Below are 140,049 nucleotides of genomic sequence, written 5' to 3'. Positions count from 1 at the left end.
TGGCGAACGCACGTGAACTCCCACCCGGCTCCGCTATTCGTGCTGGCGAGCTTGGCGATCTCGGCCTCGTGGCGGTACGACTGCCGGACGACCTTGCTGCGCCTGATATTGACGAGCGCCTCGCGCAGTTCGGCGTTGGGCGACTTGATCAGTTTGAGAACTTGGACGACGCCGATCTGGACCGAATGATCCACGCAGCGAATGTGGTGGCAATCCCGCAACTGCTCATATCCGGCGCCCGCGTTGACCAGGGCGAACAACGTCTTGACAGCACCGATCGCATCGGAGCCATTGTCGCTGGTGACAGCGAGCAGCTTGGTCGAGACATTGTGCCCGAGGCTTTGGAGGTGCTCAAACAGAGCGGTGCCAATGCGCTTGCCGACACCCCTTCCGGACTGCGCATCGAGGATCGTCAGCAGCATGGATTTCGACCCACCAGATTTGGTGTCGATCCAGTGCACCGTGACCATCCGAAATCCCTTCAGGTTGCAGTTCGACCGCCTGACGATGGGCAACATGATGGCGTGATGCTCGACAATCCTGCGAATGATGGTGCGGGTCGACAGGTCCTCGTATCCCTGCGTCAATGTGTGGACCAAGGTCTTGAACTTGTCGCTGCCGGCGGCTCGCAAAGAGATTGCACCTCGGACAACAAAATCAACCACCGCGTTCTCAAACTTTACCAGGAGGCGATCCGGGATTGCTGGCCATCTGAGCGTTTGCCGCATTAGGCGGCTTGCCGATGCCGATGTCCTGACCTCGCTGCCTGGGGCGAGCACGTTGTGCTTCTTGAGGTGGGCTTTCCACCCCGACGCGTTCGTGTGGGAGGAAAACCACTTGTGGCAGTGCGTGCTGCACACGGGGATCACCCTCCATCCAATCGTGCGTGTGCTCCCACGGGAACGCATGCCGCTGCCTCTTTCGATTGCTGTTCGCAGCGATCCCGGAAATGCCGTTGCTGGCATCCTCGACCTCGTCCTCTACCTCAAGAACGTGGTCCTTCTCCATCTGGTCCGACATCAATGATTCCAATTTAAAATGGAGGCCACGGACTGCGCAACGGAGCTATTAGCGAGCGGTAAACAGGGTATTTATCAGGTAATACTTCGCGCTACCTTTACCCTGCCTTTTGGCATGGTCGACACCTTTACCTTTACCTTTTTACCCCGTTAAAATGGTAAGTTACCTTACCTTGCCGAGGCCTACTTTGACCATACTTCACGACGTTGGTGAGCGCAGATTGATAAAGGGTTGGGGGTGGGGTGGAGGGGACCCAGGGCCGTTTCACGATTGGGGAAGACGTGGGGGGTGCATCGAGCTTGTTTGGGAGTAGAGGAGACGAGTACTATACAACGACGATTGTTATTCTTGCACTGCCCTCTGCTGCCCACAATGGGGCCCTGCGCCATTCACGTCCGCAACTCTACGAGGGAGCGGCAGGGGCATCAATGGGGTCTCTCACACTGCAGGTATCTCTGGCGGTTGGTGGTGGGGGCGGCGGCGGCGGCAGCGGCGGCGGGCGGCTCGCAGTCGCCGGTCGAATGAGCTCTCCCCACCGCCACCCTGCTCGGACGCGCCCCATGGCCGGGCCTCGTCGTCCGTGCCGGTTTACACGAGGACGCTTGAGCTGTCAAGAAACAATGGACGGTTGTAAGGTGTCACCTTCCCGCCGCTGCGTCCGCTCAATGCCTGTGCGTATGAAAAGGCTTCTTAATGTCCACTGTGCGCTTCGTGACGGTGCAGGAGATGCAGGGGTAGTAGCGCTTACCGAACTGGGGCACCTGCTGCGCCGAACTTGCTTGCGGCTCTACACGACACAATGCAGAGCATTCACGTCACGCAATTCCTGGTTGGCCACACAAACATTGCTGGAGATAATATTCAACTTGGGGTGTGGGTTAGGTGTCCAAGCTAACTCAGCCATGTTCAGTCTGGTTCGAATCGCAGCTGGTTTAAATCACACTAAGTATACTCTGATCGCACACATACTCCGGCTTTGCTCTGTTAATTTCTGTCGCAGTAAAAATACTTTGTAAAGTATTTTCAAAACCAGCCTCTTTAAGTAATGCCACTCAGGCAATTCTGCGAGTGAAAAATTTCCTGGTTTCCTGGGAACACCAACCATGTGTGCGTGAACTACAAATGTGCCTCTTATCCGTCATCTGCAAATCCTGTTGTCCATGGGGCTATGATTTAGCAATCCTTGCCATCAGCCACCTGAACACTGGCTCCAGATAAGCTGCGCACTGGGCGTTTATGTTAAATAATAATTATTTATGGTATTATAATTTAATTTATCTCAGCAGAGTTACAGCGGTCAGAACAAACTTCTGGATTGGCCCTCATTACCAAAGGGACCAATAATCCCCGTGAATTTCATCCCGTTTAAGGATTTTACATTTATTTGAAAATAAAGGCTAAACTCTCACATCTGCGTTTCCTGATCACAATGGCAAGGTAAATAATTCAATGGAATCGTTTAACATATTTAATTTTAAAAAACTAGCGATTTCAGCATCTGCACTGCCACAGACCTCTGCTGGGTGGGTGTCTCTGTCCGTGGCTGGGGTGGCTGACGTGGTGCCCACAAAACGCCTCCAAGTGATCCACCGCCTCCAGAATCTTCTGCAGCTTCACACTCTCCAGGGAGAAACGCTGCACCTCCAGATCCTCGGCTTCCGGGGGCATCGCGTCGCCAAAGTCCTGCACGGTGACACGAATCGTTTCACATTCGGTTCTATTTTCCTCATCATTGTCCATGTTAATAATACAAATAACAAAAACCACGAACATTATGAACCCAGTGAACAGAGGTCAATTTCTGGCCATGGTTCCGCTCAGTGGCATGTGATTTCTGTACGGGCCCTGAAACGTCCCCTTCATGAATCCGCACTGACTGGCATGGTCAAGTATGGTTGGTCAATCACCCCGTAAACGACATGGCAAAGGAATGACTTCATCCAGCAGTGGATTGTCACATGGCTGAACATTATTTTTTATTCAAGTCGATACTACATTCAGCTCAAGCAGACATGGGAAACAAAGGGGTAATTGAGCTTCCATATTGAGGTTGTTAATTTTATAGATTTTTTAAAATTTATACTTGGTGAATTTGAATAATTCGTTTTGTCTTTATTTACAAGGTTAGTTCATGTTTGTTTTACTAAAGTGTTGGACATTCATGACCACACAGGTAAAAGTTGCTGTGAAGTTCAAGTTGTTAACTTTGACGCACCTCGATGCTGGCCAGATTCCAAATGTTGATGTTGGCCAGCGCATCCAACATCTTCTTCCTTAGTTCGGATATCTCTGCATTTTGTGCCGTCAGTTTCTTGAGCTCCTTGTCAACTCTTAGTTGGGTTATTTGCTTCTCCATGTCAACAGCCTTCGTGGTGCATCTCTCATAGTCCTCCAGTACCTTCTGCAGGCCTTGAAACTGCACTGACAGCTTACCGTGGAAGCCTTCACACGACACCTACAGATAAAGACACACACACACACACAACCACGATTATAGTTTCAGGGCAGCAGAGTGGTGCCGTGCTGATACTCGCGGCTCACAGCAAGAAGCTCCTGGGTTGGATCTCCGACTCGGGCGCCTCTCTGTGTGGTGGCTGAGTTCTCTGCCTGCTCTGAGGGCCAAGCTCAGGGCGTGCTTCTAATCCCCTGACGCTCCGCTTCTCAACCCTGCTCATTCCACGGCGGGGGAGTAGAGAGGGCCGGGGGTAGGGGCTGATGGCTGTCTGCTGCTGCTGCTGCCGGACAGCACACGCGCCACCAACAGAGAGGGGAGGGTGGGAGGTGCCGGAGTGGGGGCCGGATCGACCACTGAACGGCACGGAGGAGACTTCGTCTGGACTACGGCACACCAGTGACTTTGCCGCAGCACACCCGCCTCCTGCGGCACGCCGGTCTACCGCTGCGCACCAGTTGGGAAGCGCTGCTCTCACTCTCCGCTGTGCGAGACCTCCAAGTGGACGCCTTGTCTCACGACGCGACGGCGATGACACAACGAGAATTTACTCGGGAGGACAACGTAGTTGTATATATAAAGAAAAATCAGCTGAGCATGTTACCGCATTTGTTTTAAACGTGATAGAATTCAGCAATATATATATTGTTGGTTATATTTGCAATATACTAACCCTACGGAAGTACAGTATATAGCTAGCGCATGTGGAAACACATAGCTCTACGGAATGCACTCTAATTTCCAGAATTAAGCCAAAGCATAATCACAACAATGGGAGACTTATGGTTTCTCTTAAACAAGAGGAAACGAGGTTGCGTAATTTGCTGTTACCATCTAAAGGTCACAAGCAACTCGATTTAAATTGGGGGAAAGACTTCATAACATGGCCACAGGCCTATATGCACACGTGATTTATGTTTTATCTTGCACATACGACAGCAGAAATCGACACTCCTGTAACAGGGGGTGCACTCTTACGTTAATTCCAGTTGTGATCTCCTTCAATTGAGCAATGCTCTCCTCTTTCCTGTTGGAAGTCTCATCCAGAAACGTCAATTTGGCTTGCAGCGATTGCTAGAATGGAGACACAAACGCAGCAACGGTCACGTGTTGAATGCAGCAACTTGTTAATTAACTACGGCGCCCTCATAGCTGGCCCGGCGGCTCAAACGTTACAGCACTGATTTGGCACCGCCGAGGTCCTGGCTAGTATCAGAGCGGCAGCCTCCTGTGAATAAAACCACATTCTCGAGTGTAGTGACGAGGAGATGGCCTCCGCCCGGTCTTCAATGATTGCACGGTTGTTGTTTTTTGTAACACATTTAATTTGGTTCTGCACTTTATTTCGTTAAAGTCAAGTTCTAAGAAGTTGAAAGTATCGGTTTGACCGCCATGCAATGAACACGACTCTCTGAGATATTTCTCTTCTTGGTTCTTTCGGTAAAGGCACGTAGATGGGAAATAATAAAATAATAAAAATAAAACATCATAAAATACAATTCTCACGACGTTTCGGCCACAACACAAGCAGCCGTCCTCAGGTGTATTTCCGACAGCCCTGTTCTTCACCTGAGGACGGCTGCTTGCGTTGTGGCCGAAACGTCGTGAGAATTGTATTTTATTATCTTTAATTTTTATTATTTTATTATTTCCCTTCTACGTGACTTTACCGAAAGAACCAAGAAGATGAATCCCTGCAGTCACGATAGAAGCTTTACATCGAAATCTCTGAGGTATTGCCGTCCCCTACTGTTTGGACCAGAGGCCGCTTGATGGGATCTCTGAGACGTGACGACGGGAGCTCCACGGGGACATGATTTGGGGTGAAGGACAAAACAAACCTTGGAGCCACGGCACAGGACGGGGAAGATGTGAGCCAGGTGTGGTGGCGCACACCTGCGATCGAGCGCTCTGGAGGCAAGGGTTGATGGGTCACAGAGAAATGTGTGTAATACACTGGGCAGAGATGAAAGTCGAGCAAGTGGATTTGCGAGCTCCGTGTTGACCTCCCTTGCAAGTGATGATGACATTCGATGAAAAAGAGAGTGAGGAATTCCTGGATAAATCAATTTAGATTTCTTCCTTTTGTCAAACTGCTGCTGAATCAAGCTATCGCTAATCTGTGTGCTTGTTTGGCCACACTTAAGCACACTGCTAAATGCAGGTTGGTACAGGTTGGTGCAGAACTGAAGCCCAGAATACATTTAAATATCACTTGCCACCAATGTATGTATGTTGAACTTCTTTCGCACCATACGTAGACAACCGTGCTAATCGGAGGTGCCATGGCCGGGAATCAGACTCAGAAGGCCATGTTCATAGCTAACACACACAACCTCTGAGGGCCCCATACAGACTCGAGAGCTGTCATCAACTCCCCAGGGTCCCCAATGGTTTAAAGCCATAGAAGAGGACCTTGAGCAGGGTGGGTGTAGCCATCAGTGCACTCAGTGGCGTGGCGAGGTTGTCGTGGGCCCTGTTATAAGAAATTATTTGGGGAAAACCCTCTGTCCATTATCCCCCTCTTCGTAGCCCCGCACCTGGGCTAGATTTTCCACCTCTGATGTGTAAACATATCTGGGGCACATCATGGTGAGAATACTGTAATATCTCTAAATAGCAGAAGAGGGGAGTTCTACATTAATATTGTATTATGAAACATCTCACTCGATATTTGGGCCTCTGCTCAGCAACTGTTTTTTTAAATTAAATAAAAACCTTTGGACTTTTAAGGTCCAGGAAGGATGAAACAGATGTCCCAGAAGAGCCACCTCAAAACGAGGACGATCCTGGGCCAACTCAGGACAGGCATGTCCGTGTGTACGTTGAACCTCTTTCACAGCGAGCGTAGCCAACCGTGCTAATTGGAGGTGTGGGGAAGGACAAGAAAACCCAAGCCCAGACCTTGTAGCGCACCGGCCAGGTGCAACGGCACCTCCCAAACTCGTCGGCCGCTCTGCTGAAGGCGCTGGAAGTGAAGGCTTATGCCGACCGCGTCCTGGAACCTCTCACCTTCTTGTCGAGCAGCTCCTGCTCGACCGTGACGACGCGGTGCTGCTTGTGCCGCCCCAGGAGAGGGCACAGGCCGCACACCGAGACGCCGTCGTCTCGGCAGAAGAGCTCCAGCGCCTTGCCGTGCTCGGGGCAGCGGATGGCGCTGATGTCGCGCACGGGCTCCGTCAGGTTGTGTCCCCGGAACGGCGGGCTGCGCAAGTGGGGACGCACGTGCATCTCGCAGTACGAGGCCAGGCACGTGAGGCACGTCTTGGCGGCCGGCAGCTTACTCACGAGGCAGAAGTCGCAGGACGGGAGGGAGCCGGCGTCCGGCGCAGGGCACCCCGTGGCGTCGTGGCCCGAGCCGCCCGGGCGATCGTCCGCGCCGGCGGTGGCGACAGCGGCGACCCCCTCCTCGGGGACGACCCCCTCCTCTGGGGCGACGCGCCGGGGGGCCCTCGCTTCGCCCTGGCACAGAGGGCACGAGCTGCTGCTGCTGCTGCTGCCCGCGCCGGCCGCGTCGGTAGTGCAAATGCCTTTGGTGCATTGGGAGCAGAAGTTGTGGTTGCAGTCCAATCGGATCGCGTTCGTGGAGACGTTTTCGCAGATGGAACAAGGCGAGCCACGTTCTGGAGAGTGCTCCATTCTCGTCACGCCTGTCAACAGAGACACTCCCGAGTGAAACTCGGCCAATGTGCGATGCTCGATTAAGCATCGGGCATCAGATTCAGAAGCGAGACAAAAGCAGTGGGTTGATGGAGGTCTCATCCACCAAACACTGTTGGTCATGGGGGTTGTGTAACCATACTTCACCACGCTGGTCAGCGTGAGTTGGCTGAAGTTGAGTGGGTGGTGGAAGCGGTAATCACAACCGGTTCACACATCGCTCGTCTATGCACCTCGAGCACCGTACAGTGACGGTGTCTGGAGACACGGAGGAACGAAGCCGAGGGCGAGTGGCCGCGTGTGTAGCTCGGGCACGACGGCGGCCCGCGAGACGTCGTGGACAAAGACAAAGATCCCCCGTATAGCTTTAACAGACTGTTGGGGCAAGTGCTGTTAGCGAGCACCTATGAAGGCCGGCACGGCCCACGAAGGGGTGGGTGGCCAGCGCAACGCACCAGGTAGTCGTTTGAGGCTGTGTCGATCTAGGGAAGGCCCAGGACCAGCTCAGATAATCGTGGACGGGAATCGAACTCGGGTGGCCGGGTCCCTGTCGCGGTACGCCGACTGCTACGCCACCGCTCCCCATGAACAAAGACACGCACCGCGGGCTGAGAGCGGAGACGTCTTCTGTTCCTTTTAACATTTTTATTTCGTGAAAAATGGTCCAGTTAAACCACAGCTATCGTGGTTATTTATCACTTCGCTTGTTTACCCAGGCAAGTCTCGCCGAGTCTCAAGACCCCTCCCCAGGAGGGTCCTGTCAAGTTTTTCGCAGCACGGGCGGAGATGATGTTGCCATGTTTAATGGCAATCGAGTGATTTCTAGGTAATCTTTCAGCAGTGTTTGTTTAGCCAATGCTGTTTACAGTGTGGGGTTTTCTTGTACTGTAGGAGGAAACCGGATGACACGGCCCGGAGCGAACCCAAGCAGAACAGGCAGAGAACATTACTCACTCCGCACGAAAAATAAAGGCACCCGAGTTGTAAATGAAACCCAGACGCTTCTTGCTGCGAGCATCACGAGTGCTGACCACTGCGCCACCACTCACGAAGCCCAACACTGTCAGCCCTTCCTGGGAGTCGAGCTGCGGGAGCTGCTCGTGCAACGGCACGGCAGCACGATGGTGGTCAGTCAACCCCGACAGCCACAACTCCACCACTTCCATGCCACTGCCAGGGCCCAGATCGCTTGATACGGCGGCTGCTGCTGCTGCTGCGCAGAGCCAGAGCGAGCAGCAGCAGCAGCAGCACAGACAGCACGGACAGCACAGACAGCACGGACAGCACGGACGACTCCACGTCTCCGTCTCTCGGCAAAGAAAACGCCCCGCGGGGCAAAACGTCCACGCGTACTTCGTCACCGTCCGGCGACGTCAATCAGGTGACAAGTTTCACCGAAGGAGCCTCTCCCATCATCCCACTCGCCCGGCTCACAAGCGGCCACGCTCACCGCGACCGGAGCTCGCCTCTCACCTGCTGCTTCGTGCGGACAAACCTCGCCCCGCTCGCCCCGCTCAGCCTCCGACGCTCTCACGCGCGCGACACGGAACTCCCCTCCCGCTCTCACGCGCGCGACACCCGCGGGACCCCCCCCCCTCTTCCTCCTCCCTCTCCCGCTCAGCTCCGACGCTCTCACGTCGCTCGGGGCGATTCGCTCGCTCGGTTGGGGAAACCAGAGGGGCCTCCTCGGGGAGGATGTCCCGTGCCATCACGCGCGTCTCGAGCATGGGCTACGCGATATCGCCGCCGCTGGATACATGCCAATGATTTACATTCGTAAGGCGCATTTCCATCCGTAGATCCCGCGCTGTCAGTCATGACGGCTGCTTGCCCACACCTGGCCACCCTGCTGAGTGCAGGCAAGTGAAGGGGGCGATCGGGGGGTGGGGGGAGCCAGGCCAGCGAGATACCATTTATCACTCACGTTGTAGCCGTGCCGGCATTGAACTTGGGCCTTAGACTAAAGTCCAGCGTGCCGCCCGCGTCTTTAAACAATCCCCGGATTGCACTGCACATCGCGGTGGCCATTGCCTCTGTGTACAGCGTGATCCCTGAACCACAGCGATGGAAACAACGCATTTGCCTTGCTCTCGAACTCCAACTGGTGATGATAACCCCCACTGGCGATCTCCAAGAAACACGCGGAGCACAGGATCGGGGAACACATGCAAACTTGAAACATCGCTTTTTGAAGTTTAAGATAAATAAGTTGTCCTGGGCAGGACACATCCTAGCTAGAGGGGATGACCCCGTCTGAGAGGATGAGCGACGAGATCGGATCAGCTGTAGACGTTGGACGACTTCTGTGGCGTTGTACGACTCTGAAGGATGGAGACGTGCACGGTCTAATGATGGAACTGATCTCGAGGAAATGTATAATTGAGTCAGTGCCTTCGTTATCTGTGAATGTGGGGGGGGGGGGGGTGTGATCGTGCCCGAGTGCTCCCAGTGGTTGGACGACATCGCCCTGTGGAGCGACATCGCCCTGTGGAGCGGCAGTGACCTCTCCGTTCGAGACGCCCACAGTTCAGGACTCTGCGCTTGTGTCCAGGATACTGGCAGGAGGCAGTTCCAACGTATCTACAGTTATTGGCTATTGGCCAAAGTAGATCAATGTGTAATAATCTAGTTTTCTGCAAATGTATTATTAAAACGGTTTTTTTAAGTACTGTATTGACATACCGAAAGAACCAAAGAGTATGGATCCTTGCAGTCACGAAAACTTCAAATCTACTGTATTGACTTCAAGATCCGGCATGGGTGTGCTGCTCCATGCTGCTGCCTCACGCTTCTTCACCTCTGCTTCCCTTGTGCTTCAGCAAGCAACGTCGCATCTCAAATCCTCCCGATGATCCCACCCCACCTGCTGCTCCCGTGAGCCGGCACTCCCCGCCCATCACAGCGATCATGACCCGATCCTCTCGTTTAGGCACATACTAAAGACCCGCTTAATTCGCCCGATGACTCTATTTGACTCTTGCACACGTGAGGCTCATGTAAAGTTGTTTATTGACCAAGTAGTTGATGACCGCGTGAGTGCATGCCTGAGCATGTGCTCGCCGAGAAGGGAGCTCAAGGCTCAGCCGCAGCACTTGGGCAGAAGTCCCCGCGCCTCGGATGTGAACGAGGCCCCGTTTCCTCGGCCCCTTCTGCGAGATTCCCCAACCCCCTCCCTCCCCGCACGACCAAATCTTCTCTCTGCCCTACGCGTGCCCCTTGGCACCCAATGCAGGTGTACGGCGTGTAGGTGTGTGCGTGCCTTCGTTGGACAGAAATCTAGGATTGGGGGATATAGTTCCGGAGCAATCTTATACAAAACCCTCGTTCCAAACAAACACTTGAGTAGAACACGTCACTTTGATGTAAGGGGTTGCTGTAGAACATGGCCAGGCGAGTGATGTCGTGGGGCACGTGTCTCGTCGCTCGCGTGACCCCATGTCGCCGTGTGGCTGACTCGTCCGGGGGTCATCTCAGGTGAAAGGGGGCAGCACTTTAGTACGATTGCGAACAGCGATGATTTGTCAAAATGGGTCTCCCTGGAGACAGACCCTGCCAGGGGCTGTCAAGACTCACGCGGTGTGCGAGACTCACGCGGTCCACCGCACTCGCACGGACGCGCACACGCAACCCTCCACATATCAACAACAAACGTCATGCGCCACGAACTTTCACACACATCCATGCCATCGTCACACTCACACACGCACTCATCGCCACCGCCACCCCTTCACCGCAACGTAGATGGAAGATTGTACCAGCCAGTGCTGCTGGAGGCAAGAGATAGCCTCGCGAATTTCCATTCTTGAAACCTAAAGGCCCCAAACTCCACGTGCTCCAGCCCAGTCTGGCTGCAGCAGCCTCACAGTGACCACGCAAACAAGGCGTCTCTGCTCTTGTCTGTGTGTACGTACCACGCTGCACATTATCTACAACACACTCCCACATTGCCCTGAGCCTTGTCACCCCCCAGCCTCTCCTCCTGTGATCTCTCCCCTGTAGTTGCAGCCACATTATCAATGACATTCACGCGGAACCAATTGAATGAGTATTGTAGGCTATAACCAGGAGTGTCCCTGCTGGAAATGATTGGTACATTTCCGTGGAGTATTTCTGAACATGAATATAAATCAAAGTTTGTTCTGGGAGAAAGCCTACGAGAAAATCAAATAAAATAAACTTAAACATCTACGTAGATGTAATTATTCATAAAGCCGCCTTGCTGCTGCTGATGCTCCTGTGGGTGTGCATCTCATGCACATGGTCTCAGTGCAATCCACTTCCCTGTCTCCACTCCACTGACTTACAGGTGTGCACCACCACACCCAGGCAGCTACAAACACACGTAGTATTGCACCAAACACTTCGCTATTCTTATTTTCAAAAGTGTCCCGTCGACGGACGCAGGCTGTTTACAGCCCTGAGTCAGTGCTCAGCTCTCATGAGCACGGTTGGCTACGTACGGTGCGAAAGACGTTCAACGTACACACACACTGCCCTGAGCCAGGGTGGACATTCCTAACTCCTATGGCAGGAACGGATTCACCCATAGGACAACCGCTGTTGGCTACCTGGGGGGATGACGGGTTGTATCGACAACTCCGATTATGGTTTTACTCGCTTCTGCCATATGAATGTGGACACTCTACCACTCGGCCAGGGCCGACAAAGCAGTTGAGCACCAATTTTGACCTTTACTCGTGATCATTTTGGGACGATGCGTGTGCAAGACTTGGAACACGACAATAATGCCATTCGCACGCATCAACAACTGGCACGTGCTGAAAATGCGTGGAAAGCCCCCAAAACCACAGTGTTCAGAAAGCGAGTTTTCGTTGAGAATTGGCAGATTACGTGGATGGGAAAGTTGATTGTTACGTGTTTTATTTGCCTATCTGTGTGATGAGAATATGCAATGAAAGCCATACGAATGTGGATTGTGAAGTATCACAATGAAGCGAGCACCATGGGTTATCCTGATGCTGTGTACATGGGTTTACGTGTTTTACAAGACATCCCTTTGCATTCACATCTTCATAATCGAATGGGGCGAACATATTCTGTTCTTATCAATTTTTTGTGGGTTTTTTTGTGTTAAAAATAAATGCTTTAGTTCAACACAACCATCGCATACCTCTCATATCTGTGGACAAGGCTTGCAGAGCGAGTTCAGAGGGGCACATTCCAGTCCACGCTCGCTCAGGTGAGCCTCGCAGTGCACACTCACAACCGACTTCTGCAGTGCAACTTGGCAAACAAACATCTGGATTGCCAGTGCTGGGTTCTGTAGCGCAGGCTTGTCATTGAAGTTGTGGTATCGTGTAGTGCCCGGGCAGCTATGACTTGTGTACCCACGTGTGGTGCCTGGGCAGCTATGACTTGTGTACCCGCGGCTTACGGCTTCCGCTGTTCATTGGGGGCTGCCACAACTCGCCACGCTTGTGCTCACACTGTACCACCGCCCACGCAGCTGTACGCCAACTTGGCCACACAAATGATGAATGATACAATTGGCAATGACATTTATATCTCTCTCAATATCCACATGCGTCTTGTGTGTACCCAGCGCATTGGCTATGATGACGGTGATGGATGAAGGTAACAGTCGCTGTCTTCCCTGACGCCATCGATGAATCATGATTGTATGTGTGTATGTTGAACTTCTTCCGCACCGTACGTAGCCAACCGCTCTAATCGAAGGTGCCGGGGAAGGACACCTACGATTGATGAGAGTGAAATGGTGGTGGTGTTTACCATCACAGATTCAACTATTGAATAGCAGAGACCCACATCGAAAACTATTTTTGCAGTACGTGTTATATTTTATATTGCTCGAGCCGCATTAGGGCTCTGTTATCACCGCTAAGAAATAAACACAGTCTCTACGCTCGGCCGCGAGTAGGGTCGTACTCACCTGCACTGACGAATTCACATTCCCATGGCGGGGCCAAGTCTGTCCGCGCAAACCACTGTCGCCTTTTGTAAAATGAGCGCAGAGGGCAAACACAGCGTGCTTGTAAGCGCCCACAAACTCTGCGATTTGCCCTTCTCAGACCTTAGAGGTGACCAGGACTCCAGAGTCACGGATCAATACCCGCCCTTCGTGCTGGGCGCCAGAGGGCAGCGCAGCAGCAGCGAGTCTCGACTTTCTATGCCTCACGAAATGTGCTTTTATTTTACTTGCAGACAGAATGTTATCACCCACATTCTCTCACAGGCAGCAGTTTACAGAGATCAATCCGAATATCCGTGTCCCGCATATCCGCCAGCCGAACGGAGAGACGAGCGACACGGACAGAGACGTCAGCGGTGCACCGAGCAGCGGATAGAGCACGGCTAATTGTAACACAAAACAAACAATAACATCGACCCATATCTAACAGATACTGTACGTGCCGGCAAACATCTGGCAGTTCGCCAGCGTTTGTTTGAAGCGAGTCTACCTGGCGACAGGTCACGTCAAAGTCCGTGTTGGATGTTTGCTTCTCCTGGCCCCACGGTGACGACGGACGTCCCAGCAGGGCCGGCACTGGGTGCCGTGGCACGGACACAGACGCACTTCCAGGTAGGCCTCGGCAAGGTAAGGTCATTTACACTTTTTACCGGGTAAAAGGGTCAAGGGGTAAGGAAAAGGGTAGGGTAAAGGTAGCGCGAACTATTACCCGGTAAATACGGTACCTTGATTACCCCCACAGTCTGTGGCCTCCATTTAATAAGTAATATTTTTTTTTTAAACTTTTTTTTAAACACGATTTTATTAAATGTACTAGTAATGGCAGAACTCCACGAATCCAGGAAGTGTCCCCGAAACTTGCCATAACGTAAGGGGCCGTGGCCAATTACAGCCAACGTCAGTTGGCCGTGGACAATTAGACCCAAGCCGAAACATTACATATTAAAAATCATGTTAAAAACAGATGTTTTTTTTATGATAGAGTATAGTGTTGTCATTAGTATGACATAAGTATACCAAGTTTGCAGTCGATACCACATTGGGAAGTGGGTTAAAATGTAGTTATAAGATTTGAGGATACAACAACGACAACAACAACAGAGTGAGTTCAAAGAAAGCGTGTAAAATTGGAATCGAGAGTATTCTATATGAATAAAGCGCTCTACCTATAGCATTTACCGTTATAAACCTTTTTCATGTGTAGTAGTACCCTAGTAATTACCCTGTAATCGGGTAATTTGTATGGGGTAAGGGTAAAAGGTAGGGTAAATGTAGGCTCGTTGCTTTTTACCTTTTACCTTACCTGCTAAAGGGTAAAAGGTAGGGTAGAGTGATTGTATTGTGGTAAGGTAAAAGGTAGGCTTGTTTTTTTAAACATTTTAACTTTTACCTTACCTTGCCGAGGCCCACTTCCAGTCACAGGTTTTCGAATGCGAAAGTCCTTTTTTCAGTAACTTCCCGTGACAGTGACTTCCCACTTCTCAAAAAAAGATATAAAACGCACGGTTCAAGGGAGCCAACAAGACACTTGTTATCTCTAACACACGAGCATAGCTTGTGTCTGAGAGGCGGGCTTCATTCCGAGATATTCTGGTCCAGTCTGCAATCGGGCGAGAAGCTGTAAAGTACAGAATGAGTCCGTGATGGATGTGTAGTGTCATAGCGCCGGCTGGTGGACAGCAGCGGCAGCTGTGGTGGACAGACAGCACACACGCAGGTGAGGGCGTGCACGGCGTGTGGGCAGAGCGGAGGAACTGGGACAAGGGTCACGGAGGACCCCGTCTGGAGGCCCCTGGAACCTGCTGGCGGGTTCGAGAAGGGGGCGTGGTCAGGGCGGAGCCAGGCCGCGCTGGGAGCATAAAAGGAGCCGGGAGTGGGGGGCTCGAGGCTGCCGGTGCTGGGAGTGGACTCGTCTCGTCGTCGCTGTCGTCTCGTCGCCATCGTCGCTGAACGTCTCCGCTAGACATCGCGCTACGTAGGAGAGTAGTTGGCTATCTCAGTCAGTGCCGTCCGTGTTAGACGGCCGGTGTTGTGTGCAGGCTGGGCTGAGCTACTGTGGAGAGTGTGCAGACGAGACCGTGGAAGTTGTTAATAAAGAAAGTGCCTCCTAGAAACTCTGTCTCCGAATCGTTGACACTACAGATGTAAGGATACGTTATAAAGTAGGTTCTCTATGCCCAAATAAGGTTATCCTGGGCGTATGCTTGGCCATTGGCGTTTGGAACAGCAGTCTATAAATAGAAACAGTACTCAGATTGTAAATGTTGTGGCTTGGCTCTCCAACACACCGGCGTGCTGTACTAGACTAGTAACGAATTGGCACGTTCTGTTTGTGACAACCCTTACTAGTTGGCTGTGTCGGGTGGTGGCGGGTTTAACGACACATTTATATATTTCCGCGATCTAACCCTAAATAACCTGTATTATGGATGATGTTGATCAGGAAAGCCTGCTGCGTGTTACACCAGAAATAGCGACCCCATGCTCGACCCCATGCTCGACCCCATGCTCGACCCCATGCTCGACCCCATGCTCGACCCCAGGTCATTGCGTGGCATCGCTTCCCAGTGGCTCGATGTTGCTCGTGCTTATGCACACGGACTCTATTGCGCCACGGCGCCTTTAACTAAATACAGCTTCCGTTGCATTCATCCTCATCAAAATCAGCATGAGCCAAATAAACAACGAGACATCATCTCCTCCACCCCCATATCTGTCCCTCCACATACACAAATTAACGCATTTTATTTGTCCACATCCCATCAGCCCACACGTTCCTTCTCGGAGTGCGTCACCTCAGCAGGCAATTGGTTCAATGCGGGCGTGTGTGTGGTGACCCCACACCAGTGACCATTGTCTGAACCGGTCCTGGGCATCCCCTAGGTCGACTCAGCCTCAAATGAGTACCTAGTGCGGTGTGTAAACAAAATCGCGACTGGGGAGACAAAGGCGGCCAGATGTGGTGCTGGCCACCCTACCCCCTCGTGTGCCGTGCCGGCCTTTCATCGGTGCTGGCTAACAGCACTTGCCCCAACAGTCTGGTTAAGTCTTGACATAAAGCTTTCGTGACTGCAGGAATTCATATTCTTTGGGTATTTCGGTAAAGTCACGAGAAAAAATAATAATAAAAAATGAAAAGAAAGTGAATTAAAATTAATAAAAACATCAGGAGATGATGACGATTGCTTGTGTTGCGATCGAAACGTCGTGATATTTTTATTAGTTTTTATTCACTTCATTTTATTATTATTTTAATGTTATTATTTTTTCTGCTATCTACGTGACTTTACCGAAAGACCCAAATAATAGTCTGGTTAAGGCTACACGGGGGATCTTTGTCCAAGTGTAACACACAGTCTCAATCTTTCATCCGTTAGCCCACACGAACAACGCCGCTCAACTCCCCCCACTCAATCCCACCCCTCCTGGACAACCCACGAAAGAGCTTCACAGCTCCTCGGATTCTTCCTGCGGGCTTCAGTGAAGATTTTCTGTCTACACTCGTTTTTTGTCGGTCTTAGGTTCTGCTCTGTCTGTGTGTCTCCGTTCCTCTTGTTTTTATCTTTTGTCTTTCTTTGGAATTTTCACACTTAAATTCTAACTTAGCAATCTTTGAAATACGTAATCGACCAGGCTATGCGTTAATTGTGTGTTGACTGACTCTCTGTGTCGTTTTACATAACATTTCGATACTTTGCTAGGTTGTTTAATTTTAGTGTGTTTCTTTCTCCCTCTAAGCCTGCGTACTTCTCTACGCGTCTCCTCGTACTCATTGACATGTAAATTGTGTCTCTAACCCCTCCCTCTCGCTGCCTCAGCCCCCCTCTGTCTATTTAAGGCCACCCCACAGAGACGATCACCCCTCTCTGTACCTGTGTTGTTCGCTCTATGTATCTTGGTGATATCTGTCTGCTTATATGTCTGTCTATAGTTTTCTGGTTAGATTTTATGTCGCTATTTCATTATACCTGATGATGATTGCTTGTGTTGCGATCGAAACGTCGTATGCTATTATTTAATTTATTATTTTATCTTTATACGTGACTTTACCGAAAGAATTGAAGATTCTCTCCCAACGATTCCGAATCATCATTCGCAAGGAATCGATTCCGCGGCCCACCTTGATTCTCCCGGGAGTCGCGGAATCGATCCGCGGCGGTCACGTGCACGCGCCGTCACGTGACCGGGGGACGCCATCTCTCCGCGTCTCCCGCTCCGCTCTGCGACCTCCCGCCGGGGGCTACGGCTGGGGGACAGAACCACGCCCGGCCGCCTTTGTCTCCCCACTGCTGATGTTTATAACGCCACGACCAGGTACTCAATCAATGCTGAGTCGACGGAGGGAGGGAGAGGGCCCAGGCTTGGATTCATTTATCGCTTCGCCTGCTCGCCACTGATGTTGGCCGTGAGCGGGAGTGTCGCTCGCCTCGCCCTCCCTCGTGTGCCGTGCCGCCCTTCATAGCTGCTCGTCGCTAACAACGCTTGCCTCAAAAGTATGTCGAGGCTATACGGGGTATCTTTGTACAGATACGTGTGTCAGTGTGGGTGGTGCTGCAGTTAAGGCCTTAACGTGCACGTAGCCTGGCACATGCGCCGTGGGGACGTCACCGACACTTAGTGGCGAATGGCGGTGGTTGTTGGTGCTGCAGTTCATCCTCAAATGTGCACGTAGCCTGGTACAAGTGCCGTGGTGACGTCACCTGCATTGGCGGGTATTGTCAGTACAGCAAGGGCCCTTCTGTGCTTCCCCGTGCGCCGTGTTTGTGTCTCTCTGCTCGTCGCTCTTCCCGCTGCCACTCTGTGCCCCCCCGTGTTTCTCCCATTGTGGTTTGCGCAGCCCGCGCTGCCCATTGCTGCCCTCATCAACACGCTGCCCTCAACACTCTGCCGCACTCTCTCTCCCTGTGCTGCCCGCCACTCTCTCTCCCTGTGCTGCCCGCCACTCTGCCGCACTCTCTCTCCCTGTGCTGCCCGAGTGCCCCATGCTGACCGTGCTGACTGCACGCACCAACAGCTGACCGGGGTCCTCTGCAGACACGGGGAGAGACGGAAACCTGGAGAGAGACGTGTATATCTAGAGGACCGCAGAACTTGGGGAAATAATTGGCGCCGGCTCATTGCGCAGCTGCTGCCTTTCAGCTTGTCTGTGGTTCCTCCTCGCACCTGAGTTTCTCAAACTAGACACAGATGTGCATTAATAAAGATTGACACATGCAGATATTGACATCTACGGAGGGACTCGGGGACAGACGTGGAGAAAGAGGAATACGTATGGAGGAATACAAACAAAAATGAATAGAGATCCTGCAAGAGACACATTCATATAGAGGCATTGAGGAAAGAACACATTGAGAGATACAAATAAGTAGAGGGACAACGCTGGAAAGGAGAGACACAAACATGGATATATTAAACTTAAAGAAGGAAAACTCGAAGACATGCAGAGAGACGTGGAGAGAATGCTACAGTGCTAAGACAAACACAAGTGATAGTAAGACAGCCACAGGAGGGAGACGAGTGTGTGGCCCCTGACAAAGTGGGGGACCTGTGCACGTGAATAGTTTATGCAGCACACGGCACCCCCACACACGTCTCCCAGTGCCTCGCGAATCCTCCAACAGCAGACCGCAAACTTCCACATTCCGCCCTCGCACCTCGGTCACCCGCTCTGCGCTGCCTGTCGCTGAACGTGCCACGCCTCCACTCCCACCCCCGTGCTGCTCCTGCTGCTGTCCCATGCTTCCTGAATTGCAGGGACAGCCCTGTGCCTTTCCAGAAAGGCTTCCAACTTAAGTATTACATTTGGCATTTGTTTAATGGTAGCTTTTAAAAATAGTTCGAGTAATAATGAATGTGCGTTCTACGTGCCGCGTGTGTGTTTCCTGACAGTGCTCCGGCGCTGCGCGAGGCGCTGTCATGGCTTCGCTGTTTGACCAATACGAGGATGCGCAGTCACGGCCTGGGTACCAGCAGCAGCAGCAGCGGGCGAGCGAGCCCTTCTTGCAGTCTGGTAAGTGCAAAATGCAAGGAACATAAAGCACTTTCATTATTGGCTGATGATCCATTTGGAGTTCATAATCGCCAATTTTACATGAAACAGGTGGATATGAAATGTAGCTTTTCTGGGCCGGTCAGATATTAAATCCTTGAAACTCACCAGAGTGTGCATAATTGGTGGCAGTGAACTTGTTGCTCCAAGGGGCTATTTTGAATACTCAGTGCGTAGTCAGTATTGCCCTGGCCTGGTTTAAATTTGGGATGACCATTCGAAGGAAGGAAACTGAATCAGTTGTGTTTGGCCGTGTTAACAAGATGATTCGATCAGGCTGCAAATCACTACACAAAAGTAACTCTTAAAATAAATATGTATTTGCTCATAATTTTGTTGAACTTTTGCAAATTATGTTTGAAACACAAAATAAACAACTTGTGAAAAACTGAAGAGTTGAGTTTGAAAATTATAATCTCATAAACCCTTGAATGTTGGTGGAGCGATAATATCAGCTTGCATGCAGGGCATAGATAGAAAGTGTGCAGTCATACATATATCTAAGAGCAACCCATATAAGCTTAGCAAGTCACAATTGGTTTATTAATGGTCACACAAATATTTTGTCATTGTATTGCTATCCAAATACGCGTGCTGCGCTGCTACGTGTGGCTTACACCTGGCACTCAATTTTTTTCTTCAACTTGTAAAATTATTCAACACTGAATATTAATAAATATGATAGTCACAGTGTTGTATTATAATTTCTACATTTAACTTTTGTTTTGTCTGTAATTGTGTTACAACACTACATTTTTTTGCACGATTTAGTTTATTTCTTACATAGTTTGAACAAGACATGAATCTTGGAGTGTTCATTGTTAAATTGTGATGTTTTGTTTGTGCTTGTTTAGGTATTGTCAGTGCACGGCTTGAGGATGAAACGCCCATTTTCAGCAAAAAGAAGATCAATTTCACACCCACCCAGCCCATCACCTACCTGGTCATTTCCAACAACCAACTGTGTCTGGCGATGGGGAAGAATATGCTGTTGAGGTGAATAATATATATTTTTATCATTGTATAGCTTTTTAGTCTCAATAGGACAACTTTATCTACTTGTATTTTATCATCTCAGATGGAAGATGAGCTGGGTGGAAATGTTTTCTCGGGGCAACAGTGTAATATGTATTAAATTGTAAATTTTGTTACCTGTTAATAAGCCTTTTATAAAATATTAACTTTGTGTCTGGAGGTTGCCAGGCAGCCCCCCTCAGGGAGCTGTCCTGAGCTGACACTGCTGGGAACCTGGGTTTGACTTCAGGTCTCATCCACCCGTGGTTCTCAGGTAGAGCGAGTTTATAGTCTCTGCCTGTCACTAATGATGGGACTAAATATTCAGTTTATTTCAGCTCGTGATGGATATTCTGGCTGCCAGAATAAATATTTTGTCGTGATTGCCATGTGACGGAACACTTTCGCAGGGAATATATCACGTGGTATCCCTTGTGCTGATGGACAGATCTGCCAAGGGGACTTAAAACGTAGCTCTGTGGTGTAATCTTCAGGACTGATCATTCACATAAAGTGGTGTAGTGCTAGCTATTAGCGTGCTGAATTTCTGTTTGTTCTTCTCATGATGTGGCTTCGATAACAAGTGGAATATAATTTGGAGAAAAGAGGAAAAAACTATTATCGCTTCTGACCGATCACCATGCATTTTTATCCTAGATCTGCCTTGAAAAAACTCAGCTACAATGACTGCCGTGATTTTAAATGAAGGTTTAAATGTAGATGCTTATTCCAAAAATGTGAAACTTGCACTTAAGGCAATGAACATTAACGGTGATTTTGTTGTTGTTTCAGAATTGATTTGGATAACCCTGACAAGATTGATGAATTGGAGGTCCTCAGGGCCCAGGATGATAAGATACATAAACTCTTCTTGGATCCCACAGGTATTGTCTGATGCTGAGATTTGACCAATTTAATTAAAATAAAATTGGTGAAGATTTTAGAGGTACTGCCAAATCCATTTCCCCCAGTAGTGCAGCAAACCTCATGTCTCCCCAATGCAGCATTAACAAGAGGCCCATCAACTAATTTGCTGCACTGTATGCCACACATGTACATTTGTAGGTGTTTTTAATGAGAAGAAAATCTTACAATATTTTATGTGGTTATCAATTACCTTTTATTAGTCATGATTGTTAAAAAAATATAATATGCTTGCTGTTCATATATTTTCACTGTGATACAGCCATCGAAACTGATGTTTATTGTTGCAGGTTCTCATCTCCTAATTGCGTTAGAATCACAGGAGTGCCTGTACCTCAGTCGGAACTCCCGCAAAGCCAAGAACCTCTCCAAATGGAGAAGCCACCTGATTGAGTGTGTCGGCTGGAACAAGCTGGCAGGAAACGAAGTCTCTACGGGTCCCATTCTGGTGGGCACGCGCACCGGCACCATCTGGGAGTCTGAGATCAGCTCCGCCGATCAGGGCCTCTTTGGAAGCAACCCAGATCAGTACTTCAAGCATCTGTATACCCTGGGGGAGGTTGACAGTCCCAGCCCAGTGTGCTGCATTGAAGTGGAGAGGGTCGTTGAGGGAAAGTGCTTCATCATCGCTACCACAAATAAACGCCTCTACCAATTCTTTGCGGTTATGCCCGAAGGAGGCGAGAACCCAGTGTATCAGTCGGTCTTCAACAACTACATGGAGGAGCCACCTGGATTCCTTGAGTTTCCCGCTGAGGCCGGGTACTCGGATCTGGCGCTGTACACCCAGAAGCTGCGCTCATCCCCTCGCGCCTTTGCTTGGATGACCGGCTCCGGTGTCTACTTTGGATCTCTCGATTACAACCGGCAGGGCTCGATGCTGGCCGATGCACAGCAGTGGCCCTACCCTACCTCTAACGATGGCGATACGAAGCAGCCAAATTCCATCGTCCTCACTCAGTTTCACTTCCTGCTCATGTTCCCTGACCGCATGTCTGCAATATGCACACTGAATGGGCAGCTAACCTACGAGGATATTGCCCCCGTTAAATTTGGCCGCCTGCTGAGAATGATCAAAGACCCAACAAAGGGCACAGTTTGGAGTTATACGGAGAATGCCGTTTTCCGGTATTACATTGCTCGCGAGTCGAGAGATGTTTGGCAGATGTATCTCGGCATGGGAAAGTTTGACCTCGCGAAGGAATACTGCAAGGACAGACCAGAATGCCTGGACAAGGTTCAGACAAAACAGGCCGAACATTACTTCAAAACTGGAAAGTACATCGAGAGTGCCATGTACTATGCACTGACCCACAGCTACTTTGAAGAAATCGCTCTTAAATTCATCGAAGCCAAGCAAGAGGAGGCACTGAAAGTGTTTCTCACGAAGAAGCTCACGAACCTGAAGACGGAAGACAAGACACAGATGACCATGCTGGTGACCTGGATCATAGAGCTCTATCTAAACAAGCTTGGACAGCTGAAAGACGACAGAGACTCGAGTTTCCCTGCTACGCAGGAAGAATTTCACAAGTTCCTGATGCAAAGCAAGCTAAAGGAATGCCTTCAAAACAACCGTACAGCAATCTATGAATTGATTGCCAGTCATGGGAATGTGGAGGACCTGGTCTTTTTTGCAGTCCTGATACAAGATTACGAGCGTGTCCTCTCGCACCATATCCAGCATGAGGATTACACGTTGGCTTTGGAGGTACTGGCCAGGCATGGGGACAGGGATCTTGTGTACCGTTTCTCCCCCGTGCTGATGCAGCACGTGCCTCGAGAGCTCGTGAAGACTTGGATAGAGATGGGCCGACGTCTGGAGCCCAGGCGGCTCATTCCAGCACTGGTTAGCCATCATCAGGCTCAGGGGAATGAACAAGTGAACCAGGCCATTTGCTATCTAGAGTTTTGCGTGAACCAGCTGCACGTGGAAGACCAGGCCATCCACAACTACCTCCTGTCTCTCTACGCTCGGCACGCACCACACCAGTTGATTACGTACCTGGAAAGCCAGGGGCAGAATGCTCAGAACGTCGGGTATGACCTCAAGTACGCCCTGCGGTTGTGTGCCGAGCACAACCTGCATCGTGCTTGTGTGCACATTTACACAACTATGGAGTTGTACGAGGAGGCTGTCGACTTGGCACTGAAGGTTCGTGAGCTGTGTATTATGTTGCTGATGCATCACTTAACGTTTGATTTGACTGTTAATTCATGCTTACCGAATTGTATTCTGGTGTGAAATAATGAAAATCGACCTTGGGGAGTTGACAGAGTAGAAGGCCAAGGAGTAACGGAATGGAGTGTCAGATGCAGGTTTTGTGAGGGCTAAGAGATTAGCTGGGACGTCAGAACTGTTGGCAGTTTTCACTTGATGCTGAACTCTGGGCATGAAGGTGCATTTTCCAAACGCTAGGCTTATGGCATTGGTGAGAGACGAGGCTCTTCCACTTTATTCGCAGGTATGGGTGTAGGAAGTGAGAATACTGCAGTACATCATTGATATACTTTTAAATGTAATGTTTCGAAAAACTAATTTAATCCATGTAAAATGTTTATCAAATAACGTTCCCCATGCCAAGAATTATGCGCATGGTTGAATTGGGGTTGACAGCTGCTCTGCTGATAAGAGGATAATGAATCGGAAGTCGCTTTGGATTTGGCTTTATGAATAAACCCACTTCATCGCAAATACGTACAAGTGGAGCAGACGTCTGATTACAGTGATGCTGTGTCCAGCTTCAGGCAGCGGCAATGGACACGTGTTTTTGTTTTGTAGGAGGATGTCGAACTGGCCAAGCTGAACGCGGATCGCCCGGAGGATGACGAGGACCTGCGCAAGAAGCTGTGGCTGAAGATTGCACGCCACGTGGTGGAGGAGGAGAAGGATGTCAGGAAGGCAATGGCATGTCTGCCTAACTGTGATCTGCTTAAGATCGAAGATATTCTCCCCTTCTTTCCAGACTTCGTCACCATTGACCACTTCAAAGAAGCAATCTGCAGCTCGCTGGAAGAATACAACAAGCACATTGAGGAACTAAAGGAGGAGATGGAGGAGGCGACGGAGAGCGCTCGACGCATCCGTCAGGACATCCACGAGATGAGGAACAAGTACGGTGTGGTGAATGCTCAAGAGAAGTGCGCTTCTTGCCTCTTCCCACTGCTCAATCGGGGCTTTTACCTCTTCCCCTGCGGACACATGTTCCACGGAGACTGCCTGGTGCGGGAGGTGTACCCACATCTCTCGAGCAGCAAGAAAGCCACGCTGGACGACATTCAGCGCAAGCTGGGGGAGACGTCGCGAGACGCCCCGGGACGCTCCCACAAGCAGAAGGAGGCGGCGGCGGCGGCGAGCGCCAGCAATGCCCAGCAGTCGCGAGAGACGCTGACGCAAGATCTGGATGACATCGTCGCAGTCGAGTGCGTCTACTGTGGGGAGATAATGCTCAAGTCCATTGACAAACCTCTCACGGATGAGTCCGATGCAAAGGAGTGGCTGTAAATCGTTATGAAGCTGTTCCTGAACGCTAAAATAAAAATAAGTGCAGGAAAAAGAGTAATTGTAATCTTTGTGGCAGCAGCAGCAGCAAATACATGCTGCTTATGTATGACTGAGATGGTGTATTCACAGCTTGCACGCTTTGAAAATTTAAAATGATTTGAGCGGATGATTCTCAAAAAAAATCCTTTAACAGGCAATTGGTGAACTCGCTTTTGTTCGTGTAGTTGTAATTGTTTAAATATTTTGGGTGGAATTTGTTATTTTATTTGCAGAGCTTGTACATGTTTTAGAAACCACGTACGTCAGGGTTTGAAAAATTCAATGGATTGTCCGTCCATCGGGTAGCACCGGGGTTTATCTGCTGTCTTGCTGCTCCAGTCATCTATTAGACAAATAGAATAGAAACCTTGCAAATAAGTAGCTTACTCAATACCAGGATGTATATATTACACTTGTTTTGTCAAATAAATGCAGTTAGTATGCATTATTTGGGAAGTATGTTAACTGAATGTATTCACACATTTGGAAACCCATTGTGTTGTGGAAGTTATGATGCCTGTTATATTTTTGGTGGGTTGCCAAAGTATGACGTCTCTGGGAAAGCGGACATTAAACACTGATATTTTTTCAAGAATCTCCCTGTGTAAATTCCCAATACACAAACTATAAAATGACATGCACAATGAGTGACCTGTCAATGAAGGGCAGCTGAATGACCACAGAAACAAGGATCTGCTGCAAAAGAGGTGATCCCCAATCGGACCCCAAATTGTTGCATTATAGAGAATACTTTCACCTCATGTCTTTCAAGTGGGAACGATGTTTAGCGTGAAATCTAAAATTCAACGTGATCACACATTTTCTTCAAACTTGTGTCATCAGCAGAGCCACATGTTGGTGCACACTTTGGATTAAATGGCGTATCATGTTTGTGAAGTGTCTCAATCAACTGGGCCAGCAAGGTGACCAGAAATTGGCTTGCAGCAACGGGTTCATGAATCCGTCTGTGGCACCTTTGAATGTTAACCCGTTGTATGCGTTGGTTTCTCTGGACCACCCCGGTTTTCTTTTGCACTTCTGGGGGCATTGACGCCTAAACAAAAATCGTGTGATTCCAACCCCTCCGCTTCTCCAAAAAAGTGTTCTTGGAGAGGGAGTCTGTCCCCTAATGGCTTTGCTGCTACCTGTTTCTGGTTTTGCTCAAGTCGTGAGGGCACGATGTGGAGCAGCTTGTCTCGGGGAGAGGAAGTGGTGGGGGCCCCGTGCTGTGCACCCCACCCCAGAAACTGCACATTCGCGGATGTTCAGATGCCGAGTGGGTGGCGACACCGACCATCAAAAAAACAGTTTTAACAAAGGTGCAAAATGTAATGATACAAAACTAATACAAAAACAAGGAGCAAACTAAAAACAAAATATCCACAAATCCTTAAATTATACACAATACTAGTTAAGCATTTTACCGTGCAAGATATTAACATAAATCTGTAATATAAAGACGAAATGAAAGCCAATCAAACTTTACGTAAAAAATATACTCGCATCAAATCCCGTTTATTGTAGAACACCAACTGAGAAGACATTGCTAAATGTAGAAGAGCTTATTCCAGGTTTGTGAAGTATCATGGATGAAAGAGCATCTCGTGTTGATTCTTGGCATATAATTTGAGATTTGTGTAGGATGTATTTGGTTATGAAGATTTAAATCTGGTACAAACAATGAGATGAGCATGACATTTTCTGAGTAAATACATTAAATATTAACTTAGACAAAGGTCCCTCCATACTGTGGAATGCATCCGGTTTTCAGATAGAGGTCACAACGGAACCAACAAGACTACAAAATTAGACAATAGATTCTTGATTAAGATCACAACCACAAATAACAGTTAATTAAAACTCATAGGATCAGGACATTGGGTTACTTCATGCCTACGAACGACGATGTGTACAACCATTTCCATGGGCGGATGAAGAACCACCAAGTGACGCCCCCCTCACTGCGGAGCGCCGACACCGCCGGCTCCGTGCTGGCTTGGGAGGTGATGCAGCGACAGGTGCACGGCAGTGTACAGCTTGTCGAGAAGTTCTGCGGTTTCTGCCCACTTGTTCTTGCTGGGGCTGGTGTAGATCACCAGGTTCTCCATGCATTGAAGAACTCCTTTTAATAACCTAGAATGTAAAGGAGCAATATCACATGTTAGCAAATTCCGTAATTGAGAGGGTGTCCTGGAAACACTTGATATCCCACATGTAATTTACGATAACCCAGGCCTGCTTTATTGGACCACTTCTAAATCCGTTATTGTCATCTTTCTCAGACTGGCTGCACAATGAGCTTCACAAGTTTTTGAATCCATGTGATCGGCCTTTCAAAAAAAGTGTCCTTGCTGGACGATGAGATGTCCTGGGCCCTCAAGTATTTCCCAGAGCAACCCGTCATTGTGTTCACTCACTGGGCCTCGGTTGCTCCCAGCAGCACCCGGGCCCATAGCAGGTGGGCTCGGGTGCTGCTGGACGCCAGTATTTACATCTCTTCATGGCCTTGCCCCACCTCATCTTGCCTCCCTCATCTGCTTCTAGATCCCCCCTCTCGTCCTTTTATTTCCCAACCTCTGTCTCTCCTCACCGTGCCCAATCCCGTTTTTGGTCATTCTCCCTCCTTGCACCCCTCCACTGGAATAAACTTCCCTTGGGCATAAAGCATCCCCCTCCTTAATCTCCTTCCGTTTCTCTATTAAAGCCTCACCTCTTCCCTCCCCTCGACACTCCACTCCTTCCCGTCCCTACCCTTTTGTGATCCCCAAGTAGCCCGCCACCGCTACCACATTCTTCAGCCCTTGCATATGCCACCGGTCAACTGCATCATTCCATTCTGCGTCACCATTTGGTAAGCTATGTCAAGCGCGTTGAGTGAAGGCGCTCTGTAAATATAAATAAGACTATAGATTCCATGGTCCGTATCTTGCGAGCATTCACGGTACCTGATGTGCTTCTGTGAGGTTCGTGGGTGGCAGGTGGACAGGCGAGGCAGGCGGTGAAGCTGCCACGCCACAGTGGCGGTTACCGCCCACAGGGCACGCGACAGGCTGGGGACACTGGGGGAGTCATCGCGAAGCGTGCGTTAATTCACGCTCACAAGCCAAGTGAACACTTTGAGGGTAGGCCGTCGTAACAAGATATGCCTGGAACTTTGCGAGGTAAGTACGTGGCGACATCCAAGCATTCCAATTGGTGTCAGATGACGTAACAAAGCATGAAGAATCGTCACTGTAGTTCAACAACATACATTTTTGCCAATGCTGTACGATATGGGCAATGTTATGGTTGCTAAATGGATTATTTGTCAGCACGAAATGCGACAACTGCAGAGCTAGATTTAGCCACAGTACAAATGTACAAGTCCATAGCATGGCAGTGCTGGTTTCAGGCAATATTTCTGCAAATATTTTCCACAAATGCAGATATTTTTCCAAACAGGTTTTTGTTTCTAGTAGGTGAGAAAATGACGATTTGCTCCACCTCATGAATTGCCCCCCAGATCAGCAATTTAGGAAGTACTGCACTGTCTTTGCTTGCGGTATGAATCACAGTTACATTGGCACGCATCAAGCCTGGCTGATGCCGACAATTTTATCACAAACCGCAAGGTAACCTCAATCACCCCAAATAATGTATCGGTTTAGAGGGAACGTGAAGGGCTGGGGCCCACAATGAGGTCCCAAGCCAACCATTCACAGTCACAAATTACAACGTTTTGTAACGTCACCCGAGAATGGAGGCACACCCCATGTTGATGTCAGAGCACGTGTCATCCGTCACCTCTTCAGCATGCGCAGGTAGTTGGTTCTCTGCCGGGAGCGCAGCTCTTTCCTGAGCCACTGGTCGTGCCGCGAGGCGGCTCCGTCCACCGTGTGTGCAGAGACCGCGAGGCAGTGGCGCGCCACGCTCCGCAGCAACGCCACCGCTTCCAGCGCCACTCGCGGCTGCTGCCGAGTCGGCGGGACAGGGAAGCTGCACGTCAAAGGCAAAGGGTCCAACCACGGAGCGCAACTGTTCCAGGTTTACACAACCACATATACGAGATAGTCATATGGTGAGTTCTCGTTTAAGGCGGTAGATGCATGCCTGAAAAGTGCCTCGTTAAGCAAAAACTATTTCCCCATAAATAAAGTTTCAATAAAGTTTGGGGAGGTACGCTGTACGCACACACAATAAGATGGCGGGACAAATAACTGAGAGTACGCCGCAGCTCAAGAAAGTTAATCGTCAACCGCTCAGAAACTGTTATAACGGTGTGCGTCCCGTGTTATATAACGGTGTGCGTCCCGTGTTGTGCCAAGTGTTCCCGATTGGAAGAACAGCGTTATAGCTAAATCGCGTCGTGTGAGCACGCGTGAAGCGAGGACTTACGTATGTAACTTTTGGCCCAATAAGTATGGATTGGGATGATGATGATGACATTATAAAACATTGGGGAGCGGTGACGCACCGCTAAGTGCACTGCGCTATGAACGGTTGACCCAAATTCAATTTCCAGCCATGGCTCTCACATGAGCGGTATCCGCAGGCAATCCCCGATTTAAGTACTAACCCAACTTATCTTTCACATCATTATAAAAAAAAAATCGGCGATTTAAATGCATTGCTAATTACACTCATCAGTAATTTACCATTTTTATAATACGTTTTAGTCCTTTGTCAATCAACTGCTGATGAATTCAAAGCATATTCTGATAATATATTACTTTTCATACCAGTACAAAGTGTACAAATAATGTTGGTTTTGAAATAAAAATGCCGAGTATCCGAAATGCCAAACAATCAGCAACTCTTTTATTAAATCTGTGCCAATCCTGTTACCTTCCTCAGTAATGCTTCCTGCCCAAAACAAACACGTTATCGTGTATATATGAAGTATTGGAAAATGACGGCAGGAAACTCCTTGACGGGAACACACTTCTTTTATTAAATCTTGACTTGTAACAATACAACGCGTGGCCTCTCTTCTTCACACCGCACTTCTCTTGACTCAGGATTCTGTGCTGCCGGCTCTCTGTGCCTCGTGTAGACTCCGCGCCTCGGCTACACTCCTCTCTCGCCTCGTGTAGACTCTGCGCCTCTGCTACACTCTCCTCTCTCGCCTCGTGTAGACTTTGCCTCTCTCTCGCTGGCTACACCGTATGCATACTCGGCTCGTGCAGACCGTTCTCTCTCGCTGGCTACACCGTATGCATACTCGGCTCGTGCAGACCGTTCTATCTCGCTGGCTACACACTATACATTACTCAGCTCGTGTAGACCTTTCTATCTCGCTGGCTACACACTATACATTGCTCAGCTCGTGTAGACCGTTCTATCTCGCTGGCTACACACTATACATTACTCAGCTCGTGTAGACCTTTCTCTCTCGCTGGCTACACACTATACCTTACTCTCTCGTGTAGACCTTTCTCTCTCGTGTAGACCTTTCTCTCTCGCTGGCTACACACTATACCTTACTCTCTTCTACTCTCCATTACTCTCCTCTCCGAGCTCTATCTCTACACCTTCGTCTTCATTCTTAGATGGTTCCACTTCTGCCCCTTGCTCCTCTGTGCATCACCTTATATACCCCTTCTTCCCGGGAGACGGAGCGGATGCGGACCTCAACGTCGGCACCGCTCCTCCGTTACCCAATCCCCACGCGCTATCCCCACGATCCGGTTCCGCTCAGCGCGTGTTTCCACTCTCCGACCAATCACACCGCGCTGCTACCCGATCACTCCCTCTGGGCGCGTCACCGGCACACAGCCAATCAGCAGCACTACCCCCACCCGCGCACTGACGCCTGCTCCTCCCCGTCAGCGCGCGTCACCACACACACACCCGTACATACGCGCTGGCACACGACATATACACCCAGCGCGTATCACCACTACATCACCCCCTCCCACATAGCTCGCAGCCGGCCCGGCTGCTAACAACAACCAACCACGACGATAAAACGACAACCAACAAAAAAAAACCCCATAACCCCCCGAGTGTGCCCCGTAACATAACACAACAACAACAACAACAAGAATAACTATGTACAGATTGACAATGAACGCGAAAAGTCAACAATAACACGATACGAGCAAATACGAAACGAACGCGCCCCACGTCCCTGCGACTACACGCAGTGACGAGGCGCTCCAGCTGCCCCGACTCCTCACGAGGCAGGTCATGCAAAGTAGCACGACCTGGCGCGAGTCCGTCTGGCTGGTCCATCGTATGGGGCGGGACACTGACGACCGTCCGGCGGTTCCGGCCGCTCCAGACGGCGCGGAACGGGCCTGAAAGGGCCGGCCCCGCCGCGGAGATCCGGCCGCCGGTGATCGGCAGCTGTCAGTTCCGAGACACCGGGGATTGTAGAGATGACTTGGGCTCTCGGTCGTCGTCCAGCCGAGCTCCCATGGCGCGCTGCCGCGGAGCGCGGCACCCGGACGCCACGTGGCCCCGGAGGCCGCAGTTATAGCACGTGACGAGGGTCGGAGTAGATCTTGGTTGCTCCGACTTTCGGCCCGATCGCAGAGGCGACCGGGCCCCCGGCCTCCAGTCCCCTGGTCGTCCCGTGGCGAACGCCTCCTCTCGTGGGCTGACGACTTGGGGTTCGGCGACCACCAACCCCGGGGCTGCGACGACAGCAGCGTTGCAACCAACGCCTTGCTTCCGTTGTAGGGCCTCGTGCGCTTGAATACTCGTGGCGACTCTCAAAGAAGAAATATCAATGTCGTCAGCTGTGTTGATAGGGACCCCCAGGTCCTGCGCCAACTTGAGCAGCTGCTCCAAAACCATCGCGTCTTGGCCCTCCTCGTCCATCCGAGGGAACGCAGCATCAGCAAGAGCCAGCAACGCCGTGCGATAGGCCAGCGCGGTCTCCGTGGCCGCTTTCCGTCTTGCGTAGAACTGATGGCGGCATGTAGAGGGAGGCCCGTAGACCCTGGCCAACAAACCCAGCGCATCCTTCAGCGTGGAGCGGTCCGACTTCCGTGCAGCCCTGAAGGCCGCGAGCGCATCGTCGTCCAGCATGGCGGGCAATGCCCGCAGCGCCGTAGCATCGGACCACGCTGACATCTCTTGATGCGCCAAAAACCTTCGCTGAAATTGGCCCCAGTCTCCGCCTTCCGCCTTGAAGGCTGACAACGTGGGCAGGCGCTGCTGAAAAATGAAGTCATCCGCCTCGTGGTTCCTCTCCGCCTGTCCGTCGGTGTCTAAGATGGCGGCTCCAGCAGCAGACGTAAGATGGCGGACCCCCTCGCGCGCTGATGAAGTCGATGCGCGCGCTTGGGAACCCACCACCACGTGGCGCTCGCCGTTCCCGCCAAAAGCAGGCCCAGGCGCAATGGCGGGAATCCCCCATTCGTTTTGGCGGGAATCTGCGGGGCGACCTTGTAAAATGTCCCCCACCGTCCCCGCTCCTCCCGACGAGCTGATCTCCGCCAAGATGGACGCGGCGGCGAGCAGCAGCTCCGCCAGTCGGGAGTGCGCCTCACGAAGCCCGGCGTCTGTCCCCGGTCGCTCGGCCGGCGCCGTCGACGGACCCTGCAGCGTGGGCAAGTCCTCTTCCTCACCCCCCGCCACCAGCGGCTCCGAGTCGTCCAGGTCTTCCTCGCGGTCAATCCCGTGGGTCCTACGGGTCTTCCTCGTCTCCATACTTGGAAGCCCGTTTCACTTCTGACGCCAGATGAAGTATTGGAAAATGACGGCAGGAAACTCCTTGACGGGAACACACTTCTTTTATTAAATCTTGACTTGTAACAATACAACGCGTGGCCTCTCTTCTTCACACCGCACTTCTCTTGACTCAGGATTCTGTGCTGCCGGCTCTCTGTGCCTCGTGTAGACTCCGCGCCTCGGCTACACTCCTCTCTCGCCTCGTGTAGACTCTGCGCCTCTGCTACACTCTCCTCTCTCGCCTCGTGTAGACTTTGCCTCTCTCTCGCTGGCTACACCGTATGCATACTCGGCTCGTGCAGACCGTTCTCTCTCGCTGGCTACACCGTATGCATACTCGGCTCGTGCAGACCGTTCTATCTCGCTGGCTACACACTATACATTACTCAGCTCGTGTAGACCTTTCTATCTCGCTGGCTACACACTATACATTGCTCAGCTCGTGTAGACCGTTCTATCTCGCTGGCTACACACTATACATTACTCAGCTCGTGTAGACCTTTCTCTCTCGCTGGCTACACACTATACCTTACTCTCTCGTGTAGACCTTTCTCTCTCGTGTAGACCTTTCTCTCTCGCTGGCTACACACTATACCTTACTCTCTTCTACTCTCCATTACTCTCCTCTCCGGGCTCTATCTCTACACCTTCGTCTTCATTCTTAGATGGTTCCACTTCTGCCCCTTGCTCCTCTGTGCATCACCTTATATACCCCTTCTTCCCGGGAGACGGAGCGGATGCGGACCTCAACGTCGGCACCGCTCCTCCGTTACCCAATCCCCACGCGCTATCCCCACGATCCGGTTCCGCTCAGCGCGTGTTTCCACTCTCCGACCAATCACACCGCGCTGCTACCCGATCACTCCCTCTGGGCGCGTCACCGGCACACAGCCAATCAGCAGCACTACCCCCACCCGCGCACTGACGCCTGCTCCTCCCCGTCAGCGCGCGTCACCACACACACACCCGTACATACGCGCTGGCACACGACATATACACCCAGCGCGTATCACCACTACATATATATAGATGTATATTCCATGTTCTAATACAACTCATAACCACGGCACAAGACCTGAGGAGCTGAGCGTGCTGCTGCTGCACGCTGGCGAGGAGACGGTGGCCTTCCTCTGGCTGGATAAGCCACTGCGCTTGGCCGACGAAGAAGCGTCTTTGAGCGGGGGGACGCTGCTGCTGCTGCTGCTCTGGAGCAGCGGGGCAGTCCTCCGCTCCGTGCTCCTTTGAGCCGCCCTGTCCCTGATGGGTGGCAGCGCCACGTCGCTCATCTTCTGAACTCGTCCGCTCGCCATCGCCGCCGTCACGTAGCCAGGAGCCGCTCGCCTCCCTCGTTACCAAGCAGGGCACAGGCTCCTGAGCTGATGTTAACATATTCATCACACAACCCCGCGTGGAATCTGCTCCCTCAGGGCAATTGCTAAGGGAAAAACAAACCCAAATGACATTGCAAAGCATTATTTAGGCAAGAGAGACAATGAAAAATCTTAAATCATAATTTCGAAAATCAACAAGTTTGTCAATAACACTGCATGTTCTGAAAAAGGGCGTTTGCCCAAAACGTCACCCCCCATGTGTAACTAGCGGGTCACGTATAACGTGCTTCCTACCTCCACTCTGAATCCAAATCTTCCTCACTCGGTCCATGAATGTCTTTCCACATTCTCAACGAAGACACACACTCGGATATCTATAAATAAAGTGCACAAGGTTACCAAGCAAATTAATAAACATGTAAACATATTATTGCACGCGTGAAACTCCGAAGGTTTCTCTCCAACGCGGTGAAGCGTCTCCCACGGAGTCGCGGCGCTGGGAGAAGCAACCGGCGCTGCACCCCGCACCGCGCTGCGTCATCAGCGCCACAGCTACGCTCCTCACCTGCACAGGCAGCTCACCTGTAGTGTGAGTCTCCCAACAGGATGGAACACAGAACGGTATGTGTCCGTAACGCTCAGGAGCGCTTTGACATATCCATTGTCCTGAAACAAGACGAAAGCAACCATTACACACAATATATACACAATTCATACACAATATATACTATACAAACAAAATACACAACATACACAATATACACAAACAATACACACACAGAATACACAAACACAAGAGACAAAGACAATACACACAACACATACACAATATATACATACACAATACACACACATGTTTATTAAATAATGAGACAACACCACCCCCTTCTCTCCTGTCGGTGGATTTCTCCTCGCGTTCACAACAAACGCGTCGAGTGCCAACGGACAATCGCCTTGACGAACCTGCTTCTGTTGCTCCCTGAATGCAACTCCCATCTCTACTCCCTCGGCCGTGCTACTGCGACTCTCTACCCTCACGCCCCCAGCCTTGACCAGGCCTTCCCCAACCCCTCCTTCACGTCTCCTGCCTGTTCTCCCGTCACCATAACTACACCACCAGTTTTAATAACCCCACCCTTTATCTCCACCACGACCATCTCATGTACAACTGTATAATTGTAAAGTGCCTCGGAATATGGCGCTATTTAAAAACTAAATATGTATATAAGATAAGACAATGTTTGCAGGTGCCAGGGGGACGCACCTGCGGCGTGCCGTGGCCTCGTGTACAGCCCAGCAGCAGCAGCAGAGCGACCGACAGGACGTGAGCAGCCACAGGCCCGGGGACCGCGGGCACGGGAACCTCCCCATGGCTGAGGTGGTCACGGAGCCGGGGGCCTTCCTGGTAACTCAGCAGATCCAAGAGAATGTCCTGCACACACACAGTTTGGAATTTAAACAAATGATTGGGTGTTACTGTGTTGGCAGTGGTGCACATTTGGATATTAGCTCCGTTTAAAATCCCGCAGAGGAGCATTGTGTTTTCGCTATAGCGTGCATACAGGAGTATTCCATCTGCAACATGACCCTCACGGCATCTCACATGCAGCAGTTGTGAGCCGGCCTGCCTCAGGTAGCTTCAAGGATGAGTACTTTATGTGCATCGTGCGTGAATTGTGGGACTCGTTCTAGCTTTTAAAGAAACACAAATCAAGTATAATAATACAGAAAATGAACAGCACATTATTTGAGAGCACACATTCATACAAGTTTACCATGAGTGGATTGCCTAGCTCTTCTGGTAAAAGGTTGTTGCCCCCGTTAAACGTATCCTCCAGTATCTAAACACACAATCATACAACAAGCATTATTACAAGCATCACGACTCACGTAATATCAAATTCATTCTCCACACATGGAACGGGGATTAAAGTGCATCGTAATGACGCATTGCAAATCGTTTCCTTAAAATATCCGACCCAAAAAGAAAGTGATTTGTTCAGATTTATCAAAAACCGTGTTGCACTCACCTCGTCAAACGTTGTGTACAAGACCGTGCTCTGGAAGAGAGAGAGTACATCTCTTCCACTGTAGTCATCTTATACATCACAATGACCCCAAGTGTCTCCCCCTTAACGCATCTCCCACACAGGCCTTCAACCTTGCATCGCGCGTGACGTGACGTTGCTGCGGCAGCGCTCACCCCTCGCCGTCTCAAAGTTGTGGCATCAAACCCGAATCGGGAGTGGACCCGTCCCATTATCTCTCCAGGGCCTATAACATGGGTACCACTTTGTGAGTCGTCAACAATAGTCATTTAATACTTAGCTGACACCATTGGAGTGTGTAGATTTCTAGCAAGTAATTAGTAATACAGTGGAAATGCTCTGTACTTCATGCAAAGATGGCCAAAGGAGTAATTTCTATACGGTCATTGAAGTGTCTCAAACCACCACAGGTGAGCTCGCCTGTGAGCACGCGTACCACACGCTGGGCAAGCTCTGAGCATCAGGCCAATTGATGCACCGAACCCTTTAAACACACAACCTTCCTTCACCCGGCACGTGTTAAGCCTTCTGTCAACCCACTGCTGATGACGGCCTCCCTACACTGTGCAGGTCATGGGGGTTATGTGACAATACCTTACCACGCTGGTCAGTGCTGGGTTGGTGAATGCAGGGAGACTACAAGTGCAGTACAACAATGGTCTTTTCTACACAACCCCCTGGTGCCCACCAATTAGCCGGACAACGTATAACAGCCTGCTGTGTAGGGTGGTCGCCCATCCAAGCACCATACAGGCTCAAGCCCCGGTTAAATTCTGACATCTGACGAGATCGGGCGCATCCCCGGTGACTTGGACATAGGCTCCTCCACCCTCCCGGTTGAAGTGAAATGTTGAGCGCCATGTGATTGGAGGCCATGTTGAGTTCATCGACAGCAGCGCGTGGGTTTAAACAAGCCTCACCTCTGCTGTGAGAAGCCTCTCGGGGCAGGAATTCACACGCGCGAATGTTGCCCTCAGCCCCATCTCTAGCTGAGGCAGCAGCAGCACCACGCAGTCAAAAAACCTGGCACGCGAGCATCGAGTAGAACAACATTCTTAGCATCATTCAATTAAACGGCACTTCAAGTCAGAAGTGACAGTAAAACGCCTTCCTCCACTCCGAAAGAAGTGATGTGTCGCTACACATCAGAAGGATTTAAGGTAAAATTATTGTTTGTTACAAAGAGCATTTACTATTTTACGGGCCAAAGTGGAGTACCTGTGATGCCTGTAGGCCTGAACAGCTGCCCTCCACTGAGGTTCCATCGGCTCGGGTACGAATGTGGAGCTGCCGATGAGCTTCTCCATCACACACAACTCCTCCTCGCCAATGTCTGAAATGGACACAGCAGAAACAATGAAAATGAGTGTTAGTTAGGACTGTAGGCTGCTCGTATTTAAAGCTGCTTCATATTATATTGTATGTAGTTCTCAAACACAGACTAATGTAGAGCTTGACACCATATGCTGATTTTAATGCTGCGTTGGGTAGCCTGTGTGGACGTAATTCCCCAGGAGCCAACACTGTGAATAATCTTTCGATGGCCACAGGATTCGTTATTTGTGGCAGTGGCTTTGATTGCTTCGACACCAACGGAACTGCAATCCCAATGTGGACCAAGGCTTGTGAAGCCGGCTGTGCAGGAAATCTCGCAGGATTCTTCGTGTTGCGTGCAGGGGCTGTGCGTTCTTGTTTGCCGATGTAAAACAGCAATCAGGGTTGTAGTCTCTCCGCCACCTGTCGGATCGAAAAGCAGCTGACTGCGTCGGTTGGAGGAGAAGGTATCTTTGGTAGACGAAGACCCTAACCCGAACATGGATGCAAGTGTCAATAAAGCTGTTTGATTTTACGTCCAGAAGATTCTGAAGGAGCATCACCTGGGAAAACAAGCATCTCGCTCAGTTCTGGCAGCGTGAAGGAAGGCCGGTGATTCAGCGTCAAGGCCCTCTGCCGGCTAAGAAACTCCCCCAGGCAAAATCCCAGACTCGCTGCAATCAAGAGGAGAGCCGACCCGTACCTACAGCGTAACGCAAAACGCACGACGCATACGCATTGCCAAAACAACAGGGCGACTCAATCACTCTAACACCATACACACAGTGTTCCAGAGAGGCATGTCAGTTGTAGATAACAGAAAGTCAATTCTAAAATGACTAAAATTATGTAAGGCCCACCCACGCCATGCAACGGAGGGTGCTTGAGCATACATTACCATGGCCGTGTAATGCACTTTATTGAATGATGGTTATTTTGGTGTGTGGTAATGCAGTCTAGCGTAGTAAATGATGGTTATATTGCAAGTGCCTCACGTTCATGACAACACCGCATGGCCGTGCATTCTCACTCACATAGGGCCCACTTCTCCTGGGGCAGCAAATCCATGCCACAGGACATTCCGGATGTTCAGGCTTTGTGGAGAGCCCAGCAGCACTCGCAAAACGTCCATCTAACAGCAGATGCAGTGCAGCACTACATCAGCACGTTTAAAAGTAGAACATTAATTCATGACTTGTGCATGATGCAATTATTACAAAATGGTCTATTGGTTATGCAAAGCATTACTCACTTTGTTCTTGCCAAAGATGGAAGCCAGTTCGCTTGAGGCCAGCAAGTCACGAAGCAAGAAAGGGCACTCTTTGCCGACCAACAGGTAGGCCTGTGCATTGCATTGTGGATATTAGTATCGTTCTTCAAAACACAAATGCACAAGACTCAGAAGAGTACTCGGAACGTGCAATGAGACCGAATTGCAAGGCTCCATGAGGCAAAGGAGGAAACTGAGAACTCACATCTCCCAGTGCTCTCTCCAAGAAAGCAGTCACCTTCAACAGACATAAATTAGTTCCCGTGGGCTCCACACCATCCAGGAGTTGAAAGCAATTCACAAATTCCTATAAAGAAACAACGAGCAGTTAAATGCCTTGCATTTCATATTTTAGTTTTAATTTGCAAAAAAATTCAATTTAAGCTCATAAAAAAGTTAAAATTGAGGGGAAATGTTTCATCCTTTAACAAAGATAGAGTGATATTACAGTATGTCTTGCAAGAAATCTGGACACAACATAATGCACATTCTAACATAACAGGAAAGTGTAAGAAGAAACTGATGGTACATAAATATGATGTAATCTGGATAAACACAAGTTAAGCAATGAATATGGAAAAATATGGAAAAATAAACAATTAATATCACCACAATGTATATTCTGTATCATTTACGAAAAATATAAAATAAATAAAATGTCCCTCAATTGTGATTCCAAGATTCAATTGTCACTCAATAAACACGTGAGCTGTGAGGAAAAGCGTGAAGCTAGTGAAAAATGCATATCAACAAAGGAATGTTTTTTTGTCACATATTAAGCCAAGTCTGTAACTAACAATATATGGTATAGAGGTGAACACACGGGCTGGGGGAATGTGAACTAAAAACAAAGGCTGCACAGCCTCAAAACATATATGTATATATATGAAATATCAAACATTTATTAACGGCATTCTTTGTTTCCTTCGGTAAAGTCACCTGGAATAGAAAATAATTAAATAATAATAATAATAAAAATGAAAAAAAACCTCACGACGTTTCGATCACAAAACAAGTGGTCGTCATCTCCATCTTGTGTTGAGATCGAAACGTCTTGAGTTTTTGGGTTTTATTATTTATTTTATTACTTTCTATCTATGTGACTTTACCGAAAGAACCAAAGAATATGAATTCCTGCCTGTCACGAAAGTTTTAAGTCAAAATTAATTAACAGTATTTGGAACGTCTATTAAACCAAGTTACCTCGTGCAGAGTTCACATCAGCAGCAGCTAACCTGTGGGCAGTTGGTCCATCGGAGCCATTCGTGGTAGACGCTGGCACACTGGTCCCGCGTGAGAGCCGTCAGGTAGCGGTGCACTGCACGCCACACAGGGCCCAGACCCCTGACGCTTGCCACAAAGTCCACATCTTCACCTGGAATAGTGAACGTGCAAAAATAAACATTACACACTGGTTACTCAAAATGATGTTTCATGTGATCTCATAGACAAGCTAGATGTGATTGATACCGATTTGGCGGCCTCAGATTTACTTGATTGCACTGATAACACATTCCTGCGGAGGGAGCTGGTAGGAACGTTGGGTTGCTCGGTCAATGGCCAGGGTCAACGGCGGCGTGGTGTATTCCGCAAATATGGCCGACTGTGAGGGCGGGCACAAGCCGGCGTGAGTAGGTTAAACGTTGAGTTTTATAAGGGCACCACGGGGTGACCAGCCCCTCCCCACCCAGCCCCACCCCTCCCACCCAGCCCCACCCCTCCCACCCAGCCCCTCCCCTCCCACCCAGCCCCTCCCCTCCCACCCAGCCCCTCCCCTCCCCCACCCAGCCCCAGCTTCCCCACCCAGCCCCTCCCCACCCTCTCCTCCCCACCCATCCCGACCCCTCCCACCGCCCACCCAGCCCCTCCCCACCCTCCCCACCCAGCCCCTCCCCACCCCCCCACCCAGCCCCTCCCCACCCAGCCCCACCCTCCCTCCCCACCCAGCCCCACCCTCCCCACCCAGCCCTTCCCCTCCCCACCCAGCCCCTCCCTCCCCGCCCAGCCCCTCCCTGCACGACGGACACAATAATCCCCTGTGGGCTGGTGTAACCAGGAGGTTCCTACCAGTATAGTTTGTAACAGCTACACATCCTCCATCGGGGTTGAGAAAGCACTGCGCTACGATGTCCTTACAGGGCAGCAGCGCTCACGAGTGTCGTTGCTCCCTGTTCTACTAATGGCAGTACCAGACATGTATTGTATTGTCTGCTGCTCGGTAGGTAATTCCACACAGAGATTAAAGATTCATTTGTCCTCATTTCTACGAAGGAGACTTTGCAAGAGTGCAAAATATTTGTGAGAATTGTTTTCAACGTTCTGTCAAAACAATGGAATATCTTGCCAGTGCACTGCATATTTAAACCTTAGAATTTATCAAACGTAGTTACTGCATTGAAGCTCATTTGCATTCATTATTTTTTCCCAGTATCACTTTTAAAACGATAGAACAAATTACGTAAACAAGTGTATCACATTACACTTCTGTATTCAGCGCCTGTATATTTGTGTGAGCATTCATTTCACATTAGTAGCTGCAGTTTGACAACTGCAGCTACTAAAATACAAAGTGCAAGACACAATGACACAATAACCTGGGATGCCCATGAAATTCTACTTTTAAAGTGCAGTGCTTGGATATATGAGTATTAAATTTCGATTTAAAGCTTTCGTGACTGCAGGGATTCATATTCTTGATTATTTCGGTAAAGTCACGTAGAAGGGAAATAATAAAATAATAAAATTAAAACATTATACAAATTCTCACGACGTTTCGACTGCAACACAATCAATCATCATCAGGTGTGAAAACTACAGAAAGTTTTTTCTCTTGTTTTATTTTTATTCTTGTATTATTTCCCTTCTACGTGACTTTACCGAACGAACCAAGAAGATCTGCGTATTATCTCAATTTGGTAAAAGGCTTGCGAGCGGATGTTGTACCGGCTGGATCGTATTTGACACGAGAGTGAAGAGCATCCCAGTCGACCAGTCCACGCGAGGTGATGACATCTTCAGTGGTGAACCTCCGCACGTCCTCAAATCCCAGCTCACACACCATGCGTCGCACAGACGGAGACAGAAAGCTCCGATGTTTAGTCTCAGCCATGTCCAGGGTGCATCGTCTGATACACAGCAGATACAACAAAGAAAATCGATCGTTAATATTCGAAAATAATTCAACACGTGCATTCGCTAAAACAGAAAAAAACACTCATGGTATCCCGAGTAAAGTGTACAAGTATTTCACGACTGCAGGTGAAGTTAGTTTTGTGAACATGTCACAGGTCTGGGGGATACTAGTGGAGGATGCATGACCCAGCCAGCAAGGAATGCCGCGTCTAACTACACCGTGCATTCTGATGTCGAGACATGAGATCGAAGCGATTCGATCTCGCTAGGATCTAGAGCTACTCGTCAGCACTTGTTATAACTTCAACATACTGTACAAGCTGTTCGTCGCGTAAATGCTCGATTCATCTTCTTTATATTACAATTAAAAATTGAAAAATTTACCCAATTTAATATCCAATTGGAATTCGTGCTGAATAGTGCATCAGACTGTAGCTCACTGTGACTGTAGCTGTGTAGGACCGTAGCACAGTGCAGAGTGCGCGTGTAGTTGAGTGAGAGTGTAGTTGAGTGAGAGTGTAGTTGAGTGAGAGTGTAGTTGAGTGAGAGTGTAGTTGAGTGAGAGTGTAGTTGAGTGAGAGTGTAGTTGAGTGAGAGTGTAGTTGAGTGAGAGTGTAGTTGAGTGAGAGTGTAGTTGAGTGAGAGTGTAGTTGAGTGAGAGTGTAGTTGAGTGAGAGTGTAGTTGAGTGAGAGTGTAGTTGAGTGAGAGTGTAGTTGAGTGAGAGTGTAGTTGAGTGAGAGTGTAGTTGAGTGAGAGTGTAGTTGAGTGAGAGTGTAGTTGAGTGAGAGTGTAGTTGAGTGAGAGTGTAGTTGAGTGAGAGTGTAGTTGAGTGAGAGTGTAGTTGAGTGAGAGTGTAGTTGAGTGCCGTGGCACAGTAGGGGAGCGGGAGTGTTGCGCTACGAACCTGGCGATCCGAGTTCGATTCCCGCTCACGGCCAACACCGGAGACGATTGTCTGAACCGCTCTTCGGCCTCCCCTTGGTCGACTCAGCCTCAAATGAGTACCTGGCGCGCTGTGTAAACATCGCCACTAGGAAGACAAAGACGGCCGGGCGTGGTGCTGGCCACCCACCCCCTCGTGTGCCACAGTGTCGGCCTTCACAGGCGGTGCTGCTCGCTAACAGCCCTTGCCCCAGCAGTCTGCGAAGGCTACACGGGGAACTTCGTCTCTGTTGTGCGACTCGGTACAGTCGCGGGGTCTCTCCGCGGGGCGAGGGACCGCGGCAAACCGCACCCCGCTCGGAGACCGGTTCGGGGACACACAGCAAGAGGGACCGCGGCAAACCGCACCCCGCTCGGAGACCGATTAGGGCACACACAGAAGGAAAAACCGGTAACCGTTTTCAGAATTCATTACCGGTTTTGTCAAAAAAATTCAGGAACCTATAACCGTTTCCAGTGGAACGTCTCGTGATGAATGCACCGATTGGTGAGCGGCAACAGCTGTGATTGTGTGATTGTGTGAGTGTGTGAGTGTGTGATTGTGTGATTGTGTGAGTGTGTGATTGTGTGAGTGTGTGAGTGTGTGATTGTGTGAGTGTGTGAGTGTGTGATTGTGTGAGTGTGTGATTGTGTGAGTGTGTGAGTGTGTGATTGTGTGATTGTGTGAGTGTGTGAGTGTGTGAGTGTGTGATTGTGTGAGTGTGTGATTGTGTGAGTGTGTGAGTGTGTGAGTGTGTGATTGTGTGATTGTGTGAGTGTGTGATTGTGTGAGTGTGTGAGTGTGTGATTGTGTGAGTGTGTGAGTGTGTGATTGTGTGATTGTGTGAGTGTGTGAGTGTGTGAGTGTGTGATTGTGTGAATGTGTGATTGTGTGATTGTGTGAGTGTGTGAGTGTGTGATTGTGTGAGTGTGTGAGTGTGTGATTGTGTGAGTGTGTGATTGTGTGATTGTGTGAGTGTGTGAGTGTGTGATTGTGTGAGTGTGTGAGTGTGTGATTGCTCGTTGAGGAGGTGAATGTGTCAGGTGGTGAATTCACGTGGAGTGGAGTAGTGAATCATCATCATCATCACCGTGATGGGGATGCCTCCTCTTCCTCCTCCTCTTCCTCCTCGTCCGTGTTGGTGGATCGATCGTGGAGTCGTCACAAGCTCCATGGTGTGCGAGGACTCGACTTTAAAGACACACAAGAAGTTTAAATCTGGAGGGCATTCTTACAGGCGGACCGGGGTGACACAATGTGGAGTAACAGAGGTGACAGCAGAATGGGGTGATTTTGACAATGTGTTTAATAATCGGAAACAACATCAGGTGAGAGATTTCAGTCATTGCACAGACGTCACTGCCGCGACACATGGATCGGATACTTGGACCATGAGAAAGAACAACATCTTGTAAAAGCTGAAGTATGCGCAGCAGCATGCTGGGAACGACACTGAGAGACAGAGAGTGGAGCAGATGAATCAGAGAACAGATGCCAAGAAGAGACAACGCCATTGATTGTTTATCAACGTTGACTTGGGCAGGACACAGCGAGAAGGGGAGATGGCAGATGGACAAGACGGGGGAATGGAATGGCAGCCAACGTAGTGAGATGCCTGAGGGAACGACCGCAGCAGAGATGGAGTGATGAAATCAGCCCATGTGCAGGAGCAAGACGGATTGTATCGTCTCAGAACCGTGGAAGATGGTGAACAAAAAGAGCCTGCGTTCATCCAGGAGTGCATAGAACATGGGTGATGATCATTTTAAAGGATGACATTTTCTATTCAGTAGTGTCTTTGTCTAAAAATGTTCGTTGAAAATATTTTTTAAGGTGCTCTATGTATCTTGCATATCATTCTTAATTGAAGGTCAACATGTGTTATATGTAATGACAAAAAACACCTGTAACATTGACTCAGTATGTGTACAGTACATCTCAAGTACCCCTTTTAAACGTAAGATAAAGCGACAACACAAAACTCGCCATCTGGACACGCATCATTTTTATACATCACCACCATCATCATCATCACCATCTTCATCACCACCACCATCTTCATCACCATCTTCATCACCACCATCATCTTCATCACCATCTTCATCACCATCTTCACCACCATCATCATCTTCATCACCATCATCTTCATCACCATCTTCATCACCACCATCATCACCACCATCTTCATCACCATTTTCATCACCATCTTCATCACCATCTTCATCTTCTTCATCATCACCACCATCATCATCACCATCATCGTCTGCGACGCGGCCAGCCAATGGAGGCGAGGCCACGCGATCAGAGCACTCCCCCAACCCCGCGAGCCCTCGAGACGAGCGGCCACAGATGTCAACACAGGGACACTATTGGCACTTGCCTGTGCGTCTCGCAGCAGATGGGAGTTGTGCAGGGATGGGGTGGTGCACCAGATACACGTGTGAGGGTGCAGAGGGTTTAGACACACTCGAGTGTGCGTCGTTGTACGTGTTTATATAATTTAATTGTGGTCTCGGGATCGAAGAGAAATTGGCCACGGCATTAATAAGCAAGAGGCCTCGTACTGCGTGAATTCCATCAATGGATACGGCCATGCCAGACAAAGCCAGCCCCACACCTGCTGCCCTGGCTACAGCATTTCTTTGCCTTGCTGTCGCAAGCCATTGTCGCACGCGTAGCCATGTGGCGTTATAGCTGTGTGCGATTCATCCACTATCGATCTCACCACTCGTGAGTTCGGAAAATCGTTACATTGCTTAATCAGGAATTATCTGATGTGCTTTATACAGAACATCTGAAACAAAACTCGCCCTTGTGTGGCACCATATGTCGAGTGCGATTTGTGCTGCTTTGTAAAATACTCGTTTGCTTTGTAAAATACTCGTTTGCTTTGTAAAATACTCGTTTGCTTTGTAAAATACTCGTTTGCTTTGTAAAATGTTCCCTGTGCCATCAGTTGTAACAAAAAACAAAAACTATCGCGCAAAATACAAAACTTCGCCCTCGACAGACTGCACGTTTTTTCTACGTGGTTTGAGGATTTAAAAATATAAATATTCAGGTTCTCTTTACGATTATTTATTATCTACTCACAAATTATGATTCTTTTGCATACATAGTACAAACGCGAAGTTTATCATGAAACTCGTCAAACTTCAGCCGTAATTGAAACACTATAACGGAGCCGCCGTTGGTTTGCACTGATTTTTTTTGCTCCATTTGCAGATATCTGAATCTGATTGTTGAGAGCTTAAACAGATGGAATTGTTTAAGTTAACCCAAGAATGAGAAACAGACGTTTACAATCAACACAAAGGAGAGAATGCCTGTATACATTATCCTGACGTTGCCCAGCTTTTCCGATTTCTGCAGCAAAGCGTGTCAGTGTGCACAAAGGCGCTGCTCTGTCAAGGGACAACCCCCTCGGCTTTGTATCCTAATTCGTGTGCCCAGTTTTGTGTTCCTGTAATCGGGCAGAAAGCCTCTGCGAAACTCCTGCGCTCTATCTCAAGTGATCTTCACCGCTTGATAGATTCATTTCGAGTAACTTTAGGAAGATGTTGCCCGTGTTGCCGACGACGATGACGATGCACCCACGGTGGAAAGGGCTACACGTGGCAGTGAGAGAGTGGCAGTGTGTGGGTTTGTGTCGCCCGGGGTAGAGGGACTCGCTCGCGGGCGTGTGGAGCGCGATTCGTCTCGGCCTCCCAATGGAGCGCTCCTCCCCAGACGCGCTCCTTTCTTCCGCGGCCATCTGTTCCCCCACGGCGCCCGTGATTTGCATGGCAGGCTACTTGACCCGGTGGGTTGAACACTCCAGCAAAGGAGGAGAAGAAGAAGAGGCTCAAATGCCCCCCCCTCCCCCCCACCATACAAAAAAGTACGAGCCGATATGTTCGATAAGATAAGAGTGTGAGCACCCTGGCAGCACAGGAGACGCTCCGACGAGAAGTCTGCAGCCAGCACCGGTTGAGGTCGACTCGACGCCACAATGCACCACCACGCACCACCACAAAGACAGAGATCACCCCTCATTGCCGGAATGCACTGCCGGGGCAAGTAGTGTTAGCGAGCACCTATTGAGGCCGGAACGACAGGGGGTTGGTGGTCAGAACCTCGCCCGGACGCCTTTGTCTCCCTCACACCGCACCAGGTACTCGTTTTAGGCCGAGTAGCTAGAAGGATCTGTATTGACAACTAAACACGTGTTGGAATACCAGTGATAGGTCAATCAGAATCAACATCGCTATTTGGACCGGAGGAATCCGATGAGCTAAGAAGCTCTGATGAGCCGTGGTAAGGAAGCCGGCAGTGGGGATGTGGCTCGTGACTGCGACAAGGTCACGTGGCTGCAGGAGTCGATGGAGGTCCACGTGGCGAGCAGCTCGAGACACGATCCCAGCGGGGGAGGAGATGAACCATCACCACCAGCCGAGAGCGAGAGGGGGGACATCAGGGACGGTTGTTTTTACGTTCTGCAGGTTTTTGTAACTTGGCCTATTACTCCATGGACCGCACGCGTAAGAAGAATTTAAAATCGATCGACTGATTTATTTTCTACGCTTTCAGTCTGGGCGTATAGTCGCGTGTTAAATATTAATCAACCAACTGACTGGGAACTCATTAACCCACCTCTTGTGTCAAGGAGACACTGGGGCAGGATGAATAAAAGAATCGCTGAGGCCAGAGTAAGCCACTCATACAGAAGGTGTGAAAGTAAATTAAAAATGGTTTAACAATTAGAGTCATAGGCAGAGAATAAGTGTCATACGTCACAGCTCAGTGCTAGTGCAGTATCATCGGGGTGTTCACTTTACAGTGAGTGGAGTGGTAGTGCAATGGTTATCGCACTGCAATTATGCACTCCGGCAGCCTGAGTTCAATTCCCGGCCACAGCTAACATCAGTGCCACGGTGACATTTGAACCAATCCTGGCCACCCCTTCCTCAACCCACACAAACCAGCGTGGTGAAGTATGGTCAAACAGTCATGTGCAACAGGAGTCAGGAGGCCTTCATTCAGCAGTGGATTAATAAAGGGTTATTGTGAAGCTTGCCTAGCTCCGAGTTTCATATCTCTGACTTTAAACACAAATTACAATTAAACGGACTCCACTGCGAATGCTGTGCAAGCAAAATGAGGTCACAGCACACACAGAGAGAGGGGTTGGGCACGCCCCAGATGTGAAGAGACGTGAACTCTGGGTCCCACCCACAACTTGGCGTCAATGCCAGCAACCCAGTGACGTAGTAACGACAACGTCATCAGTGACGTAGTAACGACGACGTCACAGCGGCGTAATAAAGACGACGTCATCAGTGACGTAGTAACGACGACGTCATCAGTGACGTGTAACGACGACGTCATCAGTGGCGTTGTAACGACGACGTCATCAGTGGGGTAGTAACGACGACGTCATCAGTGGCGTAGTTAACGACGACGTCATCAGCGGCGTACTAACGACGACGTCATCAGCAGCGTAGTAACGACGACGTTATCAGTGGCGTAGTAACGACGACGTCATCAGTGGGGTAGTAACGACGACGTCATCAGTGGCGTAGTTAACGACGACGTCATCAGCGGTGTAGTAACGACGACGTCATCAGTGACGTAGTAACTGTCGACGTCGTCAGTGGCGTAGTAACGACGACGTCGTCAGTGACGTGGTGACGACGACGTCATCAGTGGCGTAGTAACTGTCGACGTCGTCAGTGACGTAGTAACGACGACGTCGTCAGTGACGTGTGACGACGACGTCATCAGTGGCGTAGTAACGACGACGTCATCAGCTCAGGGGTGCGGCAGTCGGCCAGGAGGGACCTCGACATTTGAGTGGTCTCGCACGGCCGCACCGAGGCGATTGTGTTCATCGCGGCTCCTCTTGCCTCATCACGTCGTGACACAAGGCGACTTTCCTCTCACGCCGCTGTTGAAAACAAACCTCACGCCGCGGTTGTCAGGGGGGCCCCAACTCGTAGCCTTGGCCACCAGGGGGGGCCAAGGCGCCCTCTGCCTGCCCCGCGCCCGTGACTCCTGCCGGGACCCCAAGGGCGGCTCGCCGGGGGGGTCTCTGCAGACACGCGCCGTCCCCCACGCCCCACGTGGGCTCCACTCAGGACACCGCTTCACGCGAGGGCTCTGGTTCTGTGTCAAGCTTCACAAAGGAGGGGGGTGTGGGGGCAGAGGTGGGTGGTGGGTGGGCGGGCAGGCTGCGTTACGTTACTGTTCTAGTGGTTGTTTGTTTTGGCGGGGGGCACGGCGAGATGCATTCACAGACTCGCAGCACCTGCGGGGCCCGCGCGAACGGGCGATTACGCGAGATGAGCCCCGGCTCCCTGATGCCGTCCGACCGGTCACGCCGCACCTGCTGCTGCTGCGACGGAGAGCGGCGCGCCGGCCAGCTGCTGCTGCTGCTGTAGGCACAGCTGCTGCTGCTGCTGTAGGCACAGCTGCTGCTGCTGCTGTAGGCACAGCTGCTGCTGCTGCTGCTGTAGGCACAGCTGCTGCTGCTGCTGCTGTAGGCACAGCTGCTGCTGCTGCTGCTGTAGGCACAGCTGCTGCTGCTGCTGCTGTAGGCACAGCTGCTGCTGCTGCTGTAGGCACAGCTGCTGCTGCTGTTGCTGCTGTAGGCACAGCTGCTGCTGCTGCTGCTGCAGCAGCAGCTGTGCCTACAGCTCCACCACAGCCTGCCCTATAGCTATTCACTACCTACAGCTACACTACGAATGACTGACTTTGTCATCAGCAATCTAAGACGGTTCCTTTGTGGGTTTGTTTCTATTGATGTCTATGTATTTATTATTTATTTATCCAATTCACGATTCCGTAAAACTGCTAGCGTCGCCGTTATTAAATTTGGCTGAAAACTTTCGGGGAATGGTCTCGTTCCGGCTGCTCGTGCACTCTCGTTGTCGCTAGTTTGTGAATCTCTGCACGTGTTCTTCAGGTCTCGCTTTGCGAGGGTATGGAACACCTGCAGCAGTTTCCACCGAGTGAAATGGCGTTTCACACGATGGGATATGCCGCTTCGTACACGTGGTAAGGACGTTGCAGTATTGTGATCACGCAAGTGCCTGGCATGCGCTCAGTGGCGAGTGATATCCGGACTCTTCCTGGGCCCCCACTTCGCGAGTGCAGTGACCAGCGTGGTGCAGTATGGTCATGGCCGACACAACATGGGGAGGACTTTCTAAAGTAGCGTATCAACAAAGGGCTGTACATTTTCACATTATTGCTTCATATACAACAAATTGAGGCTCTTAGTCTCGGCACAACAATATGGAGTGGCGTCAATGATGTACCCAACCAGTTCTAGACGAACCATCGACCCCGGCTGACGAGAAGAATTTCGCACCGAACTCGACTTGGCCGACTCCAACGAATGATCGAATGATCACGAACACGCCGTCAGCTGCCGTGATCCACCTTCACCTGCCCTGCCGCGCCTGCCGCGGGCGATGAAGGCAGCGGGGGGGGGGCGCCACGCGCGGCGCGTGCGCCCGGGAGTCATTGGGCGCGCGCGCGCATGCGCGTTGTAAACAGGCGCGTGCGCGTGCGTGCGCGCGCGTGCGCGCACCCCCCACTGCTGAGCGTGCTTGTAGTGAGCCAGGTGAAGAATGTCCAAGCCGGTGTTTGTTTTGCGGATCAATCTCTGCCCTGCACCTGCGGGAGAGAAACTCCTCCTGCGTGTCAATCCTCCATAATGCGGGAGAGAAACTCCTCCTGCGTGTCATCCTCCATAATCGAGGGGGGGGGGGTTTGGGGGGTTAGATCGCGTAGCTATAAATGTGTCGTTAAACCCGCCACCACCCGACACAGCTAACTAGTAAGGTTTGTCACGTAATCAGACCGTGCCAATTCGTTACACGTACAGCACACCGGTGTGTTGGAGAGCAAATCCACAACGGATAGCCAGATGTGTCCGCCTGATGAAGCTAGTTGTAATTACTGGCGAAACGTCGTACTCAGATTGTAAATATTGTGATTTCCTCTCCAACACACCGGTGTGATGGACTCGTAGCGAATTGGCATGTTCAGTTTACGTGACAACCCTTACTAATTAGCTGTGTCGGGTGGTGGCGGGTTTAACAACACATTTATAGTTAAGATATCTAACCCAAAAAAACCTCTATTATGATTTATATTGGTCGCGAAAGGCTAAGTGTTAAAATCACTATCGTTCACAAAGTCAAAGACCTCGCTGGTAAGAGGTGCAATATTCCGTTCTCTGCAGTGTTACTGTTTCGTTTTGGTTGCTGCTGTGTTCACGCACCACGGCTCTCCCGTGTAAAGCAGCCGGGTAACTGACTCAACGGGACCATCCGTGCAACAAATCAAACAAACTCAAACTCAACCCCCAAACGATCTTGACTTGAAGCTTTCGTGACTGCAGGAATCCGTACTCTTTGGTTCTTTCGGTAAAGTGACGTAGGTAGAAAAAACAATAGATCACGACGTTTCGATCGCACCTGAAGATGGTCGCTTGTTGTTGCGATCGAAACGTCGTGATCTATTGTTTTTTCTACCCACGTGACTTTACCGTAGAAACCGAAGAGTATCAGCCCAGACGCTTCCTCACACACAGGAGTCTCCGCTCGTCAATCATGGCGGCGGCGGCGGCTACCTCCCTGACCTGTGATCCAGTCCTGTGGAGGAAGCGATGGGATTCGTGTTTGTGTCACAACTGCACGGGAGTGGAGGCTGCCAGTCGACGTCAGAACGGATTGATGGTTCTTCAGTACGGAGTGAGATGCTCCCTGCTCATTGAGGGCCGAGCCAAGCGCAGCGGAGTCGTGGATCGTATTGTCAAGTGTGGACGGAATTGTAAACATCTAAAGACCGCAACATCGAACACGGTTCGTTTTTCACCGGCGTGCTCACAACCACGGTATTTGGGCACTTGTTTGGACCAAATTAGACGAAACACTGACGCAGCATGTGGAGTCGTGTAGACTGACGCGATTAATGATGTTTATGGCTCGACTGATCAGAGGAGCATTCGTCGTTATACGCACGACAACATCAAATACCAACAACGCTCTGGTCGATTTCCATGAGACGCATAAGCCACACGATTAACTGGAGCCATAAAACGCAGTGACATTTGATCCGGTCGTGTTTACACGGGGGGACCCTGCACCTGCGTGGACAGACCGCTCACTGCAATTACCTTGCCAGGGTTTGATCACCGCCTGCGCTTACCACATCAATTCCCTCGTGCACGGATGTACAAGTGGCCCAGCTGAAATTGTGGCCGCCAATCGCATTTTTTCGAGTCTCAGTGGAACTGGGGGGAGGTGTTCAACGGTGGCGAGCCTGTCCCGAGGCCTGCCGCAACGAGGCTGTGCTGGGGCTGGACTAAAACAGCACGCGTGGTCACGTCTCCCCACTGCCGAAGTTGATACAATGCGTCATCACCGGGTGGATGTATGACAGGTTACAGACACCGGACACCTTGACTATTATTATTATTGGAAAGGAGTGTTGTGGCACACCGAGAAGAGACCCCATTTATGCGTTTGGGGCACGTGCTGTTATTGAGCACCCAGGAAGGAGGCCATAAAGAAACTGGGATCAACTAGAGGAGGCCAAGGCAGCTTCACATCCCACTGGTCGCTGCTACTGTCCTGGCTCACAAGGACCACACACCACAGACACACGTACACACACGCACCATACCACACACCACACACACTATACACATACACACCCCCTACACATACGCTACACACAAACTCCACACAGCCTACGTACACACACACGAATCCCATACATACGAGTAAAGCCACATAAATGTTTGTTTATTCATTTATTTATTCATAATTTAAATAGGCATTTAAACATCTAACACGTGCAGCTATAAAAGAAATATTTTAAAAACAGTTTCTTTTCAAAAATAGTCAAAAATAAATAACTTACATTTACATTTGTCATTTTTTATTTGTTTTTATAAAGCTTCAGTACTTTGCATTTACATAAATATTACAAATAAATATACATATATATTACAATTATTTCATTAAACTGACAAAATAGTTATACCCAAATATCCAATCGTCTTTAAGACATTTGTCTCTGCATTAATGACAGATCTCACAATTACATCGTCATCATCGATATCATCATCATCATAAATGTCATCATCATCAATGTCATCATCGTTGCTCGCTCATGGAGTAGCGGGTTGGCGTTTTGTCTTCATCTTCGCGTGGTTTGTACAAACAAAAACAACTCGGCAGGGCCAAGTCACATTGAGCAAAGGCGCAGGCAGGCAAGTGCCGTGAGCACTTCTCGCGTGAAAGTTTGGTGTCGGGTGAACAGCGGTGATGGGCAGCGTCTCCTGGCTTTGAGAGTAGTGATCCAGAGAAGCTGCAGTCTCTTCACGATAGTGCAAATGCACCAGGGGAACTGCCCACTCGTTCTGTATAAATATGTATTCAATTCCATAGTTAGAGAGGCGCGGGTGTGTGTGTGTGTGGGGTGAGCCATGCTTTCGTGTACAGCGCGCGCCGTGGCCGCGTCTGCGTTGGCACCGCGATGAGCTCATCCCGCATCGCGCGCCGCGCGTGGAGAGGGGCGCTCTGCGGCGTCACACGGAGGCAGGCGTCGCCCGGTCTCTCCGTCTTCTTCACACCTGCAACAGACACAACGAGCGCGTTAAGTCCACCTGCCCGCGGTAATGACGGTGGCTCGACGCGGCGGCGCATTGTGGGCAGGTGATGGTGCAGTGGGGGCCGTGGCCGCGATCTCACCTCCGTCGCGATGATGCACTCGTTCTGCGTGATCGAGCTGATGTACACGGACGTGTGGTTCGGCGCTGACGAGGAGGAGGAAGACGCCTCGGTGCAGCCCGACTCGAAGCTCGCCCGCTTGCTCTTCCCCGCCGCCTGGCTCTCCGCCGCCTCGGTCTGGCGGCTCGCGGCTTCCGAGACGCTGCTCTTGTAGTCGATGCCCTGGTATTTGATTTTGTAGTTTGATTTCCTGGCGCCGCAGTCTCCCTCGGCGCCCAGCTGCTTGTTGGTGTTCTTCAGCTCGGACGTGACGATCACGTTGATGGCCAGCTCCTTCTCCTTCTGGCAGTCGCTCAGGTTGTTCATGGTCTCTGTGTCCGGGGCGCGAGTCGTCGAAGAGATGCGAAGGCGCAGCTGTCGGAGCAGGAACGTGAGCACGGCGGCGATGAGCAGCAGGAAGACGAGCGCCAGCGCGGCGCACAGCACGAACACGGAGCCCGAGTCGGCCTCCTGCCTCTCGGCGTCGGGCATCTCGACGGCGAGCGGCGGCGACATGAGGCTCTCCTCGCACCGTGAGCCCAGGAAGCCCAGGGGACACTCGCAGGCCGCGCCTCCGCCTTGCTTGGGCAGGCACGTGCCCCCGTTGAAGCAGGGCGTGAGCGCGCACGGGCTCACGGCCACGGCGCACTCCCTGCCCGTGAAGCCCGGGGCGCAGCTGCACGCGAAGCTGTTGACGCGGTCGTGGCAGGTGCCGCCGTTGAGGCACGGCAGGCGCGCGCAGTCGTCCACGTTGCGCTCGCACCGGGAGCCCGCGAAGCCCGCCCGGCAGCGGCACAGGTACGAGCTGCCGCTCTCCTCGCACTGCCCACCTGCGGTGGCGAGGGCACGCCCGGTTGGTTAGTCGCCGCGCCAGAGCGACCCTTCGCGGTCACGATCATGCCCGTCGCGGCAGCAGCCACGGCGCGGTGCGCTCACCGCTGCGCCACCGCTCCGCCCTCAACACGGGCGATTCGTCGATCAAGCGCGACGCTGCGCGACGCGGTGTGCGGGGTGTGTGGGGAGGGGGGAGGCGGCGCTCACCGTTCGCGCAGGGGTTGTTGCTGCACTGGTCCACTTTCTTCTCGCAGTTGAAGCCCGTGTAGCCGGCGGGACACGCGCACGAGTAGCCGCCCTGGGGGCGGTCGCGGCAGCTGCCCGCGTTGAAGCAGGGGGCGTCCGCGCACGTCATGGCGCTCAGGTCGCAGTTCTTGCCGTAGAAGCCCGGCGGGCACGAGCAGGTGTAGTCGTTCTCCAGGTCCTGCACAGCAGAGGGGAGCCAGGGGGATGTAGCGGCCCGCTCGCGGCAAAGGAGACAGCGAGAGGCGGCCGTGGTGCGTGAGGCTCGCGTGGTGAGCGCGGTGGCAACTTACCAGGCAGCTGCCCCCGTTGCGGCACGGGTTCCCCTCGCACTCGTTGGTATCGAGCTCGCAGTTGGTGCCAGTGAAGCCCGGCTTGCACGTGCAGCTGTAGCTGCCCTGGCCCACGTTGGTGCACGAGGCGCCGTTCTGGCACGGCTTATGGTGCGTGCAGTAGTTGAGATCTGCAGAGCGGTCACAAGGAAGAGCGCCGTGGTCACGCACACGCGAACTGTGGCGTGGCACACGCGCACTGCTTGTGCTCGGGCAGGGAATCGTCGCTCAACGGGGATGACGGCCGGTGGTGATGGTTGAGAGAAACGACGGAGTGACAGCCATAGCAGGGAACACGGCCTAGAGGACGTGCGACGCAGGAGATGGAGTGAACAAATCAGCGCGTGTGCAGGGACGAGGTGGATTGTTGCGTCGCCTGGCTGTGCGAGATGGCGATAATTTGGGGGAGAACTTAAATGAAGCGGTGGGTGGCTCGTGGCTGCTGCTGACGATGACGATGATGGAGCAGCTGTGGCGCGGCATGGTCACCTTGGTTGCAGAAGAGGCCGCCCCAGCCTTCCTTGCAGGTGCACTGCCACGGCTGCTGGCAGGTGCCGTGCACGCAGCCCGGGTAGCGGATGCACTCCTCGCAGTGGCGGCCCTGCCAGCCCACGCGACACCTGGGAGAGGCGACACACGGAGCAGGACCGTCAGTCTCAAGCGCTCCTCGCCCATCACGAAGACTCAAAAGTAAAGAAGGTCGCGATCAACCGAGTCTCGAGCGACGAAGAATCCACGAGTGTTTTGCGATGTCACACACTCACTTGCACTCTCCGGGCCTGTCGCAGTATCCGTGGGAGTCGCTGCATCCCGGCAGGCACACAGCTGGAACGAGAGAGGGAGGGAGACGTGGGTGAGTGAGCGAACGAGCGGGCAGGGAGGGAGGGAGGCGTGCGTGAGTGGGGAGGGAGGGAGCGAGGGAGGGAGGCAGGAGTGAGTGGGGAGCGCCATCGGGGCTCGCGTCGTCGCCACCGCCTCACAAAGCGAGGGGCATCTGCGAGACGAGTCCAGGGCCGAGAGCGCAACAGCTGCCGTGCCCCCCCCCCCCCCATTGTGTGGCGGTCGCTGTGACAGAGCCGCGGCTCGGAGCGCGTCCTGGCCAATCCGCGGCGCGTCCCGGCCACGCGCCGCGCTCTGATTACAGAGCCCCCATCGCTCGGAGCCATTATCACGCGCGCGGCGCTGCCCACTTTACGGCTCGTAATTAAACTGCGTGCGAGAGGAGGACAGAGGGAGGGGTGGGGGTTGTATGGGGTGGTGGGTGGGGGGTGGTGGTGGTTACCTTCTGAGCAGTAGGGTCCTCGCCAGCCCGGCATGCAGAGCTTCTGCCCGGCCTCGTCGCACGAGAAGTGACCGAAGGTGTCGTCCCTGGCGCGGCAGTAGGTGGAGCAGCCCTCGCCGTAGTAGTGCTCGGCGCACACGACGCGGTACGAGTAGCGCAGCTCGCTGTGCCGGCTCACGTGCGTGTCCTGGGACCAGTCCTCCCCCACGCTCAGGTGCCGCTGCGTGGCCAGGCGGCTGATGAGGCGCTCCGGGTGCTCTGTGGGGTCACAACACGCGGGGGTTTTGTCACCGCTCTGGGAAATCGATGGATCGATCGCAGGCGGCGGTGCAGCAGTGGATCGGTGCAGCGAGTAATGTGCGCGGCCCGCGACGAGACGCAAACACCCAGACTCACCGGTGGACATATCGGACGCCTCCGCGTGCCAGGCCTCGATGATCAGCGAGAAGGTTCCCTGTAACGGGAGCGGTGATGGGAGGGATCACGGTGAGACGCGGCGCACATCAGACCACCCCCAGAGTCACCGCACGCGGTGCCATGCCCGCCCGTGCTCGAGAACACGCGAGAATATTTGGTGAGGGGAGACTGCGCGGACGGGGAGTCTGCTGCTTACCGGCCACGTGAAGCTGAAGGGAAAGGCGATCGGGTTGGCGAAGCCGCGCACGTCGTGGACGCGAAACGAGTTGGATCCCAGCACCGGGGTGAGGACGCTGCCGAAGGTGCACGGCGAGTCGGGCGTGATGTGCGTCTGGTAGTGCTTGAGGCACACTCGGAAGAAGGTCCGGCACTCGCAGAACGAGGACGGCGCAGAGCCAGCCTTGCAGCAGGCGCCGCTGGCGCGGAACGCGTTGCTGTTGATGATTTCTTGCAGTTTGAGTTCGAAAATCCCAGCGGAGAGTGCCTGTAAATCACAGCGCGCGCGTTAGTTCCAGGGGACGCGCAGAAGCGCAGCGCCGTGTCCTGGCGCGTTCCGCCACCGGTCCCGAGTGACAGGGATGCGTCCGCTGTGCTCCTGCGCGCGCGATGTGTAACGCGGCATCCACTGATCTTGTCTAACCCTCACAGTTTTGTGCATGAGCGTCTTGATTCTCTGTTTCTCATTGCCTTCCCAACTTGTGTCCGTGTTTTTAGCCAACGTTTTAACAACTTATTCTAAAATGTATTTTAGACGTGACAAAAAAACATGAACTGAATCTCAAACGCGCGTGTTCTACTTTAACCCCAAAGGAAGAGAGGAACTTACCAGCTGCACCAGGCAGAGAGAGACGACCAAAGTGAGGAAGAGGTGCGAGAGTGCCATCCTTAGATCCAGCGTCTCTTTTCCCAGGAAGAGTCGCAGTGTGGTATTTACATCAGTGCTGCGTCCTACTGATGTTCCTGTCCAGTGTTTAAAAATCGGGTGTTCTGTAAAAAGAAAACTGTTTTGATGCGACGATGGTTAAGCTAGCTCATGCGTTTCACTCAAGAGCTGTCTTCACTCGGAACGTGCGAAGCAATGTCCCAGTAGGATCCTGGAGGAGCTAGGCCGAGCGAGCGTCAGGGTCTCTGTGGTTCTGAGCACTCACCCCGCGCCCGCTTTATATGCGAGGGCCCCGAGGCCGCGAGCCAATGCAGCGTGGGCTGGTGGGCGGCGTGAGCAGCCAGGGCCCGCCTGCTCCCAACTGCCTTTCCGGGCCGTATTCACAAATGTGAATACATTAACTTGTAGTAATGACAGATGCTTGCGCTGCACAACAGATGGGAGGGGGGGGGGGTGCGCGGGGGGGAGGGCTGGAAGGAGTGCGTGAGCTCTGGAAAGGAATGATTTTTGTTGTGTTCAGGCTTCCCAGATGAACACGCTCGCTGCCGTTACATCTGCGCAGCGCGATGAGTTTTCTCGCCTCTTCGTTCCAGAGCAGAAATCGGGTTTCTGTTCCGAGGGCGCCAGGTGGACCGTGCTGTCCTCTGCCATTCCTACACTCGGTCATTGTGGAACAGCGAGTGGCCTGCGACGCAATGCGAAAGCCTATTACGCGTAAAGTTACTGCAACTAATACCGGTGCACTGCCGAGGCCTGTGCAGTTATTTTACGCACACAGACAAGCGACAACTCGACATACATGCGTGCAACAAGTTGCTACAACAACAAAAGTGTGAATCCCAGTGCAGTCCCCCAGTTAGCGTGCCCCGAGAGCGCGTGCCCACCGTGCCCACCCTGCCCCCCGTGCCCACCGTGCCCACCCTGCCCACCCTGCCCACCGTGCCCACCCTGCCCACCCTGCCCACCCTACCCACCGTGCCCACCCTGCCCACCCTGCCCACCGTGCCCCCCGTGCCCACCCTGCCCACCGTGCCCCCCGTGCCCACCCTGCCCACCCTGCCCACCGTGCCCACCCTGCCCACCATGCCCACCCTGCCCACCCTGCCCACCGTGCCCACCCTGCCCACCCTGTCCACCGTGCCCCCCGTGCCCACCCTGCCCACCCTGCCCACCCTGCCCACCGTGCCCCCCGTGCCCACCGTGCCCACCCTGCCCACCCTGCCCACCGCTCCGTGATTGTTCACTGCGCGCATCCCGCACGGAGCTCTTGAGGGATCCGCAGCACGCACGGTTCGGATTGTGTGACCCGCACCAAAGGTGCCACGCGCGGGCATCCAACCCCGCTCCGCTCTATCCCGAGCCGAGCTGAGCCGCTGTTTCATGAAACTCGGACATCCCAGACGATCTGCGTCGGTGAGTTGGTACAGTGCAATACAACATCACGCAGTGCAAGGTGATTGGAATATGTATATGCGTTGTTTTATCCATTTCTCCGGGATTTAAATAGTTGCAATTGTTTAAGTTAACCCAAGAATGAGAAACAGACGTTTACAATCAACACAAAGGAGAGAATGCCTGTATACATTATCCTGACGTTGCCCAGCTTTTCCGATTTCTGCAGCAAAGCGTGTCAGTGTGCACAAAGGCGCTGCTCTGTCAAGGGACAAACCCCTCGGCTTTGTATCCTAATTCGTGTGCCCAGTTTTGTGTTCCTGTAATCGGGCAGAAAGCCTCTGCGAAACTCCTGCGCGTGAGATTTCTTCCCCCCGTTTGGGGTTCCTCGGCCGATGGCGGTGGTGGCCGCTCGCGCCCCAGGTAGGTGCCGTGTCCACACCTGAGCCGCGTGCCACCTCGGGGGGGGGGGGGGTGCGGGCCCGGGTGAGGTGCGCGCAGCGCGGGCGTGTGGAGCGCGATTCGTCTCGGCCTCCCAATGGAGCGCTCCTCCCCAGACGCGCTCCTTTCTTCCGCGGCCATCTGTTCCCCCACGGCGCCCGTGATTTGCATGGCAGGCGACTTCACCCGGTGGGTTGAACACTCCAGCACAGGGACTCGCCACCCCCCACCCTACCCCACACACGCACGCACACAATAAGCATGAGCCGATGTGTTTGATAAGGATACGCCCGCCCCGCCCCGGTGCGGTGGTGGTGGTGGTTGTGGCAGAAGCGCCGAGTAAAAGTGAAAAATAAGAAACGATTCATCTCGGGTCGCGTCAACAAACGCGCCATCAGCGGCCGAGTTTGTGTTCGCCACGCGCACGCGGCTCCCCACGCGCAGAGCAGCGGGCAGAGTCGCTCGCAACAGGTGGGGAGCGACCCGGGACGACGGACACTCGCCACGCTGGGCGTGTGGTGACCACCCAGGGAATGGTGCGCTGCTTACGATGAGACCGCCTCGAGGTTCCACTCGGGCCGCGTGCCGCGGCGAGCCAAGCCGGGCCGTGGCCCCAGCGTGGCGGGCACGGCCTTCGCGTAGCTGCACGCGCGTCTGGGCCTGCGGATTGACGAGCTACTCCCATCCCATCGTGATGCGTGTTCCATGTTGATGACGTGAGCGCGCCTTCACTCGGTCGATGAGGTTAATTGGGATGCTGCTGACTCGGTCGCCATCCACCGCTTCATTGCAAATGGAACTTGATCCGAGGGAGGTGCAAACACCGAAACCAAACATTGGACCAGGCGTGCTCTCATCGCGCTGCGGTGACGTCACCGCATTTTTGAAGTTCTCAGGCGCAGCTCGTGACTGCCACATGGACCAGGCCTCCCCATCCTCTTCCATTCCTCTCCTTGTCGCCTCCTGCCCAGTAGTGGCCTCTGGAACTCTGTGCTTGCTGATTGCCGTCTCCACTGCGTTGTGATGTTGTTCGTGCCTCCTCGGTTGTTCTCACCACGTGGCCTGCATCGACGTCACATTCAATCGCATGACGTCACAATGACGTTTCTACAGTGGGTAGCACATTACCAAGTAGCGTCGTTGTGTCGCTAACAGAATCGATAACGCCTCCTCCCCATACTTCTCTTTCCACATACACGATACGTATTTTACACGATGCATCGACCGCACGGCCTTCTGCAAGTGCATCTTATCAGCTCCATTGGTTCAATACAATAACAATCTGGGCCGGTTTCGACGTTTGATCTCTCATCAGCAGAGAAAGGCTTGCTTAGACCAATGCTGGTGAACAGCCTGACGTGTATAGGCAGTGCAGGGACGCGCCTGTGCGTGGCTTCCACGTCTTTTAGTTGTCTCACGACCAACGCTGCCGGCTCGCGTGGCACGACTCTGGCGCGACTCGCTGCCTGGGAGGGCCGCTGCGAGGCGCCTCTTGAAGCGACGCAGCCCGAGCTGGTGGGTCCGTGACCGTTTGTCGCAGTGAGTCGATGCCATTGTCCCTGGGGGTGACCTTCAGCCGTGGCTTGGGAGTGTCACCTGCGTGCACATGAGCGCGTCTCGCGGCTGACGGCCACCGCGCTGTGTGGCCCGCGACCCCACCGAGCCGGCCCCGGCTCAGGGCGGGAGAGCCTCTCGCGGACCCGCGTGTCCGTGAAGTCGCGCGCGTAGCGAGTGCGCAGGACGGCAGCGGTGCCCCCACGATGGGCGCGCGTCATCTCGCGTCCAATCGGACACTCATCGCTCAACGTGCCCGCTCACCTCTTTGATGGGGGTGAATAGTGGGGGGCTACATCCGTCATGTACCCCACTCGGCTGGGAACCGTGCCCTCCTCGCCCCTTCAGCCAACCCGCACAGACCGTCGTGGTGAAGTATGGTTAAACAATCCCCTCCCCGCGTAAACAATACGGCGTGGGGGAGTCCTTTAAGTCCGCGATGTCGTTGTTGTTTGTTGTTGTTTGTTGTAGTTTGTTGTTTGTTGTATAATTGTCGGGCGTGGGCACCGACTGAATCTGTGCTCACAGCCGCATTCATCCTAGCGGCACACTGAGCACGTGACCGCATTGGGAAGCGCTGCTGCCCCCCCCCCCCCCCGGCAGTCCACGCAGCGCGCCGCCTCTCGCGTCGAGCTCCCGTCGCGGCAAATCCCCCCCCTCCCTCTCCCCCCGATGAAGGCCCCACGCGCACTGGGCCGCACATCATCACCGTCACACCCTTGTCGTCATCTCCACTGTCGTCATCTCCACGGTCGTTATCTCCACGGTCCGTCGGGTTGGGGAGAACTGCACGCGCTCTGTCCCCCAACCCACGTGGCTGGGGGTGGGGGGGGGGCTGAGTACCCCCCCCCCCCCCATTGCTAAATTCTTATTGTCGAATCAGAACTGTTGGTACAATATTTGAGCACCACCGTTTGCAGCTGTGGCGACGACCGAGTTGCACCCGGCATGATGGCTGCTCTCACACTCACTGAGCTGTTAATGCCGCGGCTATAATTTGATGCACTTCTACAAAAGATGCCACGGTGAGTCCAGCTCGGGTTGCGTGGCTGCATCATCTCTCATCCATTTATCACCCCCCCCCCCCATGCAGCCTGGTCCTCGTGTGCGGGGGAGCTCAGGTGTCGCAGTGCGGGGGGGGGGGGTGTAGGGGGGGGCAGGGGGGTTGCAGGTGTCGGGGGGGGGGGGCTCAGCCGCACTGAGGAAGTTGGGGGGCTGCCCTACTCGCGAATTGTTCCCGGTGGCTGTTGGGTAAATTTCCGATGGGATTTTCGAAATTCGCCCCAGACGTCGTCGTCGCGTTAAAGAGGCGCTCTCTGCGCTCTCTCTCTCTGCGCTCTCTGCGCTCTCTCTCTGATCTCTCGGCGCTCTCTGATCTCTCTGCGCTCTCTGATCTCTCTGCTCTCTCTCTTCGCTCTCTCTCTCTGCTCTCTCTCTGCGCTCTTCGCGGAACCTTCGCAGCTCCCGGGTCGGTGCTGAGCCGAACGCGCGTGCGGTTGCTGTGCGCGCCGTTCCCTTGCGTGATAGCAGCAGCAGCAGCGCGGCCAGGAAGGGTTTCGATGTCAATGTCGAGGTCCGTGAACCAAGACGTGGGGGGCTTCAGGAGAGAGAAAGGTCGTGCATTTTGGGTTGCATGGCCACAGCCACTGTAGCCTGTGACTTTAATGTCACATTTACGAAGCGAATGCAATTCAAGGTCCCGTCGTCAGCACCACCATCAGCATTTGTTTCATCTCGTCGAGAGGGAGAAAACCGCGGTCTCACAAACACCGCCCATGATTTATGTCCCAAGTGTTGCGTGCCCGTCTCTTGGCCGTATATAAGAGGCGTGTTGGGGGGGGCGGTATCCGGACACCCAAAGCGGCCTCGCCCCGTGCACTGCGCCCGGTCCCCTCCACGCTGGGACCCTGGGAGCAGGCGGCCCGCGCGTGGCCCGTGACTGATGCCCTCGGCCCGCCCACTGCAACTTTCCCAGCGTGAGCCGCTGGTTCCGACATTCAGCCGGGAACAAACGCACCTTCTCATCACTTCAACGCGCACGGCCCGGCTCTTCTCCAACAAACGCTATAGAATCACCCCTGTAATTAATTAATTGTCACTCCGGGGTCTGAAAAAAGGGGGTCTTCTTGGGAATGAATGGCTCTCGCCTTCATAATGAATTGATAGAAACGCGTATTTTCAGCAAGACTTGAATGGACTAGGGAGCAAACTTAGCTTTTATAAATATCGGAGAAAACCCGAGGTTCTGGTGCAGCGTATTAGAATTCATGTTTAAGAGGGACAATCATTCCACGCTGAGCTGCTCCATAGATACCCATGCACAACACTACCTGGTATACAGCGTTCACGGTAGAAGTCTAAGCAAGGCCTAAACCACTGTCACGTGACGTGCGTTTTATCTGATCACTTAAAACAACCAACAGAAACATCCCGGATAGCGTCCACGCGGCGATAGGGACTTGAGTCGCTCTACAAAGACCCCAATATTGAGTGCGTCATTGCTCTCGACATAACAAGCGCAGGCAACACCGAGTCGTGCCCAGTGTGGAGACCTCAAGGGAAGTGGACACTGAAACACACCTGCACTGCTCGAAGCCAGAGACAAGTCAGTGAGCGTGTTTCCCTTCCCAGATGTTAGCGGTGGACATTCCAAATTCCGATGGTAGCCACTATACCATCGTTGGCGTCTCACAAAGCGGTACTATTTAATGACTTGGTTAATGATGGGCTGAGTCGACCTCCACGCGGAAATTGAGGTGGCGACCTACCCAGCCGCCGACTCCGCAATGCGCGACTTTAACACGGAGCCCTGTTCGTTTACACATTCGCACGATAGTCATCCTGTATCTGTTTAATGTTCAGGTGAAGTCGTGACAATGCCGTGACGTAGCCGTGACAATGAAGTCGTGACAATGCCGTGACGTAGCAGTGACGTAGCCGTGACGTGGCCGTGACAATGATGCTGTCACGTAGCCGTGACGATGCAGTGACAATGCCGTGACGTAGCCGTGACAGCTGCCTCTGGGCTCAAGCGGCTCCGTGGACACTGCCACGGCTGACGCGGGACGCGGGGCTCGTGTGGCTGCCTGGCAGAGGGGGAGGGGTGAATACAACAACTCCGAGTGAAGTGGAGTTGTTGTTGTTTTAAAACTAATTTCTTTAAATAAAAAAAACGTCGTAATTCATCGTAGAGGTTGCAAGTCGGTAGCCGTGGCTGTGATTGTACGGCCGACGCACTCATCGGCAGGGTGAGTTGGGGCGCCGCACAGGTGAGATCATCAGCCGCGGTAGTGACCGTAACGCGACGATTGCGATGCCCATTCAGCAGAGAACTGTGCATCACCAATCGGTGCGTACGCCTTTAATACCACGCGTGGGATACCACCAGTGCTGCCGATTTCCCTGTTTGGAGTGCGAGAAGTATTTTTTTCGTACAAATGTCCCAGCGGAACGCGACGTGGGGATTGTGGCAAGTGAAGGAGCACAGGAAGGCATCCAGCCGCCAAGAGGTTCACGTCGAAGGCGCCCGCACCCCCGTGGCTGGAGGAGCGGCGCCGGGTCGGGGATCTCGTGAGCGCCGTCCGCGACTCGACTCCCACTGCCCTCGTGCCTGCGGCGAGGGCCGCTCGGGAACGAGCAGCAAGAACGACGGCGGAGTCCCCCGACATCGCTCCGCGTCCTCGTCGTCGTGATCACCGGCCAGGATGAAGGTCTTATTCTTAGGTTTTTTCGGTAAAGTCACGTAGGTAAAACATCAAAATTAATGAAAATAAAATAAAAAGAAAAATCACGACGTTTCGGAGGCAACACAAGTCTCCGTCATCAGGTGGGACCGTCACAGCCAGATTAGCTGCACGGTCCCACCTGATGACGGAGACTTGTGTTGCCTCCGAAACGTCGTGATTTTTGTTTTTGTTTTATTTTCATTAATTTTGATGTTTTACCTACGTGACTTTACCGAAAAAAACCTAAGAATATGATTCCTTGCAGTCACGAAAGCTTCAAATCTAGAATCAAGGATGAAGGTCGCCCCCAAGCCGTGGCCATCTCCTGCGATGCTACGACGCATGGAGACCCCTGCACAATAACTCATTCCATCGCTCCGTCTCCACTGTGGATGGCCTCTCCCTCCTTAGGCTGTCACTCCCACATGCGTCTCGAGCATCAGCTCGTGCGTATGCTCGGGTCTGCGTGTTCATCATTCCGCCTCTCCGTGTAATTCCACCTCTACGCGCTTCTCTACGCAATTCAATGTTCATGTTTCTGATCCATTTATCTTACCATCCAAACACACGAATTAAAACGTTCCTCTTTAGGAACATTGAAATGATGCTTTTAATGATCAGATTCTGTTTTACAAAACCAATGTGTGTGTATGTCTGTCAATTTTTGGTGATTTCGAAACGTTTTTTGGTTTGGCCATGTTTGTTGTAGTACGGAGTTAGACTGATGGCTTTAATCTAAGTTGTGGTTGTTGTTGTTGTTTGACTGGGATTTTTGCACACAGCGTTGGTGTACGGTGCTTTTTTCTGGAATATTTTGCTGTTTTTTTCCTGGATTTTTCAGTTTGCACTAAGTCACTTTAAGATGTTGTCTTGTTCATGTTTTTGTTTTTTGTTTGTTGCGGTTGCACCCGATTCAAGAGCCGAATGGCTCACAGGGCTACACCTAATCAATAAAAACTGAAAAAAAATCATCTCGCTCAGTCAACCCAAGGCGTCTGGGTCTCTCAGCGACCCTTCGACACGTCACGTGGCCGCGCGCCTCCCTCGAGGTGGCTCCGACTGCGCCCCCGTGCCGGGCAAGGTGACCACGAGTCGCCGCTCCGGGATAATTGCGGTGGATGATGTTAAGGCCACCGCTCGCAGCTCAACGCAGCAACTATGCATACATAACATGTCCTCATTGAACTTGTTATCGGAAGAATGCGCCTAGTTAAGTATTTGCGTTAAATTGATAGCTTTAGAAATGTGTGAGAATGCTGCCCTGAGCCGGCAAGGCTTGCTGCTGGGAAGGCACAGATGCGATTAGCATCACAATGGCGACTCGCGTGGCTCAGCTGCCATTCAGGCAGCTCCACCCCCAGCCACACGGCCCCTCTCCCCCTCTCCCCACCCTCTCCCCACCCTCCTCCTCCCAGTAACAATCCCCGCCTCTCGCGCTCCCTCGCGCTCCCTGGGCCCCGACCTCCCATCCCTGCGTCCCCTGGTCGCCCTCCCAGTCTCTGGCACTCCCTCACGGCCTCCCTCTCAATCTCCCCCTCCGCGTGTCCCGCCAGAGCCGCGAGATGCTCCCCAGCGCCCCCAACACCTCCCGTGAGCGCAGCGGCATCGGCAGCGGCAGCAGTAGCGGCAGCAGCAGCAGCAACATCGGCGGCAGAGGCGGCAGCGCCTTGCGGATGACATCCGCGGAAAGTGGCGAGGAGTGGAGTCGAAGATTTTGTCAGATTTATATCGCAAGAAAGGATTATCAAGTGCGAACAATGGGGGCCCCTTTGTTGTGCGTTTGCATGACAAGCAGCCCCGCGCCCCGCTCCTTTCAGCGCCCCTTTCATATGGAGATCGCGCTCCGCCAGGCGGCAGGGGGCACGGGGGGGGGGGGGCACGGGGGGGGCACGGGGGGGACGCGCAGCGCGTGCCGCCGCTTGCAGCTGCCAGCGGCTTCCCCCTCCGCGGCGCAGCACAAACGGAGCCGCCCGAAATAAATAAATAAATAACCCCCCCCGCCCCGCAAGCCACGGCCACCTCATCAGCCTCGATGTAGTGGCACATGCCTTCGGGAGCCCACCACTGACGACGACACCCACCCACACAGGATCAACCGGCCGGATCGGTGAGCTGAGGACAGCCACGAAAGCAACGAGCGGTGGTGGTACAGGTGATGATGGGGACAATGAGCGGGTGGCACAGGTGATGATGAGAACAATGAGCGGTGGTGGCACAGGTGATGATGGGGACAATGAGCGGGTGGCACAGGTGATGATGAGAACAATAAGCGGGGTGGCACAGGTGATGATGGGGACAATGAGCGGTGGTGGCACAGGTGATGATGGGAACAATGAGCGGGTGGCACAGGTGATGATGGGGACAATGAGCGGGTGGCACAGGTGATGATGGGAACAATGAGCGGTGGTGGCACAGGTGATGATGGGGACAATGAGCGGGTGGCACAGGTGATGATGGGGACAATGAGCGGTGGTGGCACAGGTGATGATGGGAACAATGAGCGGGTGGCACAGGTGATGATGGGGACAATGAGCGGGTGGCACAGGTGATGATGGGGACAATGAGCGGGTGGCACAGGTGATGATGGCAACAATGAGCGGTGGTGGCACAGGTGATAATGGGAACAATGAGCGGGTGGCACAGGTGATGATGAGAACAATGAGCGGTGGTGGCACAGGTGATGATGGGAACAATGAGCGGTGGTGGCACAGGTGATGATGGGGACAATGAGCGGTGGTGGCACAGGTGATGATGGGAACAATGAGCGGTGGTGGTACAGGTGATGATGGGGACAATGAGCGGTGGTGGTACAGGTGATGATGGGGACAATGAGCGGTGGTGGCACAGGTGATGATGAGAACACACACAAGTTGATTTCACCTGCACACACACAAGTTGATTCCACCTACACACACACAAGTTGATTCCACCTACACATACACAAGAGTTGATTTCATCTGCACACACACACAAGTTGATTTCACCTGCACACACACACACGAGTTGATTTCACCTGCACACACACACGAGTTGATTTCACCTGCACACACACACAAGTTGATTCTACCTACACACACACACACAAGTTGATTCCACCTACACACACACGAGTTGATTTCACCTGCACACACACACGAGTTGATTTCACCTGCACACACCCACACGAGTTGATTTCACCTGCACACACACACGAGTTGATTTCACCTGCACACACACACAAGTTGATTCCACCTACACACACACACACACAAGTTGATTCCACCTACACACACACGAGTTGATTTCACCTGGACACACACACAAGTTGATTTCACCTGCACACACACACACAAGTTGATTTCACCTGCACACACACACGAGTTGATTTCACCTGCACACACCCACACGAGTTGATTTCACCTGCACACACACACGAGTTGATTTCACCTGCACACACACACACAAGTTGATTTCACCTGCACACACACACAAGTTGATTTCACCTGCACACACACACGAGTTGATTTCACCTGCACACACACACACGAGTTGATTTCATCTGCACACATACACGAGTTGATTTCACCTGCACACACACACACAAGTTGATTTCACCTGCACACACACACGAGTTGATTTCACCTGCACACACCCACACGAGTTGATTTCACCTGCACACACACACGAGTTGATTTCACCTGCACACACACACACAAGTTGATTTCACCTGCACACACACACGAGTTGATTTCACCTGCACACACACACACGAGTTGATTTCACCTGCACACATACACGAGTTGATTTCACCTGCACACACCCACACGAGTTGATTTCACCTGCACACACACACGAGTTGATTTCACCTGCACACACACACGAGTTGATTTCACCTGCACACACACACGAGTTGATTTCACCTGCACACACACACGAGTTGATTTCACCTGCACACACACACACGTTGATTTCACCTGCACACACACACACGTTGATTTCACCTGCACACACACACGAGTTGATTTCACCTGCACACATACACACGAGTTGATTTCACCTGCACACACACACGAGTTGATTTCACCTGCACACACCCACACGAGTTGATTTCACCTGCACACACACACGAGTTGATTTCACCTGCACACACACACGAGTTGATTTCACCTGCACACACACACGAGTTGATTTCACCTGCACACACACACACGTTGATTTCACCTGCACACACACACGAGTTGATTTCATCTGCACACACACGAGTTGATTTCACCTACACACATACACGAGTTGATTTCACCTGCACACACACACAAGTTGATTTCACCTGCACACACACACAAGTTGATTTCACCTGCACACACACACGAGTTGATTTCACCTGCACACACACACACGAGTTGATTTCATCTGCACACATACACGAGTTGATTTCACCTGCACACACCCACACGAGTTGATTTCACCTGCACACACACACGAGTTGATTTCACCTGCACACACACACGAGTTGATTTCACCTACACACACACACGAGTTGATTTCACCTGCACACACACGAGTTGATTTCACCTGCACACACACACACGTTGATTTCACCTGCACACACACACACGTTGATTTCACCTGCACACACACACGAGTTGATTTCACCTGCACACACAAACGAGTTGATTTCACCTGCACACACACACGAGTTGATTTCACCTGCACACACCCACACGAGTTGATTTCACCTGCACACACACACGAGTTGATTTCACCTGCACACACACACGAGTTGATTTCACCTGCACACACACACGAGTTGATTTCACCTGCACACACACACACGTTGATTTCACCTGCACACACACACGAGTTGATTTCATCTGCACACACACGAGTTGATTTCACCTACACACATACACGAGTTGATTTCACCTACACACATGCACGAGTTGATTCCACCTACACACACACAAGTTGATTTCACCTACACACACACACGAGTTGATTTCACCTAGACACACACACAAGTTGATTCCACCTGCACACACACGCAAGTAAACATGATCAATACGAATAAAGTGATCGCCTCTAAGTTCGCGTCAACCTCAGTGGTTGACGCGAACTGGATTGGGCACCGGCCGGCAGGTGGCTTCATGAGAACGTTTCGTTTATTCGCAGCTCTTTGGATAATCCTGAGAATCGCATGACTGGCGAGCTCTCCACGATATGGTGGATAATCCAATGAGCAAGTGATTAGAATCTTGTATCCAATTACCCGATTATCAACCAGGTAATCCATCTCGCACGTAGTTGGATCGGCAATCATGTTTAGTTGTAGCGTGTTTACTCACAACGAATAGCTTCTTCATCATTTGCGATGCAATTTTACTTAAATTCTGCATCTATATAAACTGAATATGATCGAATATTCATCTTCTGTCGAGACACAGAGGGCATATGTTATTGTACAGCGAGTCGATATTAGGAAAGGGAGGGAAGGAAGGTCTTCAGTCTGGACGAAGAGGAGCAGGGACTCCACATCACGAGTGTCGGGTGGGGGGGGGAGCGAGTTGCAGACACTGGGGGCCAGAGGCTCGCTGTTGTAATCACCGGCGAGACGTCGTGAACTCACATCGTAAATGTTGTAAGTTGGCGCTGCAACACACACAACCGGTGTGGTGCCGAAGCAGTTACTAATTTGCACGTTTGGTTCGAGTGACGAAACTTTCTAATATGCCGGGTGGAGGTTTACGACACATTTACAGGGACACGATCTGACACGTAAAAAACAACAACTCTAAGACGCAGCAAGCGCTGACGGCAGCAAGCCAGAGCACGATGGGCGAGACTGTGCCGCTGTAGTTAGTTTTAGATACGAGATAAAGCGACGTCACGTCGCAGTACAGACATTTGTTGACAATCGCTCGGGCAGCGTGTGTGAGTGCTCCTCTGCGTCTGGCCGAGGGGCGAGGTGGCCGCGGCGCGCGCCGCTCCCGCCCGGCAGCGGCCACGTGGGACGAGCACGCGTGGCCGAGCGCCCATTGTCTCACCCCCACTCACCCCCTCCCACGTCGCTCCCCCCCCAACCCCCTCGGCTGCCCACGCTGCCGTGCAGGGGGACGTGGTTCCCTAATCGGCATCATGGAGTGGTTTTGCATAAAGAGGGCGATGCTTGGAAGCCCATCGCACCAGAAGTGGAAGAGGCTCCGCGGGGAAATCTAAAACTCGGAAGGACTCGAATTGTTATTCAGCAGCGCGTGCCACCGGCGTCGATTCTCTTGTGACGAAGCGCAATAATGAGACAGTTGCGTGATCTGTGAAGATGGATAACGCCACGCGATGCGGGGCACCGGTGGCGCAGTGGTGAGAGCACTGCGATAGGAACCCGATGTATACTCCAGGCCACGGCGAACGTCAGTGGCGAGAGAAGTCTGATTTGGTCCTGAGAACCCAGGGAACACTCCTGCACCAACCGGCACCGTGCAGCAAGGGTGGTCACACAGCCCCACACAGCCCCACACACAGCCCCACACACACAGCCCCACACACACAGCCCCACACACACAGCCCCACACACACAGCCCCACACACACAGCCCCACACAGCCCCACACAGCCCCACAACAACGACAACCTCCATTCGCCACTAAGTGGCGGTGACATCACCACAACGCTTGTGCCAGGCCATGTGCACCTTCAGGCCACGTGAAGTGTCGAACGCCCGCTGGCAGGAAGTCAAGGGGCATGCCCAGGTGCCACGGGTCGAATGACTGAGATGACCGAGATGACTGGCTGATGCACCACCTGTGCCCCCTACTGTACCAACGTGCTGTGCTTTACCCACCCGGCGCTCCGCTCGTTGTTGTGAGCGTCGCTCCTCCGCCCTCCGTTGTTGTTGGAGGGCGACTGCCTCGAACTGCCCAGTAGCGTCCTTCACGAGCCTCCTCCACAGAGGCCGATCTTGACATGGCTGGTACCAGTCATCGGCAATTCCACTCAGCTCCACGTCCTCCTGTACCACATCACTCCATCTCTTCTCTAGCCCGTGCCGCGCCCGTTTAGCCCCCTCGATCCGGCCGAACAATAGCTGTTTGGGCATGCGGTGGCTGGGCATGCGGGCTACATGACCCAGCCAACGCAGCCTTGCCTGCCGGAGGAGCTCACCGATGGGACTTTGCCCGGATCTTTCAAGGATTTGTGAGCTCCTCACACAATCCAGCCTGGTTAAACCCAGGATGGATCGTAGGCAGGCCGGCCTAAATGTTTCCAACCGGCGAAGATGCTCCATTAGGGGGTCGACATTTCGCAAGCGTAGAGAAGGGAGGGAACGACTGTGGCCGAGAAGACCTGAAGCTTCGTGCGGAGCGACAGACCTGGTAGCTTCCACACAGCGTTACGCAACCGATGAAAATATATTGCCGCTCGACTAATTCGGAGTGAGACCTCTGCTGTTAAACTGGAGCCGGTCATAAGCACACTGTCCAGGTATGGGAAACTCTCCACTCTCTCCACAACTGCCCCATCACCGATTGGGAGTTGTGGGGGTGGAATGTCCGATGGTACAAAATACCCAGGCAGGTGCTTAGTTTTGGTGGGGCTGATGGTAAGGCCCCACCTCTTAGTGGCACGCTCCAGTCTCAGCAGCAGTGTCTCCAACTCCTCCTCTGAATGAGCAGCTATTACCAAATCATCGGCATACATAACGTGGTTGACCAATAGGGAGCCATCCCTTGATCGAACTCGGGCATCAATCAGCCTCCCATTATATCTGTACCAAATGGAAATTCCCCCGGTACAGCTATTCAAGACTTCACGAACTACGCTGTCAAAATAGATGTTAAATAATGTGGGAGCCAGAAGACATCCCTGTCGCACCCCAAGGTGTACAGGGAATGGCTCTGACTCCCGGCCACGTAGTTTTACCCGGGCCCGCTCACCATCATGAAGGTCCTTAATGATCGTGAGCAGAGGGTCAGGGACTGCGAAAGCACGAAGAACAACCCAGAGCCCAGGCCTACTGATGGTATCATAGGCATTGGCCAGGTCAATAAAGCAGAGATGTAGGTCTTGTTGGAACTTTCCACGTGTGCCTCACTCCGCCTCTGAACCCTGTATCTGGCAACTCCCTTCACGTCAGCTCAGCGTGCCCCTCGCGTTCTTGTGAGAGGCCAGGGACAATGGTGATTGACATCCATGTGTCGTTTCACATTCGGAATAGCGATCATAATTATAATAATGTTGATAATGTACAGCAGTGCTCCATGTCCATCGCGGCTCCGCGTGCCGCTGGCGGTCAAAGTCGCCTCGGGGTGAGGGCTACGTGACGAGAGGAGAAGAGCGCTCGGTGGAGCCCCGCGGACAGAGCGGCGGAGTCCTCGTCACGGGAGCGAGTCCCCGTCAGCGGAGACAGCGACTCGCCGCGTCACGGCCGCGGGTCAAGTGAACAAACTCACGAGGCGGTGGAGCGGCGTGGCGCTACGCTGCGCTACGCTGCGCTGTGAATTCGGCGGCCCGAGTTCGATTCCCGCTCACGGCAAACACCAGCGACGATTAAATTATCTGAACCGGTCACTCAAACTCAAATGAGTACCTGGTGCGCTGTGTAAACATCGCTATTGGGAAGACAAAGGCGGCCGGGCGTAGTATTGGCCACTCACCCCCTCGTGTGCCGTGCTGGCCTTCATAGGTGCTCGCTAACAGCACTTGCCCTGAAAGTCTGTTCAGGCTATAGGGGGATCTTTGTTTTTGTGCTTTACCTAAGTTGTAGCAATCATTGTGCCCGGTTTGGGTCATCATTCCTCTCTGTTTTAGTGGAATTATGGCCTATTTAGAGACACCACAGCCAGTTGCCACATTGACTAAATCCGTCCAGGAGCCGTTGCGCTTCGGATAAAGTGGGAACTTCTCCAGCGGGACGAGGCGAGGGATCGTCACGGCGCGAGGTGGTGGGAGGGCGATGAGTGATGCCTGCCCCCTCCCCGTGCGTTTACCATGACGAGGGGGGGGGGTACAGGGGGACTGATCAATGTCTATCTAGATGCAGACCTCCCCATGCCGTGTCGTTCGTGGGGGTTGTTTGACCATACTTCACTCCACTGGTCACTGCGGGTTGATGAAGCGGAGGGCAGCCAGGACTGGTGCAGGTAGATCACGTGCCCATGATGTGAGCCAGAGTTGGGCATTGAACTCAGGTTGTCCGGTTCACGGGTGGGAGGATTCACAACGGAGTGCGCTTCGCCACTGCCCACCCCCCTTAAATAACTCATCTTGGCGTCTGGTCACGCTTGTGTTGAACCCACAGGTGAAGCAGGCCCAGGGAACTGAGAGCGGCTACATCAGATCGCCAAACAATCGTCGACGTGTGTTGGAGAGACACAACAGGAACGCAAAACGTCAGAGTGTTGTGCGCACCTCGGCCATGTGTTGAGGGCACACACTGGAGTCGAACTTGTGCCAGCAAGTTGTCGGGGTGGTTTTGGAAAACAGAACGTCGGAATAAAACTCAAAGGTGACGAAAGAAGAATGATTTTAATGAGTGCACGTGACCCACTACGACATACGAATCAGAAACACGGACACTGTCCAAGAAGAGATGTTAACTCCCTCGCCTGGTATACAGGAGGTCGTGGGTTCGATATCGACCCTGGCGCCTGCTGCTGCGTGTTTAGAATGTGTGTGTCTCTCTCTCCCCGTGGTCGCGTGGAGGTTTCTTCGGGTCCTCCGGTTTCCCCTCCACATTTATCATCAACATCACGCGCTCAGAGGTCGCGTCTGAAAAAGCTGCTACGTCGCCCAGTCGGCCTCACCTGGTAAAATACATACAACGTCGTTGATAGTCGAATAGATGGAAGAACACGGGAAGAGTGCGCAAAGAATCGTGGGTGAAGAGGCGCACGCTCGACATGACTCCAAGAGGCAGAGGGATCAATAAGTCACGACAAAACACACACGGCAGTGGAAAAGTGTTGCTGAGATCACGTTGTGGGCTGCTTGTCCCTGGAGGCTCTGCGTGCTTTGCGCCTTCACTTGTTTTGAGACACGTGCGCATCAGAGAACAGACGCAAGGTAGAGACACTCCATGTTGACTGTTCAGAGCGGTGAGTGTGGCTCGGGCAGGGGGCACGTCACTCGAAGGGGCGATGGCGGGTGGCCGAGACTAATTACGGAGCGGCAGGCAGAGGGAGCGAACACGCTGTGAGAGGACGATGAAATGAGCTCACGTGAAGGGGCCAGAGAGATTGAGATGGAAACAAGTTGCCGTGAAAGATAGTGAGGTCTTGGGGAGGCCTTCATCCAGTCGTGGATCGATCATGGCAGACGAGGTGATGATGAGTCGAAGTCGATTGAAGCCAGGGCATGGCCCGAATTCAAGCAAATCTGACACGTGCGAGTGTACGCCTGGACCTCCTATTAACATTAAACTCCAATCGACCTGACCACCCACCACATCGCATGCAGGAGGTGATTCCGACTGAACCAGGACGCTAATTAATTAATTATGCATATCTGATCACTCGTGAGACATTCATTCTCCCAAATGCAGCTCATGTAAAAAAAAACCCGCGCTAAGAAGCCCTAATGAGATTAAATCTGCGTTGCGTCGCCGGACAATGTCGGAGCGAGCTCTGCCCGTCGGGGCGAGGGGCCATCGAGGCACGCAGCAGCACGCGCTCCGTGCAGCAGCAGCAGCATCATCAGCAGCAGCATCAGCAGCGTGCGCCCCGTCTCTACTGCTGGGAGCCATGTGGCGAGGCGGCTCACCGCCCGCTACAGGCGGGGGAATGCGGTCGGGCGGTCGGGCGGGCGGGCGGGCGGTCGGGCAGACGCGCTGGCAGATGGCGTGGCAGGGCCGGTGGGGGGGGGGGAGCAGGGCTTTATCTAAGGGTATGTATGGCTGGGGATAATGGGCTGGCGTGTGCCGTCTGTGCCGGCTGGTAAGATTACATCTCTGCTGGGGGCAATGCGGCCATGGGTCAGTGGCTGTGCGGTCCGACGTGCGCCCCAGCCCGCAGTCTCCAGCTGCCCCTGGCCCGCTGCTCGCCTCAACAATTGCCGCCGCAATCAATTATGCATACAATCAAATAATCCATTAACCAACTAGCATATAGCTGCTAACGTCTGTTTAGGATCAAGCCCATCTTTGCCAAAACGAACTCGTGGGGTTATTGGGATGATGTTGATGTTGTTGTTGTTTCACAACGGCCAGGGAAGTTGGCCGGAAGGCCGCGGACAGCGCGCCGGGCTACTGCGCCGTGCGGGGACTCGTGGCGCTAATCCCAAAGCCGAATGGCAACCCAGGAATTCACCGCACAACTGTACCCTGATGCACATTCCATCCCATAATGATGGCAGCCTCGGGCCGGTTTCCCTCGCTGCACCGGCACCGGCGCGATGCGTAGCCGCACGTGCTACGGCACGGTCACTCGCCGCCGTGGGGGGAGATTCCGGTGGGCGCATTCACAGAGATGCCTTCGTGTCGAAGTGCATCGAGAATGGCCGGCGACCGTCCTCGCCGCCCGCAAGCCACAAAGCATTCTCTCGCCAAGGTGAGCGGAGTGGCAAATGGAAGCTCCTCCAGTGAGGAGGACGAGGAGGGGAACGACGAATCGGATTCACTTTAGAGCTGCACCAGAGACGCGCTCAATGGCTGAGCCGCGTGGTGCCGGGAGGACACTGGTGGAGAGGGAGAGAGGTCCCGTGGGGGAGGAGGACGCATCTGCTGCACAGACCTGGCAGAAGGGGCACTTGTTGCACGAGATGCGATTCGGATTAAGCGGAGCACAGCCCCCGTCTCATCGGCGTTACGGGCGGGACGCGGCCGCGTGATTTACGAAACCATCACGAAGGGGCTCAGTGACTTCACGTCGCTTAACCAGGCCATTACCACGCACACAGCGGCATGGCGTTTATAATACAGTCACGACAACAAAACACACACACGGCAGTGGGACAGTGTTGCTGAGCTCGCATTGCGGGCTGCTTGTCCCTGGAGGCTCCGCGTGCTTTGCGCCTTCACTTGTTTGAGAAACGTGTGCGAGCGATGCCCTTTGTTGTGTTTTAAAAGCGTGGTGCGCAAGGGTGGCACGCGCGTGGCACGCTCATCCTCACGGGAGCGTGGCGACGGGAGTGAGACAGGCAACGCACTGCACGCCAACTCCAGCCCCAAATATGACATAGCGAGAGATGCCCGAGCTCCCATCCTGATGAAGCTCACAGCAGTTTGAGCGAAACGTCGATGTCCGTTGACGTTGACTTTAGCCGTGAGAAGTTTCGAGCCACCGCCAGAAGGTGATCAATAAGTTGGCGCGTGTGTAGATGTCAACAATATATTTGTAAACGTGCCAATCTTGTCGGGTGGTGGAGGGTTCCGACAAAACAATTCTGAGACTTTAATGAGGGAACGAAATGTTCATGTGACACCGAGGGTAATAGGAGCTGTGACACGGGGCTCGGGTTTGTGTGCAACTGGAGGAGAATCACCGTCAGTGTGGTGCGGGGGAGAGCCGCTGTTGAGCCGGGCTGTGTTTGCCACCCACTCGGCTCGATGGAGCTGTTGAGCACGTGTTTTCTAGCACCATGGACAGCGTAGAGATGGGGAAACACCCAGAGCTCCCAATGGGTCACTGCGACCGAGAGGCGTGGAGTGTGCGGCTGATGCAACTTTGTCAGCGAGGAACTCGGCTGGCATCTTTCAACATTTGTCACCGAGGCCGGACACTGAGACCCTCATGTGTGGGTCGATTGAAGTGAATATCCATCGTCAGCCATGATCTCTCCACTGCCAGGTGAAGGCCTCCCCCAGCCATGGCCATCCTTCGCGACCTGGCTCCTGCGCACGAGCTACAGGTGATTGTCGTTACAGGTGGATGTGGCGTCCATGTTCAACACCGTCCCGGTGCTGTGATGCGCACACAGAATGGAGTCCGGCGAAGAGCTCGAGCCACTCGCAAACCTCATCCACCCTGGACCTCTTTGTGCCTGGCGTGCCTGGAGACTCAGCAGGAGACAGCAGCCATTGTCTTGGGGGAGTGATTTTCAACTCCGGCCCTCTCAACCCCCGAGCGTACAGCGTTCCGTGATTACCACCCATCAGATGCTTGCAGTGTGTGCATGCACGTGGTGGTGAGGACTGGAGTTGAGCAACAGTATGGAGGGGAGCCACTCACTCTCACGCTGACAGCGCGACGAGTGCAGCGCCATGCAGGCGATCACTTTGGGACGCCGCGTCCGTCTCTCATTGTGTTGTCCTCGTGGCGCTGCGGTGGTGTATGTGTGATTGTGTGTGTGTGCGGTGGTGTGTGTGTGTGCGGTTGTGTGTGTGTGCGGTTGTGTGTGTGTGCGGTTGTGTGTGTGTGCGGTTGTGTGTGTGTGTGATTGTGTGTGTGTGCGGTTGTGTGTGTGTGCGGTTGTGTGTGTGTGCGGTGGTGTGTGTGATTGTGTGTGTGTGCGGTTGTGTGTGTGTGCGGTTGTGTGTGTGTGCGGTGGTGTGTGTGCGATGGCGTGTGTAGTGGGGAGCGGCAGTGTAGCGATTAGAGTGCTGCACTTCGAACCCGGCGACCCGAGTTCAATTCTCGATCACGGCCAACACCAGTGACGATTATCTGAACCGGTCCTGGGCCTCCTCTAGGTTGACTCGGCCTCAAGTTAGTACTTGGTGCGATGTGTAAACATCGCCACTGGGGAGACAAAGGCGGACGCGCGTGGTGCTGACCACCCACCCCCTCGTGTGCCGTTCCAGCCTTCATAGGTGCTCGCTAACAGCACTTAACAGTCTGGTAAGGCTATACGGGGGATATTTGTCTTGGTTTTTTTCTTCCAGTGCCAGTTTTATTCTTCCCCGGAGCAAGATTAGTTACACTTGTGAGTGCATTTCCACCGACATCTGAAGTTACAGAGAAACTTCAGACAACACAGTCTCACGTTTCGCAGGCGTGTACGAAGCATGTACAACACAAATATAATGTTGAAGCCGGTTGCGGGGTAAAGTTCCTTTGTCTGACTGTGGGGTGGCTTATTGTTGAAGTTGCTGCTTGTTTTCGAGCCGTTCCTGCAGCAGTGGAAGCTTCCTTTACCATCTGCCCCAGCACAGGACTAATTGCTGGGCCGCTATTTCCACTGGAGGGGGACCAGCTGACCAGGCCTGGCCCGGCACATAAAGGGGCTTTGTCACAGGGTCATGATCACAACAATACCGAGCCCGGGCAGCGAGTCTTCAGACCCGAGATTAGCATAACGCGTGCAGCCTCACACAAAGGCTTCCATACACCCGCAAAACAAGGGCTGCCCAACTGCCCTCACCGCGGTACGGACACGCTCACGCACACACACGAGCGCACACACGCACATGGGTGGACATAAACATGCCCTCAGACAGGCCGCATGTGCTACCCTTCAAACAATGCAAAGGCCTATAACGTAAACAACCAATGCCGGTACTGGGCGGCCCAGTGGGTGGTTCCACCGCGACAGCTCGGGGCAATGATGCAGAGTTGTTGGGCTGGCGACGGCGTGTGTGGAAATAATGAGAGCCCACGTGGTTCGTTGAGAATTGAAATAATGAAAATCCACGTGGTTTGTAGAAAATTGAAATGACAAAAGTCCACGTGGTTTGTAGAGCATTGAAATAAGGAAAATCCAAGTGATCTGCAGAAAATGTAAACAATGGAAGTCCACGTAGTTTGTCGAGAATTGAAATAATGAACGCGCACGTGGTTTGTAGTACATTTACATAAATAAGGCCACGTGGTTTGTAGAGAAATGAAATAAGGAAAGTCCACGTGGTTTGTTGAGAATTGCCCAATCGCTTAAAGCCTTAAAGCATCTTAACTCCAGCTGCGCCACAGATTAAATTGCGCACCGTCGTGAAATGTTTAACAAGTTCACTGTGCAACGGTCAAGGGACATCGTTTGATTTCCACGGATGGATTTAAAACGAAACGCCTTTTAAAATGCGGCTATTCCAGCATGCACTCAGCTATGCTGGCGTCTTCTCGTGATTTCCACCTTTGGTCAGTGCTTTTTGTTCAGACTGTAACTAATTTTAACTTCGTGGTTTAGGAGTTGTGTGATTTTAAAATAGAAGATTGCTACTGAAACGTACGAGCTGGGAACTGTGTCGCACGGGGAGACACAACGCGTGCGGGCGACTCTCGCCGGTACCTCGGCACCGCGATGATTAGAAACAACAACTTCACTAGGGCACACTCGACACGCGCAGCGTTTACTGAAAACACAACTTCGTGTTATTCAAACGCCACGTTCCTCTTTGTCGACGCAAGGTTTTTTTGTTGTTGTTTTACAAATGAGAAAAAAATAGAAAACATAAACAGATTTGGCGGCAGTGATTTGTGATAAGGAGCAATTGTCCCCGCACCGGACTCCGGAGCGACCCAGACGAGAGGGAGCCCCCCTCACCCCCCTCCCACCCACCCCGACCCGGCAGTCGCGTGGCCACAGACACCCACAGACACCCGGCCCTGCGAACACACACTCGCGTCGCCCCCTGCTCCTGCTGCTGCTGCTGCACCACCCCGCCTCTCCTCCAGCCTCCAGGCCAAATAACAGATTAGTGAATGGCAACAGACAGTCCCCAATCCCCCATCAAAATAACACCCACCCACCGCCCCGCCCGCCGTCCCACCTCTTGCTGCAGGCCGCGGGACCACAATGGGTGAACCACGAGGCGTGCGCTCGGCATCAGCCCATGCCTCCACTCCAACCCCGCCCGCCCCTCCCCCTTCTCGAGCAGCACAAACACAAACACACTTCCCCTCCTGGCCCAGGGACACGCCGTGAAAAGCTGAATGGCGAGCGTGTGGACAGCACACACCACACAAACAGAGCCCCCACCCCCCTACACCACACAAACACAACCCCCACCCTGCCCCGCCCCGCGCCTATTGAGGAGCTCACAAAGCCGTGAATGGCAGGCGTGTGGAAGGCATCATCCCTGTCCCCACGTCGCACATCATCATCACCACCACAATCACCACCACCATCACCACCACCATCAGCCACCACCACCATCGACACCATCGCCCCTCCCATTGCAGGCAGCAGAGTCCGGTCCATGGCACCTCCCTCGCGGCTCCTCCAGCCTCGCTCCGTCTCGTCCCCACAGCGTCACGGGGTCAGCCCAGGCCTTGTTTGGTTCCTGCTGCATGCGGTGGCACCAGCAGAGTGGCACCGATGCTGCTTCCCGCGACTCGGATCCTCGCTCGACCTCCTTCCCTCCCTCGCACCAGCGTCCACCCTCAGTTCACTGCAACCACGAAGCACAACACGTGGCAGTGGACGCCATGAAAGTGTGCCTCCTCTGCCACGATCGTTCGCACCTCCTGCAGTCACGTCTCAGCAATGACGAGTAGTGCAACAGTAGTCAAGGATCAAACCCCCGGAGTAAATACCCGCGATACCACGATTGGTGATTTCTAGAGCTATCACAGTCTAGATGCAAGAATTGCTGTCACATCCGCGCCTCGCCATTCCCTGAATATTCCAGAAATCGCCAGAGACGTTCTTATTGCCGATAGAGAAATGCGTTTTTTCAGTGCAGGCAGCAACTTCGAAAACCAATTCCTTTAAAACTGTTTTTTTTGTTTACGTACGGTGTGAAAGAAGTTCAACATACATACTTTGGTAAAGTCCAATACCAGGTTTTGCCATAGACTCTTGTATCTGACAATGCCCAGCCATTGTTGCTTAAGCCATTGCTTCACTTCCATGTGAGAGATTTCATGAACGAGTTCTGCTACCAGCAGCGCCAGAACTGGAGTCGTGAGTTGCGTGATCCAACACCGACCACGCGAGCCCTGCGGGTCATGCGGAGAGTCTCAAGACTCCGGTTCGCCCTTGCGAGTTGGGAGGCCGCGTCAGTCAGTGTTAGTGCCGAGCGCCACGTCTATCATCGAACAAGGCGCATTGGGTTTGCTTGGTTGTGCTATGTAACTCTCACACAGGGCTTCGGGGTTTTCCGTATGAACATATCTTCCAGCAGCACCTGGAGTGAAACGTCGGACATCACGCCGAACGGCCAACAAGCGGTACCATAACAACACAATCTCACAATTAGAATCTGTATTTACACTGGAGGAATCCGATGAGCTATAAAGCTCTTGTTTCACAGATATCTAAAAAGGTGATGCCAGAACGTAATAACAAATAATAAAAAATTATATAATCGAAAAAGTAAACAAACCAATTACAAAAATAAAACTAAAGAATATTTTTTTTTATCTTAGCAGGTAAAGCGATTAACTTCTTTTTCAGAAGCCACCTGGCCACAAACGATAGCTCAACAAAGTGGCTTATCATGTGGAAATGTATAGCAGCAAACTTATCTAAATAATCTAAAACAATGAGTGAGGCTTCTGAACGCGGACTGATCCCTCCCGTCATTATTGCTGCTGCTGCCGCTGCTGTTGTTGGTGGGGATGGTGATGGTGGTGGCGGTGGTGGTGGTGACGGCTCGTTCTGCTCGTGAGTTATGGCCGAGGAGCATCTGCTGGGGCAGCAGCAGAGCGCGGGGAGTGGCGGAGCGCCGTGTGCAAGCACGCGGGGCCTGCATCTGCTCCACCTCCACCACCTCCTCCTCCTCCCCATGCCTCTATACACGCCGCTCGCACGCGCGGCGCGTGAGCCGGGGCGGGGGGGGGGCTGCTCCCCTGGGGGAGGCGGTGGGGCAGTGGGGGGAGGCTGGGGGGGGGGACATGTGCAGGCATTGTTCCCGGAGCCCCGCTGACCTGGGAGGAGCGACCGGCGCTCACTCGGCAGCTGCCGTGCAGCACCGCGCGTGCGTAATGTGCACGCGGCCTGCACCCAGCAGCAGATGCCCCGTAGCGCGCACAGCGCTCAGGAGTTGTTCCCTAAGTAGGGGTTGTGCGGGAGAGCTGAAACTCTCTCGCAAGTAAAATGTGCCACCTTCAAAACAACAACAAAACTCCGGCGTATAATTGCATCACTGTTGGCCATAGATGGACCAGTAGTAAACCACGTTTTAAGCAAGCTAAGCTGTTAAATAAACAAATAAAGATTCCTTTAAACCTATTCGGAGATTTATTTTCGCATTGTGTTGAAATACAACAGCACTGTGAGACAAAGAGGGAGTAGCACTGCGATAGATCTATGGCTGTGTCACGGCGCTGCCAGGAGCTGTACATGGGTGGTGCCATGCTCCTTGTCACGGGCTTGAAACGATTAATATCGCTTCATCTCGAGACACTAACATTGTCTATTGCCTGGCGGACACATTGTAGATGCATTACTGTACTTTAAATAACCTTACATTAGTCTACATTGATGAAATGAAAACACATGTTGAAAACATAGTTACAGAATATGTTGATACATTTAAACAACAGTTAAATGAAATGTAAATGAAAAACTATGGTAGGGCATCACAAACGACCATCAACAAGTGGGTGGCCAATGTCATCATTATGACAGCAGTAATCTTAATATGGATGTCGTGATGTTAACTTAAAATATGTAAATAGGAAAGTCGAGGTGGCCGGGTCGTTAAGGGCTGGGCTGGCACCGCTGAAATTCTGTCTTCGAACCCCGGGAGCTTCCCCCCAGTGACCTCGGCGACTCCTCGTGTGTCGGGAGATCGCGGGCTCGGCCCGGCCACCAATACTGTCGCTGCACAGGAATCCATGATACCAACACGCGTGTGCGCGTGTGTCTTGTCACTGCATTTGGCTCCTCTGAGATTTGTAAAAGATGACATTTACAATGCACCGACATTACTCTGCAGCAGGGCGCGTGGGAGAGTGCTGCCACCTACTGCGTGGCATTGCGGCCACTTGAAGGGATTTCAAAGAGTAGTTCTGTAATGTCCCATTCCGAGGGCCGTTCTCTAACACGAGGATGTCTCTAACTCGGGCGTGTTCTTTCATTTTCATGGAAATTATGACATCCTACTGGCTCCTTCCTCTTCAATGAATGGTGATTTGGGATCTTGGTTATTCTCAGCTCTACCAACTGCTCAAAGCAGCAAAATTAATCCTGAAAGCGACTGACCGGCGGGGCTCACAAACGAGAGGAGTCCCCTTGGGTGGGAGCTGTCACCCCGATTAACAGATCAACCTCCCGGAGCACAGCACGAGGAAGTGAACCCCCGTGCACACGTGGAGTGGCCCAGGCACGGCAGGTTCACCTCGCCCTACCCAAGGTGATCCACACAGGAGACGGGGTCACTTACACCTCCTGCTTGTGAGTGACATCAACAACCAGGGCGAGTCAGCTGCCGTGCTCGGTCGGCGTGGCCTCTATCGTACAGGCCACGCGATGGCAACTGTGCCCATCACCCCGAGGCCCTCTCCAAATCTCTCATTCTGAATACCACCGCCAGGCTCCTCACCTGCACCCACGAGTGAGAGGACATCACTCCAAGCCTCAGATCTCTCCACTGCATCCCCCCAACTCCACGTCGGATCAAATCAGCGTATCTCCTCGCCACTTGTAGGATGCTACATTGCTCCAGCCTCCAGTCTCGCCCTACTCCCCGCCTCGAACGCCGCACTCTCGTAACCGAGGCGAGACACCGGTAGATCTCCACTCAGTGGCGAGTCGATCCCCCTTCTCATGCGCTGCTCCTCTGCTTGTTCTTGCGGTCTGGAACTCTCTCTGCATGCTGCGTGGTGACGAGCAAAGGGCAGTGGGGCCACATTTGTTGTTGTACTGCACTTCTGTGCTCCTGCTGTACTTCATACCGTACGTCTATGCTCCCCGCACCGGGGTCACAAACCCCCCATGACCCAACCGGCCTGGCGGAGACCCCCATTCAGCAGTGGACAGAGAATGTGCGCGTTCGTGCGTTTCTCGAGACGCGCTTTAGCCTACCGTGAGCACAAAGCGCGCACGGCTCGGGCAGTGAAGGCTCCGGGCGAAGGGCATCCACTGTGTGTTGTCTCACAGCGACTTGCGAGTTGGTATATTTGCAAGCAGCGCGTCATTAGCATTCGTCCCACACGGGGCAGCGCGCAGCAGCCTGGCAGTGGCGCACTCCGCGTGAGAGGCTTTTGTTGACGACGATGCGAGCGCGCTGTCGAATGTTCCAGGGGGGGGGGGGCTGTGTCGCGTGCTTATTGACTCTTGCCTCGGTCACGTTAGCAACTGTTCGGTGCAGCTGCATTCAGAGCGCGGCTCTGGTCGGTACGGGCCCGACCTGCATTTCAAATCCCGCAATTCTAGTAATCACGAATACCGTCACGAACCGCGTCGTCATCCTAACGGGATGTCACCGCTCATTTATGGTGCGTGCATTCATCACAAACGTTAGCATCGACAGTAACGAGACGAGGATGTGTTTCGCCCGCAAGTCGTATTCACGCCCACCAGCCTGAGTGGCCACTGGACGAATGTCTTGCAGTAGGTATTTTCTTAAACAGGCACACGCTGTGCTCGTTTTGACTTTTGAGTCTCATCAGCAGAGCGTGACCCGTCAAGAATATATTCCTGGGCCGCCTCTTGTTATTGGCCATCCATCACCACTGGTATTGTTATAGGGCCCTCGGTGACCGCTACGGGGTCCATACATAGATGTACACGCTTTCATTCCGCAGTGGATTGATCATGGCTGATGGTGATAACGATAAGATATAAAACATGCTATTCCGATTATGACATTTCAAATATTGTAATGAGAAGATACAATACTATTCAAAGTAAATCGTATGACTCCAAAATAACTACGCGCCTTAATTTGCGTTCATGAGTTTGTAATGGGGCATTGTATAATTGCTCTACATTAACATCAGCTGAAAGGAAGTGCGGCTCCCAGCAGACATCACGCATGCTCCACACAGCAGCATCAACAGCAGCCTTCCCAGAATGGAGCCACACGCTGTAGCCGCAGGGATGGCTACAACAACACTGGGAGGAGGATGCGTGCCTACATCATCCTCACACACAAAGAGAACTCCCTTCACTTGTTTCCCCATTAATATTTGAGTCGGCATGGTGACAGAAGGGCGACTGCCTCTACGATCTGCAGAAATCTGTTTAAAGAAATCTCAGACGGCCTCCGATCTGTCTGTCTGCCCACGTCCTTACTGTGCTCCATAAAAAAAATACGTGGGTACTCAACTCCAGTTTTGTTACATTGTATTTATTTGTGTGTTTTTATACGTTGATTGCTTTGTTGCCATTGTTCTTTGGTTTATAGATCTGTGTGTTGACCTCTAGCCGTTTGAATGAACCTCGCGATGTGATGAGATGCGACGCACGTTAAATACACACAGTGATGGTGATTCAGTGTGAAAAGTGGCATTCTTTTTAAAGTGATAATGTGGGCCTTGGCCTGTGTCTCATGACACGAGCAAGGTGTGTGGCACAAAATAGAAGCTCCGTGTACACCCAGAGCTGGGCCGTGATTTCTCCCAGGTATGCTGCTGATGCGTATTGAAGTTGGTGCGATGTTCACAAACACACCGGTGGTCCACACAGCGGCACTTGTGGAAGCTGGAATGCCGTCACTTGCAATCATTTAACAACAACAACACAAATGCACTGCATACAGATGTGTGTTACAGCTCATGGGATACAATTCGACACGCGCGTCATTTCGTGGAAACGCACGGCTCTGCCCTTCTTTGTAAATGATTTTTGGAAATGTAAAAACAAGTTGGATGTATATCGCGGTGTCTGAGAGGACACCCGGAGGTGACGAGGAAGCGCAGTGCCACTGCGGAGTGAATCCGTCACTCGGCAGCAGCGCCGAGCGAGGTTCTGGCGGTGCGGAGAGCCGCGAGTCGATCGGGCGTCTTCCCGTAAGTCGCCCGACTCTGGGTCACACGGGGAGGGAGGGAGGGAGTCCCCGCGTGCCGTCACTACTCATCACACGTCACAGTGCAGAGCAAACAGGGCGGCCAAACCAGCCAACTCAATTTATCTCCACTTCAAATATGTCACCAAACCTGAAAACCCAGGTGTTGCATTAACATGCTTTATTCAACTTCACAAAGTACGCGATAACAATAGGTTGGTCTGTATAACACCCGTATGCATGTGCCCATTGTTCTAGAGGAAGATGAACGGTGGCTATACAGTAGTGTGAATGTTTTTCACAGGGGGGTGGTGGATGGTGGCCAAGTGCGATCATTGTTTCTCGTCGTAATCGCGGTGTTGGTGGGAGCCGCGTGGCCCACTGAGCCCCAAATGCCGAGCCGCGTTCTGGGGCCTCGTGGGGGCCTCCAGGGGGAGGGGGAGGGGTCGCGAGCGCCCCCGCGTGGTCCCGCGCGGTGACTGCGGCGCATGGCACCACGGGGCCCCGCTGCGTGCTCGCCCACCACAGCGCCTGCTCCACATGGGATGCTTCGAGGGAAACTGTGAGTGGTTCTGCTGCGGCGGCGGTGATACCGCGCCGGGTGTGGGCAGAGTCGCCCTGCTGCTGCCGCCGCTGCTGCTGCTGCTGCCGCCGCTGCTGCTGCCGCCGCTGCTGCTGCTGCTGCTGCAGGCGGACGTGGAGCGTGGCCACGGAGGGGTTTGCGTGGAGGTCCCAGTGGTGGAGCGGAGCCGGCGTCGGCCCTGTGGCCTCCTCACGCATTCAATGGGGCCACCCACCTTGTCCAACTCTCTGCCTCCCTCCACGCATCTCGGCGCCCGGATTACGGCGCAGTTGCACCGCCTGCGTACTCTGTAGCCACGAGGCCCTCTCGCTGTGCCCTAGTCCGGCATTCACTCCGTCTCCGTGATCTCACCACGGCCCCCAGCGCTCGGTATTTCCCCAAACCCGGGCCACGTCTCTCGTTTGGCACAAAACGAATCGCGGCGCGGGCCCTGGCAGGAGCGGCTGGGCCTCGGGTGGCAGCAGCCGGCAGTGGCCGCCACTCCTGGGGGTTGGAGAGGCCCGCGGGCCGCCGCGTGTCCCGCTCCTCTGGCTGCCGCTGCCGCGTTCGTCTCCACGGGGGGGGGGGGGGGTACCGACTGACTGGCATCGCGGAACCGTGAGGGGGGCTGCGGGGGAAAGGCCGTCATCCAGCAGTGGATAGGTCACGGCTGACGATGCCTGCATACTTTGCGGTGGCAGCACTTATTAAATGTCACTTCTGCCCACCGTAGAGTCACGTTGCATCGGGTTACGGTGCGGACTTGGCATGAACCCCGCCGTCATGAGACAGGGACACGCTTCAGATGAGTCTCCTTGGCCATTTTTTTATTGTCTTCCACGTGTTCTGGTCTCAAGCTCAAGGCCCAAACACCTCCACATGTGTAACAATAGACGAGTTTGAAACGCGCCACTTTCCTGTGTGACGTGTGGCCATAATCTGTTAAATTCAAAGGCGGCAACCGCCGTTTATTGAAACGATTGCAAAAGGCGTTGAGATGGTGATTGGCAGACATTGTGTTCCTACGTTTCCACACAAATGTGATGTCTGTGTACCTTTCGCGTAGCTTCTTGGCACATACGCTGTTGTTATGGTGGGTTTGGTGGTGGGGAAGTGCGTTGGCAAGCTACGCGGTGTGCTGTCGGGTTGTTGTGCAGTGGAGAGGTGCGTGAGCGTCATGCAGGCCGGCTCCACCATGCTCAAACTCCGGCCCGGCTCGCGTGCCGTGGCCTGGCACAGCCTGGCCTGGCACCCCGTGCCACGCGTCTTCTACCTCGACCAGAGCCGGCGACGCATCTGCTGGCGCCCCTCACGCAAGCGCCACAAGGCCGCCAGTGCGTGCCGCAGGCTCCAGCTGCACGCACGACCACCACTCTGGACCGGGCGCGTGACGCGCGCCTCGCCGTCATCGTCCGCGTGTGCGCGTGTCGCTCTTCCCCCGCAGTTTGCATCGACGCCGTGCGGGAGGTGCGTCAGGGCTGGCCCGTCGGAGCGGCGTCCGGAGACTTTCATGCAGAAGTGTCGACGTTCGCTCCCTACGACTTCTGCGGAGGCCGTGGTGCCGGGGTGGACGCCGCACTCGGCCCGGGGGAGGCCACGGCGAGCGGCCGTGGCGCTTTCGGACAGCCCGACTCGACGTTCGTGCTCAGCGTTTTCTACGGAGCCGTCGACGGACCGCTGGTTCTGATGACCGCTTGCCGAGAGCAGGCCTTGGCCTGGCGTGTGGGCCTCACCATGATCATGGCTGGGATGAATTTGGGCTCACCCAGCAGTGGGCCCACGTTTCACTGCCATGAACAGTATCCGACCCACTCGGACGGCACGTGTGCGAGTGTGTGTGCGCCAAGAGGTGTGCAGTGTGTGTGCGCGTAGCATCTGTGACGAGTGAGATCTAAACCTGTCCTGTGCCTCCCCTAGGTTGAGACACACTTAAATGAATAACCGGTGTGGCGTGTAAACGTCAGCACTTGGGATGCACGTGGCCGGGTATGCCGTGCCGGTCCTGCGATGTCACGTGAATAGTTTGCGTGGACTGTGTAGGACGATGCTGCAAGTTGAATGTGGCCATAGGCGAATGTCCGGTGATTGAGGTGAGAGGTGAATGAGGGGTGAATGTGGCGAGCGGTGAGTGAGAGTTGGACGCGTTGCTTGCCGGAGAGAGGGAGAGCCAGGGAGACGGAGGTCAGGGAGAGATCTTCCCTGACGTGACCCCCAGGCTCCTGGTGCGCACGTTTGCCGCGGCCGACAGGAACGGCGACGGGCGCCTTGCGCTGGACGAGGTCCGCGCTCTGCTGAGCAGCCTGAATCTGCGGCTGTCGCGGCAGCGCCTGCACGACCTCATCCAGGTGCGACCCTCGCCTCCGCCGCCCTCTCTCCCTTTCGCCTCGAAGTCTCCCGCCCGCTAACGCCCCGTCCCTTTCCCTCTGTCTGTGGGAGATGTTGGCGGCTTGGGGAAGCTTTTGTCCAGCAGTGGATAGATCGTCTCTGGCGAAGATTATTCAACTCGCTAATTTTTCTCACGAGCAAAGGGTTGCGGCCAAAGTTTCGTCTCTGCAACGTTCGAAGATTATTATTTGCTTACTGGATTAGAACTATAAAGGCATAAATGTAAATCATATTAACCATGCCACATTTGTTGAGGACACAGTCATTTTAACAACAATGAAAATTAACGACAGGAAATTATTGAATAACTTAATAAAGCTGCAAAGTTGGGCTCAAGATAAACGTGAGCAAAACGAGTGACGTATTGACACAAATATTTAATCAGATCACCCCCAAAGTGTATATTTACCTCGACCACATAGTTTTTTCCATAATTTCTGGCAATGCACTACCCGTGTCTCATCAGTTTATTATTTGCTCCCAATGTAAGCATTCCGTGCACCTCCGATTATCACGATTGGCGATGTACGGTGAATCATCTCGCGCTTCCGGGGTCCGCGCAGAAATGCCCATGGCACAGAGTGCCCGGTGCGGTGCCCAGCTCACGAGTGGTGCTCAACATCCGGGAGATCGCGAGGAAGGACGATGTCGACAACTCCACTCGGTGACGCGTGCGCCCGTGTGTTTTGTTTGCCACGCAGGCAACGGATGTGGACAACGATCGAGGGTTTTTATCGTTTGAGGAATTCTCGTCGTTCTACGCTCTGATGTCGTCACGCCGCGACCTCCTCATGCTGATGAACAGACACGTTCACAAGATGCAGCCGTGGCAATCGGACGCCAGTGGACATTTTGATCGTAAACCATTGTGGAACGTCGGTGATTTGGCCAGATTCATGACGGAAGAACAAAAGGTGCGGTCACGTGCGCTGAATTAGAACGTTTATCCGTGCGCTTCGCTGGTTTCAATGTGGCGAATGCCACACGGATTTTGTTTACGCAAACGGTTTTCACCGGAGAGTTGTTTTTCCCAGGTTCCCGGCGTGACGAGGGCGATGTGCTTGGAGATCATCGACAGCGTGGAGCCAGATGCGGAAAACAGACGGCACGGCTGCCTGAGCTTAGAAGGTGCGTGTGTGTGTGCGTGCATGTGTGTGTGTGCGTGTGTGCATGTGTGCGTGTGTGCATGTGTGCGTGTGGCAACCCGAGTTCGATTCTCACTCATAGCCAACATTGCTAACGAATATCCAAACCGGTCCTGGGCCTGCCCTCAGTCGACTCGGCCTCAAATTGAGTAGTACCTGGTGCAGTGTGTTAACATCATTACTGGGAGACAAAAGTGGCCTGGTGTGGTGCTGGCCACCCCCCCCCCCCCCCCCTCGTGTACTGTGCTGGCCTGCATCGGTGTTCTCTAGCAGCACTTGCTCCCAGTCTGTTAGACGCCACGTTGCAGAGTGAATCTGAGTTGTACTTGCTGAGCTGAGGCGGCACCTGTGTGTGGGAGTCTCGGGTTTTATTTGTTGTGAACATCGGTCGGCATCCTCTAAAAGCCAGCTTACACCCCCCAGCTTGCAAACATCGCTTGTGTGATTTACCTGTAAAGTCCGATCACACTTGTTATTTCCACATTGTATTGGATTATTTTTGTACCACAGGTTATCACTTGGGTAATATTATTTTAAGAATGGATGTTCGGCTAATGGCAGTGGGAGAGAATACAGGATTCATGAACGAACATTTCACGAACCATGCGCTGTTATCCCAAAGCAGCAAAGGCTCTGATTCGTCACGCTTCATGCAAATAGGCATCTCCAGAATGATAAGTTTGAGGTTGATTGAACACAATTGCATTTGAACACGAGTAATTATGGTTGGCAATGATAAGGGTCTCCTCCCCAACGGGTTACGGGTGCCGTCTTTGCCGTCGTTGTGTTTGCTAGCGGTGCAAACTGTGTGTGCGCGAGCAGGGTTGACCGCGTACCTGTGCGGCCCTGCAGGTGACGCGGTGGACCCGGCCCACGGCTCCGTGCACCAGGACATGGGCCTGCCGCTGACGCGCTACTGCATCGCCTCCTCGCACAACACCTACCTGACGGGCGACCAGGTGACGTCGCGGGCGTGCGCCGACTCGTACGCGAGCGCGCTGCGCGCCGGCTGCCGCTGTGTGGAAGGTACCGAACGGCACGTGGGGTCGCTGTGAAACACAGAGTCTTTGTTGAGACTGGAGGAGGAATCCGATGAGCTATGAGCCTCTTTAACACAGATGTCCCAGTAGGGGCGGGGTCCACAAGTTACAACAACAACAACACACGACACTATAGGAGTGCTAAATAGAGAAAAGGTGAAGCAAGTCACTTAAATAAATAAAAATAGAAGTGAAAATTGCATAGGTATATCAATTCCTCTCTACCGAGGTCGAAACGCTCACACGGCTCTCACTCCCTGTGGAAATCCACAAACAACGTCCCCTCTTGCTCTGCCATGAAAACCGCGATTTGATGCCGAGCTTTCGATTCTTTACGATAATTGAACTTGCAGAGTGGTATTGGACTCGTGTATTTCCACGTCTGGTTACATATTAGTGCAACAGTCACCCTATGTCTGTTGAATGTTTCAGTAACTTAATTATAATTACATGTCGTTAATTACATTATGAGCGGTCTAAAGATAATCTGTCTCGGCAGACTTCTGCTACAGGGAATTTAACATTGATTTATGTTCGTGCTGATTTCTATTTGCTTCAACGCGGGACTGAGACAGGAGGAGGACTTCTCCACAAATCTGGCTGCTGTCGCCTGATGAAGCTAGTTGCAATTACTGGCGAAACGTCGTACTCAGATTGTAAATGTTGTGGATTTGCTCTCCAACACACCGGTGTGCTGTACTCGTAACACATTGGCACGTTCTGTTTACATGACATCCCTTACTCATTGGCTGTCGGGTGGTGGCGGGTTTAACGACACATTTATATTTACGCGACCTAGCCCAGAAAAACCTGTTGTATTATGTATTTCATTTGTATTGAGCTGGTCACTTTGGTGACCCAGGTCAGTCTTGCAATTGAGTTTCATGTTGGTTTCTTGAGTTCTTACCAGGGTCAAACAAATTAACTTTTCACTTCTTGTCCAGGGAGCAGGCTTCTTCCACTCTGCGTGCAATGAGCAGAGGAGAGGAGAACTCGGTAGTGTTCGCTGTGCTAGCTGCAGCCGAATGGCATGGACACTTCTTCTGGGATGCCAATAGGGGAGATAGAGTCAGTTCTGTTCTGTCCGTTCGTAATTCGAACGTGCAATCTGGCTGGCCCGATTTTGGCGTGACGCCGTTGTAACGGAGGAATATCAACATTCCGCACTTTGACGTGAAGTCTCTATCTTCAGTCAGTGGTCTGCGCAAGATGCGGAGAGAATGTCACAGATGTGTCTGGCGGAGCGGGCATAGCAGACCGTGCGCTCGCTCTCCTGTCGCGTTTTGAAACGACCTCCGTAGTCGACAGCTGGGACGGCCCGGACGGCGAGCCGATGGTCACGCACGGGCGCACACTCACGACGCGCATCCCCTTTCAGGACGTCCTGCGGTGTATCGGCGCCCACTCCTTCACCCACAACCCGTGAGTGAACGCCCCCCTCCAGCCTCACCCCCCCCCCCTCCAGCCTCACCCCCCCCCCCCTCCAGCCTCACCCCCCCCCTCTCCAGCCTCACCCCCCCCCCCTCCAGCCTCACCCCCCCCCCCCTCCAGCCTCACCCCCCCCCCCCTCCAGCCTCACCCCCCCACCCCTCCAGCCTCACCCCCCCCCCCCTCCAGCCTCACCCCCCCCCTCCAGCCTCACCCCCCCCCCTCCAGCCTCACCCCCCCCCCCTCCAGCCTCACCCCCCCCCTCTCCAGCCTCACCCCCCCACCCCTCCAGCCTCACCCCCCCCACCCCTCCAGCCTCACCCCCCCCCTCCAGCCTCACCCCCCCCCCCCTCCAGCCTCACCCCTCCAGCCTCACCCCCCCCCCCCTCCAGCCTCACCCCCCCCCCCCTCCAGCCTCACCCCCCCACCCCTCCAGCCTCACCCCCCCCCCCCTCCAGCCTCACCCCCCCCCCCCCCTCCAGCCTCACCCCCCCACCCCTCCAGCCTCACCCCCCCCCCCCTCCAGCCTCACCCCCCCACCCCTCCAGCCTCACCCCCCCCCCTCTCCAGCCTCACCCCCCCCCCCCTCCAGCCTCACCCCCCCCCCCCTCCAGCCTCACCCCTCCAGCCTCACCCCCCCCCCTCCAGCCTCACCCCCCCCCCCTCCAGCCTCACCCCCCCCCCCCTCCAGCCTCACCCCCCCCACCCCTCCAGCCTCACCCCCCCCCCCTCCAGTCTCACCCCCCCCCCCTCCAGCCTCACCCCCCCACCCCTCCAGCCTCACCCCCCCCCCCTCCAGCCTCACCCCCCCCCCCCCTCCAGCCTCACCCCCCCCACCCCTCCAGCCTCACCCCCTCCCCCCCCCCCTCCAGCCTCACCCCCCCAGCCTCACCCCCCCCCTCCAGCCTCACCCCCCCCCCCAGCCTCACCCCCCTCCTCCAGCCTCACCCCCCCCTCCAGCCGTGCGTCCCGCGCTCCAAGCTCCGGTGCCACAGCGAGGGGCCGTGCCGCTCGGATCGAGCGACGACAGCAGCCGCGTGCAGTCGGGGCACGTCGGCAGGATACGTGAACAAGGTGCCGAGCGCCCAGGGGCCATGGCTGGCGGCACATTCCAATGGGCGGAGGCATCACGCTGCAGAGCCGTGAGGGGTCCGTGCGGAGTCCGTGCGGAGTCCGTGCGGAGTCCGTGTGGAGTCCGTGCGGAGTCCGTGCGGAGTCCGTGCGGAGTCCGTGCGGAGTCCGTGCGGAGTCCGTGCGGAGTCCGTGCGGAGTCCGTGAGGGGTCCTTGTGCCATCGCTGGCAGAGGCCTCCGGCGTCTGCCGCCCTGGAGAGTCCTCGCTCGGGATGCTTCCCCCTTCTGAGTCTCCTCCCCGTCGAGCGTTGCCAGAGCGCAACAAACTCCGACGGAATTCCCCGTGTTGTCACGCGGCGGTCTCACATCTGCTTTGAAACAAACCAGCCGACTTGCGTCAGTCCTGTAAAGTCCCCTTATGGGACGCAACATTTCCGTAACAGGATAAAATCTGGGCGTTCAACTCACCGCTGTCAATGTGCTCTGTTGACATCGGATTCTCTAATCGCAGGATCAGGCTCATCAGCTGTGGTGTCATCCAAATCCCTCGGCTCCCCCCTGTCATCCCACGGCCACATGATTGATGTGAAGGGCCCCTATGACATTGTTTACGAGATTAAGTTGTTGCGTATCAGTGGGAATGGTTGCGTTCACCCCATTTCCGAGTAATTAAATACGTTCTGTGCAGTGCGGTCACCGACGTGAACTGGATCTTGGATTCCTGTTCATGTGCAGTCAGTCGCGTTTCGGTTGGGGGGCAACGATGGAAACGGGGGGACAAGCGTCGCAGCGTTCCGTGTATGGCGCTACGAACTTAGCGGCGCCGACCACTGTGGTGAAGTATGGTCAAACAACCCCCGTGACTTGCATGGCGTGAAGTGGTCTTTATCGAGCAGTAAATTGAGAGAGGCTGTCTGCTCTCGCCGCTCTGTGTCGGTGGCAAGACTTGATCGGCGTTATTGTTTAGAATACGGAATTGTTGGTTGTAATTGGATGATGAAAATTAAAGGCCAGTTTCTCCGAATTCCTACCGCCATTGACCCGTCTCGTTGTTACAATGGAACAAAGTCCGGAAATGTTCCTCATGAGATTTCCCCACTGCTGTCTGCACAGTGGTGAAACGTTCCATTCTTCACTTTCAGATATCCGGTCATCGTCTCCCTGGAGAATCATTGCAGTTTGGCTCAACAAGACAAAATGGCCCATTACTTGCAAAGCATTCTGGGAGACCTGCTTCTGCTGCCCTCTGACCTTCCAACAGCTGATGATGCACAGTGGCCCTCGCCACAGAGCCTCATGGGAAAGATTTTGCTGAAGGTGAGGTATGTAAATGACATGTAGCGGTGATGTTGTGAGCGATGGTGGTGGTAATGTTGTTGGCAATGGTGGCGGTGATGTTGTTGGCGATGGTAGCGGTGATGTTGTTGGCGATGGTAGCGGTGATGTTGTTGGCGATGGTAGCGGTGATGTTGTTGGCGATGGTTGCGGTGATGTTGTTGGCGATGGTGGCGGTGATGTTGTTGGCGATGGTAGCAGTGATGTTGTTGGCGATGGTTGCGGTGATGTTGTTGGCGATGGTGGCGGTGATGTTGTTGGCGATGGTTGCGGTGATGTTGTTGGCGATGGTAGCGGTGATGTTGTTGGCGATGGTTGCGGTGATGTTGTTGGCGATGGTAGCGGTGATGTTGTTGGCGATGGTAGCGGTGATGTTGTTGGCGATGGTAGCGGTGATGTTGTTGGCGATGGTTGCGGTGATGTTGTTGGCGATGGTAGCGGTGATGTTGTTGGCGATGGTAGCGGTGATGTTGTTGGCGATGGTAGCGGTGATGTTGTTGGCGATGGTTGCGGTGATGTTGTTGGCGATGGTGGCGGTGATGTTGTTGGCGATGGTGGTGGTGATGTTGTTGGCGATGGTGGCGGTGATGTTGTTGGCGATGGTGGCGGTGATGTTGTTGGCGATGGTAGCGGTGATGTTGTTGGCGATGGTGGCGGTGATGTTGTTGGCGATGGTAGCGGTGATGTTGTTGGCGATGGTAGCGGTGATGTTGTTGGCGATGGTTGCGGTGATGTTGTTGGCGATGGTAGCGGTGATGTTGTTGGCGATGGTTGCGGTGATGTTGTTGGCGATGGTGGCGGTGATGTTGTTGGCGATGGTAGCGGTGATGTTGTTGGCGATGGTTGCGGTGATGTTGTTGGCGATGGTAGCGGTGATGTTGTTGGCGATGGTTGCGGTGATGTTGTTGGCGATGGTAGCGGTGATGTTGTTAGCGATGGTGGTGGTGATGTTGTTGGCGATGGTAGTGAAGATGCACGGCCTGGCGGGTGCGACTGGGAGCGCAGGGTAAAAAGATCTCGGTGACAACGCAGGGCGTGGACGGCGTGGACGACGCTGAGTTGGAGAGTGAGACGAGCGTGAACCGTGCCCAGGTGAGGTGGCACCGTGCCCAGGTGAGGTGGCACTGTGCCCAGGTGAGGTGGCACCGCACGCGGTTGAAGTGAAGCGGCCGCGCTGAGGAATAAAGTTGGGCGTCGTCGGGGTGCCACGTGCGTGGTGGCCGTGGCCACATTGTGCCCAACCCAACAAAGGGCGCGACGTGATTTATGCTCACGGTGCAGATGTCCCGAGGAGCACGCGCGGTGTTTGTGGCGATGTGCACGAGACGCGGTGAACTCCCGCAGCGGGGGACGGGCCCCGGCCATATGCTGTCAGCAGTCAAGCTGGGGTCTTCCCACGCTGGCCACAGCCCACACACCCCACACACACCCCCCACACACACACCCCACACACACCCCACACACACACCACACACACACACACCCCACACACCCCACACACACACACACCCCACACACACACACCACACACACACCACACACACACCACACACACACCCCACACACACACACCACACACACACACACCCCACACACACACACCCCACACACACCCCACACACACACACCCCACACACACACACCACACACACACGCCACACACACACGCCACACACACACGCCACACACACCACACACACCCCACACACACACCCCACACACACACCACACACACCCCACACACACACCCCACACACACCCCACACACACCCCACACACACCAAACACACCCCACACATACACCCCACACACATCACACACACATCACACACACCCCAAACACACCCCACACACCCCCACACACCCCACACACGCCATACACGCCACACACGCCACACACACACACCACACACTCCACACACATCACACACACATCACACACACCCCAAACACACCCCACACACCCCCACACACCCCCACACACGCCACGTTGTTCCAGTGCCTCCCCTGTGCCACGGCAGGGTGGCGGTGCAGCTGGCGTGTGCCCCTGTGCCGAGGAGGTGGCGGCGCACGGCGAGGGGCGTGCCACGGTGCGCCGCAGCCGCTCTCTCCTCAGTCTCCTGCCGAGGCGCAAGGTGAGCAAAGCCTCTCGCCACGGCGACCACCACCGGCGTGGCCTCCGCCGCTCATTCTCATCTGACACGCACCTCCCTGTGCCCAACACCCGCGGCTAAACTGTGCCGCCCGTAGGCGCAGAACTGCCGCGAGAAAGCAATCGGCAGCAGCTGTGGGGACAAACTCCCGGGTTCTACCAAGCGCCCCGTGGCCTACACCGTCAGGTCAGAGGACGCAAGCGGGAGGGGGCTCGTGCGTCAACTAGCGTGGCGAACGCACGAGCGTACGTGCGCGCGCACGGGCGTTCGCTCCGATTGAGGAACGGCAAAGCAAAAGACCGCTCCTCGGTGCGGTCGCAGGCGACGCCGTTAACGAGTCCCTTCCCCCGCAGCTCCCCGTGCCGGCGGCGGGAGCCACGACGCGAGGCGAGCCCGCGCGCGGGGCCTCCCGTCCCGCGGGCCCGCACGTCGCGCATGTCGCGCGCCCTCTCCGAGCTCACCGCGTGCTCGCGGGCTCGAGGAGCCATCGACGTCGGCTCGCACGGTGAGAGACGCGCGTGAGGTCCGGCCTACGCCGGGGTGCCCGGGTCCGTGGGCGGAGGGGCGGGGGCTCCGTACTTTGCCGACCGAGTGAGCCGAACGGCCGCCGTCTCGCCCCAGGGCCACCTCCCCGGTGGAGCGTGACGTCGTTTGCGGAGCGGCAGGCCTCCGCGCTGGCGTCGGAACGCGCGCAGGAGCTGGCGGCGTTCGCGAGCGCTCGCCTGGCCCGCGTCTACCCCTCGGCCCACCGCGTGTCCTCCAGCAACTACGGCCCTGAGCCATTCTGGAATGCGGGCACTCAGATGGGTGGGTGGGCTCCGGTGTGGCTCTCGGCGCGCCGCGTCCAGGTTCACTCTTGTCGAGCGTGGCGGCGCGGCCTGCGACGCGCTGACCTTTGAAGGCAGGGGTTGGTGGATCACGTGGCGTTTTGTCAAACTCCCAAAACCCTGTGCGTTGTGGGATGGCCAGGAGATGGTAGCACAGTGTAAACGAGTTCTTAAATCCACCTGTGCGGAGATTTGAATGTTATTCCCTCGTGTACACGGGATTTCTATGGGCACATGCAATATCACTCCTTACAATGGAATTGGCCGAACATTCCGATGCAGAACACTGCTGAAAAAAACGAAAGTACGTGTGTATAAATGTATAGCTTCTGTTCCACGTAGGGTGCTGTCAGTTGTTGGAAAGTGGAGATTGCAGTGACGGCAGGTAAACGCCGCAAGGGACGTCCGTGACCTTGGGAGTGACCTCGTGCGCTTCCCCTTCATTCCAGTCTCTCTCAACTACCAGACGGAAGGGCGACCCATGCAGCTCAATCGAGCAAAATTTGCAGCCAATGGGAACTGTGGATACGTCCTGAAGCCGGCTGAGATGTGCACGGGTGAGTGTTATCCTTTTCAAACATCGTGTGAGCGCGACTGCACGGCGTGGGGAGGCCCTCACCCAGCAGTGGGTTGATGAAGGGCTGTCTACCGCATGTTTCACGTTGTGGAACGAGCATCGCACAGTGCATTCGGCTCGCAGTGCCTCTGCGCTCTGTCGCTGGCCCGCTCTCGATGCTTTCCCTCTGTACCCCCAGCAGTCCAGTACTCTCGCCGTGCCAGCAGGCCTTCGCAGCGCCGCGGATTAGCGGCGATATTTCATCGTGTGGACCCTGGATACGAAATCTGTCTCGCCACAATCCCACTCCCACCCTCTGCCTTTGACAACCCACACTGTACATAAACTCGCACCCATGAAGAGTTCATATGCAATCAAATTGCATTTCCTTTTTCCTCCCGAGTCGCTGGGCTGCTGGGTGGCTGGATTGTTGCATACCTGTCAACCCCTTATCAGTGCCCTACCTTATTACAGACCAATTCAGATCTTATTGGTCACCCCGTGCCCTTGTAAATATCAACGTTCATTCTACAAAGTCCCATCACAAGGCAGAAACACAAACAAATAGATAAAAAAAGAATTGCCCATATTGAAACGGCTGTATGCCGTATGGACTTGAAAACTCAATTTCCCTGAACAAAAATCTGGGTAAACCGTATGGGTTGACAGGTATGCTGCTGGATGTGTGGCTGGGTGTCCAGGTGGCTGGATATTCAAATCGTATCCCAGACAAGGGTTGCCCAACATCCCTCTACAGTGAATACAATGAGCACCACTTTGCGTGAATTCAAGTTGGCCGTTCTATTAAGATCAGATCGCCCCCGCTAAAGGAATGTGGAATTTCCACAGGTGGCTCGGGGCCTGCCCGGCAATGCTCACGCTAACACGGAGACTCTGCCGCTCGCGACCCTTGACCTGTTCCCTCAGGCCACTTCAACCCTCTGAGCGACAATCCCTCCCGGGGCCGGGCTCGCACGTACCTCACGGTGCGCGTCATCAGCGGACAGCGGCTGCCCAAGCCCGCCGTCTCGCGGCTGCCCTCTAGAGACGAGGTGAGGACACGCCGCGAGAGACACGGGGGAGTGGAGGTAGCAACACAATCTCCGTTAAATCGTCTTGCCCTGGAGAAGGATGCTCTGTCACATACGTAAGCTTCCCCCCGTAGGTCATAGGGGAATAATGAGAGTCTACGTATGAAATGAAGACTCCGGGAAAGCGAACGCTTTTGTAAATTCAAGATCGCGACTCCCACATACGCAGCTTTCGGCTCCTGCAGACCAAACCTCGGGAGGTCACCGCGACCAGGCCCAAAACGGGTCCGCGGTGAAGAGCAGCGATGATGCCTCTTCACTCGCACGCTCCCGCCTCGCCTGTGAGAGGAGCCGTGAAGCGCTGATGATGGAAGCACGGGGACTGACCATGTGTAGGGTTTAAGTGCGGGGCGTGAGTGAGTGCGGGGCGTGAGTGTTGTGCACGATGCATCTCCACGTTGCGCTCAGATCATCGACCCCTACGTGGAGGTGGAGGTGGTGGGGCTGCCGGTCGACTCCGCAGTGCGGCGCACCAGGGTGGTGGACGATAATGGCAAGGAGCAAACACACACATCACACACACACACTATACGCACACACACATCATACGCACACACACATCATACACACACACACATCATACGCACACACACACCATACACACACACCATACACACACCATACACAGACAGTCCATGAAGGCTCCACGGGGGATCTGCGTGTTTGGCTGTCGGGGCACGAGCCGCGATGTGCGTGCCGTGTTCAGGGTTTCAGCCACTGTGGGACGAGACGCTCGTGTTTATCATCCACATGCCGGAGCTGGCCATGGTGCGATTCGTGGTTTGGGACGACGACCCCATTGGGAGAAACTTCATTGGACAGAAGACGATCGCCCTGTCCAGCATCCTGCCTGGTTCGTGCTAAATCTCTCAGCGCACGCATGCACACACACACACAGCACACACGCCACACAGCACACATGCACACAGCACACTCGCCACACACAACACACACGGTGCACTCGCCACACACAGCATCACACGGCGTACACACAGCACGCACAACCGCTCACCAACAAACACTGCTCACCAAACATTCCCTCTCGCCATATCCACACCACTCACCAGCAACACGCAGCAAGCAGACACTCAGAATTCCACTCACCATGCATATACCACTCACGAGTACAAACGAGAAAATAAAATCTGTAAGCGAGCACCCACAAAGGCTAGGATGGCACACCCCCTGCGCCATGCCCGGCCACTTTTGTCCTCAGTGCTGATGTTTACACCACGCGGAGGTACATTGGGTTGGCCTAGGGCCAAAGTTCAGATATCACTTGCCACCGAGTTTAGCTATGGCTTGGAATCGAACTCGGTGCAAGAGTTACTTTGGAACCATACCCCACACTAATGCACTACACCCTACGTACTCCGCACAGATGGCTCACCATGCCCCCCTGTGTCGAGCCACAACTGTTCTTCCTCTGCCGTCTGTGCCGGGCCGCAACGCTCTTCGCCGTGGCTGATGTTGGGCTCTCTGCTCCATGCCGGTTGTTGCTCTCTCGCCTGGCAGGTTACCGCCACGTTCGCTTGGAAGGCCTGAGCGAGGCGTCCATCTTTGTTTACGTCACCGTTGAGCAGATCCACGGCAAGGCAAGCGAGCGCTCCGTCTCCCCGCGTGACTCTTCCCAGTGCCTGTGAATGCCCTTGTCACGGATTTTTATTGTATTGTCTCCCCACTGTTTTCATGTACATCATCCATATGTAAGTCACTGTGCCTCATCAGCTTTTCCCAGTATGAAGACTTGAGATGCTAATGAACCAGGTTTTTTACTTTGTGTGGTGTCGAGCATGCAGATAACATCCCCAGCCCCCTTAAGTTCAACGAATCGTTGATTGCAGGATCACGATTCGATTGAGAAATCGTGTTATTTTTTTGTCTCGTTTGCACTCCCTCGTATGTTGTCTCATTCAATTAATTACCCTAAAAGTTACATTCGCGAACGATTGCATTTACCCATACATGCCTGGAATTCAAAGTTTCCACTTATTACCGGAGTGGGATGGTTCAGTGTGGTGGCTTGTGGTAACAGGCCTTCATAAGCAATAGCTAGATGAACGCATCACAATAGGTTGTGCATCGCACAGTTCAATTAGCATGCGTTAGAATTCCGACCGCACTTGCTGAAGGTGGAGGAGTTGCAGCCGCTTGCTCGTGTATGCCCTGGTGTGTGCATGTATCTCGCGTGGCCGCGTGCAAGGCCGCGTGCAAGTCCGTGTGCGTACGTCTGTGTGCAGGCGAGGCAGGCTTCCAACCTGATGCGAGCTCTGGGTTGCAAATCGAGGGAATGCGGTGTGGGGGATGCACCTCGTCGGAGGCACGGCATGAGAGCCACCCCCAGGACCTCTCTTCCATGAATCGTCTACCCTGGACCTCTCTTCCATGAATCGTCCACCCTGGACCTCAACCGATCACCCCTTGAGTGTGAACACACTTCGATCCGGCTCTCAGCCCTGATCCAAGACAGATTTTATCTCAATACGAAACCCAAGGGCATTGTATTCCATCAGATGTAACGGCAATGCATTCTTCCAATTCCTCTCTTATCCTGAAGTTTTTCGTGAGCACTAATCAGCTGCTTCAATGGAGAGAATGTGCAAATGGAGCTTTAAACACAAAAAACCTTACCCGTGATTAAATGTCCTAGCATTTACCCACGAGGCATTGTTGTGGTGACAGTGTCACTGTGTATGCAATGGGTAGTAGGGTTTATGGGAAGTGTTTTTTATTTAAACTAGGGTTGTAAGAGGACTGTAAGATACATTTGTTTGATTTTATGTAATTTGTAAACTTTTTTACTTCGGATTTTAATTAAGTATATTAAATTATTGGAATATAAACTGTATTGTGTGGTTTGGAGTAAGGTTTGTTCATTGCCAGTGGACTGATTTTTGGGCCGTGTGTGCAAGGTCACATCTGTGTAAATTTCCTTTACAAATAACAGCTGCTGCTGTGATAGACGCCATCAGTGACCACATCACGAATGCGTCAAACCAAGAGTTCGTCTCACTAAGTGTCATAGCAATGGCCTCATAGCGACTCAGAGAAAATGCGTCAGACTGGGTCACAGCAACCTTGTCAAGGGCATCAGTGGCCGCTACTTAGTCATGACGACTGCACCATGGTGACCGTTACAGACTGTCAAGGCTGTCAGAGATTGCGTCAGAGACGATGTTGTACCTCCTGTTATAGAGACTGTCTTCACGACCGCGTTATAGGGGCTGCCTCGGCAACTGTGCCAGACACCACGCCATAGCGACTGGCATAACGGCTGTGGAAATTAAAACTGAAACATCTTAATACAATTTTCAATATTTTACACGTTTATTGATGCCATTTTTATTTACAAAAATATAACATTTTAACAAAATATTACATTGTAAAGAATATGCAACAGCTCATGGCGAAATAGTTAATGATCACTTTTACAAAATAAAAAATGTGAGCGTATTACATCTGTAGTGGGTTCAATTGAGGCCCACTCAACTTGAAGGCAACACTATTTATTAACACAACAACCAACGTGAACATTATATACAGGGTGGTGACCACCGTTCCTAATCTCACTAACACTCGGGGAGTACCACACAGCGTGACCAGGGCAGGAGACGGGCTGCCTGGTCACAAACGACGATCGGAGACTCGAGGACTGCTGATGTCTTCATCCCGGGGTAGAACAGCCCAGCTCTGTTCACACCCCGCTTATAACTCCCGCGGCGTGGCCGGCTCCGCCCCAGGCCACGCCCCCCTTCTCGAAGGTACAGGTCCCCCAACCACGTGACCCCCAAGCTCCCCACTGGGGCCCCTAGCTCCCTACTGGGGCCCCTAGCCCCCCTTTGTCCGGTGGGCAAAATTATGAGTTAGGCTGGGCATGAGCTGCAGCGATGAGGACGTGGGGGGCAGCAACACAAGGCATGGACGTTTAGCAGCGCAGCGTCTACCACAACACGACGCCACGGCACGTCGTGTTAATGACCTTTCATATCTTGCCACCTATTTGTTTACCTGACAGAGGTAAACTAAGTTAGGGTGTGTGACTAACTCTTGCACATTGAGACTCGACAAATGTGAATGTGAACACCAAATGGTGGAGGCATTTGGACTCCAGTCAAAATTGTGGAACATGACATAGCCCACTGCAGTTAAATAAAGGCCGCATAACTGCACTCGGTGCAGGCTACATACGCTGTCGTGAGGTGCACATGCTCCCCTCTGTCTGGTGGATGGCGGTCTACTCGTTGCACTGGACAGGTGGCAGGAGGTGGTGTTGTGTGGTACATTCAGTGGAATAGCACCCGCTTGTATTTCGTGTTGGGAATCTGCCCACGTGCCTTGAGCCGTCGCACGGCTTCCCGCAGATGCTTGGGCTGCAGGGGAGGTGTGTCCCCCCACTCCTCGCACACGTCCAGCGCTGCACCACGCACGCACGCCGGCACAAATACAATTACATCCGCTGGATAAAACACTGGGATTAAACACAATTTACTCAATGTTTGAAAAACATGTTCAGGTTACATTTAAAAGATGACCAGGTGACAATCTTCATGGCTGGCAGCAGTAGGTATGGGTTGTACCTCAATGCGTGACGGTGTAGCGGTTATCTTAACCACAACATGAGAATGTGCGTTTCTCTGAGAATGACGGATACAGCACAATTAATGGCCAAGATGATGGTGGTTGTTCCAAAGACTACATTTAAGATTTAAAATGAAAACTAATAACTATGGTTAAAAGATTGAAAAGCGTGTTCTGATAGACATGTGGTTATGCTACAATATTTCAAGACTTGTCTATTTTCTTGTTAAACTTGTCAGAATTGTCAGAAAACTTCAATACACCTCCTCCTTACATATTGCTTATTTACTAAGATGTGTCGGTCTCACCCCACTGGTTTTAACCGTGCGTTTGTAATGAATGTTACCAACTGGTTAGGTATGTTGTGTTGGAGAGAGAATGGGGCTGACCTGTCTCCACAACTTCCCCCACGAACACCTTGGCGATGCCGGACATGGCGATCACAACGTTCTGTGACACTGAGCAGCCCGTTATTGACTGGATGAGCTGAAATCAAACACGATTCCACATTAGCTCGACTTGCCAGCCTTTTTAATGTTTAACAAAGCCATACATTTCAAGCACAGGTAAATGTTCAGCATTACCAATAATACAGATCACTTATTAGTAAATATACAGCAAATCACGCAGAGGAGAGAATTCGCACTGCTGTGAGGGAGCTCCATGCCAGTGCTACGTTACGGACACCCACACCGGGCATCACCACAATAAAAAATCATGCTGCATGGGCAACACCTCCGCTCTGTTGCCCACACGCAGGAGCTCGTTTGTTCTCTGTCCTGCACGTCAGCAGAAGATGTGAGGTGAACACTAAGTTCAAGTAACAGCCAGGCTTAAGCGATGCGGAGAAGAATCCGTTTGTGTGCGAGAAGTTCACACCATATCACGAGTGACGCATCTGGTGCTGCGGATATTACGCTTCCAACAGCTACAAATATAAAAAGTGGCTTTAGAGAATGGGAATTTTTGAAAGAGGCCTTAGTTGGGAGATTTGAGAACTGGACATTTCCACTGAACCCCAAGAATCATAAATATGAATTTGTTTATTAGTTTTAGGCTTGTGTATTTCTACAAAATCCTAATAAATTCCGATGCATGTAAAGACTTTCATCTTATAACTAAGTGACAATGTGAGTGACTCGTTCCCCTCACAAGAGATGCGGGTAATGAGCACCAGTGCCATATTACACGACAATTCTATCTCGGCAATGCTATCTCCAAATCCTAGCACGGGGAGAATCAGAGATCTGCTGTGTGGATAAGAGGACTTGCAGGTAAGAGGATGACCAACACCAGTGCCTCTGTAATGGAATATTTTAGTATTTGAACATAGATGACAGGTTTAATTGCAGTCACATAGATTACTTACGATTTTAATTGGGACTGACTTGTTCATCATCAATTTATCAGCCATCCACTGAAAATGAATGACCTGAAATCCTCATGCAACTGCAGGCAATGTTGATGTACAATGTGGGGAGTGAACGTCAGAGGTTTTACACGCGGCCGATTGGGTTAACCGTAACTTCAGATGGCACGTATTTTTGATAAACATACTTGTAGTAATAAACAGGGTGTCTTGCCTGATTAAAACCACGAGCCTTTGCAACAAGCGGTGAATGCGCTACCGCTGGGCCATGTCACCGCCCCAAAACATGGGGAGGTGTTATTATTTCTATACCTGTGGAGGAGGCTCAGTGTGTGGGGTGAGGGCACGTGAGGTGAGGGCACGTGGGGTGAGGGCACGTGGGGTGAGGGCACGTGGGGTGAGGGCACGTGGGGTGAGGGCACGTGGCTGGGTACCCGTTTGAAGGCAGCTTTGGGGAAGGCTGCGCGCCGGTACATCTCATAGCGGTTCAGCTGCTCCTCCGAGAATGACGACACCAGGATCCTGGAAGGCGCACACGACCACCACCGTGTCCGTCATCATGAGCAAAGAGGACACACGACAGTGCTGCCTAGCGCCACTTTCATTCTACCTCCACATTGAAATACCACGGAACTTACAATCAGTACCCATTTACATAGTCTGGTGAGTGAGCTCGGCACAGTGCTGTATTGTGAACCTGCCAGTCTTGAGTTTGGATTTCAGGCCATGGATAACAACAGTGGCGAGGGATATCTGAACTGATCCCGTGTGGTAAACCCCCACGTCACCAACGTGCATGGACTCCCCCCCCCCGCCACTCACTGCATCTTCTGGATCTCGTCCTCATCGTGCTTCTGCCGTGCGCGCTCCGCTTTCTCTCGCTCGAGTTTGGCGCGGGCGGCGGGCGAGGACGGGTCCGAGGACGGGTCCTCCTCGTCGGCTCCCAGCGCCGCCGCCGCCGCTGCCTCGCCCGCAGCTCCCTCCTTGGCGTCCGCCTCCTCCCCGCGATCGCTCAGAGCCGCGGCCTTGGGGTCGGCGCCCTCCAGCAGCGCGGCTCCGCTGCCCGCGCCTTCCATCACCGCTCGCTCCGTGCGGGCACCAGCGGCTTGTGCCCTGCACGGACACGGCAGCAGCAGCGCCAGGGCTATCAACGCGGGTTCCACATTCAATAAACACAAGTTTAACGTCCTGAGGATCGTTACACAAGGTGTGGCGAGGTTGAGCAAAATGTGTGCGGTTGCTTGTAAAGTTTGTGGTGTAACACGTGACAAGCGCTTGTCTCACAACTTAAATATCCAACCGACATTAAACGCGAAAGGTCACAGTTCAAATATCAGATCTTCAACATTATACTTCGATCACGCAGAGATCACAACGGAGTTCGTGAACCCATCTGTGTGGATCTATGAGCGTTATCTCATTCTCCAGTTTTCTCCCACACGCAGCATTCGTATCGTACCTCAACAAGGAAATTGGCAAAACCTCACAATGCAGATCGCTCTTGAAAGCGCGTCTCGTCAAATAACGCCGCAGCGCACCACCACCCGACACGGCCAATCATCAAAAAAGTGTGACGTTGACAAAAGACAAATAGTTCACTGCTTTAGCCCACCGGTGTGTTGAAGCGTGAAACCACAACATTTACAATGTTTGAGTACGAATTGCCCGATGATGCTGGATGTAATTACCAGCAAAACGTCGTACTCAAAAATTGTAAATGTTGTGGTTTCAAGTTCATTTATTAGGTGTAGCCCTGTAAGCCATCCGGCTTGTTGAATCGGGTGCAACCGCAACAAACAAAAACATGAACAAGAAAACATCTTAAAGTGAATATGTGACTAAGTGCAAACTATTGCAGAAAAAGCACCGTACACCAACGCTGTGTGCAAAAATCCCAGTGGGATGCAAGTCAAACAACAACAACCATAAGACAACTTAGATTAAGGCCATCAGTCTTACTCCGTACTACAACAAACAGCCAAAACCAGTAAACTTTTCGTAATCACCAAAATAAAGCAATGAAACAGTGATCATAGGAACTGACGGAATTTTCACAATAAACGACAAACAACATGTACTACCAAAACCCTGCAGCCATAGCTGGCTGCATGAGTCACTCCACAACAGCAGGAGCATCAGTCAATAATTTTTCAATGCGCCTTTAAGATCAGCTTCAACCCACCGGTGGGCTAAAGCAGTGAACTATTTTGTCTTTTGTCAACGTGACACTTATTTGCTGATTGGCCGTGTCGGGTGGCGGAGGGTTACGACACATTTATAAATAACGCGATTTAACCCAAAAACGTTGATTATGAATAATCTTGGTCGCGAAAACCTGCTCCGTGTTAAACCAGCTCCCCCAGGGCCACGCAGGCCGCGTGCCGCCCGCCTCGGGGAATCTCCCCGAACGAGGCCGTCGCGCCGCGCGCCGCCAGAGCGCCCGAAGACGCCACCCGATGTGGCCGCCGTCGTGGGGCTCGAACCCGATTCTCTTGCACAAGCGCGAGGCAGCGACAGGGGAGACGGAGCACACAGCAACAGGCAACGGAGAGGAGCAGCAGGAGGAGCAGAAGGCGCCGACTCACCGGCGTGGTGCCGAGAGACCGACTCGAGTGGCTGCACCGCCGCCTGCCCCCCCCCACACCTCGCCCCCCCTCGCCCGCTTCGGCGCTTCCCATTGGTCGGCGCGCGTCGAGCGGTCGCAGCAAACCGCACCGCGATTCGTCTGCTCGCGCACGTGACCAATGGCGGCCTCTCCCGCGCGTTCCCGAAAAAGCGGTCTGACGCACTTCCGGTATTGGGAAGGGGGCGGGGTCTCTGTGAGGGGGCGGGGTCTCTGTGAGGGGGCGTGGTCTCTGTGAGGGGGCGTGGTCTCTCTCTGCCGGTGTCGCCAGGACCCTCCTCGCTGCGTCTCGCCCAGCGTCACCTTCGCTCTCCGCCGCCGCCACCGCAGCCGCCGCCGCCGTCACCATCGCCATGGGCTCCCGGGCCTCGTCCCTCCTGCGCGACGAGGAGATCGAGGAGATCAAAAAGGAGACGGGGTGTGAGTAGCGCCGCGCTGCGAGAGGGGGACCCGCGCCGGGCCTATAATCCGCGATCGGGGAGCGGGGATCTACGGAGGGGAGGGGGGGCAGCGAGAGCGATGACCGGAGAGGAGTCCGCGGCACGGAGTCTGTGAGGCAGAGACGGGCTCTGGCCCCAGGGCTGGAGTGAGTTGTTGATCTCTCGTCTCTCGTGAGCTTGGGGTCAAACTCGTCAATGTTAGAAGCTTCGTGTGTATAAGAGTACCCTTCTTACAGCGGTGAAGGCTCGTCGCGACTCAACGGGAAGCGCCGTGAGGCAGCAGCAGCAGCAGCCCGCGATTAGCGGTCCTCGTCGTCTTGACCCCGAAGCGCCGTGAGGCACGAGAGACCTCCGCCTGGGGTTTGACCTGTGAGTGGGGTCAAGTTCGCCTGGTCACCACCACCACGGGGACATAGAGAGTGCAGCACAACTCCCTTCGCAGCTGCTCCATCTGTGGCTGCACTGGTCGCTTGGTGTCATCCTGGGGGCATGGCACGCGACTGACACGGCCGTGTGGCTGGCGCACTGCCACTGGGCCGCATTGGCCCTCATCCAGCAACGAATTGGCAGAGGGCTTTAATACACGGGGCAGCTTCGTGTGTGTGTAGCATGGGGCACACGGGACAGCTTCGTGTGTGTGTAGCATGGGGCACACACGGGGCAGCTTCGTGTGTGTGTAGCATGGGGCACACACGGGACAGCTTCGTGTGTGTAGCATGGGGCACTCACGGGGCAGCTACGTGTGTCTGTAGCATGGGGCACTCACGGGACAGCTTCGTGTGTGTAGCATGGGGCACACACAGGACAGCTTCGTGTGTCTGTAGCATGGGGCACTCACGGGACAGCTTCGTGTGTCTGTAGCATGGGGCACACACAGGACAGCTTCGTGTGTCTGTAGCATGGGGCACACACGGGGCAGCTACGTGTGTGTGTAGCATGGGGCACACACGGGACAGCTTCGTGTGTGTGTAGCATGGGGCACACACAGGACAGCTTCGTGTGTCTGTAGCATGGGGCACTCACGGGGCAGCTACGTGTGTGTGTAGCATGGGGCACACACGGGACAGCTTCGTGTGTGTGTAGCATGGGACACTCACGGGGCAGCTACGTGTCTGTAGCATGGGGCAGTCACGGGCAGCTACGTGTGTGTGTAGCATGGGGCAGTCACGGGCAGCTTCGTGTGTCTGTAGCATGGGGCACTCACGGGGCAGCTTCGTGTGTGTGTAGCATGGGGCACTCACGGGACAGCTTCGTGTGTGTAGCATGGGGCACTCACGGGACAGCTTCGTGTGTGTAGCATGGGGCACACACAGGACAGCTTCGTGTGTCTGTAGCATGGGGCACTCACGGGACAGCTTCGTGTGTCTGTAGCATGGGGCACACACAGGACAGCTTCGTGTGTCTGTAGCATGGGGCACACATGGGGCAGCTACGTGTGTGTGTAGCATGGGGCACACACGGGACAGCTTCGTGTGTGTGTAGCATGGGGCACACACAGGACAGCTTCGTGTGTCTGTAGCATGGGGCACTCACGGGGCAGCTACGTGTGTGTGTAGCATGGGGCACACACGGGACAGCTTCGTGTGTGTGTAGCATGGGGCACTCACGGGGCAGCTACGTGTCTGTAGCATGGGGCAGTCACTGGCAGCTACGTGTGTGTGTAGCATGGGGCAGTCACGGGCAGCTACGTGTGTCTGTAGCATGGGGCACTCACGGGGCAGCTACGTGTGTCTGTAGCATGGGGCACTCACGGGGCAGCTACGTGTCTGTAGCATAGGGCAGTCACGGGCAGCTTCGTGTGTGTGTAGCATGGGGCAGTCACGGGCAGCTTCGTGTGTCTGTAGCATGGGGCAGGCACTTCTCGGCCCTCTCCATTCTAATACACGATTCTGCCATGGCATATTCTCATGTAAAAAATCTCTATTCATGAGATGTGTTAAGATAGGAATCTTGAATGACAGATTCTCATGTTAAACATTTCCATTGAACTGAATGTGATTTTAAACTGGGAATCTGCCATAGAAGAATCGTGGTTCCTGTATGAATTATCTAGACTGGAATTTTATGGGAATGGAATAGGGTTCCTGCAGGAACTGCTGCTTTGTGTGCATGCAGTCGGCTTGCCCCGATAGCCCTACTGTAATGCCCTGTAGGGCAGGATCGTGATAAACAAAATTGAGAAAACAGTAAGTTGCCATGTACAGGTAGGAGTGTGGTTAATAGGAGACTCGGACGATCGGGTCCCGGGTTAGGGACACTCCACTGTGTGTAACGGGAGTACAGCGCGGAAGACAGCACGAACATCTCACGGCACTGCTATGAATGGACCGACGTTTGCGCCATCTTCACACGTGGCAAGTTAGCAATGCATCGATGCAGTGGAAATGGATAAGTTACTGTTTAGGCACATTGTATGCACGTTGTATGCACGTTGTATGCACGTTGTATGCACATGCAATCGAAACGTCGTATTCTATTATTTAATTTAATTTATTATTTTATCTTTAGACGTGACTTAACCGAAAGAACCAAATTCTAATTCCTGCAGTCACGAAAGTTCTAAAATTAAGATTGTATGCACATTGTATGCACCTTGTATGCACGTTGTATGCACGTTGTATGCACGTTGTATGCAAATGAAAACGCGGTGGCGCTGCGATTCTTGCACCCCGCAATGTACTGGACCACCTGAGTTTGATTCCCAGCCACGGCTAACATTGTTGTCGAGTGATATCTTAACCAGTCCGAAGTCTCTCCTTCACCAACCCACATTGACCAGCGTGGTTCAGTATGGTCAAACAACCCATGTGACTGACAAGATGTGGGGAGGCCTTCCAGAAGTGGCTTGACAAAAGGGCCATAAATGTTATTTCATATGCTTACATTACAATTAAGTCACTGGAGCTAACAACTTTAACAGTGAAATATAAAATATGAGAAACAATACAAATGCGATGGTAAATAGACGAAATAATCTCTTAATTGCATCGCAACCCCAATCGTGACAATCCCATCAAAATCGACAGTGGGTAAATTATAACATAAATATTGCTTTGCTATTGGACAGTCTTTACTTGGCCCAACAACAGAAGCGAATTCATGTGAAGATATGAAGCCAGAGGGAGTGTTGCCTTTTTATTATGCGTAAGCCTCTACATGATTAATCAATCCCTCTTGCGTGCAGGGTCACTACGCCTGCAGCCCCTTCGAGAACAGCAGTCGGGCTCCGCTCATCCGTTCACCTCTGCTCCTCAATTAGCGCCGAAGCGAGGCCAGAGAGCCCGTCGACAGCAGTGATATTTCACATCTCGTTGTGAGCTTTAACAAGTGTGGAATGCATTCCAAAAATATCCACTGACAAAAAATACCGAAATGCTTTGGAAAGTTTCCTTTTGCAAAAGAAAGTACTGTAAGTTTCAATCAATGCTGAGTGTTCAATCAGTGTCAAAGACTGCACCTGCAAAGGCAGGGCTGATGCAACCTAAATGGGGCAGAGCTCCTGGTGGCACTGTGTGTTTGTCTGGCGTTATCTGTAGGTTCAGCAGGTGATGTTGGTTCATTGAGGAATGCTCATTGTAAAAAAACTTGTTTGTGCAGATTTAATTGGGTTTTTTTGTGTGAAAACATTTAACAAAGGAGCAAAGGTTTGCAAAGTCTTCTTGGGAGAATAGTACCATGGGTACACAGTGTGACTGCATTGTAGTTTGACGTTAGCATATATAGGTAAGGTGATAATGTATGTTATGGTGCCAAAAGCACAAGTTGCGAAATTAAAACATGATTAACTGCCAAATGTTCAGTGCTTAATGCCTATTTTGCAGCTGCTATTGCAGATTTATTTCCCTCTAGACCAAAGTCTAATCTCTTTATTATTGTTATTATCACGCTATTTACTTGGGAAAGCTTCACCTTGGCTCGAGTCTCTTTTTCAGGAGGGTCCTGCCACGCAACGTTTCTTAAATCCTTTCACCTTTGCACACCTGGCAGTATAAATGTATACACCAGCATAAAAAAGTAGGCCCAATACCTTCTGGAGTGGCTCTCTTGAGCTCCCTCTAGTGGAGGCCCTTTCTCCAGCAGGACTGCCCCTTTACCCATCGTTATTATTACTACTAAACATTGCCCACTCTTGAATCTGTCCCCTTAAGTGAACGTGGGGCACGACTTGATTGCGTGGAGTCGAATGTGTCTCTCTGTCTCTCTGGCCCAGAATGTGCCTCTGGCCCAAGAATGTGTCACTGCCCCAGAATGTGTTACTGGGCCAGAATGTTCCTCTGCCCCAGAATGTGTCACTGGGCCAGAATGTGTCACTGGCCCAGAATGTGGTGTCCGGGTGTGGGCGTTGTGTCCACACGCGGGCGCTAAGTCGGGAGGATGATGAGCTGATGGAAATTTATTGGCTGTGCGAGATGTGGAGCAGTGACGACTGCAACCCAATTCCCAGCGCTTTAGCGGGTAGGTAGATTAGCCAGTTTGATGAGAGTGACGCAGAACATCTGGGACACCGTGTTCGCTGCCTCACTCTTTCTCTCTTTCCAACACGTAACTGTGACTCGCACTTCTGCATGTCCCATAACTCTTGAGTGAGACAGCGTCCGTCAACGAGTGTTTTTAATTAGAATCACTCGTGCAAACTGCATTTCATACTGTTGCACAATCCGAAAAACACAGAAGTGTATAATGAGTGATCATACTTGTTGGAGAAAATCTGAGAACTGGGAGAAAACCCCACGCATGCTAGGGGGCAACAGTTTTCCCATTCAGAAGGAATAAATGTAACCCGCACTTTGCTGTCCTTCCGTCTCTGAAGAAGCCAGGGTATGGCACCTCGATGCCCACGGGAAGGGAGTTTCACATAGTTGAGCGACTCATCAACCCTCGCCTCCACAGTGTTGGATTACAGGTGTGCGTAGCCACTCCCGCCCGGCTACGCATAACTACTTTGACCTTTCTCTCTCCCACAGTCCATAGTGACAATACGATGAGCTCTACGGTCTACACTAGCTGCTGATGCGTCTCCATTACAGTTCTTCTCGCTGCCTCCGATCCCAGTGACTCATGGGGGAAGGGGGAGCTGAGTAGCGCCCGGGGCTGTGGGATGGGGGGGGTCTATAAGGCTCACAAGAGGGGAGGGGCCGAGGGTGATTCAATGAAATTAACCCCCCTTCCCCTGCCCCCGTGAGTCATGAGAAGCCCCGGAACGAGAAGCAGGGAGGATGGGGGGGAGGCAATGGATGGGTAGATGAGTTGGCAGAGGCTCGAGTGACGCGGGAGTGTCTCTTGGGCCCCTCTTCTATTCTGAGGCCTCTTGTTGCTGCCATCCTCAAGGGAACCCAGCAATGGGTGAGGGTACAGCACTGGTCAGGAGATCTTTGGAACCATGCAAACAAAGCCTCGGGTCTCGCTTCTATCCCTCCATGGTATCCACAACAGCACTTTAGTGACCTCGGCCTCTTGACATTAAACACACGAACCACGCGAATGATGCTACGAGATTTCCGTAATTACCTGCTTGGTCGTACATTTTGAATATATTTTTCCTTCAGGTTGTTACAAACTTGGATCAAACAGCCCAGCGCATCCAACCCGTGTTTGTGGCTACAATACAAGATATAGGATACCTAAGTTCCTAATCCTATTTACCTGTAATTCTAATAGATGAGAGAGATGCTGGGGCTTATAACCTGTGAAAGTAATTTATTTGCCTGAGAACCTTAAATCGATCCAGGAGTTGTCACATTTTAATTGGGGGCCGAACTCCAAAATACATCTTAAGAAACAATAGAGGTTAAATTGCCATTTCTCCTCCATTGTTTCCTGACCACAGACGTTTTAATAGTACAACTAATAGCCTTTCAATATTTAGCTTGCAATGTTCCTTTATGCACACGACCATTCCGCAGTTTAGATTAAATTGCAGAGACATTTTAACCGCAAGCGGTGCAGGAGTGCAGCCGGTCAGTCCATTCACAATCTGCCACCATTTGTCTTGGAGTGTCCCATTACTAACGGACATGAGTAACATAATGCTATCGTCTCGTCATGTGTCAGGAGTATAATGTCTTGGGCTCGGACCTGTCAGTATCCAGGTGCATTTAACAATGATCCTTTCACCTCACGTTCTGGATTATTCTCTCACCTATCGCTTGCAGTCATTCATCGTTGGGGAATTGCGTGGTGGCGGTTTAGTGTCATTGTTTGCGTGGTGCCAGGGCGTTGGTGCTAAGTAGTTGTTGGTTACAGACACCTATGGGACAGGGTCAAATGACGATTGTAATTCAATTGACGCTACGTTGAGGTAACTTCAAATGTATTTGTGCTGGACCGGTCCAGGTTAATATAACACCTCGTTCAGAGCGAGCCCAATTTTGCGTAACAATTTTTATTGGAAATAATAATTGTGAAAATATTTACTCTCATATCATTTAAAAAGCCTACAAATATTTCTTATGATAGTTGCAGTCCCTTGCCAATCGACTGCTGGTTGAATATCCCCTCGCGCTGTGTTGCTTATGGGCGGTCCTTCAACTGTACTTCACCACGCTGGTCAGTGTGGGTTGATGAATTGGCGGGGTGGGGGGCCGGGACTGGTTCAGATATTACTCACGACTGATGTGAGTTGTGGCTGGGATGCGAACTCGGGTCATTGGGTTCATAGCAGCGCAGTGGGCGAATCGCCGTGCCACCAATCCACTCAACAAGGAATCATTTGGGTGTTTTTGTATAAACGATGAGCGTACTATGGTTAAGACCTCGGTCAGCACACCGTGGCAACCGGCGGCAGGAATGTCTAGGGATAAACTCACGACCTGAACCATGCATGCACCCTGAACACACTGAGCTCTAACTTTTAGACGAACACTCTAAGCCAGCACTATCACGTTGCTAGGGCCCGGCACTGTGCGGTCAATCCCATGGAAGCCCTAGCCAAAGGTGACAGTGGTGCCTCGGCACGTGGCCTGCAATCCAGTTCTGTGGAGGCAGCGTGGGCTGTGGATCACACAGATGTTACCAAATTCCCATTCCTGTGGGCATCAAGAAACACCCTGGAGAAGGCACCATGAGAAGGCGGTACAGCAAGTGCAGACTAATACCATCTGTTCCTTCTCTATGGCAGAGTATTCTGATTAACGGAATGTGTGCGTGTTTGTGTTCATGCATGTGTATGGGCGTGTGTGTGTGTGCCCTTTGGTCTGCATCAGTTTCCCACAGCCAGATCACGCGCCTTTACAGCCGCTTCACGAGCCTGGACAAGGGAGAGAACGGCACGCTGAGGTACGCCCCGGGAAAGCTCACCGGCCTGGCCCTCATTCAGCCCGAATTCACTGTACATCGATTCACTAATTCAAGTGGATTCCCATGTCCACGATACTTGTGTCACATTGCGCATGCGAGAATCGGTAATTTATTATGTGTGCAAATTATATGCTCAAGCTACATTTTGGCTCAATGAGCGAATAAGACTTTACCCAAGCGACATAAAAAACAAGGAGTAATAAAACAGGACAAGCGTTGTGATTTCAGTGGGATTGATTACACCCTCAATCATGATGCTGTATCGTGGTGGGTTGGGCGAACTGTTACATGCACGGTCAAACACCAGTGGGCTTCGCCAGGACATTGTTCTTATGATATACAGCCCTTTGTCAATCCACCGCTAGGTGAAGGCTTCTTTAATTGTTGTGGGGATTGTTTGACCATACTTCACGCTGGTCTGTGCGGGTTGGTTAAGGTGGACGGTGGCGGAGGGGGGGTGGGTAGGACAGGTTTAGATGTTTCTCGTCAGTTAATGGAGGTTGCCAGCAATCGAACTCGGGTTTGGCAGGTTCATAGTGCCCTGGTCAAACCGCTGCGCCCACGTTCCCCGAGACAATGGCAGCCACGAGAAACATGGGAGCATGGTGGGGGGGGGGGACGCAACGGGGGTGGTGGCACAGTGAAGTCGCAGCGAGTCCCGGCATGAGACGACTCGTGTACGTCCAGGACCCTGCACTGTGCCACTACTGGGAAGGCACGCGGTTATTGCCGACACACCGCAATTATTTTAGCAACGGATCTTCTGCTGTGTGCGGTTTCTAACCTGGGTTGTGGCTTCATACATAAATGCCCAAAGGATTAGGCAGGAAATGAGATGGGAAGACGTCATGCCATGGCTCGCAATCATCGCAGGGCAATCGCTCTTTACCACTCCCATCATGGCCTCACTGTTGCCAGTGGGTGGCAAGGAATGCGTGGGATTTGTTGCTGCACGATTGCCTATTTTGACAGCTTTGGAAAACACCGCCACGTTGCTGCCCATGTATTGACATGGGATATGGATGTTTTTGCATTTTTTTATAAAACAATATTTACACATTTTATTAGTAATAATAGTTTTAATAAATGGTGCAATGTCACCATCATTACTGAAAAGTGTTAATTATAATCTGAATAGAGCTCGCATAGCTGCCTGGCAAACCTGAGCAAGCATGCTGCTCCACACCGGAGTGAACACACGGCTGAGAGTTATAAAGCACCGTTGTGCTGCAATATGAATATTAGATTAAATAAACCTTTTCTCACCTCTCCTCAGAGCATCTTTCTCTCATCCCTGAGACGAGTGTGTGCCAGCAGATTTCGTTTAAATGAGCAAGCAAACCAGTTTCACCCTCAAGGGTCTCATTAGCAGATTCAGGCTTGTGAAACAAACCCTGAGACACCCCAGCGGTATTGGTTTCACGAGCCTGATTGTTGACGATGATCGATGGTCACCGATGGATGGGTCGCTCGCTCGAAGTCGGAGAGAGGGGGGAAGCGGACACTGTGCGGCTTTTGCTAAAGAGGGCATGCTGCTAGACACGAGGTACGCAGCAGGCGACCATTGCAGCCTTCGTCGTCATCATCATTGGCAGCCTTTATCCACTGCTGGATGGAGGTATCTCCAAGCCGTCGGCTATCTCTCGCGGTCCCACGATGTGACGTTCCTTCTCAACTTCTGGTTCCATCGCTGGAGCCTCGCATGGGTCGAGGGCGGAACCTGTGGAGCTTTCCTTTGCTCCCTTTTGGTCGTGGCTTGGCCTTGCTCATAGGTTCCTAAGCGACTCGGTACAACAAAACTAATCCTGTGCTTTGGCAGATTTGCTCATTGAATCTACAAAAACATAAATGTGTATAAATAACAACTAATTCTAAAGAAACATTTATGTTACGTAACACCAAAGTGAAGGCCGTGCTGGCGTTTGAGAGCGGTTTCACATTTTCTTTCTGTGCCTCTGCCTGTGCAGCCGCGAGGATTTCCAGCGCATTCCGGAGTTGGCCATCAACCCGCTGGGAGACCGCATCATCAACGCGTTCTTCCCCGAGGGGTGCGTCCACCTCACGCTCGCCCAGCCCACACTTTCCCAGCCCCCACACACCCGCAGCTCACACTCGTGCAGCCCGCACACACCCCCAGCTCACACTCGCCCGGGTCACACACTCGCCCAGCTCGCTCACACCCCCAGCGCACACACCCCCAGCTCACACTCGCCCGGCACACACCTACGCAGCCCGCACACACCCCCAGTGCACACTCGCCCGGGTCACACACTCGCCCAGCTCGCTCACACCCCCAGCGCACACTCGCCCGGCACACACCTACGCAGCCCGCACACACCCGCAGCTAACACTCGCCGGGGTCACACACTCGCCCAGCTCGCTCACCCAGCCCGCACACACCCCCAGCTCACACTCGCCCGGCACACACCTACGCAGCCCACACACACCCGCAGCTCACGTGCGTGTGTGTGTGTATGTGCGTGTTTGTGGCAGGGAGGACCAAGTGAATTTCCGTGGGTTCATGCGCACCCTTGCTCATTTCCGGCCGGTGGACACTGTCAAGGAGAAAGATCCGAACGCCCCCGCAGCCCTCAACAGCCGCGCGAGCAAACTCAAGTGTAGGGTCTCCTCGCACCCGAGCAGGGAGCCACGGCACCGTGCGCCGTCACTACCGCACGTGCACGCACACACGAACACACGAACACACGCACATGCATACACGCGCACACACAGGCACACACAGGCACACACAGGCACACACGCACACACGCACACATGCACACACGCACACACGCACACACGCACACATGCACACATGCACACACGCACACAGGCACACAGGCACGCCACTCGCTCATCGGTATGCACGCAAGCACTTGTACAGTTTAGCATCATGTTAAAAAGAATAATAATGACATTTATATATCACTTTTCAACAAGGATCTCAAAGCGCTGTACAAGACACAGCAGCAGCAGACACTCAGCATAAAAATAATATAAATACATGTAAAAAATAATTTACTAAATTGAATAAAAATGTAATAAGCATTGTTACATTGCTTCGTCTGGTCCAAGTCTTGCAGTGAAGACTTTGCGGTGGAAATGTTATAATGAAATAATCTACAGCCCTTTGTCCATACATGAGTGTGCCCCAACCACTCTGCCGCCACTCCCCTAATAATAACATTCATCATTTAGCCACAAAATTCTCACCTACACAACTATGTTTGGTTTTGCGCATAGCTGGGCATGGTGGCTCATCCCTGGACCCCAGCTCCAAAGATTTAATCGTTGGCTGTGACCCTTGCTGAGCTGCGACGTCGCCAGAAGGTGGCAAAACATAAAATGGCATTAACCAAAAATCCCAGTGTAGGATGCTGCTGAAATAGGCTTGATGTATATTCAGTGAGGCTGTCATAGGGCAAGTAAAGTAAGTGTATGAGTTTTATTCACGTTTAAGAACATAGTTTTTGAACTGTGACACATGCCTGAGAGTACACAATGGACCGGCATATCCCTGCCATACAGAAGCATTCACGTGCCTCTGTCCTCACGTGTGTCCCCACTGTCCATGTCGCTGCAGTCGCCTTCCGGCTCTATGACCTTGACAAGGATGAGAAGATTTCGCGAGACGAGCTCCTACAGGTGAGGCCCAGCACTGATCACGCTCCACTGTGTGTGTGTGACTTACCATGACCACACTGCTGTGTGTGTGTGTGACTTACCATGACCACACTGTGTGTGTGTGTGTGTGACTTACCATGACCACACTGCTGTGTGTGTGTGTGACTTACCATGACCACACTGCTGTGTGTGACTTACCATGACCACACTGTGTGTGTGTGTGTGTGACTTACCATGACAACACTGCTGTGTGTGTGACTTACCATGACCACACTGTGTGTGTGTGTGTGTGACTTACCATGACCACACTGCTGTGTGTGACTTACCATGACCACACTGTGTGTGTGTGTGTGACTTACCATGACCACACTGCTGTGTGTGACTTACCATGACCACACTGTGTGTGTGTGTGACTTACCATGACAACACTGCTGTGTGTGTGTGTGACTTACCATGACCACACTGCTGTGTGTGTGTGTGACTTACCATGACCACACTGCTGTGTGTGACTTACCATGACCACACTGTGTGTGTGTGTGTGTGACTTACCATGACCACACTGCTGTGTGTGACTTACCATGACCACACTGTGTGTGTGTGACTTACCATGACAACACTGCTGTGTGTGACTTACCATGACCACACTGTGTGTGTGTGTGACTTACCATGACCACACTGCTGTGTGTGACTTACCATGACCACACTGTGTGTGTGTGTGTGTGACTTACCATGACAACACTGCTGTGTGTGTGACTTACCATGACCACACTGCGTGTGTGTGTGAATTACCATGACCACACTGCTGTGTGTGCGAGTCACCATGTGTCATCATTACCACACTCCACTTTGTGTGTATCACCGTGTGTCACCATGACCACCCTACACTCTTCCTTCATTGCGCTACGAGGATGGCGCGAATACCACGTGTTAAGCGATGATTGTAACGATCACCTGTGTGTGTGCGTGGCGACTTGCTCCCCGTGCTCGTGGCCCCATGTGCAGGTGCTGCGCATGATGGTGGGCGTGAACATCTCCGACGAGCAGCTGGGCAGCATCGCCGACCGCACCATCCAGGAGGCCGATCAGGACGGAGACAACGCCATCTCCTTCACAGAATTCCAGAAGGTGCCTTGGGGCCGTAGCCACTTAGAAGCCCACGGTACCGCTGGGGAACGAGCAGGCGTGGCCCTAACGTCGACCCACTGCTGGGTGAGGGCCTCCGCATGCCGTGCGGGTCCTGGGGGTTATTTCTCCATACTTTACCACGCTGGTCAGAGCGGGTCAGTGAAGACGGGGAGCGTAGAAATACAGTACAGGAATGGAGTTTCTCGCGCTGCACTCTGCCGCCCACCAAGTAGCCACTCGGCGTGTAACAACTGGTTGTGCGCTTTGTGTTGTGGTCAGCCAGTGATAAGTGGACGTGCAAGATTGTAGTAAGAGCATTTTTACTGATTCTGAGTGTGTGTGTGGAGGCCGTGAACGTATCATGCGGTAGCATAAATAGTTGAATTCAGCATCGGCTGTCTTGATGAAAGTCGGCACGAATCGCCAACGTCCCTGGCCGACTCCCAACTTCTGACAGGCTTTGACAAAGCGCAACCACCTCAGTGGGAGAGGAGAGAGTCTGAGTGCGTTGCTCGTCTCAGGGGTTTTTAGCACGTGGGAAGAGCCGTGACTCAAAGCCCACTGTGTCCCCTCAATATGTGCCTCCTGCTTGAAAACAAGCCCATCGGCCTTCTGGATTTTGTGTTGGCAGAGGGAGTCTGTGCTGATTTGTCACTCGACCACTGGCCAAACAAGCAGATAATAATAATAGGGGGTTGGTATATGTATGCATGTATGTTGAACTTCTTTTCGCACTCTACGTAGCCAACCGGGCTAATCGGAGGTGCGGGGGAAGGACAACAGACTAAACATACGTATCTATCAAGTATTATAAGAAATTGTCTTGTCACAGTCACCTCGTGGTAGCTCTGAGTGGCTCGGCTTGTGATTACGATCTGCGGCCGCTGCATTGGGGTGGCGCAGACGAGGCGGAGGCAGTGACCCCACCCGTGTGGATTGACCCCGGCGTCCCGCTCTGCTGCTGCCGCTGCCAGGTGCTGGAGAAAGTGGACGTGGAGCAGAAGATGAGCATCCGCTTCCTCAACTGAGCATCGCGGGGGAGGCAGACGGCTCCCTCCCTCCCGGGCGGTGGGCAAGCCGGCACCCCCCCCCCCACTCCCACAGTGCACCTCCTCCTGCACCGCCCTGTAGCCACCACTGGCGTAGCTGACAACCGCTATGAATTGATTTGAGCATTCTCTGCTGTTGTGATCGGTGCAAAATAAGGGAAACACCGACTGCGAGCCTGACAAAGAAACTGCCATTTTAATGTTCATCCAATCTCAGAGCCTCAGGCGCTCTTTAAGATTATCGGGGTTCTGTGATCATGCCTGTGCTCTCTTTCACATCCCTCATGAGCATGCAAGGCAAATCGGAGCAAGCTTCCGAGTTTGAGACAGGCTTCAGAATTTGCTCTTTTTTGACTTTTGCAGGCTAGCAGCTACGCATTGGTTAAGTGACGTAGCCATCGGTATCATAGGTCGTGCTTGGTGGACCGGTGCTGGGCGTTGAGGAAGCTTTGCCTCAATCCATGCACAGTCTGTTGTGTTGCCAGACAGATGTCTGCAGGCCTCTGCTGTACAATCATATGACCTGACACCCACTGCAGGCCTTGCAATTAAACTTGCATTGGTCACGTCCGCGGAAAGTGCCGATCGATTCGGCATATCGCCCCGTGTGTGGGCAGAGCCACACAGCCACATGTCCCGATGTGCATTGCAGTGTTGAGTTGCTTAATCCTTGGTGCGTTATTTTATATGGCTGTGTTGCAGTGGTTATTACTGTTCTTACCTTCAGTATGTTCTTGTGCTGTGAGTGTACTTGTGTGCAAGCACCCTGCGTGCTTGTCTTTGTCGCGTGAAGCAGTGGGGTAGTGGTTAACTCCCAGCCCCACGGTTACTCGCCAGGTGCGGCGCTGCCAGTAGGCCCGCTCGTGTGCGAGTGTCACAACTTGGGGAACGAGGGCCTGCCGATGTGGTGCCAGCTTCGCCGCCCCACCGCGTGCCGGCCTCGGCCTTGGGGCTCTGTGGAGAACGCTGACTGCCCTGTCTGTGCGTCTGCCCACTCGCCAAACCACTGGGAGTTTCGCCCTGAACGAAGGAAGCCAATGCTCCCACAGTAATCCGTGTATTTTTTCAAACACAGATATCATGTAAACATGTGATGGATGCATTTTTAAAAATGCGCTGTTTATTCAACCATTTTTCCGCAAGCATTTTGAGAGTGTTCTGTTATTGGGTGCATTGCTGTTGCAAGTATTGTATTAAATGTTCTGTTTATTTCAATCGTGGAACGTTTTGAGAGACCATCGCGAATCCATTTGTTCGCGATAGTCCGGATTGGAAGGGTGAGCGATAACGAGCGTTGAATTGCGTAAGGAAATGCAGAGCGCCGTTGAGGAACGTGGAGTCACGGCTGCATCGTCCCCAGTAGCCCCGCCACTCTCTACCCAGTGGCAGGGCAAAGAGGAAGCCGTGAGAGCTCCTCGCTACCAAGTCACGGTCGTTTTGTTTGCCACCGTGAATTCCATTGTGGTAAAAGTGAAGCATGATGTTTTTAAATGGATCCCAAAAATGAACAGTGTTCTGTTGACAAGTGCCTTTGCGCATTGGTGTGAGACCTAACGGCATCTTATTGGTCGTCTTCTGATGCACATTGACATCCATAAGAATGCAATTCCAAGAGTGTTTGAATTGCTGATCTCGTGTTCGGGACTATGCGTCCACAGATTGTTTTGAATCGGTTTCCGTGTTTCAATGTGCACACATTTATGAGACTGGTTTAAGGTGGTCACTGGTTCACTTTGTGACATATAGCATTTTGTCAGACGTGCAGTGTGATTTAAATGTTTACGTGATGTCTTGTAAAGGCAAAGTTTATTTACGTCTATTGTAATGTCAGTGTTGGCCGTGCACTTGTTATGCCCTCTCCGGGATGATCCTTATCGTGAGCGGCGGCGCTCGGCTGCAGGTTGAGGAAGCAATCCGCCTTGGGTTTTCATTCTCGGGTGATAACATGTGCAGGTGAACCCACCGAGAGACTGGGATGTGCTGGCAGTGGCTTCATCGTCGGCGCTTTCTCTAGCAGATGGGGCGCACGCAGCCCACACAGAACTGGTCAGCTGAGAGCCCAGTGATCACTTAGTCCACCTGGACGTGTCACTCGAGACTGGAAAACCCGACACGGACTGTGTTGCCTCCTGAACCCGGAGCACCGAGCCACCGCTGCTCGTCGTGCTCACTGGCTGTGCGTCCCATCGACTGCGATGTAGCGCTGATTGTCAGTGTCTGATTGTGTTCGGTATGTACCGTCGCGTGTAGCAACACTGTCTACCAATGCCACTTGCACACATTTCTTGTTGATATTCGCGCTTCTCCTGTGAGGACACGCGTCCGCACGTGACGGAGCAGTGCCAACGTAGGTTCACCCTCGTCCGTGATGATGACGTGCTTCACGCAATCACCTGAACGAGCGCTATCCCTGCGTTACAGCCGCAGGAGTAATAACGTGATAACTTGCAACGCTCTGTCAATCTTCTTGCTTTCTGGATGTGGGCATTTCCGTGCCGTGTCAAACCGGGTTTTTTTACCATACTTCACCACACTGGTAAAGTCGGGTTAATGACGGGGAGGGGGTGCAAAACCAATTAAGATATCACTGATGTTAGCCATGGCCAGAAATCGAACTCAGGTCATTGGGTGCATGGTGCAGTGCGCGAACCACTGGGCCACCACTCCCCACATAAATTACGTGGTCGTAACGTCAGCTGAACGGCGTGGGCGATAGCTGCTGTATTAGAGCGGCCGGGCCGCTGAGGGCACCGATGCTGCGTGTGCCGTACCCTGTGCCAAAGCCCCTGTGATTGGCATGGCCTCCACCCAATCACCAAGTGACATTTTTATGTAAACATTTCAGGGGTTACCGTAACACGTGGATTTTTTTCAGCCAGTGTGATTCATAGTTGATTTTAATGTTAAGCCACGTGATGATCTGACTCTTGACTTCCTGGACTATTACTCTTTGTCCTCATGATGCTGGACGTCGTTTAAATATAAACCTCGTATCTTCTTATCGCTAAATTTATTAAGAGCTGAAATGGTACTCGTTTGGTCACTAAACGCTTGTCCACATCACGATATGTCTGGCTGTGTCGGGTGGTCGATGGTCCCTCATGGCACCAAAAAATCTCCTGTATTAGTATTCATCGTTTGAAGGATTTTCCACGGGAAGGATACCGAGCGACGTGTTTACTTCATCGACAGTGGCGGTGAAGTAGTATCGACTCGGGTGGTTTCCACAGCGTGACGGGCCACTGCTGTCATGAGAGATCCTGGAATAGAAATTTAAATTTACAAAGGCGCTGTCATCACTCTCTGGATTTGCTATAATTCGCTAAAACAATAATAGTGGCATTTATTTATTCAGGAAATCCTGGGTTTAAAAACTATACGACATAATTCAACAGTGGTGACCAAACATCATACTAATTCATGGTACTTGGTTTAATTTCTGCCAAGGAAAGATTAAAGTGACATTGAGACAGATTTGCACCGCACCAACCAGGACAACGCTTGGTGAAACAGGCGATCGCTGTGGTAGAGAAGCAGCAGTGACGGCTGGAAGGAAGGTGCAGTGTCTTGCTTCAATCGCAGCAGCAGTAGCAGCACGTGGATCACATCCACGGGGAGACCAGCAGCGTCAGCAGATCACCTGGTGTGTGCGTGGTGCCGCGAGTGAATACCGGGCCAGTGGAAGCGGCTCAATTGGATTTAAATTCACAGCTGTAAAAAAAAGCCCACAGAAATCTATATAATAAAAAATACATAGTTTCATAATTTATGACAAGTGTGTAAATAAAAGTGTCCTGTATATGCAATGCAGTGTGAGCGTCAGTGTACAAACACGCGGCGTGGTGGGGGACGCAGCCTGACGTATCGCCAGTGCTGCGATCACACCCGCGTTATCATCACACCCGCGTTATCACACCCACGTTATCATCACACCCGCGTTATCATCACACCCGCGTTATCATCAGACCCACGTTATCATCACACCCACGTTATCATCACACCCACGTTATCATCACACCCGCGTTATCATCACACCCGCGTTATCATCACACCTGTATTATACCCAGATTTGACGTAAGCTTCAAACAGCACACGAATGTGTAAACCCCACACGGCCTCTGTGCATTCCGCAAAAACCATCAGCAGTTCCTGAAGAAGTGCATTGTGGCCCACTTTTCAGGCCACCACCAAGCCACTTCTGAGCAAATTCAACGAATCGCTGTTGTCAGTCCATGTCACATTTCCCCACTTTCTCATGGTGGACTCAGAAATGAGGACCACAGTGCACTTCAGGAACTGTTGATGGTTTTTGCCCAATGCACAAAGGCTGGGTGTTTATTTTTCACACGTGTGTGTTGCCGTCTGAAACTCGTGGCTCGTCTGCTATGGTCGGGATGTATCCTTGACAGATTAGTTTGGTATCGCAACCATCGATTGCCGAGTGGATGTACTTCACCGCTCTGATGTGCATTTTGAGTTGTTATTTTTACTTTTTCAATGCACATTTCCGATTGTGCCAATGGTGCGATGTCGTGAGCTGAGGAATCAATTCGGAACTCTCACAGAGCACAGCGCGCCCGCGTATCGAAGAAAGGGCCCGCGGAGCAGTCCCTGCCAGGCACGACTCTGGCGCTGTGCACAGCAGGGGGCGCATTGCACTCGAGATCCGCCGCCAGATTGTTTTGCGCATGACGATCACATCGATCGTTTTAATTATTTTCAGAGCCGGAATCCAGCAGTCAAGCGCCAAACCAAATGCGATATTGTGTGTGCAGTCACTGGTTACCTGGGCTGAGAACAGAAGGTCACCACGCTTGAGAACAGTTGAAGCACGGGCAGCTGCCGAGATTCGCACTCGGGCTCTCAGCCGTAGCGGCCCAGCAGCGCCCCGACCTCTTGAGCCACCCGGCCACCCCGTTGCATTTTAAGTTTGATGGGAAACTGACTCCTGCACTAATGGGCACCACGTGTCACAAGGGCTTGGTTTTAGGTGCATTACTTTCCATGATCAAAGTCAAGAGGTCACCACGGTCAATGCCATTCATAAACCCCTGCGTCGTCATCGGCTTCCTTCTCCCGACGGCTCCGATCGCCACAGATACCGGCAGGGGAGGAGTAGCTACCAGCAGCTTGTTATTAAGAGAGAATGTGGCGTGCAGCAACCTCGCCGCTTTCAGCCGCTCCTATCGGGCCACGGACTGTCATCTCCCCACGAATGAGTGGCGACACCTGGCTCAGCGAGCCACCCACCCATCGCCTCTTCGTTCGGAGCGAGTGTTTGGAGATCACTTTGGCAGTTTAATTTGCAGCCCACGCGGTTTTTTTTATTGCTCAGGGGAAATACATTTAATTTATTTAAACATGCCTGTGGATAATACTTGTAATAATAGTAATGAGCCACAATTGCATACACTATTTGGCTTGTATTGTATTTTGGACGTGAATATATAGTATATTTTTCTAAATGAGTAACATTTGCCTCCTGGTCGGGGTTTATGGGCTTGAGGTGAGGCAGAGATCCGTGCACGTTCACTGTACACCGACCGCACGCTGGGAGCACGGTGCCGGCTGAAGCCGGTCTCTGGCCGAGTCGTGTGGTTGTTGTCGCCGCTCACAGCGCCCGGCCACCGCGGGCACGAGAGGGGGCACGGGAGGGGGCACGGGGGGGGGGCACGGACCCGGGCCGGGCCGGGTCGGGCCGGATCTGCGCGACGGGGCTCGCTGGCGCGGCCGCCAGGGGGGAGCGAGCGCGGCAGTCCGGGTCCCGGTGCCGGTCCGCGAGGCACGGCGCGCCGGGCACCGCGGGGGCCATGAAGCGGGCACCAGCCTCGTCGCCCGGCGGGGGGGGCGCCCCCCCACCCGCCGAGGAGGAGAGCCGCCCCTGGACGTCGAGCGAGGTGCAGGCGCTCCTGGCCGTCTGGGCCGACCCCGTGGTCCAGGACGAGCTGGACTCGTGCGTCAGGAACGAGAAAGTCTTCGCCAAAATACAAATGCGGCTGCTGCAGAGGAGCGGCAGCAGCCGCAGCGTGAAGCAGGTGCGAGAGAAGATCAAGCGGCTCAAGGCCGACTACAAGCGGCTCAAGGAGCAGAGCAGGCGCGCCGGCGGCGGTGGCGGCGGGGGGGGAGGAGGAGGAGGGGGGGGCAGAGACGCCGCTCGGTGTAAGCACTTCGAGCTCATGGACGCGGTGCTGGGCCGCGAGGGGGGCCCGAGCCCCCCAGCGGGCGTCTCCGACTCGCGCGGCGCGGCGGGGGGGGCTGCCGCGGAGCCGCCGCCCGTGAAGTCGGAGCCCCCCTACGGTGCGTCGACCCCTCCCCCCTCCCCGACCTGCGGCACGCGGTGACCCCGCGGTGACCCCGCGAGATCCTCGTGGGGTCACCGCGGGTCTCTGCCGTGTCCGCGATTCATCGTCGGTGTCTCTTTGGGGTTGTTCCCAGGGGTGGGCAACCTGCGGCTCTTTAAAGGACTCCGTCGTGACGTCATGTATTAAGGACCACCGTCTCGTATTGACACGCATTGCGGTGATTGATATATTGACGGGTTTTTTTTATTTTACCGAATTCTACAAAAAGTGTCTCTTGTTATTTTGTTTGCCGACCCCTGGGTGGGCATCCCCCCATCGCGTGGGCGCGTCAACTCGAACCTCCTCCTCCACCCAGCGACACGGCCAACCCGTGGAAGTTGTCACCTGGTGGTCAGATATGCCGATTGATGATTTTGTTTATCGACAAAACCTGAAAGTTGAAAGGCGCCAGCTGATATAACACGGCGCTCGGCTGGAGATTATATCCAGCATCATCACGTGTGCACACGCGCTCAAAATAAACAAATAACTATTAATCATCGCTGGTGAAAGCCTCCGTATAACACCACCTTGTCCATGGTATTGTTTACTGCGTGAGATGCATCCGGCAGTTACGCGCTTGGGCACATATCCTGATGACATTAACAAGATAACGATGGTAACTTCGTGAGATGATACTTCCCAAATTCAATGCGACCACAAGGAGATTGTTTCCTTCTCTGTGAGGACAAATTTCACTTAAACTCAGGCGCGGTTCGTCTAATAAAAATACTTTTCTCCAAATAGTTTTGTTGTTTAAAAAAGTTAAAATTACTCTTTAAACGTGAATTGCCTAATGAAGATAACATTTTAAGTTGTTCACATTAGAAACTGCTGCAACACCACAAGTCTGATTTGTGCCTCGGGGAGGTCTGTGAAGGCGTCCGAGTGAGAGAGTTCCCTTCAGTTATCGCGATGAGCTTCGCATTGCAGCCACGCCGCTTGAGACCCATGCAACGCGGTGACTAAGGCGCCCGTGGCTGTGATGAGAGACGACGTCACAAGGCGAAGTCGCGCTGTGCAAAGGGAGCAGCTCACGGCTTTTGGCAGTGTCAAGGGGGTTGTGTGGTGTGAACTTGAGGGTCATGGGGACAGCATTTGAGTGCTTTGTTGTTTGGTTTCGTATTGTTTATAAACGCCTCCCGTTGGTAGATAAGACAGTTATATCACTTTCACGGGGAGGCCAATGACATGACGAGGTTTTTCTTGATTAGAACACCAGATTTTCAGAGGTCACTCACAACAGCCCCTGCTTCAGCTGTCATAGAATCCGTTTAAAAGTTAGTGTCCTTAAAGCATTACCGTAGTTTTGGAACGTTGGTGAAATTCGCTTGGACATATTGTGATGGAACAGGTGTCTAAAGATGGCTTCTGGAGATATTAGGGGAAGCAGTGACACAGTGACGCAGTGGTCAACGCATGAACCCGGCCAGCCGAATTAAATTCCCGGCCACGGCGGACATTAGTGGCGGGCGATACCCTAACTGGTCCTGGGCCCCCTCCCCTCTTCACCAATTCGTATCATCCAACGTGAAGTCTGGTCAAACAACCCCTCTGAACGACACCGCGTGGGGGGTCCTCGTCCGGAGGTCATTCGATGAGGCGCCGCGACTGTGAATGACTTCGCTTTGCTTGCCCGCTGTGGTGATGGAGGCCGCCCGTGGTTTTTTCTGCCAAGGAGATTCGCGTGACCCGCGCTGCTCCGAGGCAGCAGCCGCTGCCGACTCGCGGTGCGGCGAAGAGGAGGGGGATGAGGAGGAGGTGGAGGAGGAGGATAAGAAACCGGAGGTCGTCCACCCCCCGCCTCCTCGTGCTCCACCCCCAAACTCGGCCTCAAGCTCCACAAACACTCGCCGAGGGGTCACGAGACGGCACAACTGGGGTGAGGAATCCACAAGTCGGAGAGGAGGTGTGGAGGAGGTGCTCAGGCACCGCAGCCGGCCAATAATGAGCCAGAGACACTGGAGATCCTGGGTTCGAATCCGGGTCTTCAGCACACCTGGTGTGTTGAAGAGCAATCCACACATTTACCAATTAGGGTCGACTTGTCGTTGGTAATTACATTTAGTATCATTAGGCGAGTGCCAGATTTGAACTCCTGCAGTGGAGTTGAACTCCATCCCTGGAAATCCCCTGATGATGCACATTGGCGTTGTACTCGGAAGAGCAAAGCCAAACATCAACTATGAGCCGTGTCCGTCTGTAAAGGGTCAATGAGATGAGATTGCACGTGGGCCCTTTTGACGTGGGGATGTGAATGATGGCTCGCTGAGGAATGTGGAATGATTGGATATGTACGATCAGCACGGTTGGCTATATACGGTGCAAAATAATTTCAACATGCATACGAGAAGGCAGTTCTCAGATGACCCCTGCTCCCTCTCCATTGCACCTGCTCCCTCCCCGTGCCCCACAGGGTCGAAGCGCGAACGTGCGGCGGCTTCCGTGTGGGCGCGCTGCGCCAGGGAGTCGGGCGCGCTGCTCGTGCAGGAGCTGCGCGCCGACCGGGAGCTGCGCGAGCAGCAGCTCCGGCAGCTGCTCGACTTCAAGCGAGAGCAGCTGCGGGCCGAGCAGCAGCAGCGGGCGCTCGAGCTCTCGAGCTACAACGCCTCCAACGCGCAGCTCGTGTCCATCCTGGGCCAGATCGCCACGGCGCTCGGGGACGCGGCGGCGGCGGCGGTGGCCCGGGACGGCGGTGCGAGGCAGCCCCCGTAGCGGAGGGCTGCAGCCTCGCGTGATGCGCGCGTGAATACGGAACGCACGGCCACTGTGATTCGTGCGATGGCGACGGTTTGGAGGAACATCTGGCAAGAGTGAACGCAATCAGAAGGTTACCAGTGGCAGTCTCGGTTGGGGTTGAGTTTGCCCATCACACCTCGTGAATCAGTAAAATAAGTACCACTTTGTGGAAGGTCAACAACAGTGGTTGTCTTTGGAGAGACTGACCTCTGCCATAGGAATGTAGAATTCCCAGCGCTGGCTCACGGTCACCAATAGCGATGCACACCGCACAGCAGCAATATTTTGAGAAGGGAGTTTCCTATAGGACTTGAATTTGTATCGTTTTAAAAAACGTCATGTTTTACTTTGAAAACTTGAGCAGCAGCGTTATCAGGTTGACAGAGTCGATTAGGCTCTGGTAAATGTCTGCAAATCAGCACAGGATTGTTCAGACCTCAGCGGCGCGGGTGGCGGCTCTGCAGCAACTCGGCGATGTTTCACGATAAAGGCCCCGAGTCTGTTGCGTTAAAGTTCTGTGGTTGGTACGCAGACATCAGGGCAGTTTACAAGTTGTTGGTGAGAGTCTGCATCGTGTTAAATTGTGCTAGCACTTGTCCGATTAGGCTTTATTGATGATGCCAATATCAAGATTGTTTAATTTTTTACCAAATGTGCCAACAGTGATGCTGTACATGTGACATGCGCGGTTTATTAAAGAGGACTGCTCCTAACGTGATGTTGTCGTAGCCGGGGTCTTTACGTGGTCACCCCCCACGTCACGACGCCGCTCGACGCTCCGCACCACAAACCCGTGGCAGGACGCGAGGCCACGTGATGACTAATGCCACCACCGGTGTCAGCTGCCTGGCAACCCGGGAGGGGTAGAGGTGCGCCTGCGTCGTGTGGCAGTGAGCCAGAGCCACCGAGAGAGGGGCCCGTGTATGAATGGGACGATGAGTCAGAGTGCGTTTTTGACTGCATATGGGAGGCTCCCGATGACACCAGGAACTCGGCACCGGCGAATTGGCGGTCTCCGTTCGTCACTGAAGGCTGCACAACGCGCTTAGTTTTATATTTGTCCGAGCAAGTTGTGAATGAACGAAGGTGCACGAAAGCGCTTTTTTCAAGCGCTAGGGGAAGAGCAACCTCGTGTTGGGCAAGAGCGCGGTGTTGGCCACCCACCCCTCGTGTGCTGTGCTGGCCTTCTTCATAGGTGCTCACGAACAGCATTTCCCGCAACAGTCTGGAAGCAGAGGACAGGGGCAAGGAGCGGTGTCTGTCTATCTGCTACCACGCCAAAACGAGACGGGTTGGCAAGTGACCGTGCGGGTGGTGCCGCAGAGGGACGCGTGGGGGTGCCCCGAGCCCCGGCCCAGCGCGAGGCACCACGACACGCGCGTGGTGGTGGTGGCGGCAGTCGGCAGCGATGACTCCCGTGCACGACGTCTCCCGGATTGCACGACGCTCCGTCGCAATTTGTAGGTGAATGTGGAACTAGATCAAACCCACGCATCTACGAAGAGAACACTCGTTACACGTGTGCAGCGCTGTCCCCCCACTCTGCCCCCCCCACCCACTCTGCCCCCCCCACCCACTCTGCCCCCCCCACCCACTCTGCCCCCCCCACCCACTCTGCCCCCCCCCACCCACTCTGCCCCCCCCCACCCACTCTGCCACCCCCCCCACCCACTCTGCCCCCCCACCCACTCTGCCCCCCCCCCCACTCTGCCCCCCCCCCACTCTGCCCTCCCCCCTGCTGCTTGGCAGCGTCGTGGCACAGCTTGCTGGCCCTCTGGGAAACGTCCCAACATCCCGCGCGTGAATCTGCGCGAGGAATCCACGCAGAACCAACACGAAGCACGCCCGCGTGACGTAAGACTCCGTTCCGATCTCTCTCCCTGGGATTCACCCGATTCAAATCGAGGGAGGGAAATTTTGCCCCACCCTCACGGAACATCAGCAAGGTCACAGCACGAGCACGATACCCCCACCACCCCACACCCTCGTTGCTACCACTCGCGAACGGGGCCAAACCGGACTTGGCCGAGCCGGGCCGGGCTGGTCTGGAGAGCGTGGTCGCCTCGCTGCTCCAATGCCCTGTCGGGCATTGGGCAGAAACCCACGCCGACGCTAAAGTCTCTCAGTCCAGGCCCGAACTGGATAGGCTGCATTTCTCTCCACGTGTCCACAATTGTTTTGTCAACGACTGGAAAAGCTGAGTTCAACAACATACGGGAACAGCGGGGAGTCGCGTGGCGGGCCGTGTAGCCAGTCACATAGAATGCCAAGGGCTGGAATGCAAAATGTAAAATCCGATAAGCTCCAACCGCTGGAAATGAACAACGTTAATCATTGGAAAACTCACACGAAGGTGCCATTGTTTAGGAAATGGCAGAGCCCAGACGCGTGTGAACAAGTCGAGCAACCTCTGCGGCTGAATGGAATTTCCATGAAATGGTGGCAATGCCCTGGCACGCGTCGCACGAGCACGTGGCCTTCACCACTCGTTGCACTTGAACAATGAGAGGTAATGAGAGGCCAGAAACACGCAGCCAATATCCAGAGTCCACGAGGCAGGGGAACTGAGACGGCTCTCAACAACGGATTCAATTCCCCAGAGATGCAAGATGATGAATTTGTTGCCGACATCAGATGCAATGAGATAACGATATCACAACAACTGACAGCACACTGAAAGTAGAGGGGCAGGGGTATATGAAACCACAAGTATGTAGAATAAAAGAGAAAGCAGAATGAAAAGGAATGCACAAAGGCAACAAGATCTACGGCACAGAGCACTCCGCGAGAATATTGGGGAAACTCGGAGAACGCGAGAGGGAAATAACTGGAGTTAGCCACAACAGGAACGGGAGCGTGAAAGCATGAGGACGGAAGATGATCAGAGAGAGTAATAAGGTACGTTGTTATATCGCGTCGTTTATGCAAAACTGCACCTCGCCGCTTTCACGCCGCCATTGTTGATGAAATTCTCAATCATGGTCGTCTTGTGTTCTCCATTTTATTTTCTTAATCGCTTGAGAGTTGTGTTAAACCTTTGATGTAGCATGTCCGTATATTTCTCGTCTTCCTCAACATGCTTTGTTCCGCTTGCTATATAACTGGACTTTCTATGCACTATCCATTGTATCTATGTTGAACTTCTTTTGCCGTACGTAGCCAACCGTGCTCATCGGTGGTGCAAACTATGTTTGTGTGGTCAATTAGTTTACTGTAGTGTGCTACGAATAAAGGGCCATTCCCAAACATCACCTCTCCGTTTCCCTTGCATGGCAGTGTTATGATGAAATGTGTTGAGTTGTTGTAGAATGTCGGCAGTGATGGGTGGCTGTGCCTTTTTCAAGCACGCATCATCAGTGACACGGAATAAAAATATTTGGATTAGTACAATTTTATTTCTTAAAAACCGCGGAAATTATTGAGATCACAACAAACTGTTATCTTTTTCTAGCTGACGAGACAGTACAATTTCGACCCCTGCACGTCTGCTGGCGTGCATTACACAGCAGGCCTGCACCCTGCCCCAGTCACCCAGCTCGGCTCTGCCCTGCTGGTATCTGCACTCAATTCGTGTCACCTCAAATGCCAACTCAATGGCTGCGTAACAGGGCAGTATCGTCGTCACCGAGACCTGGATGCCAGTTCTGGTTTGGCTACACTGCAGAGTTGTCTTTAAAAACACACCTACCAAGCTTATACCAGGGATGCACATGATGATTTTAAATGCAAAACAATATATGCCAGGGCAGTCGGGAAGGAATACAGGATTCCCTTGCTTTATGCGGGAGTAGATGCATTCCAAAAGAGCGTACAAAGTGAAATCGCATAGTATAGACCACGCAGTCACGCAACCCATAGTGCACCGCACGACAGCTGCCTGCTGAGTAGCGTGTACAGTACCTACAATGTTGCCCCACGTCCGACTAAATAGCCGCATGCGAGTGAATTGAAACCGCATGAAGGGAATTTTAGGTAGAAATACGTTACGCGAAATCACACAAACCATACCCGCATAAAGCGAGAGAGAGACCTGTAATCACTGCATAAGCAGCAAAGATACACCGTGATGACTTGCATCCATTAATTCACTGTACTTGCGATGTTTAAAATACAGTAGATATTTCAAAGCATCAATAAAATGAACCAAAATATTCAAACATTGTGTAATGGGCCATCTTAAAATAAAATATTCTCTGCAGAATATAAGTGCACTTTAATAAACTGCTATTATAAGTTATAAACATGTGTCCAGTGTAAATCTCTCTTTGGATTAATATTCATCATAAATAGTTCAACCACAAGTGACACCAGCAAATGTTTGCAACTTCACCATGCACTCTCAAATATTCCAAACCAAATACAGAATAAAAGCAGGCTTGCCTTAATAAATTAAATCTTGACTTAAAGCTTTCATGACTGCAGTAATTTATATTCTTGGGTCTTTCGGTAAAGTCACGTAGATAGAAACATAAAAAATAAATTACGTTTCGATCGCAACACAAGCAATCGTCTTCAGGTGAAAAATACGATTGCTCATGTTGCGATCGAAACGTCGTGATTTATTACAATTATTTTTCTATCTACGCGACTTTACCGAAAGACCCAAAGAATATTAATAAATTAAGCTACGTTATCTTCAATTTCTTACAAAAGACTTTCTAAAATATATTTCTTTTCAGAATGGTGCAATAAAGACAGCAAACTTAGGAACTCAAATGACTGCTATCATTGCAAGGACTGTCAGCTTGGTGACAGCCATGGGTGTCACGCTCGGTGAGGCGCGCTGGCTGAAAACAGATTGTCCACCAAGAGACCGTGACGTTGTCAGGAATGTTGGCACTTCTGGTTCGTAACGTGTCTGAACACATAAGGCAGTTTATGGTGACATTGGCCTGGTACCCCAATACAAGTAGGGCTTAAAATATAATTATTTTATTTTGGTAAAGCAAGATTTAAAATCATATAATCATTACTTCCCCTAATTTTATCCCTAGATAGATTTTTGGAGGGAAATATATAATTTCAAGTTTTGTAAACCCACTGATTTCAAGGTCCCCTTATGGCGTGTTGGTTGGGAAGGTTGTTTGACCATACTTCACCACACTGGTGAGTGGGGATTGGTGAAGGGAGGCAAGGACTGGTTTGGAAATCACTCACCAATGTTAGTTGTGACGGGGAATTTAACTCGGGTTGCCAGGCTCATAGCGCAGTGTGCTAAGCACTGCACCACCACTGCACCCACCTCATTTTAAGCTCCAGCTGCACGCTAATATATATAACGATGCACATGCAGCCTCCCAGATACAAATTGTTAAAATGATTAAGAAATACGGGGATGAGATGATGAATTCCATTGTGGTGCGAACATCTGCCATCACACGTGGGGGGGGGGGGGGTGGGGGGTTACGATGGTCAAGCAGAGCGGGACACAAGGGACTGTGTGCACAAGCACGGGCGCTGGGGCAGAGCACCCATCGGCGTGCGTGCTGGTCAGTGCGGATTGCTGCACATGCTCGCTGCACCTGCTTGCTGCACTGCCTACACAAGTGCCTGCAGCTTATAATGCAATGCATGGGAGCTTCTGACAGTATGGAAAATACAGTATGAAGCCGAGCCTGCTTCCAAAGAATACAAAATTGTATACAAATAATGAACACCATCCAAGAGGGAGGGTTTCAAAGAGTTTTTAAAACAAAAGCATGACTTTATATAACATATGGACCCATTTCTCCAATGTGCAAAATTTTGTACAAAAGGACTCTCGCGTTCCCCAGATGCCGAAGTTACACTGTGAATGAAGAGTTGTTGTGTGCGTCAGCTTGCGTTGAGGTCGTGGCTGGGGAGGGCACGTGGACATCCTCTTCATCCCCACGGCCCTCTCCTCCCATCATCCCCCGTAGGCGTGCGTGCGTGCGGCGAGCACACCTGCGCTCACAGCTCCAGCTCCCCAGAGCGCAGGTAGCCGAGCGCTGCGGACACGTGCTGCGGCATGAAGATGAACGTGGTGTACAGCACCATGGCCATGATGATCACCAGCAGCAGGTCTGAGCGGCACGGTCAAGGGAACGTACCAACCACCACGTGGACCGCGTGCCGGCCACAGACCCCGATCACGCAAAGCGCTCGAGCACTCTGCTCGCCACCGAGCAAGAGCAGAATCACACGGCAGAAGAAAACTGCACTTCTAAGATCATTCATAACGGAGATAATTTAAACATACAGAATGGAAAAACACACCAATGGTGGCTCCACGATCAAGATAGAAACACGCATTATTCTACACTTGAGTATAAATTATGTACTCTACGTCATACTTGTGTACATTGTGTACGTTTAGGAGTTCTAAAAAGGAACACCTGTTTTGGTTTTTCGTGCAATGATATTAGGAATCTGTGAATGCAGCGAGGTACAACCCATCAGCAATGATAGCACCAATACAACACGCGGACCCTGGTGGACCGAGTGGAGTCCACTCAGCTACACGGATGCCGTGGAACGGTAAACACTAAACAATACAATCGTAGCCTGTTGATATTTTTCAAACGGAATGCAAAAGAAGGAAATTGTGAATGCAAATCTGTATGCAAATTAGACAACTGACGCCTCGAGTGGAAGATTTGCTACTATAATGCAAGGAGCAGCTACAAAGAAATATTTCACATTACTTTGTAACTCCAGTGATGAGGTTGAACGTCAAGAGACGACTCAGATGGGCACCGTTTGATCCACCATGGGCAGCAAAACGTGCTTGTTCAGAAGCAACGAAGTATTTAACAGCGATGCATTCCCAATCAGACGCTGTCATGTCATGAGTTTAACTCGTGCCACAAGCCACGCGGTTAGCTTGCCAAGGGAGGTGCTGAGAACGGCTTCTGATCCGCACGCCCCTGCCAAAGGACCTCGCGTAATTTATTCACTCAGCTTCGGTGAGAAACAGAAAGCCTCCTCGACATCTTACTCCTGCAGAACGTGATTTTTATGGACAGGGTGGAGCACCACGTGGCTTCCCTTTGGTCACAGTGACAGAGGCATCACGTGCGACTAATCTTATTATCCTCAATTCAATTTACCCGCAATTGTCTCATCCTGCTAAGGCTGCACTTGCCATGCAGCCTCCCAGACGCGTCGTCCACAGCGGCGATAAGGAAGCCACCTCTCTCACGACTCGCGGAAGAGAGTGCGGGCCAACAAAGCAAGACCCAAGCTCAGGTGACATTACCCAAGAACAGGTTGGGTCACCCCCCCCCCCCTCTCATGGCGGGGATGCCCCAATGCAGTCAGAACCAGCACTCAGCACACCCAGCCCGCTCTCACAGCAGAATCATCACTCGCCACAAATATTGACTTACATCGCTCCCACCACAAACCTATGGTGAACCATAGACCAAAACTCCCTTCTTTATAGCCTTAACACACTGTTGGGACAAGTGCTGTTAGCGAGCACCTATGAAGGACGGCATGGTACATGATGGGGGGGATGTTGTGGCCAGCACCGCGCTCGACCGCCTTTGTCTCGTCACACCAGGTACTCATTTGAGGCTGAGTCGACCGAGGGGAGAGGCCCAAGACTGGTTCAAATAATCGTCACTGGTGTTGGCCGTGATTGTAAATGGACCTCGAGTGTTAAGGGTTCGTCGCGCAGCGAGCGAACCACCACACGACCGATCCTGCTAATCCCATAATAACCATCACCATCACAACCACCACACCCCGATCCTACACTCAATCACTTAACACAGCACTCATCACTCTCCACAATAATCACAGTCACTTTATCACCACTGCACAGGCTGTGCGGCACGAGCTTCAGGACATCGTCACGGCTCTTGGCGTGTGCCTCACGCTCCCCACTCCTCCTCCTCCTCAGCACCACCACCACCACCAGACCTCACGGACTTCAAACGACGTCCATTTGAGGCCCCTGAGGGCCGAGGCGAGAGCAAGAGACACAGCGAGCAGTGTGACTGTGGCCATGCTGCCCACACTGTGCATCGTAGGGTAACCCCACAGACAGAGATGCGTACACGCGGACACCCGCAGAGATATTGGACATTAAAGACAAGCAACAGTAGCGCAGTGCAACCCAAACTCAAGTCCGTGTGGGCAAACACTGCAGGCCGCACCTCCGATTAGCACGGCTGGCTACAGCGCACGCTGCGACTTTCACGACGTAGACACACAACGAGGGGGGGGGACAGAAGGACGACACGAACTCTCTCCCTGCTGAAGCCCTCCCGTCGTGGGCAGCAGCAGCGTACCTCGACATCGCAATCGGAGCCCTTGCCCGCAGCGCTGCCGTGGCTCTCGCAGTGCTGCTGCTGCTATTACACGCGGGGACAGAGCCCTGTGGAACCCTCGCGGGCGTGAGGGCGAGTCGAGTTCAGAGTGTACTTCAGTGTGTACTTCAGTTTACTAGCAGAGCGCACAGCGCCAACGACTGCTCGCACCCAACACCTCCCCGCGCCCACGGCCCAGCAAGCCAGACTCGCGCTGTCCTCTCTCTCTCTCACGCATTCATTCGCAGTGTCCTCAACTTAACAGCTCAGCCAGCAGAGTCGCGTGTGGATGGTGAGAGCAGAGAGTGGGAGCGAGAGGCGACTCGAGCGAGAGGCGACTCGAGCGAAGAGAGTGACGAGAGCAAGGCGAGGGTGCATGGAGGGCGCGAGTCGGAAGTGGGGAACCAGTGAGCAGGGAGAGGGGCACGAGGAAGGAGCCGTGAGAGCGCCGCGCGGTCGAGGGAGCTGGGGGGGGTCCCGATGTCCGCAGCGGGAGGATACTGAAGGCGGCGCGCTCCCAGGGCTCGAGCATGTAGAGCGCCGTGACGAGCAGGTACTGCGTGTAGAGCGCAGAGAGGCGCCGCGAGCCCGCCATGCCGAGCGACTCCGCGTGTCGCGCCCCGTGCGTGGCGCGCGCCGCTTCCTGTCAGCCCGACGGGAGGGGGCGGGACACCGGGGGGGGGGCACCGGGGGGGGCGGGGACACGACTCGGGGACCCCGCCCCGCCAGGTGCAGCGCGCGCGCGCCGCGGGGGGTCACGTGGTGACCACGTGCGCAAGGACGCGCGTCGTCGCCGCAGCAACCGGGGTTGTTTACTTTTCCTGGAACGGCGGTCGCCGTGGTAACGAGGGTCAAAAGCGGCGGCATCAGCAGCCGGGACGAGCGGCCAACACGTGAATGAGTTCGCGTTCGGATTTTAAACATTAGTTGCTGCCATGGTGACACGCGGATGCGCCTTCGCAATGTTTCAGCTCAGCATGTTATTTTACGACCACGTGACAGCCCGGACACGTTCTGTCCCGTGATGGTGAAGCGGCGGGGTGGGGTGGGGTGGGGGGCAGGCGGCAAGTCGCGGTGACCCCGAGGCGGCTGCATCTC

At 52.9% G+C, this 140,049-nt stretch overlaps 10 protein-coding genes across 19 annotated transcripts in view; 6 read left to right on the top strand and 4 right to left on the bottom strand.

The window, feature by feature from the left end:
• Positions 1–13,695, bottom strand: part of LOC144729569 (tripartite motif-containing protein 14-like) — a 17,318-nt gene extending 3,623 nt beyond the window's left edge. The window contains exons 1-7 of one of the 7 annotated variants that reach the window (XM_078609914.1): positions 13,573–13,695; positions 6,485–7,122; positions 4,451–4,546; positions 3,236–3,475; positions 2,535–2,703; positions 1,769–1,807; positions 1,463–1,627 (exon numbers count right to left, since the gene is read on the bottom strand). In XM_078609914.1, the coding sequence (XP_078466040.1) occupies positions 1,463–1,627; positions 1,769–1,807; positions 2,535–2,703; positions 3,236–3,475; positions 4,451–4,546; positions 6,485–7,111 (1,336 nt within the window). In that variant the 5' untranslated portion in view covers positions 7,112–7,122; positions 13,573–13,695. The other 6 variants (XM_078609913.1, XM_078609911.1, XM_078609912.1 and 3 more) reach the window with 6 other exon arrangements.
• Positions 13,354–25,208, top strand: VPS18 (VPS18 core subunit of CORVET and HOPS complexes). Of its 2 annotated transcripts, none has more exons than XM_078609904.1 (6): positions 13,354–13,694; positions 18,972–19,092; positions 19,986–20,127; positions 20,938–21,029; positions 21,360–23,224; positions 23,852–25,208. In XM_078609904.1, exons 1-6 carry the CDS (start codon positions 13,605–13,607, stop codon positions 24,572–24,574), a joined length of 3,033 nt encoding a protein of 1,010 aa, XP_078466030.1. In that variant the 5' UTR covers positions 13,354–13,604; the 3' UTR covers positions 24,575–25,208. The 2 variants fall into 2 exon arrangements, with proteins under 2 accessions (XP_078466030.1, XP_078466032.1); XM_078609906.1 differs by lacking the exon at positions 13,354–13,694 and adding an exon at positions 17,123–17,396.
• Positions 25,209–26,107: 899 nt separating this feature from the next.
• Positions 26,108–42,708, bottom strand: ERMARD (ER membrane associated RNA degradation). 2 transcript variants are annotated; one of them, XM_078609907.1, is made up of 18 exons: positions 42,273–42,707; positions 41,179–41,360; positions 39,471–39,610; positions 38,441–38,542; positions 38,218–38,307; positions 38,000–38,097; positions 37,529–37,668; positions 36,870–36,984; positions 36,572–36,674; positions 35,634–35,663; positions 35,379–35,444; positions 34,868–35,035; positions 34,186–34,269; positions 33,898–33,977; positions 33,348–33,707; positions 28,397–28,588; positions 27,559–27,672; positions 26,108–26,746 (listed from the first exon to the last, which is right to left on the bottom strand). In XM_078609907.1, the coding sequence occupies exons 2-18, from the start codon at positions 41,342–41,344 to the stop codon at positions 26,572–26,574; spliced, it is 2,223 nt and encodes a 740-aa protein (XP_078466033.1). In that variant the 5' UTR covers positions 41,345–41,360; positions 42,273–42,707; the 3' UTR covers positions 26,108–26,571. The 2 variants fall into 2 exon arrangements, with proteins under 2 accessions (XP_078466033.1, XP_078466034.1); XM_078609908.1 differs by lacking the exon at positions 35,634–35,663 and having other exon boundaries at positions 42,273–42,708.
• Positions 42,709–52,085: 9,377 nt separating this feature from the next.
• LOC144729563 (delta-like protein 1) lies at positions 52,086–57,284 on the bottom strand. Its single transcript, XM_078609900.1, has 10 exons — positions 56,994–57,284; positions 56,364–56,651; positions 56,147–56,204; positions 55,751–56,008; positions 55,233–55,293; positions 54,958–55,088; positions 54,430–54,599; positions 54,101–54,317; positions 53,042–53,889; positions 52,086–52,923 (listed from the first exon to the last, which is right to left on the bottom strand). The coding sequence occupies exons 1-10, from the start codon at positions 57,048–57,050 to the stop codon at positions 52,918–52,920; spliced, it is 2,094 nt and encodes a 697-aa protein (XP_078466026.1). The 5' UTR covers positions 57,051–57,284; the 3' UTR covers positions 52,086–52,917.
• Positions 57,285–63,874: 6,590 nt separating this feature from the next.
• LOC144729823 (1-phosphatidylinositol 4,5-bisphosphate phosphodiesterase eta-2-like) lies at positions 63,875–99,982 on the top strand. Its single transcript, XM_078610338.1, has 22 exons — positions 63,875–64,007; positions 65,212–65,243; positions 65,716–65,782; positions 83,212–83,302; positions 86,329–86,459; positions 87,617–87,793; positions 87,904–88,258; positions 88,675–88,804; positions 89,546–89,758; positions 89,879–89,972; positions 90,812–91,015; positions 92,331–92,451; positions 94,672–94,846; positions 95,870–95,956; positions 96,886–96,999; positions 97,115–97,203; positions 97,371–97,522; positions 97,639–97,824; positions 98,294–98,401; positions 99,328–99,452; positions 99,661–99,772; positions 99,900–99,982. Exons 1-22 carry the CDS (start codon positions 63,875–63,877, stop codon positions 99,980–99,982), a joined length of 2,979 nt encoding a protein of 992 aa, XP_078466464.1.
• A 174-nt stretch (positions 99,983–100,156) lies between these two features.
• LOC144729566 (1-phosphatidylinositol 4,5-bisphosphate phosphodiesterase eta-2-like) lies at positions 100,157–102,334 on the top strand. Its single transcript, XM_078609903.1, has 3 exons — positions 100,157–100,344; positions 101,007–101,086; positions 101,732–102,334. The coding sequence occupies exons 1-3, from the start codon at positions 100,179–100,181 to the stop codon at positions 101,849–101,851; spliced, it is 366 nt and encodes a 121-aa protein (XP_078466029.1). The 5' UTR covers positions 100,157–100,178; the 3' UTR covers positions 101,852–102,334.
• Positions 102,335–102,799: 465 nt separating this feature from the next.
• LOC144729565 (transcription initiation factor TFIID subunit 11-like) lies at positions 102,800–108,098 on the bottom strand. 2 transcript variants are annotated; one of them, XM_078609901.1, is made up of 5 exons: positions 108,024–108,098; positions 106,261–106,551; positions 105,873–105,960; positions 104,459–104,555; positions 102,800–103,905 (listed from the first exon to the last, which is right to left on the bottom strand). In XM_078609901.1, the coding sequence occupies exons 2-5, from the start codon at positions 106,512–106,514 to the stop codon at positions 103,775–103,777; spliced, it is 570 nt and encodes a 189-aa protein (XP_078466027.1). In that variant the 5' UTR covers positions 106,515–106,551; positions 108,024–108,098; the 3' UTR covers positions 102,800–103,774. The 2 variants fall into 2 exon arrangements, with proteins under 2 accessions (XP_078466027.1, XP_078466028.1); XM_078609902.1 differs by lacking the exon at positions 108,024–108,098 and adding an exon at positions 107,922–108,008.
• A 226-nt stretch (positions 108,099–108,324) lies between these two features.
• On the top strand, positions 108,325–122,810 carry LOC144729562 (calcineurin B homologous protein 1). Its single transcript, XM_078609899.1, has 7 exons — positions 108,325–108,481; positions 115,704–115,776; positions 117,765–117,845; positions 118,291–118,415; positions 119,381–119,442; positions 120,424–120,546; positions 121,521–122,810. Exons 1-7 carry the CDS (start codon positions 108,415–108,417, stop codon positions 121,572–121,574), a joined length of 585 nt encoding a protein of 194 aa, XP_078466025.1. The 5' UTR covers positions 108,325–108,414; the 3' UTR covers positions 121,575–122,810.
• A 4,537-nt stretch (positions 122,811–127,347) lies between these two features.
• On the top strand, positions 127,348–127,714 carry LOC144729822 (myb/SANT-like DNA-binding domain-containing protein 1; the record flags this gene model as incomplete). The annotated part of the gene is made up of 1 exon (XM_078610336.1): positions 127,348–127,714. A coding segment is annotated over exon 1 (309 nt), but the record flags the coding sequence as incomplete, so codon positions are not given.
• A 5-nt stretch (positions 127,715–127,719) lies between these two features.
• On the top strand, positions 127,720–132,201 carry LOC144729561 (uncharacterized). The gene is made up of 3 exons (XM_078609898.1): positions 127,720–127,892; positions 129,615–129,818; positions 130,353–132,201. The coding sequence occupies exons 1-3, from the start codon at positions 127,772–127,774 to the stop codon at positions 130,649–130,651; spliced, it is 624 nt and encodes a 207-aa protein (XP_078466024.1). The 5' UTR covers positions 127,720–127,771; the 3' UTR covers positions 130,652–132,201.
• The last annotated feature ends 7,848 nt before the right edge of the window (positions 132,202–140,049 follow it).

Source organism: Lampetra planeri, chromosome 33 (genome assembly GCF_965212315.1).
Source record: "Lampetra planeri chromosome 33, kcLamPlan1.2.h2, whole genome shotgun sequence".
NCBI classification, from domain to species: domain Eukaryota; kingdom Metazoa; phylum Chordata; class Hyperoartia; order Petromyzontiformes; family Petromyzontidae; genus Lampetra; species Lampetra planeri.
Note: the sequence above shows the minus strand (reverse complement) of the source record. Positions and strands in the feature narration are given on the sequence as shown.

Excerpts from the sequence above, each read along its gene's own strand:
- VPS18 (XM_078609904.1), top strand. The coding sequence starts at position 13,605 with ATGTTTGCTTCTCCTGGCCCCACGGTGACGACGGACGTCCCAGCAGGG. Across the intron at positions 19,093-19,985 it reads CGAGCCCTTCTTGCAGTCTG|GTATTGTCAGTGCACGGCTT; the intron begins GTAAGTGCAAAA and ends GTGCTTGTTTAG. Across the intron at positions 20,128-20,937 it reads GGGAAGAATATGCTGTTGAG|AATTGATTTGGATAACCCTG; the intron begins GTGAATAATATA and ends TTGTTGTTTCAG.
- ERMARD (XM_078609907.1), bottom strand. The coding sequence starts at position 41,344 with ATGGCTGAGACTAAACATCGGAGCTTTCTGTCTCCGTCTGTGCGACGC. Across the intron at positions 36,675-36,869 it reads CAGGCCTACAGGCATCACAG|GTTTTTTGACTGCGTGGTGC; the intron begins GTACTCCACTTT and ends CTCGCGTGCCAG. Across the intron at positions 27,673-28,396 it reads TACCTGCGCATGCTGAAGAG|TGTCCCCAGCCTGTCGCGTG; the intron begins GTGACGGATGAC and ends TGACTCCCCCAG.
- LOC144729563 (XM_078609900.1), bottom strand. The coding sequence starts at position 57,050 with ATGGCACTCTCGCACCTCTTCCTCACTTTGGTCGTCTCTCTCTGCCTG. Across the intron at positions 56,009-56,146 it reads GGCGTCCGATATGTCCACCG|AGCACCCGGAGCGCCTCATC; the intron begins GTGAGTCTGGGT and ends GTGACCCCACAG. Across the intron at positions 53,890-54,100 it reads CAACAACCCCTGCGCGAACG|GTGGGCAGTGCGAGGAGAGC; the intron begins GTGAGCGCCGCC and ends TCGCCACCGCAG.
- LOC144729562 (XM_078609899.1), top strand. The coding sequence starts at position 108,415 with ATGGGCTCCCGGGCCTCGTCCCTCCTGCGCGACGAGGAGATCGAGGAG. Across the intron at positions 108,482-115,703 it reads GATCAAAAAGGAGACGGGGT|TTTCCCACAGCCAGATCACG; the intron begins GTGAGTAGCGCC and ends GGTCTGCATCAG. Across the intron at positions 120,547-121,520 it reads CCTTCACAGAATTCCAGAAG|GTGCTGGAGAAAGTGGACGT; the intron begins GTGCCTTGGGGC and ends TGCCGCTGCCAG.
- LOC144729561 (XM_078609898.1), top strand. The coding sequence starts at position 127,772 with ATGGACGCGGTGCTGGGCCGCGAGGGGGGCCCGAGCCCCCCAGCGGGC. Across the intron at positions 127,893-129,614 it reads GAAGTCGGAGCCCCCCTACG|GAGATTCGCGTGACCCGCGC; the intron begins GTGCGTCGACCC and ends TTTTCTGCCAAG. Across the intron at positions 129,819-130,352 it reads CACGAGACGGCACAACTGGG|GGTCGAAGCGCGAACGTGCG; the intron begins GTGAGGAATCCA and ends CGTGCCCCACAG.
- LOC144729565 (XM_078609901.1), bottom strand. The coding sequence starts at position 106,514 with ATGGAAGGCGCGGGCAGCGGAGCCGCGCTGCTGGAGGGCGCCGACCCC. Across the intron at positions 104,556-105,872 it reads CCAAAGCTGCCTTCAAACGG|CTCATCCAGTCAATAACGGG; the intron begins GTACCCAGCCAC and ends GTTTGATTTCAG. Across the intron at positions 103,906-104,458 it reads GGGGGAAGTTGTGGAGACAG|CGCTGGACGTGTGCGAGGAG; the intron begins GTCAGCCCCATT and ends TGCGTGGTGCAG.
- LOC144729566 (XM_078609903.1), top strand. The coding sequence starts at position 100,179 with ATGTGCGTGCCGTGTTCAGGGTTTCAGCCACTGTGGGACGAGACGCTC. Across the intron at positions 100,345-101,006 it reads CCTGTCCAGCATCCTGCCTG|GTTACCGCCACGTTCGCTTG; the intron begins GTTCGTGCTAAA and ends CTCGCCTGGCAG. Across the intron at positions 101,087-101,731 it reads TTGAGCAGATCCACGGCAAG|GCGAGGCAGGCTTCCAACCT; the intron begins GCAAGCGAGCGC and ends GTCTGTGTGCAG.
- LOC144729823 (XM_078610338.1), top strand. The coding sequence starts at position 63,875 with ATGTCCCAGCGGAACGCGACGTGGGGATTGTGGCAAGTGAAGGAGCAC. Across the intron at positions 91,016-92,330 it reads CGGCTGCCGCTGTGTGGAAG|TCGACAGCTGGGACGGCCCG; the intron begins GTACCGAACGGC and ends CGACCTCCGTAG. Across the intron at positions 99,773-99,899 it reads CGCACGCTCCCGCCTCGCCT|ATCATCGACCCCTACGTGGA; the intron begins GTGAGAGGAGCC and ends CGTTGCGCTCAG.